The 144,179-nt window shown below is 31.9% G+C and overlaps 10 protein-coding genes and 2 non-coding genes across 19 annotated transcripts; 8 read left to right on the top strand and 4 right to left on the bottom strand.

The window, feature by feature from the left end:
* Positions 1-45,227: 45,227 nt before the first annotated feature.
* On the bottom strand, positions 45,228-45,668 carry LOC129322401 (classical arabinogalactan protein 4-like). Its single transcript, XM_054968732.1, has one exon. It carries the CDS (start codon positions 45,666-45,668, stop codon positions 45,228-45,230), a length of 441 nt encoding a protein of 146 aa, XP_054824707.1.
* Positions 45,669-47,569: 1,901 nt separating this feature from the next.
* LOC129322110 (esterase FUS5-like) lies at positions 47,570-50,671 on the top strand. 5 transcript variants are annotated; one of them, XR_008596183.1, is made up of 7 exons: positions 47,574-47,706; positions 49,066-49,399; positions 49,496-49,594; positions 49,673-49,714; positions 49,904-49,996; positions 50,114-50,215; positions 50,343-50,671. XR_008596183.1 is itself a non-coding variant. In XM_054968174.1 (6 exons), the coding sequence occupies exons 2-6, from the start codon at positions 49,184-49,186 to the stop codon at positions 50,218-50,220; spliced, it is 609 nt and encodes a 202-aa protein (XP_054824149.1). In that variant the 5' UTR covers positions 47,578-47,706; positions 49,066-49,183; the 3' UTR covers positions 50,221-50,232. The 5 variants fall into 5 exon arrangements, 4 of the variants coding, with proteins under 4 accessions (XP_054824150.1, XP_054824151.1, XP_054824149.1 ...); XM_054968174.1 differs by lacking the exon at positions 50,343-50,671 and having other exon boundaries at positions 47,578-47,706; positions 49,852-49,996; positions 50,114-50,232; XM_054968173.1 differs by lacking the exon at positions 47,574-47,706 and having other exon boundaries at positions 49,056-49,399; positions 49,852-49,996.
* Positions 50,672-50,813: 142 nt separating this feature from the next.
* LOC129322109 (GLABRA2 expression modulator-like) lies at positions 50,814-57,709 on the top strand. 2 transcript variants are annotated; one of them, XM_054968172.1, is made up of 5 exons: positions 50,814-51,760; positions 51,874-51,975; positions 52,954-53,225; positions 56,100-56,216; positions 56,933-57,069. In XM_054968172.1, exons 1-4 carry the CDS (start codon positions 51,433-51,435, stop codon positions 56,211-56,213), a joined length of 816 nt encoding a protein of 271 aa, XP_054824147.1. In that variant the 5' UTR covers positions 50,814-51,432; the 3' UTR covers positions 56,214-56,216; positions 56,933-57,069. The 2 variants fall into 2 exon arrangements, with proteins under 2 accessions (XP_054824147.1, XP_054824146.1); XM_054968171.1 differs by lacking the exon at positions 56,100-56,216 and having other exon boundaries at positions 56,933-57,709.
* A 13,067-nt stretch (positions 57,710-70,776) lies between these two features.
* On the top strand, positions 70,777-72,608 carry LOC129323034 (zinc-finger homeodomain protein 2-like). Its single transcript, XM_054969573.1, is given in 3 exon segments — positions 70,777-70,989; positions 71,086-71,706; positions 71,709-72,608. Coding segments are annotated over 2 exon segments (750 nt in total). The 5' UTR covers positions 70,777-70,989; positions 71,086-71,447; the 3' UTR covers positions 72,200-72,608.
* A 4,791-nt stretch (positions 72,609-77,399) lies between these two features.
* LOC129321508 (uncharacterized) lies at positions 77,400-78,526 on the bottom strand. 2 transcript variants are annotated; one of them, XM_054967284.1, is made up of 3 exons: positions 78,387-78,526; positions 78,262-78,305; positions 77,400-78,139 (listed from the first exon to the last, which is right to left on the bottom strand). In XM_054967284.1, the coding sequence occupies exons 1-3, from the start codon at positions 78,445-78,447 to the stop codon at positions 77,597-77,599; spliced, it is 648 nt and encodes a 215-aa protein (XP_054823259.1). In that variant the 5' UTR covers positions 78,448-78,526; the 3' UTR covers positions 77,400-77,596. The 2 variants fall into 2 exon arrangements, with proteins under 2 accessions (XP_054823259.1, XP_054823260.1); XM_054967285.1 differs by lacking the exon at positions 78,262-78,305 and having other exon boundaries at positions 77,400-78,144; positions 78,387-78,513.
* A 7,312-nt stretch (positions 78,527-85,838) lies between these two features.
* LOC129323064 (cyclin-D4-1-like) lies at positions 85,839-88,488 on the bottom strand. The gene is made up of 6 exons (XM_054969612.1): positions 87,881-88,488; positions 87,261-87,347; positions 87,037-87,135; positions 86,746-86,947; positions 86,526-86,647; positions 85,839-86,366 (listed from the first exon to the last, which is right to left on the bottom strand). Exons 1-6 carry the CDS (start codon positions 88,205-88,207, stop codon positions 86,124-86,126), a joined length of 1,080 nt encoding a protein of 359 aa, XP_054825587.1. The 5' UTR covers positions 88,208-88,488; the 3' UTR covers positions 85,839-86,123.
* Positions 88,489-104,438: 15,950 nt separating this feature from the next.
* Positions 104,439-108,396, top strand: LOC129284511 (protein CURVATURE THYLAKOID 1D, chloroplastic-like). Of its 2 annotated transcripts, none has more exons than XM_054920015.1 (6): positions 104,439-104,705; positions 105,358-105,593; positions 107,684-107,788; positions 107,891-107,962; positions 108,041-108,123; positions 108,322-108,396. In XM_054920015.1, exons 1-5 carry the CDS (start codon positions 104,555-104,557, stop codon positions 108,110-108,112), a joined length of 636 nt encoding a protein of 211 aa, XP_054775990.1. In that variant the 5' UTR covers positions 104,439-104,554; the 3' UTR covers positions 108,113-108,123; positions 108,322-108,396. The 2 variants fall into 2 exon arrangements, with proteins under 2 accessions (XP_054775990.1, XP_054775991.1); XM_054920016.1 differs by having other exon boundaries at positions 108,304-108,396.
* Positions 106,498-106,591, top strand: LOC129284707 (small nucleolar RNA snoR128). The gene has a single exon (XR_008586948.1). It is a non-coding gene; the product is annotated as a small nucleolar RNA snoR128 (small nucleolar RNA).
* Positions 106,874-106,967, top strand: LOC129284706 (small nucleolar RNA snoR128). Its single transcript, XR_008586947.1, has one exon. It is a non-coding gene; the product is annotated as a small nucleolar RNA snoR128 (small nucleolar RNA).
* A 3,777-nt stretch (positions 108,397-112,173) lies between the features above and the next one.
* LOC129323050 (receptor-like protein EIX2) lies at positions 112,174-116,418 on the top strand. The gene is made up of 3 exons (XM_054969590.1): positions 112,174-112,447; positions 112,820-114,603; positions 116,166-116,418. Exons 1-2 carry the CDS (start codon positions 112,174-112,176, stop codon positions 114,598-114,600), a joined length of 2,055 nt encoding a protein of 684 aa, XP_054825565.1. The 3' UTR covers positions 114,601-114,603; positions 116,166-116,418.
* A 6,270-nt stretch (positions 116,419-122,688) lies between these two features.
* On the top strand, positions 122,689-127,061 carry LOC129322931 (protein DETOXIFICATION 27-like). The gene is made up of 8 exons (XM_054969400.1): positions 122,689-123,116; positions 123,205-123,746; positions 123,915-124,001; positions 124,145-124,201; positions 124,628-124,866; positions 125,081-125,199; positions 126,350-126,439; positions 126,572-127,061. The coding sequence occupies exons 1-8, from the start codon at positions 122,790-122,792 to the stop codon at positions 126,641-126,643; spliced, it is 1,533 nt and encodes a 510-aa protein (XP_054825375.1). The 5' UTR covers positions 122,689-122,789; the 3' UTR covers positions 126,644-127,061.
* Positions 127,062-131,553: 4,492 nt separating this feature from the next.
* Positions 131,554-132,608, bottom strand: LOC129322400 (uncharacterized). Its single transcript, XM_054968731.1, has one exon. The coding sequence runs from the start codon at positions 132,337-132,339 to the stop codon at positions 131,554-131,556; it is 786 nt and encodes a 261-aa protein (XP_054824706.1). The 5' UTR covers positions 132,340-132,608.
* Positions 132,609-144,179: the final 11,571 nt, after the last annotated feature.

Genomic DNA, 144,179 nt, shown 5'->3' with positions numbered 1-144,179 from the left:
GACTAAGGTCTTAAAAAATAATAAAATAAATATTCAAGTGTTGGAATATGAGTAGAAATTATGTTAATAACATTATTGATGCATTGGGATATGGTTAATTGTAGATTAATTTTCATTTGGCATCATTCAAGTTTTGAAAAGCTTTGAAAGTAATGATTTGAGGAGTAATATTTGACCTCTCAAAGGTTGAAGGAACTAGAGAAAATTTATTATATGCATTTGTGTGTTAATAAATTGTTTATGTTTGTGAAAGAAATGAACATACATACATACATACATACATACATACATACATATATATATATATATATATGTATATCTCCAAATCTTGAAATTGTTTTTGTGAAGCATATGTGGCCTTGTTGCTATCCTATAATTTGCGACAAAGTTAATTGTGGCACATGTAAAGAATTTGAACATCATAGCCGTATGTAGAGAAAAAGAAATGAATGGGAAAGCTTGCTTGTAATGTTGAATGGTAATACTAATTAATGCTTTTATGGGATAATGTGACATAATTTGAGCAATGAAATTGAGGGTTGATGATGAGGTATACACTCTTGATTATAAATTGTGGATTATACATGAAAATTGATGTATGAGGCATCATTGAAATATGATGATTCTTGATGCTTTTGAGCATGAAAATTGAGAAGCATGTGGGATAATTATGAATTACATGCATGAAAGTTATTGAAATGTATTTTCTCATAAGCATAATCATATGGCGAGAGTTCGCCTTAGTAAAGTAGCTAGCAGTTGTGCAAAACTCATATGGTACTTGGCTATTAATTGTTAATGATTAAGGTTATAGCCGCTACTTACGTTGTAAGGTACTGCAGCATCGTTCCCACTAAGAGACTTGACCCTATTAGTTTACCTGGAGTTTTGAGTAAAGCTAGTCTTAGATATAACACCCTATAGTGTGTGATTTGGATGAAGCTAGGTTCATAAGTGAGCAAGGTAACTTTAGCCTAGTAGCCCTTCATGATATGATTAAATCCTTGGATAATCCCACCATATGGACGATCCCTTTTGGTTGTTGGCCTATGAATTTCATGTTAGAGAAAATAAAGGGGATATAAGAAAGAAATTAATCATGTATTTCATTATGTTATGCCATTTGAGCAATTGATGGCTATGTTTAAGGCTATGATTGTAGTTATGAAATTATACATGTAGGCATTTGTGCCAATTTTGTGCTAACATTAAATACTTATAGGCAATCTTGCCAATTTTGTACTTGACGTTCTTCTAGACATTATTCACACGAGTTAGATGTTAATATGATTAATATGACCTTTATATGATTGTTTACATGGTTATCTTGATAAATTTATTAGTTACTTGCATTCATGATTAATTATTATGCATTTATATAACTTGGATGTACCTTAGTTATTAAGTGATTGTATTCATACCTCTCTTTTAATATGTTATAGGAGCTAGCTCATTTGTAAAGAATAGAGGAAAGGAGCATCAGGCCAAGTGATAACAATCACTTCTGTAGGCCTTCCTTTTTTTTATTTTGATATGTGTATTCAGTTTATGATATTGTCAATTAAGGTAATATATTTTTAATCCACTTGCATTATGGGTTTTGTGTTGGTTGGAAGCATATTTTGTGTTGAGTAAAGAGCCATCAACTAGCTTTACATCTTCTAACATGAAAGTAGTTTGGAGGACCTGTAGCTTTATTGTGCATGTCATTAATAAGAAAAGTATCTCTAGCCGGTCAATCTACTTCTCTCCAGCCCTATTCTCCATGGAACCATCAAAGTGGGAAGGACTCAACCTCATAAATCTTTCAAGTGTATAGTTGATGGAGCTCTCATGCTCCCTCTCCTTAGGCCTCATTATATGTGTTGGCCTCTTTGGTGCACTCTCCTTATATTACTCCTCATCTTTGTGCCTATGCACTTCTTCAGCTATTTCTATACTCTTCTTCTTCTCATGATTTTCTCTGATCTTCTTAAGCATTTTACTACACCCTTTATCAGGCTTCTTGATGAGAATTTTATCATGTCCATCTAATCTTCTCTTAATTATCTTCATCATTGGTCTCAACTTGAGCAGTACATTATCACTGCCTGTAGAGGGCATTGGTTGCTCTTAACCTTGTTCCAACTCTACTTGTTCTTCTTCATTTGGGATCATCTCATCCTCCACCTCTATTAAGACTTCTCTCTTATATCTCGATACATTTGTCGGGATATTGCTGGTCATATTTCTCATTTGCACCATTCTCCCCTCCTAAGGATGGAAGTAATCCCACAAAAAGGAAAGGATTAGTACTAGCTCAAGAGAGGAAAACAATATGTATATAATGATAGTTTCCAACTCTATATGCAAATGTACAAACACAATCACAACTCAACACAATCTCCACAAACCATTTCTTAAAACAAGAGAAACTAATATTAAGTTCTAAAATCTTTAGGTTAGATTAGTAAGGTTACCCTTACTAATCCACCCTAATCTTCAAACAATAAGTTAATTACCAAATTTGTAGAAATTACACAAATGAGATCTCAAGTTTTTAAGTTTTCCAAACTAATAGAATCATCTTTACAAGTATAAATCAGAGTTTAAATTAGAATGCGAAAGTAAAGGATCTTAGAAAGAATTAAAACATTTACATAAAGATTGAAAATGGTAAATCAGTGTAGTAGAGAGGCGTGCGCCGTGGCTTGTCACCCCTACACCTTAGTTTGTATGCCTTTGTACCATACGCTGTTGCTCAAGCACCGTGCGCCATGGCATATTGCACGATTTTGACAATAAATCTTGCTGTCATTTGATAATAACTGGGGCAAAATTTTGATAGTCTCCATTCCTCCATCTAATATCTGATTGAGGCAATTTAGGTGTCTATAGAGGGCTTTCTCCTAGATCTAGTAATGGCTTTAGTTTCATAATCAGATTATTTCTCAAGCAATAGTTGGACACTCATTTCAAAATTCACTCCTTTACATAATTTACATATAACTTAAGTGCCCAAAACTCATAACAAAAGCCAAAGCTGTGGGACTTGCCACAAAGAGGCTCATCTTGGTTATTTAACATACATGCACTGTGGCCGATGATCTACAAGTTGCGGAGGATGGCACAGAGCTATTTCTTTTATATTTTCTCCTTTTTTCACATTTAGGTGACCCGACTTCATTTCAAACCCGCATTTAGGGATAAAATCATAACCAAACATACCTGTTAGACCTTTCTGGCCACATATCTCACTAAATTTATTTAATTATCTTAATTAAGCTTAATTAATTAGGTTTAAATTTTTAGGATGTTACAAGAGTCCTCTAAGGGTTTTGAATAGAGTAATTAGAGCAACTTCTTTAGGTAGAAAAAAATGAAGAATAAGGGCAAAGAGAAAGTGGAAGAGATCACTATTGACCGCCATGTCTTCAAGAGGTTCGTAAGGTTGAACCCACCATCCTTTGAGGGGTCTATGGTGGACCAAGTTAAGGAGAAATAAATTGATAAATTAGAGTTCATTTTCTCTGTGATGATTTGTATTACTGAACAACATGTTTGATTGGCTACTTTCAAGCTTAAAGATAAGGCTAAATAATGATAGAAAAGCATTAATCCTATTGGTTGCTCCAAATTGACCTGGAAGCAATTTAATAAGAGATTCTTTACCTATTACTTCTTGCCAACTGTAAGGGCGACAAAAGAAGTTGAGTTCCATAATTTGAGACCAGACAATATGGATGTTGAAGAGTTCATAGCAAAATTCAATAAGCTCTCTGAATATTCCTTGTATTTGAAGAATAATGCTGATGAAGAACAAAAGTGTGAGCAATTCCTAGACAAGATGAGGCTTGAGTATAGTAGGCAACTAACGGCTCATGATATCGACTCATTTAAAGTCATGTGTAACAAGTTTAAGGATGTTTTTAGAAGAATCCAGATGAATGATGGTAATCAACAAGGCTGGTATTTCTCTTTTATAGACCCTACTGGGGGTGTGAGCAAGAAGTCAAGTTACAGCTCTGGATTCTCTAAGGGTTACAGTGGAGGCAGAGGAAGCAACAAGAAGAATTTTTCCAAGGGATCAAAATATAAAGGATCCCAATTTAAGAGCTTCCATTCTAAGAGCTTCAAAGGTCGAAGCCAAGCTTCAAGACAAGACTCAGCTCCATCTATCATTAAACCATTAATGGTATGATTACATTAGGATAAGTGTGGAAGATTCCACATCTGTGACTGTTGGGCATGCTATTAATATAATAAGGTGAGTCATATTGCCTGTAAATGCCTAGAGTTTATGACTAATGGGACATATGCTATTCCTGCTCGTGTGTTTGTGATATCTAAGGAGGAGATAGAAGCTTCTCCAAAATGGATCAAAGGTACAATTATTTTTAATGACTAATAAGTAGAAGCAATGTTTGATTCATATGCTACACATTCTTTATTGCAATAGATTGCATAACTAGACTTAAATGTTTGCATGTGAAATAGATGTTGTTATGAATGTTTCTATGCCAACTGGGGCCTCTGCTTGGACTAGTCTCATATGCTCTAATGTTAATTTGAAGTTTAATGATAGGGCTACAGTTATTAACTTAATTTGTTTAACTTTGTTGGGCATTGATGTGATTGTGGCAATGGACTAGCTATCAGCTTATAGAGTGACCTTAACTGTAACAAGAAGACAATCCTATTACCAGTGAATACTACTACCTTTATAGTCCCCGAAAAGACTGTACATACGATTATGGTGGACATAGAAAGACCTAAGTTCCTGTCTGCTATGGAAGTCATAGAGTTAGATCTACAAGGATGGTAAATGTTCATGATGTTTTGTCTAGTACAAGGAGACAAAGAATAAAAGATTGATTAGATAAAAGTGCTAAAAGAATTTCTAGAGGTTTTTATAGAAGATGTGAATGGTTTGCTACCAGAGAGAGAAGTTAAATTCCTAATTGATTTAGCTCCAAGTACTAAGCCAATCTAAAAGGCTCCGTATCGAATGTCCCTTGCAAAATTAGAAGAGTTGAAGAAGCAACTAGAAGAATTGTTAGCTAAAGGCTTTATAAGACCAAGTGTATCACCACGGGGTTTACCGATTCTCTTTATGACAAAGAAAGAAGGGATTATATGACTATGTATTGACCACCCCCAACTCAACAAGGTGACAATCAAAAACAAATATCTGTTGTCATGGATTGATGATCTCTTAGATCAGTTAGCTAGAGTTGTGGTATTCTTAAAAATTGACTTGAGGTTTGGGTATCATCAATTGAGTATAAAGGCAAAGGAGGTACCCATGATGACTTTCAAAACAAGGTATGGGCACTATAAATTCTTTTAATTATGCTATTTAGGCTAACAAATGCATCGGCAATATTCATAAACTATATGAATAGGATCTTTAAACCTTCCCTAGATAAGTTTGTTATTGTCTTTATTGATGACATTCTTATTTACTCCAAGAGTAAAATAAAGCATGAAAAGCATTTGAGCTTAATGCTACAGATTCTAAAAGGGAGGAAACATTATGCCAAGTTAAGTAAATGTGAGTTTTGGATTAATGAAGTAAAGTTTTTAGGGCTTGTTTCTGAGGAAGGTATTACAGTAGATCCTCACAAGGTCGATACAGTGTTGAAATGGGAATGATTGACTTTAATATCAAAAATTAGAAGTTTCTTAGGGTAGGCCAACTATTACAGGAGGTTTATTGAAGGATTTTTTCAAATAGCATCAGCATTGACTAACAAAGACAAACCTTTTATGTGGACTAATGAGTGTGAAGAGGCTTTTATTACCTTAAGAAATAAGTTGACAACTACACCAGTCTTAACCATCCCTGATCCTAAGCAATCATTCAATGTTTATATGGATGTATCGCTTAAGGATCTTATACAAGATGGTAGAGTTGTAGCCTACGTATCAAGACAATTAAGGCCTCACAAGATGAACTATCCTACTCACGATTTATAACTAGCAACTGTTGTCTTTGCTCTTAAGATTTAGAGACACTACCTCTATAGTGCACGATTTGAAGTGTTTAGCAACCATAAAAGTCTCAAATATCATGTAAACTAAAAGAAGCTGAATATAAGGCAAAGAAGAGGGATGAAATTCCTAAAAGAATATGAGTTTGAACTAAAGTACCATCCGAGGAAGGCTAACATAGTGGCTGATACCTTGAGCAGGAAGATTGTACGTGTGGATTGTATGATGATTTAGAAATAGAAGTTGTTGGAAGATTTCTCTAGTTTTCCACAGAATATCCCATATTATGCTATGTTCAATTTGAATACTACAATGCTTACAACCAAATTATGAGATAAGTTGTGAGTAGCTTAGTTTAAAGATTCGTACTTCTTAGAGGTTGAAAGAACTTAAATGAGAAGATTACTGATATGGATTTCATTATTGATGATAATGGTCTTATAGTCTATAACAAGAGGGTTTATGTTCTTAATGTGAAAGAGTTGAAGGATATAATTCTCGTCAAAGCTCATAGAAGCAAATTTACTATCCACCCTAAAGTAACCAAAATGTATCAAGACATGAAGCGGTACTAGTAGTGGCATAGTCTAAAGCGTGATGTGAAGGAGTGTGTTAGCAGGTGCCTGACTTTTCAGAAGGTGAAAATAAAGCATCAAAGGCTTGGAGGTTTATTGTAGCCGTTAAAAATTCTAACTTGGACGTAGGAACGCATTTCCATAGATTTTATCATAGGTTTGCCTATAACATAGGTAGGGTACGATACGATATGATTAATTGTTAATAGATTGATGAAGTCAGCCCATTTTATACCTATCAAAGAAGGTTATACCATAGATAAGTCTGTAGAATTATATATCCAAGAGATTATGTGATTACATAGAGTTCCCAAGGATATGATTTTAGATCGTGATCTAAGGTTTACATTGAACTTTTGGTAGGTGATGAATGATGTTATGGGTACTCAACTGAAGTCCAGTACAACATATCATTCATTCAGAAACTTGAAGATACATTGCTTGCATGTGCACTTGAGTAAACGGGTAGTTGGGACAAGCACCTACCATTGGTAGAATTTTTCTATAACAATAGTTATCATTCAAGCATTCAAATGTCTCTATTTGAGACGTTGTATGGTGAAAAGTGTAGATCTCTACTTTGTTGGACCGAGTTGAGTGAAAGAAGTACTATGGGTCTAAACATTATTGACTAAACTACCTAAAAGATTGACACAATCTGGCAGAAGTTACTAACTACCTAGAGTCGACAGAAGAGTTATGCAGATAGGTAATGAAGACCTTTGTCTTTTGAGCTAAGCAACCATATGTTTCTAAAAGTATCACCGATGATAGGCATTGGGAGGTCAATAGAAGCCAGGAAATTAACTCTTAATTTAATAGGTCCTTTTCAAATCCTATAAAAAATTGTGACTTTGGCCTATCAAATTGCCTTTGCAGCTCATTTGTCAGGAGATCATAATGTATTTCATGTCTTTCAGTTGAAGAAATACTAGCTCAATTCGTCTTATATTATAGAACCTGAAGAGGTTGAATTGAGGGAAAAATGACTTATCGAGTGGAACCAAAGAAAATTATTGATGTGAAGGTGAAAAAGTTGAGGAATAAGACCATTCACCTTATGAAGGTGTTTTAGATAGGAGTGGCTCCTAGTAATGCAACTTGAAAAATTAAGGAGAAGATGAAAAGGTTTTATCCCTATTTGTTTCAACAAGATATGTTTCCTATGATTATTCAAATTTTAGGGATAAAATTCTTATTAGGAGGGAAGCGTTGTAACATTCCAAAATTTAATGCAAGATTAATTAAGCTAATTAAGGACAAATGAGTAATTTTGAAAGAATATTTAGAGATAAATAATTTTGGTTAGGAGGTTATTATTTAGATCTAATTTAGATAAAATCCTAAGTTATAATTTTTTTAAATAATAATAATAATAATATTAAAAGAAAAGAAGAAAAGAAATATAAATTGATACAAAAAGGAAAAAAAAAGGATGGGGGACGAATGAAATCTGTTAGTGTGTGTTTGGGGGGTGTGTGTATAAAGAAAAAGAAAGAAATAAAAGAAAGTGATTGTGGGACCCACACCTTTTTTTTAAAAAGCAACACACACCCTCATTCTCTTTTCATCTTTTCTCTCCTCTTGCTCATCTCTTTGTGCGCGAGAGCTAGGAAAATAGGTTGAGTCTGCGAGTTAGCTTGTTTAACTCATAAAATTTGATGGGTTAGGTTGAATAAATTGGCCCATTTTCAAAACGGGTGGGCTAGCCCAATCCACAAAACTAACATGCTAAAATGAGCTAGTCCACGAGTTAGCATATTTTTTAAAAAATAATTTTTTTTAATCACGTTATATCTTTTTATAAAAATGTAATAATAACAATATTTTTTAAATATATAATTTATAACTCCCAAATATTTTCTTTACATTTAAAAATAATGTAAATTTTTTTTACAATTTGCAAATAAATTTTTTATTATAGTTTGTAAATTAGTGAATTATTAGTTTTTATAGAAATATTTTGAAAATATATTATTTGTTAATCTCATAAAATCTATTGATTAAAATTATAAATATAAATTCATTGAGAAAAATAATATGGGTTTGTATTCAAATTTTATTTCTCAATAAGAAAGATAACATACTTAAGCGAGAAGATGATTAATAGTAAAAATATAGCAAAATGAATTTGTTTGGTTGAATTCTAGGTTTATTTTATTTATTTATAATTCTTTAATTGTTAATTTTCCTTAAAATGTAAAATATATATACATATATATTTATAATTTTATATTATATAAATTTTAAATGTTAAAAAAAATTTGGTAAAATTTTATGGGCCAACCCGCTAGAAAATGGGTTGAGCTGGGTTTTTCAGCCTATTTTATCTGGTTGGCTAGCCCAACCCAACTCATAAAAATGCCAGCCTATGCAGGCTAGCCTGCAAGCCGGCCCGTAACCCATTTGTCCAATGCTATGCGTGACAGTGAAGGCCAAAAGAAAAGAAAATAGAGCATGTGTGAGTCACTGGTGACATCTAACTTAGAAGGTAAGGCTTCATAATAAAATATTTTGAATGAGGTTTCAAGCTTTTTAAGACTATATAAGTATTCTAAAAAAAAATTAGCCATTTATCCTCTTTAATTTTTGAATTTCAGATTATGAAAAAGTTAGGGTTTGAAAGAGGGATGAATTTTTTATGAATAAATATGGTTGTTAAGGTTGTTGGTAGTATAATAAATATTCTAGAATATTATTTTGTTGTTGAAATTTGAATTTAAGGCTTTGAAATTAAACTTTAGACCTCTATGGATAAATTTTTAGTTAAATATAAAAATATAAATTGATTTGTTTGTAATGAGAAATAGATTATTATGGCTATAGAATGATTATTCTAAACTTATGACTAAGTTTGTAATTTTTGAATATTCTTAGGTGCGGATGTATGAAATAAAAAGTGAAATTTTGATATTAGAAAATTGTTTAAAGGATGATTTTAGCCAAAATTTCAATAAAACTATTATGAAGGAAGATATTGGACTTAGTGGATATTTTCAAATATATGAAATTGGATTTTAAAATTCAAGAAGGTAAGATTAAGGTCTTGAAAAAAATAATAAAATAAAATAAATACTTAAGTGTTAGAATATGAATGAAAATTGTGTTAATAATATTATTGATGCAATAAGATATGATTAATTATAAATTAATTTTTATTTGGAGCCATTCAAGTTTTGAAAAGCTTTGAAAGTATTGATTTGAGGAGTAACATTTGACTTCTTAAAGGTTGAGGGAACGAGAAAAAATTTATTTTATCCATTTATTTGTTAATAAATTGTTTATGTTTGTGAAACAAATGAATATATATATATATATATATCCAAATCTTGAAATTGTTGTTTGTAATGCATATATGGCCTTGTTGAGGTCCTATAATTTATGACAAAGTTAATTGTAACGCATGTAAAGAATTTGAATGTGATGGCCGTATATGGAAAAAAAGAAATGAATGGGAAAGCTTGCTTGTAATGTGGAATGATAATATTAATTTATGCTTTCATAAGATAATGTGACATGATTTAAGTAATAAAATTGAGGGTTGATGATGATACACACACTCTTAATTATAAATTGTGGATTATACATGAAAATTGATGCATGAGACATAATTAAGATATGATAATTCCTGATTCTTGTTAAGCATAAAAATTGAGGAACATATGGGATAACTATGAATTACATGTGTAATAGTTATTGAAATGTATTTTCTTATGAGCATGATCACATGGCGAGAGTTTGCCTTGGTGAAGGAGCTAGCAGTATGAAAAATTCATATGGTATTTGGTTATTAACCATTAATCCTAGGGGTTATAGCTGCCACTTACTTTGTAGGGTCCTATAGTATTATTCCTACTAAGGGACTTAACCCTATTAGCTTACCTGAAGTTTTGTGTAGAGCTGGTTTTGGGTATGATACCCTATAGTGTGTGATTTAGGAAAAATCGTGTTTATAATTGAGTAAGGTAACCCTAGCCTAGTAGCCCCTCATAATATGATTAAAGCCTTAGGTAGTCTCACCATATAGATAATTCCTTTCGATTGTTGGCCTACAGATTTCATGTCAGAGAAAATAAGAAGGTGTCACACCCAATGCCCTAACTTGATTGCTTGTGCATTGTAAGGAAAATGAGGAAGGGAGCTAGCCTCCATGCGAGAGCTGGTCCCAAAGAAAGAAGTCGCCATCAAGATTTTAAGATACAAACATTGGGAAATCAATTAAAGGTAATAAGGGTGGTCTTTATAACCAAAGATAGGTTCGGGAGTCGATTGTGAGTGAAAAAAGTTTTACACAACCCACAACACCCGTTCTATAGAATAGTTTCTTTAGTTAATTTTTTGAATAATATAGTCTTTTAAAATTATTTTAACTATTCTTTTATTGGTCACCTACTAAAATAAAATAAATCTAAAAAGGGAAATTAAAAATTAAATTTAAATCTAAAAGGAAAAAATATTATTTATTTATAAGGGGCTCCACTCCCCTTGTTTGGATAGGACAAGGGAAGGGGAGGGGGGCCCTCCCCTCACCTCCCCCCAACTAAATAATACTCTAATGAATTCTATTTGCTATGGTTAATCCATGGAACATTAAGGGATCAAAAAGACACTCAACCATTTAAAACCAATCATAAGAAGGTAAGAGATTTAATTCAAATCAAAGACTCCCATCAAGTTTTCTTACTCTATCTCCCTCCCTCCTTCTCTCTTTTATTTCATATGGTGTTTTCAAGTAACATTCCATTATTAAAGATACAACATCATACAGCCACATGAATCAAGCTTCTTGAAAGACCTCCAAGATACCCAAATCATGAAATAAGCATAATAGCAATTTTCAAGGCCTAGGTCCATAAAGTAGAATTAGATTTTACCAACTTATATTCCAAAATTCAAGATGGTGCCTTATGCCATTTTTTTTAAAATACATATAGTTCATCAAGAGTGTAACATCCTTAATTTTAAATTAGGTTAATTAAACTCAAATAGACTAATTAAGTGTATTAGTGAGGTATGTGGCTAGAGAGGCCTAACGAGCATGTTTAGTCTCAATTTCAGTTCTAAACGCAGGTTTGAAGGAAATCGGGTCACCTAGGAATGAAAGAGGAAGAATTTTTAATGAAAGTGATTCTATGCCACATGATGCAACTTGTGGATGAGCTGTGGCAGCGCATGTGTAATAACACGCTTTGGAGAGGCTCTCTGTGCCATGTGTCACGACACATTGTGTGTCCGCCGCGGCAAATGGTTAAATTTCTGCTATATTAAATTGCGAAATTGAAGAAAAAGAGAAGAGAAAACAAAGAGAATCGAGAGAGAGAGATGAAAGATCTAAGCTAGGGTTTGAAGAAATCAACTTATAGGAGTAATTTTGAGCTCCTAAACACCAAAGGTAAGCTTCCTTACTTAAATTTTTCTCTCTTTTTCCATTTTCTTGATAGTATAAGCTAGGGTTTAATGGATAATGGTGATTTTCGATCCATAAAGGCTATGGGTCTAAACTCATTAATTTAAATAGAGTTAATGGGAGTAAATTAAGCTAAGTAAGCTCAGTATTTATGGTTGTGTGATGATTAATAATTGGAGGACATCAAATGTCCAAAATTCTCATAAATATAGTGGTTGGAAACAATGTGGTTTCATTAATGACCATTTAAGAGCTCAATGTTATTAATGAGGGTTAAAGGAAGCTAAGAAGCCTTATAGGTACTTTTACATGAGTCAAGAATAAATTTTGAGTATTGAGAAATGTTGAAGTATCAGTGAAAATAGCTCAAATATTGATATTAATGTTTTGTATGGTAAATGCTTGTAGAATAACTACCTTCGACACCATTCAAGCTTCTTGTAAGCTTTGGGAGTAAGGAATTAAGGGGTGAAACCTTTAACCTTTCAAAAGTTTAAAGTAATTAGGAAAATTCTATTTGATGCTTTTGTGTGTTTATTAGTTTATGAATTTATGATTGATCATAGAAATATGTAAATTAAAATGAAATGTAAGTGTAGCTTGATTTGTTAGAAAATTCACTAGATTGATTTTATGAGTTTTATGCCTTGTAATGTGAAATTCCTTAAGAACAATATCGGTGGATTTTCGTATCATATTTATTGGGAGTTCAATGACTTTGTGATTTCAAAAGTAACATGAATCTTTATTTATGAGAAGTTCAATGATGCTTAAAGTAGTAGAGTTCAATGATTTTGAAGTATGAAGTACAATAATTGTAAAAGTAGAGTTTAATTACTTATTTAGTTTGAAATTTTATGAAAATGTGTTTAAGAAGTCTAATGATTTGTGTAATGATGAAGTTTAATGGAACTAAAAATGTGAAGTTCTATAAATCGTATAAAGTGTGAATTATTGCATGAATATATATTGCATGATCTTGAGAGGCGAGAGTTCGCCTAGGAAGAGGAGTAAATAATAAAATTCATGTGATAGGGCCCCATCCGTGAGATAGTTTGCCCAAACTGATTATATCTATATTGTCTCACTTAGTTAACGAGAGATTGTCCTACTGGTTCAATAAGGGGCTTGAACCTAGCTAGTTATCTACTAGTTTAACGAGGAAGCTAGTTCAGGGTGTATGATACCCCATATGTGAGAAATGGGAGAAATCGTGTTCCATAAGAGAGTTAGATGTGCCTTGGTCGGGTGATCCCCTCACAAGTATTTAGGTTAGGGAAGTCATAGAATATAAAATATCCCATTATGTTATAGCCCACAGTTTCATGTCAGAGAAAAAAAGAGGATATAAGGGAGGTGTGATCATGTATATAGTGAGTAAGGGCACATGATTGTTTGTATTGTTACCCTAATAAGAATATTCATAAATTGAGTGATAATTACTCCTGATTATGCATGATTGTATTATGTGACAAATATCCTGGGATGTGAAAATTGCTGAAAAGTTTTATTTCCTAAATATGTACTATTATGCCTGCAAGTGAAAACATAGATTCTCAAATGTTTTACATGGTTTAAAGTATTGATATTATTTTCCATTTATATTTTAAACTGATTGACATGCATTAGTATGGGTTAGTCAAACCTTGATTACTGAGTGTTTATACTCACCCTACTACCTTCAATATTACAAGGAATAGCTCAAGAGGTGTAGACAGAGGAAAACACAGAGGCTTAGGACCATGATCCTATTGTAGTAGGCCTCTTTATTTTGAGTATTTATATTTGCATGACAATTTCAATTGCCAAATTAGGAATTCTCATTTAATCCTTACTAGCATTATGTGAATTGTAAATTGTAAGTATATTTTGGATCCTAAGGAGTAAGTTGATGATATGTGTTATTTGTGATAGGGCTAAAATACTAATGCAAGTAAGAGTAGAGCATATTATGAGATAATTATGGAGTACTTGATGGAAATTGTAGTAAACTCTTCCTGGTATGTTTTTGAGATTAAGGGGTTGAGTAGTGAAAATTTAATTTGTAAGTATTCCATGTGATATAGTGCATTGCACGAGTTAGTCTTGATAATTTTCATGTAGTCAAGTTGGTGTCAATGGCTATTGGCTTTTAGTAAATGGTTTAGACACTTGGTTTTGTAAAAAAATTATTAAAAAAGTGTAAGTTTTCAAAAGTGTATCCAATTTTTGATTTAGAAAGAATTTGAGTCTGAAACTAATGCCATTAGTTAGAACTCAGAAAGAGCTTTCTGTAGATACATAGTTCACATCAATCGGACGTCGAACAGAGATTTGGGGTGCGTCAGAAGTTACCCCTAATGCTATCAAATTGATAGTAGAATTTACGGTCAAAATTCATGTAATTATGCCATGGCGCATGGTAACAAGCTGCAAAGCATGTCACAGAGGTGAATACGCCGTGATGCTTATTTAATAAGCTGCGGTGCATGCCTTAAAATTTTTTTAAAATTTTCTTGTTTCAAATTATTAAATAAATGCACTCTTATATAATGATCCTATGCTTCCACACATTTGTGAACTTTAATTTGTCTAATTTGCAAAACTTTAAAAATGATTTTAGTTTTGTAAAATTAGAATTCCTATTTTTCTAACCATTAGAAAATTGGTATTTTGTTAATTATTATAATCACATTTCCTAATTACTTGAGATTTAATTTTAATTATGGGATTAAAAGGAGGAGGATATTACAAAGAGCATTGTGAACCCAATATGGCAATATCCTTATTAAAGTAAACATTAACTTATATCAAGTAATTTCGATAAACATCAAAAGAAGTGTTTTTAGCCTTTCAATCCATACTTGCATTCAAACATAAGTAAGACACATGCACATAACATAACACAATTCTTGGACCACAAAGAGACTATTTTTCAGGCGGGCAACATCTCTACAATTTTGTGCATCCCAAAACCAATTTGAACTTTATGAAATTGAATATAAAAACAATCTAGAAATCGACATCTTTACTAAATCAAACCTAAGATTGGCTTCAAACATTTTTGCCGAGATGGGTATCTCCAATTGATCCTTCTTCCCTATTAAACGCTCAGTTTCTCCCTCTCTACATCGTGCTCTGCTTCTCTTCTCTGGCTCTCAATCATCCTCTTGCCTTCAACTCTCTTTGCCTCAAATTGTACCATACTCCCCCTTACATCGATCACAAATCTCTCTCAGTCTCTTAAAAAACCAACTATCTTCCTCCTTTTTTCTTTTCTCAATGCTTTATCACTCTTATATAGGAAGAAGACGGGTAGATTTTTGAAAATCATGATAACTCACTATCCTTTGTTGGTTTAATCCCATATGCTTCAATCTCAAATCTACTTTTCTTCATCTTTCTCTACATCGTCGATTTCAAACTTGTTTTTCCATCTTTCCTCCCGAACTTTCAACTACTAAGGACTGCTCTGCTTCTCTACTTGCCTAATTTAGTTAGTGCTCATCAATTTTCACTTGCTTGCCACCCCTACTCTTCTCTTCTACATGCTCATCTCTTCTGCGTTCATGCGACTCTCCCTCTGTTGCTTGCCGCCTCTGCCATCTTTCCATTGCATGCATGTATTAGAAATTGAGGAAGGCTAGGGTTAAGTGAAATGCTATATGGGTTAGAATTTCACTCTCCCATTATTTTATTTTATTTTCATTATCTTTTTAATCTTATATTCATTTTTTGATTTTTTTTGAATATTAATTTCAAAGATTTAGGAAAGGAAATATACTTTTAAATCAAGAATATATATATATATATATATATATATTAAAGGGAAACAACCAAATTTAAAATAATTTAAAAATATTTAATTTTAAAAAAGTTGATTCCCTTGATTTTCTAATTATTGAGATAATTTGGTAGGGAAATTTTAAAAGATTTAAGCATGATTTTTTCCTCCATTTTCAAAATTGATTTTTAAGAGATATTAATTTATTTATCTCCTTTATTTTTTTTTGAAATATAATTCTTAAAAAGCATCAATATTTCATTTTTATATTTCTCCTTTTTTTGAAAATTAATTCTTAAAAAAGAATTAAATTTCTTTTTATATTTTAATTTATTTTTGTTTTTTGTATTAAAAAAGATGAAAACAAAAATATTTAAAAATAAAGGCTATTAAAAGACCAAACAAATTTTTTTATATTTTTATTTATCTTTGTTAAATGTACGAATAAAATACAGTGTTCATAAAGGGATATAAAGAAAAGATTGATCATACATTTCATTATGTTATGCTATTTCAATGATTGATGGCTATGTTTGAGATTATAATTGTAGCTGTAAAAATAAAAACATGTGATAAATATGTGAAAAATATACATTTGGACACTTGTGCCAATTTTGTACGAACATTCAATACTTGTAGGCAATCATGCCAATTTTATAGTTGACTTTATTTTTGAGATTATTCACACAAGTTACATGTCGATGTGATTAACATGATCTTTATATGATTGTTTACATGGTTATCTTGATGAATTTATTAGCCACTTGTATTCATAATTAATTATCATACATTTATATAACTTAAATGTACCTTAGTTGTTGAGTGACTGTATTCACCCTTATTTTTTAACATATTAGAGCTAGCTCATCTGGAAAGAATAGAGGAAAGAAGCATCAGACCAAGTGATAATAATTACTTCTATAGGCCTTCCTTTTTTTATTTTAATATGTGTATTCATTTTATAATATTGTCAATTAGGAATATATATTCTTAATCTACTTTTATTATGGGTTTTGTGTTAGGTGAAAATGTATTTTAAACCCTTGGGAATGCAGTTTGGTACTTATGTTTATATTAACAAGCCAAAATACTTGTGTAAATGAAAATAGTTATTATATGCATGATTTGAAAACTTAAATATTATTATGGTCTCCCGTTGTGTTTTTGATGTCCAAAGGGTGAATACTTGATATTAACTATATATGTATGTAAAGAGAAACTCATGCATGTGATGAGCTATTGATGAATAGATGATATATAAAGTATGATGACTAGGTGATAATAATTATGATAAATGTTCCTGCTGCCAATTATGAAAGAGTTTGAGTAGGTAAGTGTTATATTAGTGAACACACACACACACACACACACACACACACACACACACACACACACACACACACACACACACACACACACACACACACACACACACACACACACACACGCACACACACACACACACACACTATATAAAGTAGGGCACAAAGAGAAAATAACAGAGAAAGTTTTTCTCCTATCTTGAGATGTGTTTCTTAATACTTAATCAATCTCATGCTTTTCCACAGGTTTAATTGAATTATGTGGGCTCTTAAAATATTTTAAAGATTTGAGATCCCTTTGTTTTAAATAATTTGTGAAATACATGTTAATGACTTGTTTTAGTTAATCTCTTTTAGGATAATTCTTTTAAGTTAGTCCTTGATTATCTAGGGTTAGTTGATGATTGAAGTCCTAATTTAAGGTACCCAATACAATATTAATATTTTATTTAATGAGAATGAGGAAGATTTAGATTTAGTTTGATGAATATTCTAGAAAAAATTAATCTTTTGGTTCTTGTAGTTTTGACTTAGTTGTAATCCTGCACTTTGACTCGTTATAACTCAATCCTTGAAGTTTTGACTTAGTTGTAAATTAATCCCTGAACTTTGCCTCTTACAATTTAATCCCTGAAATTTTAACCTTTTAAATATGAGTCCTTATATTTTGAAAAATAAAATTATAAAGATTAAAAATATTTTAAAATTTATTACTAATATTTTAAATTATTAAATCCTTTTAATATTTATAAATATTAAAATTCTAAAATATTTTTAATTTTTATAATTTTATTTTTTAAAATATCCAGACCAATATTTAATAGGTTAAAATTTTATAGACTAAATTGTAAAAGAAAAAGTTCAAAAACTGATTTATAATAGAGTCAAAACTTCAAGAATTGAGTTATAACGAATCAAAATTGAGAGATTGAGTTACAATTGGATCAAAATAATAAGAACTAAGTAATTAATTTTTCCAATATTTTAATTCATTTAGTCTTCTAAATATATGGTGCTTAATTTCTAAAAGATTACGGGAATCTTGATTTGTTTTATTTTGAATTTTAGAATATTTTAATTAATTTATAATGTTTAATTTTTTTAATTTTTTAATTTTTTTTCAAAACATGACTTTCAGGCCTAACCTTAAGCCCTTCTAATAAGTGTCGAGTCTCAAAAAATGATAAATCAGGAGCCCACCCATTTTTCAACTCTAGAACATTGGTCTAACTAGCCAACTTGAGTTGAATTTTAATTTTTTTTCATACAATTGAATAAACTAATGGAGCTCCAACCCTCCATTTGATAGAATTAGAGGTAAATGGTATCTAACATCCTAAAAATTTAATCTAAAAATTATAAACTAATTTAAGTATATATTAGTAGAATTTGAGAATTTATCAATTTAATTGTGTTCCAAATCACTAATGAACCTATTGGATTATTTGAACAACTTTAAGATGAACCAAGATGATTATTAGGCTGACCAGGCCCAAGTGAAAGGTCAAAAATTATAATCTTTGAATCTACACCATCCACCGTGGCAAATGAAAGGGTGTGATCCAAACACAAAACTAAAAGGAAAGAAAAGGAGTTTTTCAGGTAGAACAAGGGAAAAGGAAGAAGGGTCTGTTAGGGCTTCAATCCTAGAGAATTTTGGAGCTAGTTTAGACCTCTAATCACCCAAGTAAGCCTTCCACTCCTTCCATCTACCTCTCAACTCATTTTATTAAATTTTTAATGTGAGGAGATGTTGATTTCTGGATTCAAAGGTTTGGATCCAAATCCAATGACTAAAATAAAGTTATTATGAGTTGACCTAAGTTTATACATCTAGGAATGAGGATTTTATAGAGTTGTATGACAGGGTGTATAGGGTTAGACTAACCTTAGCTTTGAAATGGGAATTTTAAAGTAATTGAGCTATGTAATTATGTTACTTAGCTTAATAGAAGTCAAATAAAGCTAATGAAAGGTTGTTAGGATTTTACTTAGGTCAAATAAGGGAGTTGTGAACGTGGGTTGTTTAATTAGAGTAAAAAGTGCCTAGGTTAGTGTTGGAATTATCAATTTGTGTTCCAATGTGTAGTTATCATTGCTCGAACCTCTTTTAATAGAGGAGGCAAGAGGAGCTTTAAATTTCACAAGTAATCCTTTTTGGTAACAAAAGAGTTAAGGTGACAGAATAATCTAACCCATGTATTTTTTTTAATTGTATGGTATATGAGTTGTTGTGAAAATAAACTTTGTTAATTTGATATGTGTGTGTGTGTGTTATATGTTCATTTTAGAAATTATGTGAAGTAGGAATCAAATTTTGATAAAATTAAGTACACGTTTGCAAAAGTGATTTCAAGAAAATTTATGAATGTTGATCATAAATATGCTATGTTATGAGTTAAATTCTTGTTAGAAATGAATATGTGATGTATTAATGTTATTGAGCATGATCATATAAGAGGGTCGAAGTTCTCCCTAGAGGGAATTAGATTAAATTCATATGGTACTCATTGACACCATAGGTAGCCCCAGTGATCAGTTATTCTTGGCAGCTCCATTATCACCCATAAGGGTATGGGTCAGAGCATGCGACACCTCAAGTATTCATAAAGAGGGAATTTGTGGTTCGAGAGTATGCAAAGGTACCTTGCACCTTTGGCTGAAATACCTCCCATAATGAGTGAGCTTAGGCCAGTCCAGTCTCATAAACTTAGTCCTTTTTATATTACTAATTCAGTCAAAGGTAATAACGTGAAAGTTAGGACGGATTAAAGATCATGCATGGCTTATTGTGAATTGTAACATTCTTGATTGTATCATGATTGCATATTTCTATTGTCACACTTTGCCTGCTTATATAATGCATGGCTCATCATGATTGCATATCTAGTTTGCTAGTTAATAGGTTAGATTATTTAGTTATTGAAACTTTGTCTCACTCTCATGATTACTATTTTACAGGTTAAGGCACTAATAAGGATATAGGGAAGGAGCTCAGATCAAATAGCATCAAACATTGCTACTTTTGTAATAACCCTTATGATTTTTTGATTAATTTGTATTTGAACACACACACACACACACATTATTATTGCCAACTAGGACCACATGCATATTTAATATTTTGTTGCAATTGCGTGATTATGTTTGATTATATGTGTTGTATTTTGGCATAAGATGTATGTTTTGTCATACATCAGTTGTATAGAGCCAAAATACTAGTGTAAATGTATGATAGATAATATTAAGCTTGTTTGCATGGTTAAGTGGCCAATTATGGTATTGTGAATTCAAATGGTTAATTATTACCCCTTTATGCCAAGAATGGGGTTTTATATAGCCAAATTATGTAACATCTTAAATTTTTATCTTAAAACTTTAAGTGTTTAAGAAAGGATAAATTGATCAAAAATATGTGATTTATAAATTAATGATATTTTTAGGACACAAATAAAATTATTGGACCATTGAATAGCCTTAGAAATGAGCTAAGGTAATATACGGATCAACCAAGCTCGAATGGGAGGTCAAAGTGGCACAAGGCACTTGCTGTGCTATATGCCATGGCGCATGGCCAATTTCTAGGTTAAATCAAATGCAAAATATGTCTAATTTCAAATAAGGAAAAAGAAGGAAACGGGAGAGACAAAGGAAGAGGACTTGAGGTTTGCCAGGGCTTTATCTTAAAAGCATATTGAGCAAGAATCACCATTAGGTAAGCTTCTTACTCCTCTCCTTCCTCTTTTATATGAAATTTTTTAGTTTTGAGTGTAATGGAGTGAATTTTTGTGTTTTTCTTGGATTTTGACCAAACTCATTAGCGTGGTTAAGAACTTGAAGAGTTAAATCAAGTTTTTAAACCTAGGTTTATGAATTGTGTAGTGATTTAAAATTTTTTGTTAGAGTTGGACGAATCGTAAGTGAAAATTAAGAGTTTTGAAACAATGTGGGTATATGATTGGTGATATTAGTGTGTTTGGGTGTTAAAGGGAATTAATGAAATGTGTTGGAAGATATGTTGATAAAATGAAATCTTTAGGTATAATGGGTATTCGAAAATTAGTGATTTAGGGGTTTAATTAGAGTGATAATTAATTATTATTGTTAAATTGTGTAGATTATATATTGTTCAAGTATTATTACACATGTGGACCTTATGGAGCACATATTTAAACCACGATAACCCTTTTTGTGACAAAAAAGTTGGGGTAACGAAATAATTTACTCTATTTGATTAAGTACTTAACTATTTATAAGTAAATATGTAATTTTGCATATCTATGTTTGGAAGTATTGCATATCACGAAATGAGGATTTTGTGCATAGAAAATAACTTCTAAAAACAATAAATTGATGAAAGTAATGTTATATATGTAAATTATGGTTTAGGTGTAAATATATGAATTTTATAAAAGAGTGAACGTGATCATGATAGGGATGGGAGTTCACCCGTAGGAAAGAGTAGTGGAAGTCTATATGGCATTTATTTTCTTAGTACCTAGTAAGGTATAGCGTTGAAAATTATCTCCTTAGTGCCTATACGGGGTACGGTATTAGAAATTTACACTCCTTAGCATAGTGTGATGCAGTGTTAGAGTAACAACACCCTAAATCGTGTGTAACAGAGGGAAACTATACTCTAAAAGTGGGATAGAATATCTTTGGCCTACTAATTCTACCACTAAAGGTAAGCTCAGGCTATTGTGTATGTGCGCTTGGTCTAATAGAGCCTTTGGTTTCTGTTAAGTAATAAATGATCATGCTAGATAGTCCAAAGAGCGACGTGTGGACACTTAAATTGCTTGAATCAGATGCCGAATGATGAAATGACATACTTCAAAAATTGGTTCTAAAGTGCTATCATAACAATTGTTTACTGTCATGACAGCAAGGGTGCACCACAGTGCAAGACAGGTGCACTACGATGCACTACACAAAGGGGAACGAGGTTCCTTTGTACTATCTGTTGCAGCAAGTGACACTTACACTGCAACAGATGAGGCCTTTTTTGGAAATTTTCCAAATTGTCCCTTGTTTCAATTCAGTGATGATTTTGGTTTCTATACTTTCACTACCTTATTTAATTTATTTTAAACTATAATTTAAATTCAAACAATCTTTCAAAAAGCATTTTTCATAGGATCCCAATTTTAAACTACTTTTGTTAAACCCTTGTATTGTGATAACATTACTTTGGGATTTTAATTAATCCTGGTTATCACAACAATGTCATTAGAGTATTGTTCTGATAATATCAAGGCGGACATTACTAATTATATGTAGAATGTGTAGTTACCTATATGCTTGATTTATTAGGTGAATGTTAGTTTATTAGACATGGTTCAAGTTTCAATTGAGATTAATGGCACTTGGTGGGTGTTTAGAGCACTTAGATGCACAAATGTTTGAGGCAAGTGGTTATTTGGCATTTGGATGTCTAACTTTTAAATGGGTTATCTTATTGAGATAAGATCAATGCCATTAATTAGACAAGTGATTAAGTTTTGTATGAACACTTGAATCACCTTGATCGAATATCGAACGAAAAAAAATCCATGTCAAAAGTTTGTCTCTAAATATTATCATAAACTATGTTATGCACTGCAAAGCATGGTGCCTTACGTGGTGAGAGGGGAAATAACAATTATGCCTCTCTTTTAATGTTTTGTCTCATGTATTTCAATTGCCATGCTTCCTATTGTTTTTAAACTTTAGTTTTTCAATTATTGTTTGGACTCAAACAAATTTTAATAAGAGTTTATTATGAGCTCAACTTTTTAATGATTTAAGTTTAATCTTTAGTTAAATCCTTTCTATCATCATAAACTAATAATGATTAATTAACTTTTAATTATCATGATAATATCATGTGTGATTTGTTATCAATACGGATATTAGACTAATCGTCATCTATTCCTCACAGCCTGTAAGTACCTTCCATGATTACAAGTGGAACGCATGGCTGCTTGGTGTGTGTGTGTGTGTGTTGTCAAAATCAAAAACTTTACAGAACCAATCTTTGTTGGTGATGAGTCATGACTCATGAGTTAACAGCTCAGAAGAAAATTACATACTTTACAGTAAGTGACAGCTGCTACGTTCAGTTTCTGACAGCTGCCACCCTCATTTGATGTTTCATTTTCTTTTCACTGTTTTGTTTTCAACCGTACATTTGAAATCTGATCAAACTTAAGTGCGGGTCCTCTCTACTGATTAGTGACCGTTCCTTGAAATGGCCTTAAGGAGCAATTTTAACATTGTTACATTCAATTTATTTAAATACTGCTTTTCATTCTAATATAAGATAAATTTTATACTCATTTTATTTAAAAATATAAAATATTTTTTAAAAATTAAATATTAAAAAATATAGATATTTTTAATTTTTTAAGATATAATCATTATTTTTTTTGACTTTATATTTATTATAGAATATTTAATAGGGATGATATAAAAAGATAGAATTAGTTAAAAAATAAGTAATTATTTTAATGAAGGTAAAATTCGATTAAAAATACCTTATATTTTTAAACGGAAGGAAGAAGTTTTTTTCTATCCTTAATAAAAAATAAAGTTAGAGCAATTAATTTTTTTTTCAATTTTATTTCTTATTTATTTATTATTTTTTGAATTCCTAAATAACAATATAATATAAAATAAATTAAACTTATGGAAGTGACGGTGAACTGGATAACACTGGATTAAAAAAAAAAAAAACACAGGCATGAGATATAATGAATCCAGTTGCTGGTTCTCTTACCCAAGTTGGGACCATTTTGATCGGTCGTTTGATGGTCCCCAGTAGTATATATCTTAGTGGTTGTGGTTATTACTATTAAACTTTCCTTTCACCTACTAATTGTGAGAGAGAGATAGAGAGGCAAGGGCAAATAACAAAATTTTTTACATTAAAAGAAATTGATAATTTTTTATAAAACACTTAATGATATATTAATTATATTTTTTTAAATATTACATATATGTAAACTCATTAATTATTAGAGAGAATGTAATATAAATTTAAATTTTTCATTTAAAATTGGATGTTTATTTTTTTAAATAAAATAATAATTTAAATATCTCTCCTTAATTTCAATAAAGTGATTAGAAGCGCTTCATAATAAAAATCAGAAGTAATACTCGTGGTTGCCAACTTGTTTTGAGTTCACAATAGTGACGTTAATATAGTAATTCTTCTAATAATTGGTCCCTAGGTTTGGTCCCCAAGAGCTTGTATGACTTTCATGAAAATTACACATGTTTTCATGTTAAATAAAAAGTTTAGGTGAACTAAATCTGGAATAAAATTAAAGCACGCCTCTATATTTAAATAGCATTCATATATAATAGTTTATAAATCATCTATTAATAAAGTTATCACTCGATAATAAAATTTGATTTTATAACTTTATAAGTTTAATGTTAAACTCATATTAACTGAATCAATTTTTTTCAATAAATTACATCTCTTTGGCACGTTTCGCTGCGACGGATTTATGTTGGCGAAAGTATGTGGCCTCAAAGAAACAGCCAAAATACATGAGATGGGTGGACCATTTCTATGGTTGCTTCCGTTTCATGGGGCCCTTACCCACTTTGCAACTCCATCTAACAATAACAAACCTCTCAGATTTAGCTCCACTAAAAAGCAAAAAGAAAAAAGTAAAGATGATTCATGACCCTTTGAAATTGAAACGTGGAAGCCTACACGCCACATAAAATAAAGCACTGTGGAATAACCCAGGTTAACCGATGCACGCAAAAATATTTCCCCCAAGTATACAGATCAATATATGATATATTGATATGTCAAGGTGGATTTGATAAAAAAATAAGTAAAATAATAATTAGGTAATGAATTTTTTATTTTCATTTAAGATAAGCAAAGCAAAATTTAGATTTGATAATGTAAATAAAAACTAAAGTTATAAAAATACATTAAAATTAAAATTCCAACAACTACAAATAGTCAAAGCAACCTATGGTAATTAATCTCTTCTTCAATTCATAGAGTATGTAATTATCCAAAAAAATTTACTTAATATTAATTTGTTAATCTAAAGTATTAATATAATTATCTTTTGATTAATTACACCCCTCTCTTAAATTAATATATCATTCCTAACACAATTACCCAACAGGAAAAATGATACAAACTCACTCTAATGTGATTATATGGGTCTAATAGGTATATTTCCATTCTATTAAAAAATTAGAATAAATTATAATCCCACATTACTCAATCTAATGATCTAATTCAGATTTTCCTTTTTCAAGGCAAAACCCAAACCCTCAAATTCACACTCAATGATGGCTAAGTACTAAGTAGATAAATAAGTACAAGATTAAGTAAACAAAATTAACATTAAGCTCAAATAAATGATTTAAACATGCTTTAATTCAAGAATCAGTTCATTGCTATCCTAGATTAAGAAAAAATTAACCACACATAGCTCTATGACAACAATATATATATATATATATATATATATATATATATCAAAGTATAGTGAAGAAGGAAAAAAAAGCTTAATCAGAGTAATATTGAATGAAACCCTTGATTTTTCACTAAACTCAAGCTTCTCCAATCCTCCTTTTGCTCTATCTAAATGTTCTACAGCTACTAGAAGTTAAAAATGCTCGAAAATGAGGTCTTCCAACCCTAAAAACTCACTGAAGACCAAAACTGTGCATTTTATTAAAATCACGCTTCTCTGTAATGAACATCACCTCAGTAAATTTCTTTTTCAAATTTACTTGCTTGGACTTAGGTTTCAAAATTTTCACTTTTGGGCCTATAAATTAGGCATCCTTATATTATAAAACCCATTAAAATTAGAATTAGTCTACTAATTTTAATTGTAAGGGATTTTCTAAATTAGGACTTAGATCATCACACTAATCATGATTAATCAAGGACTAACCTAAAAGGTTTATCCTATAGAGATTAACCTAAACAAATCTTTAACACGTGTTTTTTACAAACTATTTAAAATAAAGAGATCCCAAGTCTTTAAAATAATTCAAGAACTCATTCATTCAATTAAACTTGTGTGGAAACATGATTAGAAATACATCTCAATGAGAGAAAAACTTCTGCCTTGTTTTCTCTTTGTGCCCTACTTCACATAGTATGTTGGCACTAGTAGGTAAAAATACAATCTAAGTCATGCCTAAGAACACTGCCTTTAAGAGTTATTCTATCACACTGAATTAATCACGCATCAACTCTCCAAGATTAAATAGACTCTTCCTACTAAAAGTAAGGACACAAAATAATAAAAATTTATAAATATATTCAGTAATTACACAATAAATCAGTATGATAGAAGAGGAAAGAAAGCTCGATAGTACCAAGGCTCTCTTTGAACTTGTGGCAAGCATTGCCTTTTATAGGTAAACCTCATAATACTAGGTAATAAAACTACCTTAATCACAATTAAAAAACAGTTTCAAATAATAATGTTGTTTAAATATATGTTACAAAATAATAATTAGAATTAATAAATTAATATTATTAATTTATAACAATTCCTTTTAAAATAATAAAAAATATTTTTTATAATATTCAACAATCCCTTACATATTTCAAAAGGAAGGAAAATTTTTTTAGAAAACATATTATATGAATAATTTTGTGTCTCCACAAAATAGTTTTCAAAATTTTAGAATCAATCTAACTTGTGTGCAATTGTATACAAGAGCTCATTTCTTCTTTAAGCCCATTTATTAGCCCATGTTCATATCTTAATATCTATAAACCAATGCCTTCATTCATTTGAGTAATATGGGACTTTCCTTTTTGACACAATTGCAACAATCCCCACATGTGTCAAAAAAATCACTATCATCTGATTTATTCACACGAAAGATAATCACTTCAAATTTGGTATCTTTCGACTTGAACCAAACCTAAATCAATAAATTTAGCACATAAAAAGTTAGTGTAACTTTGCTATTGAACCAACAGATCTTAGTCATGTGATAGAAGTCTTATTCATGATTTTCATTGTTAATAAGGGTTTTGCATGTTATCAGCCGTATGTGCGCCTGATTTTAACAAATGCTCTAGAAATTTTGCCATGATCTCATACGAGTAGCCCCACTCCTTATTCATACAGGTGAGTTCATCAAGTGTATATGCAATGAATACACCATCCAAAAGGACTATGAAAATCATTAAGAGCTTTCACTCAATCTCCGATCAATGCATTCTAGCACTTTCTTAAGCTATAGGAAGGGACAAAAAATTTAGTATTAGCAGAACTAACAAGTGACTTGTTCTTATCCATTAAACCTTTTTCATGAGACCTCCAATCACAAAGATTGGCTTGCTATCATCGTTAATTTTAAATAGACTTAAGTCTCATTCCCCTTAACATTTTAATAATTAAAATCATCCCCAGAGGCTAGTTAAACAGATCCATCAAATTTACATCTGATCTCACGTTATTGATTGAGGTAACTTTCTCTTTTAACATGCTTAATTATATCTCAAACAATACCTATCTATGCCATTATTCTCTTTACAATGACTATTGCCATTTGGCGATCACAAATCATTGACATAGCTTGTATCAGTTTTACTCACAATAAAATATCACTGAGAAGTTTCACAAGTATTCAACCTCATTATTAGTTAACTTCAGAGTAATAAACCCTGACTCACATAATATTTTATTTTTCTATAAATGAATTTTTTCTCATCTAAATATAATTTTAATTAACATCATAGTATATTTAATACAATAGAAATCAGTTATTCATGGTACCAATATTTACGGTATCCCTTAAACAATCTTTTTAATAACATGTTTATATCATGGTAGGAATATTCATCAACATTAAGTGTTGAATTTACACCAAAATAATTGCTAAGGAAATTTTTTACAACTTAGCTTCCAATTTTAAAGTAATAAACTCTACGGTTTTATTGTTATATTTGTTTCCATCACCACTAAAGGGGGTAATCGTTAGTAACTCGCCTCATATTAACATCCTTGTACTTTACACACCGGGGATCCACTATTCACAATCCTATAATTTAAAAAATATTCTATTTATCTCATGGGATCATAACACATGTAAAAAATAATTATTCATAAAAATGAATACTCTTACCAAGATAAGTAAACAGGTCACATACCTATTTAAAATACATTTATCTATACTAAATAAATGATAAATTTGTGCCACTATCATAAACTTTGCCCGTCATGCAAATAATAGCCTCCTCTTAATAATTTCTCTCTAAATCAAAAACAAAACCATCTTGCCATTTATAAGTATAACACACATTTCTTTTGCAATAATTTTTGCAAGATATCCCACACTTTTAAATATATTTCAATAACATGAAAAATATTTTATACCTTGTTAATAATTATTCTAATAAATTAGAATTCCACCATATAATAAATATTTTATACTTTATTAATAATCATTCTAATTAAATTAGAATTTCATCATATAATCTCTTCCCATTTTAATTAAATTAGAATTTTTTATAATTTAAACTCAACATGCATAATTCCATGCACATAGCCCCCACATTTTGGATACTAAAACTTGTGAATGGTTAAAACATTTTCAAGAAACATTCACAAAGCAGCACAATTGTGCAAGCAAACACCATATGATTTCTCATAAGAATAAGTTTACTACACACAAGCACCAAATCATTGATGCTTAATTCCCAAAATGTAATCTTTTAATGCATTATAAGATGCCACTTATATACTTTAGACAAAACATCATAAGTGTTGGAATTATTGTGTAACCACTTTACAATAATTCATTCACTTTAAAATATAATAAACACCACATTAATGTCTAAATAACGGAATGGTATCATGACTATAAAATCATATAAAATCCCCCATTTATAAATAACATTCACAAAATTTAATTCACAAAAAAATTGTTTCCCATCACTGGACATATACTAAGTATATTATCATAGAAAATTGCAACTTTTACCAATTTATGTAAACAAAGCATCAAGCTTTAATCCCAACTTTTCACTCAACTAACATGCGCATGATTTAATATAATCAATTTTTGTCATTGATAAGGTGCCAAAAAACAACCGTGCCTTTCTTTTACTGATATTATAACAAATCTATTAATACCATCATGAATTCTTGAAACTCCAAAATAGTGTTTTTGGCCAACAATCACTTTAAAGTTTAAAGTATATGCGTTGAGATTTAATCTATTAATATTTGCCATTTTATTAGCCTCAATATTTATAAAATTGAAAGCTTATTATGCCTCTTTATAACACAATCCATAACACCCAAAAATTATTAAGGAACCATGAATGCCAAAAGAGATCCGAAATTGGCACTTACACAAGCCGCGATTATTGACGACAACTCAAGAGATGTCCAACATCCTCTGTTGCTAAAAAACTTTGAATACGTACATTATACAACCTGGCACTTGGATATAACCAGAAAATAATATATATCTTTGCGTGGGGTCTACATCACATCAATATTATTGAACTCAAAAACCATCGTAAACTAGGTGTAGCAAAAAGCTAGTAAGGGAAGAAACATGCATCGACAACAAGAGAAACAAAGGAGAAACAACAAAATCAAAAGTTGGAAACAAGCAAAAGTAAAAAAATCACCTTAATGATTATTTATTTTTATTTTATTTTACTCCGCTATCAGATTTGAACACACCCTAAGACTTTTATTTAATTATCATATTTCTCATGATAAAAATAGGCAAGATATTTGAGAATATAACTTATCTCATTTCAGCAGATTTTCTCCTCATTTCAACGATTTTAGTTGAGAGTTTTCACCATATCTCAAACACATGGCACAAGATTGGAGTAAATCTGGTTATAGGGCAGCCTAAAACGTCAACACACCGCCAATTATAATAATTATGGGTGGCCTCAACTGCATTCCCCACACCAAAACATTAGATCCACTACCCATATGAACCAAGTGCTTGTGCCTTGAGCGCTTGTACTGTTCCCAAGTTTCATAAATAATGAAACATATATGTTCAAAAATAAAACTCAATCAAACTTTATATGAACATTGCAGAGATGCCTTCCTGCAATTTAATCATAACTCCGATCTATTTCCTTTCAAGAACAATTAATTTTATAAAAAAATTAAGATTTTCTTCAAGTAACAATTCAACAACCTTTGCTTATTATTTTATCCCCACCCATAATGTTCCTTTTTTATCTCGTTCCCAAAAAAAAAAAAATACCAAGGTGAGAAGCATTTTGAATCTATATACGGAGATGATTTCTAAAATACATATGAAAATTAAATAAAGCAAAATCATAAGATAAACTTATCTCATTTCCATTGTTGAATGAAATACTAGTGGAGCAACTCAGAAACATCAATAGGCTGAAAAATAGTTCTTCAGAATGTTGGTACCAGTAGGTAAAAATACAATTTGAGTTATGTTCAAGGACACTGTCCTTAAAAGCTATTCTGCCACACTAAGCTAATTGCACGGTAGCTTCTTAGAATTAAATAGACTCTTCCTACTAAAAGTAGGGACACGGAACAACAGAAATTTACAAAATATACTCAGACAACTACACAATGAATCAATATGATAGAAGAAGAGAGAAAGGTCAAGAGTACCAAGACTCTCTTTGAACCTGTGGCAAACACTACCTTCTATAGATAAATCTCATAATGTTAGGCAATAAACTACTTTAATTATAATTAAAAAATTGTTTTAAATAATAATGCTGTTTAAATTATATGTTACAAAATAATAATTAGAATTAAATAATAATTAATATTATTAATTTATAACAATTCCTTTTGAAATACTTAAAAAATTTATAATATTCAACAGTATATATATTCACCAACATCACACTTAGCCACTTAAACCCTCCCATAACTTGCAACAAGGGGTCAAGATCTTAATTACATTTATCACAATAATTATCACCTAGTCATCATACTATATATATCATCTATTCATTAATAATTCATCACATGCATGAATTTCTCTTTTCATTTATATATGATTAATATCAACCACTTACTCTTGGATATCAAAACATAAGAGGAGACCATAACAATATTTCAATTATCAAATCACGCATATAATAATTATTTCTACTTGCACAAATATTTTAACCCACTATTATAAACATAAGTATTAAACTACATTCTCAAGGGCCCAAAATACCTTTTCACCCAACACAAAACTCGTAATGCAAGTGGATAAAGAATATATTGTCCTAGTTGGCAATATCGTAAACTAAATACACATATCAAAATAAAAGGAGAAAGGCCTGCAGAAATGATTATTATCACTTGACCTAATGTTCCTTTCCTTTGTTCTTCCTAAATAAGCTAGCTCCTGTAATATGTTAAAAGAGTAGGGTAATTACAACTACTAAGTAAACAAGGTATACCTAAGTTACACAAATGCATAATAATTAATCATAAATGCAAGTGACTAATAAATTCATTAAAATGACCATGTAAACAATCATATCAATATCATGTTAATCACATTAACATCTAACTCATATAAATAATCTCAAAAATAAAGTCAAATACAAAATTGACACAATTGCCTATAAGTACTGAATGTTCATACAAAATCAGCACAAGTGACCACATATACATTGTTCACATATTCACGACATGTTCTTATTTCCATAATTATAATTATAGTCTTAAACATAACTATTAATCACTCAAATGATATAATAATAATAAAATACATGATCAATCTCTTCCTTATATCCCCTTTTATTTCCTCTAACATGAAATCTGTGGGCCAACAACTAGAAGGGATCGTCCATATGGTGAGACAACCGAAGGCTTTAATCATATCGTGAAGGGCTACTAAGCCAGGGTTACCTTACTCATTTATGAACATGATTTCTCCCAAATCATACACTATAGGGTATCACACCCAAGATTAGCTCTTGCCAAAACTTCAGGTAAGCTAGTAGGGTTAAATCCCTTAACAAGAATAAGGTTATAGTGCCCTACAAGGTAAATAGTAGTTATAACCTTTAGGATTATCGGTTAATAGTCAAATGCTACATGATGAATTTTGCACAACCACTAGTTTATTCACTAAGGCAAACTCTTGCCATATGATCATGCTCATGAGAAAATACATTTCAATAATTCTCATACATGTAATTCATAATTATCCCACATGATCTTCAATTTTCATGCTCAACAAGTATTAAGAATAATCATATCTCATCATGCCTTGTACATCAATTTTCATATTACCACATAACTCATATTGGCATCATATAAAAACTCAACATACTCATATACTATTCATCACCATGTATAATTCATAATTTATAATCAAAAGTATGCACATCATCATCAACCATCAATCTCATTACTCAAATTATGTCACGTTATCCTATGAGAGCATAAATAATATTAACAATTTACATTACAAGTAAGCTTTCCTATTCATTTCTTTTTCTTCACATACAACCATCATACTCAAATTTTTTACATGTGCCACAATTAACTCGGTCACAAATTATAGAATCTCAATAAGGCCACATAAACATTACAAACAATAATTTTAAGATTTGGATATATATACATATTTATTTGTTTCACAAACATAAATAATTAATTAATACAAATGCATAAAATAGATTTCTCTCGATTACCTTAACCTTTGAGAGGTCAAAAGTTATTCCTCAAGTTACAACATTTTTCAAGCTTTCTAAAGTTTAATTAGTGCCAATTAAATCTACAATTGATCATATCATAATGTGTCAATAATATTATTAATATAATTTTCACTCATATTCCAACACTTAAAAATTTATTTTATTTTATTTTATTTTTTTCAATACCATACTCTTAACCTCTTGAATTCTAAAATTCAATTGCATATATTTAAATCTATCCACTTGGTTCAATAACTTTACAATAATTTCATTAAAGTTTGGCTAAAATCATCCTTCAAACAATTTTTTAATATCAAAATTTTTATTTTTATTCCAAAATTCGCACATAAAAAAATTCAAAAATTACAAACTTGGTCCTAAGGCCAAAATCATTATATAGCCACAATAATCTATTTCTCATCCTAAATAATCATCTAAATATCAATAAATCAATTTATATTTTTAGATTTAATCAAAAATCTACTCAGAGTCTATGGATCAACTCAAAGGCCTCAAATTTAGAGCCGAGCTTAAAGGGCTGGACTTGGATGCTCTGTTTAAATAAAAGTTCAAACTTTAAAAATTTAATTTTTTAAAGTAATTGGGCTTGAGGGTACCCCTGATAAGCCCTGTAGAAAAGGGCTCGGACTTGGACAACCTTTCAAACTCTATTATATTATTATTATTTTTTCTTCTTTGGTCGAACATGCATTTAAAGCCAAGAAGGACCTACTCGCCTGAAACCCTGATCCTATACACATTACATTATTATTAATTTTAATTTATTTTAAAATTAATTTAATAAATATCAATGTACAATATAAATTTTTGATTCTATCATTATTATGTTTGTATATTTATAAAAAATAAACTATTTTTTAACTCAAATTTGAATTTTTTTACTAAACTTTTAAATGTGTGTTGTTTAATTTTTAAAAAATTATGAGAATTTTAATTATTTTTAATGTTAAAATATTTTAATCAATTTATAGTATTTAATTTTATTTTAATTTTTTTAGAATAGAATTTATGGACTCGATTTTGAGCCCTTCAAATAAAGGTCGGGCTTTAAAAAAAAGATAAAAAATAAAAATTGGGTTTAAGGGCTCAGGCCCTTAAGAGCCAAGCTCACCCATTTTTCAATTCTACTCAAATTTTAATTCTCTCAATAAAATAATGGCCCATTAAGGTTTGAGCCCATAAGAGTTGAACCCACCTGTTTTCTAACTCTACTGAAATTCCAATTCTATCGATAAAATAATATTTTAGAATATTTATTATATTATTAACAACCTCGATAATCATATTTATTTATCAAAAATTTATCCCTTTTTCAAATCATAAATTTTTCATAATTTGGAAACTAGAAACTAAAGATTAAAAATGATCAAAAAATTGTTTTAAATAGTTACATAGTTTTAAGATATTTGAAGTTTCATCAAAAATATTTCATTATAAAGCCTTATCTTTTAGTCAACTCTGATCACCAGTGTCACTCTTGCTCTCTCTGTCCGCACCGAGGAAATGAAGAAAGAAGGAAGGGAAATAAAGAGAAAGAGGTATGTGCTGCTTTTTTTGTTTTAAAAAATGTGGGTCCCACACTCTTTTTCTTTCATTCTTTTTTTAAAAAAAAATACATACACCAAACACACGCACACATACAGAATCATCCCCCATCCCCCATCCCCCTTCTTATTTTTTTTATTTTATATTCCATTTCTTTTTTTAATAATAATAATATATTATTATATTTATTTTTTTAAAAATATAACTTAGGATTTAGATTTTATTTTAAATTAAATTCAATAATAATTTTTTAACTAAAATTATTTATCTCTAAATATTCTTTCAACATTATTCATTTGTCTTTGATTAGCTTAATCAGTCTTAGATTAAATTTTAGGATATTATACTAATCACATTTCCATGTCCATTTCACACACATCATCCACTCAATTGTATTTTTGCTGATAAATTTAAACAAATAACTTTCAATTGTATTAAAATACAAATAAATTTAATAAAATATTGAAAGTCATTATTCACTTAAGCAAGGCTGTGTAAATTGTTAGGCCAATGAGGTGGCAAGCCTTCAAAAATATTTACATATATTCTATATCATCAATCATTATTCTTCCTGTTAAGCATTATATTAATGTTAATTATATATTTTTATTTAAAATGGAAGTTTTGCTTAAAAAAATACCAGTTATGATCTCAAATGTCTATCATATCATATGTGTTTATTGTTCTTTTACTTTTTATTGAATTTTTTTTAATTTTTTTAGGATTTGAAGTGGTAAAAATGTTAAATAGAAAATTTGAATCTAATTTTAGTAAATTGAAAAAATAATGTAAAAATATATTAATAGTAATATATTAAGCCTCTTAAATAATTTTGTCTTAGACTCCAAAACTTCTTCACAAGACCCTACCTAGGCTTGAGTAAAGGAGTTTTCATCAATCAACCAACTAATTGGGAATTTGAATTTTAGTACCTGTTTGGTTTGCGATTTCAAAACTTGTTTTCTACATTTTTTTTAAAAAACTCATTTGAATCAATATTATGAATTTAATTGTTTCTAAAATTCTTCTATCTTCTATTTTTTAAAATGAAAATATTTTAAATTATTTTCATTTTATTTTTCTCGGTTTCAAAACATTCTATACTTAATTGTTGAAAAATATAGTTAGTTTGACCAATTATAATAATAAACCATTAATCATTTGCAACCATCATTATCAACCTTTTTTTAATTATACAACTATTTTTAAATTAACATAACTAAACAGATTTTTATTTTATTCTGTTTTAAAAAATAATTTTGAAATTTATATTACAAACAATTTTTTTAAAAATAAAAAATGGGAACAAAAAGCAAATAGACTGTTAATCTTTGTGTATATAGCAACTTAGTTTATTAAAGGAGTTTATCATTTGCCTTCAATGCTTCAAGAAAAGAAAATATATGCTATTGAGCATTAGTGGGATCTGTCTTATATTCACCACACACACACACACACACACACACACACACACACACACACACACATCAAAATTAAATACAAAGAATAATGAAACTTAAAATTTAGTCCTTCAAATATGTATCAATTGTCGATTTAATCTCTCACATTTAATTTTTATTGATTTAATCATTTACGCTCCCTATTTAACAACTTTAGTTTAGATTTTAACAGTCATACTCTCTATTATTTTGTAGCATAAAAACATAATTTCATAAAAAATGTCAAATTAAGTATCTAACTTCAAACTAATTATCCCATTTTGTGATATTATTTTATCATTTAGTTATCTCAATAGGTTTTATTTGTCATCCTACCGAAAAAATTAGCTTCAGATATAACGTTTTTGGTGACCAGAAGCTTCAGAAATAGCTTGGACTTGGAGATTAAAAATCACATGGGTTCATGTTTATCCAAACCAACTAGCTTTTAGGCTTCTTCGAGCCCGTTTGGTCTGCACTTTCTCCATCTGAAATGTGGACTTTTCCTAAACCAACTCTTCCCAAAAGTTAGTTTGGGTATTGTCTTACTATTTCAAAAATTCTTTTGAAATTTTACCGAAAAAAAAATTGTTTTGAAATCAAGCCCCTTTGGAGGAAGCCAACCTTAGTGGCCTTTGTCGACTATTTTTTGCTTTTCAAATTGGTAGGCGAAACATATCAAATTTCGCTTTCAAAATTTTTATTATATATATTTCAACATTTTAAATTTCATATTTTTTGTAATTCATTTATTATACATATTATTCAGTGTATAAAAATTTGTATTATTTGTACATTCTTATATATATTATTCACCATATCAAATTTTATATTATTTATATATTTGTTAACTAGTTAAATAATATTCATCACGTCCCAAATTATAATTCAATTTAAAATAAGATTACATATAAATAAAATTTAATATTAATACTTTACAAACTTATTTTTCAATAAACTTTTAAGAATATCTTTCATTTAATACAACTTTAAATTTAAAATTATTTCAATCCTCTCTCAACTTGAAAGATAATATTAAAAGAGTATTGTAACATCCCAAAACTTTAATCTAAGGTTTAAATTAATTAATTGAGAAGCTTAATTATTTAATTAAGATAATTAGAGGTTAATCATGAAGTTTGGAGAGTCATTTTAGTCCAATTGACCCTATATGAGACTTAGAAAGGGATTAGAGAGGCTAATGGACCTTTTTGAGCCTAAATTAATAGGCTTAAGTAAGAGTTCTCAAATTGTGCCATCTGCCATGGCAAACTAAGCAAATTTTAAAATTTACAAAACACTCATTGAGACAAAACAAGAGAGAGTGTTTGAATGAGAAAATGAGAGAAAACTTGAAAGCTCTACTAAAATTTATAGGGGGCAACTATTAGAGGCTTGTTTGGGGCAAACAAACCTTTAGGCCTTGGATAAGCTTCCTCATCTCTTCTCCTCTCCTCTTCTTGCATTTTCATGGGAGTTCTTGGGTGTGAGTGGTGTTGTCCGAAATGGTAGCCATATTCCTTCATTCTAATGACTCTAATGGAGTCTAAGGATATTGTTTTATGTTTCTAATCAATTATTTATGCTAATAGAAGTGATTAGATTTGTTAATGATGGGTTTAGAATTAACCCTAATGCTAATTAATTAAGCTTAAGATAATAAAATGAATTAATAGTGTATATTAAGCTTATTGGTGGTTAAATAAGCTAATAGAAACAAGAAATGGGATTAATTATAGCTAATATCACTAACTAGAGTCTTAGGCATTAATTGCAATTAAGAGTTAATTAATAATGACTAGTCATTACTGTTTGTTAACTATGAATTGTAGATTGATTGTTCTTGAAACTCGTGGAATGTTTGTGAACTTTCTTGGAATCCAAATTAAACTGTACTCTTGGGAGGGTAACCAATGAGTTGAAGTAACTGGGAGTTAAATTCTAATAGATAATGATTATTTGTAATTATGAGTGGTTTGTTAATTGCTTGGTGATACAAATGTGAAAGCATGTTGGTATTGATAATTGTGATAAGTATGAACAATGATGAGTTGAGCTTCATGATTAAATTATACTATGCACTTAAGTGAATGCTTGGTATTAAAAAACATGAATATATGATTATATCATGAGATTAAATGTTGGCTATGTATTCTTGATTTAATAGTATGCACTTAATTATGAGATAAGCTAATCAAGTTTACACTTATAATATGTTATTGACTAACAGGAGTATGTTGCATGGATGATTAAGTGGTTTAAAAGGCTGTTACTTGAGTTGTGAAACTTGACCCTTTGTCTTGAGGTTGTTATTAATGAGAATATGTGTCACATGATTATGTGACTAAGAATCTAATGAGCTTGAATTGAGTATGTATTATTTATGTGATCATGAAATTGTGAATTTAAATTGGTATGATGGTATATGTGATGAGTAATACATGCAAGTTCTTGAATTATAGATTTATTGAATCATTGGAATATGTATATGAGTATGCAAATGCATATGTATATGGAACTTGCATGGTCAAGGTTGAGTGAGACTTTACTTAAGAGATAGTAAGGGAATATTATTGGAAATCTACATAATGCAGTCTCCATTGAGTTTGTGCATAGTGATTAGCATTATTATTGCTACATATGCTTAATATTATCATTAACATGCTAGTATGGCATAGGTTAGGCAAGATGCTCGATATCATCGATTCCTATAGGGGGATGGCGTGGGTTGAGCCAACTATAACACCTTGGTAATTTGAGGAGGGGGAATCCACAGTCCAAGAGTAGGAAACGAGCACCTTGGTTGAGTAACTTCTCATGATTGGAAAGCTGGCCTAATTCGGTCACACGAGTTAGTCATATATGATTTGATAATCTATAAATTCAATCAAAAGATATGAGGAGAGAAATAAAGGTAGCATCCACATGTTCATGTATAATTACCATCATTGAGTTATATGTCATGTGGTTAATTATTAATAATATTATGATAAATGTTGGGTATCAATGGAATGTTAATTATGAACCTTTGCCTTAAATGCTTATTTTTGCCACATTTTTATATACTTGAATTTATGTGCCTTAGTTACTAAGACTAAATAATTTCTCATGCCCATTTGTTTAATATCTTTCTAGGAGATGCAAAGTGTAAGGCTAAAGGCAAGCATTAGAAACTAGGGACTAGAGTTTCATATTGTAAAGTTTCTAGTTAGGTTTGCTTTTGTGTAATTATGAAAACCTAATTTCCAACTTAGGGTTTTGCTGATGTTAGTCTATATTTCTCTTGCATGCATCTATCTTTATTTTAGGGAACTTTTGAGTATGGCCTTTATGGGTTATTTCTTTTTTAATGGAGGCCAAACATGTAAGTGTGTGATTTTATAATTGATGGATGAATCCTTAATGTATGTGGGGTCCTAGCATGCTTATCTTTGGATTTGGATTATGCATGGTTGTTTATCAAGGTTAATGGCTAGGAGTTGGGTGATTACACTTAGTTGATTTGATAGAATATAATAATATGTGAATGCTTATAGTCCTAAATGCCTAAAATTCCCATTTGATTTTGGATTAGGGTCAAATGAGAACCATTAATTAGTTTATTTATTTATCTACATATGGATGTTAGAATCATCTCATTTAGAGATCTGAGCTGAAAGTTAAATGTCCTAAAATTATATTTTAAGTGTTATCATTGTTGTGATGATATGACTTGTTGGCCGCGACAAAAGTACCTATCAATGACGGTGAATGACACAATGAGTGTCAGTTATAGCAAATTGTAAGATTGGTGATGATAAGTGGCTTGGGTATAGTAGGTCATAGTGGATGCAATTATTAGCTGTGGTAGAGTGTTTTGTACCAATGAAAATGACTCTTTTAACCTTGATAATTTAGTTTCATATTCAACTGCTTTTCCAAACTTATGTAACTTTATGTACTTTGATTTTTGATGTTTTCAAGGGACTTAGTCTATGGTTCTCAAACTTGTATGATCTTGGAATCTCATGTACTCAAATAACATTTATAAATAAACATTTAAGTTTCAAATGACCAAGATTAATCCCATCTTCCTTTGATATCTTTTGTAATTGATATAATTGGTTTAAATTGTTGTGATTGAGTGAAGTTAATGACAAAAGTCATTACAAGTATCATTAATAAATTTTTTATTAAATTGTCTTATACCTCAAGACAATGAAATATCTCCAAATATAATTTTTCCTTCTATTTCATATTAATTAATAGATTAGTGTTTTCAATATTTGTTTGACATGAAAAGAATGCGTTGTTTAAGGAGCCGGCTGCCATGATTTAACCCAGTATTTAAAGCCTTTCTTCAGGGAAAAAAAATGCTTGTCTTGATCTTATGTATTACTAAAAAATAACAAGATCTTCTGTAATTTTTTTCGCTAAATCTAATTTTCGTTGGTGTGTTCCCCTAAATTAATTATTAATAATTATAATTATAAATGCTTAAATTTAGAATATTTGTAATTTATTATTAGATAAGTAAATTCTGTGCATAATATAAAATTTAAGATATGAGGCTTTATTTGTTTCCCAAGGAGCACTACTATTTATTATTTATTAATCTATTAAGAAGCATTATTAAAAGAATGCATAACTATATGATTGTCTATGTTCTATTAAAAAAAATTTATATCCACATAAACTCAAACTAAAACTTTATATTTAGAAAAAATGATAATAAAATTTCTCTAAAATATATAAATGATAATTTAATTATTTGAAATGACATAGTTCTCTGAAGTCCCTATGGACTTTTTTGTCATTAATAAATTTATATAAATTATCAAATTATCATTGTTAAAAATAAATGATTCACAACTTTTTTTCTTATATTCGTAATAATACAACAGTAAATTATAATTTTGCATGTTAAATTTCTTATTTAATATTACATTATTGTGAATATAAGAAAAAAATTATAAATATAAGAAGGAAAGTTGTGAATCATTTATTTTCAACAAAGATAATTTAATAATTTATATAAATTCATTAGTGACAGAAAAGTTTCTAAAAACTTCAAGAGAATTATGATATTTTAAGAAATTAAATTATTATTTATATATTTTAAATAAATTTTATTTTCATTTTTCTTTATATTTAAGCAGTCATAATTCTTCACACTAAAATTAATACCCATTGATTTAGATAGCAATAATTGACCTGCGAGGTATAAAATCATGCACTTTCATTCCTTCTAACATTAATTAGCGAAAACTTAATTGATTTTGTGCTTAATTATCATCATCAATGAACCCAAGGCTAATTAAAGTACACTTTCAGCAGCATACGTTTTAAAGATTCTCATTTGTCTTCATCGCACGTTCGCCTTATTCATGACAACTTCAACTCTTTGTTTAATCTTTTCTTCTTCCTTTTCTTTTATTGTTTTCTCTGTTTCTGGTGTGGCTAGAAATATACTTGTAAACAATAAAAAAAATTAATTTCTCAAGATAACAATCTTTCGTCATTATTTTATTATTTGATACACCTCTATACATGCGATTTCAACATTTCGTGTACCCAATATCATAGACATATTCAATCGTATCATATTCAAATATCGTTAAAGTATCGATATAATTATATAAATAAAATTTAAACCATTTGCACCTATACGGCCCATCAAAATCACTTTGATATTACCCCCGGGAAAAAAAAAAATCATCTTGGCAAGAAGAATAGAATGTTTTATAAATTTTGAATGGTAGGATGTTATTAAAGCAAAACAAATTCCTTTCAATATAATACCAACACTATGATCGAAAGGGACATAATAGTGACTTTTCAGAGTAATATATATTGCGAAGCTAATTAACCAACCAAATAAAGGTAGGTGGCAGCTTTAGGATTATAAACAATATTCTAACTTTTAAGGGTCAATATTAAACACTATAATTAATTTAAGCAGGTGTGAAAGCCATCGATAAGATTAATTAAAATGCTCTGGATAATCGTCAGCAGTCTAATTAACCCACTGGTAAAGTTAAGGGTTTAGTGTGGATATTAGCTGCCAAAGTATCTCCTAATCATATCTAACTTAATTACAATAAGAAAAATTTTAGTGGGCCATCATGGGGCCACAAGGGAGTGCAAGTCGTGTTTTCAATAATTTCATATTATATTTAATCATATATATTATAGGTCTATCTAATATATTTATGTTGTAATCAAATTGAGTTGATGAACATGCATGGTTAATTCATTTGACCCAAAAAAAATGGTTATTAGAATTTTGTGATCATGGTTCTCTTATTGTCAAAAAAACGCCATGCTTATTTTCATTTTCTAGGGCGACTCCATCACGTTTGATAAAAATTAAAGAAAAAATTAATTTTTTAAATTTTTTAATTTTTAACTCACTTATAATTTAATTTCTCAACTATAATCTCCTGTAAATCAATCTCTCAATTTTGACTAGCTATAAATCAGTCTTTCAACTATGACTTACTTATAATTTAGTCATTATTTTTAAAAATTTTTTAAAAAATTATCCTTATCAAATAAGAAGGATAAAAAATTTTTTATATATTGCTCTAAAATACCATCTCTTGATCTTTAATGTAGGATCTAAGCTAGCATGAAACAAGAAAACTAACAAAAGTTGAAAGATTGATTTATAAGTGAGTTAAAAGTTAAAAGATTAAGTCGTCGTAAGCGAGTCGTCTGTAAGTAGTCATAATTGTAGCGAGTCATAATTGAGAAAATGAGTTATAAATAAGTTAAAAATTGAAGGATTAAAATATTAATTTTTTAAAAATTAAATTCAATCTGCTAACCTTATCTCAAAATATTAAGTAATACTTTGTTATGCAATATGATCTAAGTTATGGGCAAGTTTTTTTAACTTCAAATATAAGTGATTTTTAAATAATTGAAATATTTCTTAAAAAATGATTTATTGTGTGGATATTTTATAAAAAGAACAATATATTTTGTGTTTAGTTAATTATAAAAATAAATTATTATTTATTAATTTTTCAAATTTATAACATTTTTATGCACAAAAATTAATTTATTATTTGATTATTTTAAAATTTTAAAATATTTTCATTCATTTTTATGACATTCTTTCTTTTATATCACATCACATCATATTATTTTTAGAAGTTACCTAAATTAACTTTTATAACTAATAAAAAATAATTTTTTAAAATTATAATTATTTTCAATGCCTTAAAAAAAATAATAAAATTTTTTATTTTTTTTAAGAAAATGATTTTTCATGAAAAAAATTAAATAACTGAAATTCATTTAAAAATATAAATTATTATATACGTGTGTATGTTGTGTTTTGATAGAATATTAATATCTCATATTTAAACTTATTAAAAAAAACCTCACATTCAATTAAATCAATTCCTTTCCGGGAAAAGTTAATAAAGATAAATTGAGAGTGAATTAATAAAACAGTAGTTATGTTTTGTGGTTTTATTTGATGTTAGAATACTAAATAACTCATTCCCTCCGTTAAATAATGTAAGGTATTTTAATTAAATCTTATCCTGATAAAGTAATTACTCACTTTCAAACTAACTCTATATTTTCATATTTACCCCTATTAAATACCCTATAATAAATATAAAGTCACTATCAATAGGAATACTTTTGAAAAAAAACAATGATTACGTTTCGAAAGACTAAAAATGTCTTGTATTTTTTAATATTTAACTCCTTAAAAATGTCTTTTTTTTAAATGAAGGGAGTATATGGATACTCTCATTTTTATTTCTCTCCTTTTATTCTCCTCTTCCTACCCTTACTCCTGAATAAAAAATTGATCAGTTAAGATTTAGTGTTTTATAAAATAAACAATAAACAAATAAATAAATCTAAACCGTTAAAATTCGATTTGAACAATGTACAGCTGTGAATTAACTGTAAACTATAAATAAAATAAATGAATGAATGAATCTGATTAAATCTCAATTGTGTGAGTGAGTGAGAGAGAGAATCTAAACTGTTAAAATTTGATATGAAGCTGATTAAGTCTCAATTTTTAATCTAAGGATGAGGATGGGATGAGAAGAAAAAAGGAGAGAAGAGGCGCGCGCGCGTGCTTCTTCACCCACACGATACCGACCTTAATTAGGATCTTGGCTGGCTAACTTGCAACAACTTTACCAAATCAAATCGAATGTTGAGAATTAAGATGCTCTATTATTCTCCAGATACACTGTGATCGTTTTCTAATCACAAATTGAAAATTGGAACATTTTAGACGAGGTGAGCAAAACACATTTTTATTGGCTGAAGTGCTATGGTATTGAGTTTTGAATAGATATAACGTAAGAATAGGATACTATTTGTGATTGTTAATCACTTTTTGTATCTTTTATATTTATATAGATATTGTTATTAATGATATATTTTATACAAATTTTTAATATTTTTTAATATTATGCATTTTTATTTTTGAATCATCATAAATTTACCTTTTTAATAAAAATACTGTAAAATGATTTTTTTAAATTTCTTTATTTCATTTAAAAAAAATTTCTTATGCTTACTCTATGATGTTACTCTGTATTTCTATACTATAGTAATTTTAACAACTTAAGTAAGAAATTATCAAAGCGGGTTTTAAAAAATTACGTAAATTGACAGGGATTATTAAAGTCAAATACGAGTTGCACACTTTCGTATGAAAAATAGTTTTATAATGTCAAAAAAAATATTTGAGCGATTTATATAAGCTAAAAGATAAAGTAACGCAAAATAAAATTAACAGATGGAAATTGACTTATTTTTAAAACTAAAAGGTCATGTTATTAATTACGTTCTTTTGGCCAGCTAATAATTAATTGCATTAAATATACCGGTTAATATCAATAGACATGTATTAAGAATTAATAGTATAAAAGAAAATATACGTGAAGCCGCCAGAATGCCACCACTTCGATCTCTAGCGGGCGAGGCAAACTCAAGATAAATATTGAATAGTTAAATACACACGTATCAATATTCAATAATCAATAGATTATGGATAAGAAAGAGGTTGATCAAGTGAATAGATGAGCAATTAACAAAGTCAAATGATTCCCCACTTCATGATTATAACTTAATAGCTTCCAAGGGACTTTGTTTCATATATGAAAAGTCAGGAATAGCTATGATAATTAATAATGCACTGGCTTAACTTTAGTTTAACGAATAATCACAAGAAATCGCAAGCTCTTATTCCACCTGTATACAATAATCAGATATACACCGAAATCAGACTCATCTAACTACGACCGCGGACTCCAAACAATGAATCACCAAATAATAACAATAATTTAATCCTCATAATCCTCCCTGCTCCATACATGGAATAAAAAAACAAAGCATAAACACATCAATTAAATAAATAAATAAAAGAAACAAAACTACTCCGTAAGACCAGGATGAAAAAGATCTCGTCCGTCCAAGCAAATCAACATCAAAATGTCCGATGCCAGCCCCGTGGAATAATCCTACGAATGAGTAATCCAATTCAGAATAATCTAAGCCAAGACGAAGGCGAAGAAAGTCGCGGCGAGAGCAGTCCCGGCAACGGCGGCCTTGCTGACGGAGAAAGCGGCGGACGGTGGCTCGGAGCCTGGCGACTCAGGAGCAGCGCCTCCTGGGCCGGGAGCCGGCGGGGAACTAGAACCGCTGGGACCGGGTGCCTCAGACGGGGGAGCACCGGAAGAAGGCGAAGGGGTCGGCGAGGGAGTGGCCGGAGCGGGGGCAGGAGCCGGCGGTGGAGTGGCCGGAGCAGGGGTGGGAGCTGGTGACGGAGAAGGTGAAGGTGAAGGTGAAGGTGTAGGTGAAGGAGATGGGGTGGGAGTGGGCGTTGACGGCGAGGTCGGAGCCGGTGAGGGTGCAGTTCTCGGGGCTTGAGCCAAGCACGAGGTGGCCAAAAGCCCCAAAATCAGAATCACTTGGACGCCATGAAAACCCATGTTTGACGATGAAACTCGTAGACACAAACAATTGAGGAGAAACAGAGAGAGTGAGATATGAGAGATGGGAAAGAGTAAATCACATATATATAAGCAAACAGAGGGGAGGTGGGAGAGCTGAATTATAATTGGTCCAGATATTATTAAATTAAAATAACTTACGTGCATGAGTCATAGTTCACCTGTCGTGGATATGCAATTCCATATTCTTCTTAACCAACCAAGAGCCAACCCATATCGACAACGTGGGTTAACTGGGCAATATGGCGGTGCTGCGTAATTATTAATGAGTCAATAGTCTATATTTTATTTTATGGGTTTTTATGTTCTTTTTCAACATTATAGTAACCCTTTACCTAATCAACTCAATTATGAGTTGCCTTTAGACTCTTTTGTTTTATATATGTATGGTTCTTTATTAATTTGTTATTTACCAACAGCTGATGATTTTTGAAATTTTCAAGCGTTGCAACATGTATTGACTCTTTATATATATGAATATTATTTGGATATTTATATTGAAAGATAAATGCATTTGTTTTTTTTTTAATATTATATTATGTTATTGTGAGATAAAAACGCGTTGCGGATACAATACTTTTTTGGGTTGAGACTGGTTTGACCTGGTAGCTCTTACGGAGTTATTAAAACACACAACTACTCTGGACCTGAAAATCGATTCCTTCATTCGTACACTGAACTTACTAGAATATTGTGGAGGTGCTGGACTTGTACATGCACAAGATTATAATACGAACGAGAAATGACGTATGGCACCAAGTGGCCCCGTGACATGGCGTTGTGGAATGATGTACTCTCTTTTTCTTTGATACAAAGGAGGAAGCATGTATTTCTCCTAGTCCAATGTTATGAAATTTTTTTTCCAAGTGTCATGTTAAAAATTTTTCAAAAATATCTTTAATTAGATGATATAAATGTAGAGAGAATATGTAATTTTAAAAGTAATTACATAATTTAATAAAAATAATTAACTAATTATTAAAAGTATAATTTAATTAAAAGTTTGCTATAATATTAAATGGACACTAAGATTAATATATTGTTTTCACTTTTGAATATTTGATTTCTTAAATTTTATGATAACAAGAATTTGGCAGCTTATAAAATCCCATACTAATAAGAACACGACAGAGTGACTTAAGATTTTATTATTTATTTTTTTGCCGAATTAATTTGGATAACGAAAAAATCAAGAGTAGAGGGAAGGCAGGTAGGAAACAAGAAAGTTCGTTGAGGGTGAGAAGAGGGAGAAACGTAGAATTGTACAGGGAAATTTTCAATAAATATCCTGACCATAGATAATTAAAAGGAGAATTTTAAAAATTTTGAATCCTCAAAACAATTTAAGCGTTCTGAATCGAAATTAAAATTGAGAATAAAATTTTATTTTTCAACTGCACCTTGTTCATTTCTTTATAAAATGTTATTAACTGTCCTATTTCAATTATTTGACACATTATTCTTACTAAATTTTATTTTAAGTGTTGCTTTCATTTTAATTTAACTTATCTGTCTTCTTATTATAACTTGTTCATTTTCCAACAACAAGTATAAATTACCCATTAATAAGATTTTAGCATTAAAAGCATAATTAATCTCACAATTTTCTTAATGATTAATCAAATCCTTACTAAGATTTTATTGGTATAAAATGAATATGGAATAATTGAAGGTGATGGACCAGCACACCTAAACGCCCATTTTCACATGTACGGTCTCTCTCTCTCTCTCTCTCTCTCTCTCTCTCTCTCTCTCTCTCTCTCTCTCTCTCTCACAAAAAGAATGGTTCGTTGAAATGTGACGGACGATTCAACAGGGTCCTAATCTTCACAATATATGACCTTTGAAACTTGAACACAACCAAGGAGATTGTCTCTATCTCTATCACTATCTTTGTCTATCCGTATCTGTTTTGAAATTCTCAGGTTAAGAGGTCGGTTTGTTCTGTGATGAAGAAAACCAGAGCCGGATTAGACGAGATAACCTCATGAGGGCATCACTTTGACGTCAAAGCGAGGTTGGTGTTGCCGTTACTTAACAGTATTCCTCCGTGTTACTGTACGTGTCAAATTTGGGTCCATACGTTATCCTGATCGACTTTCGAACATATATGTTTAAGTTTATTGATGCCGGCATCACCACCAATGTGGCTTGCCCAGCTATTTCCATAGATTACGATTGGCCCTTTTTTTTTTTATATACAAACAATCCAATTTCTATTGGGCTCGTTTCTTGGGCTTGGCTATTGGGCTAAAACCTCAAGGACTGATCCAAATTCATAAACTTGCCCAATATCAACAGCATGTGGGTTCTTTTTATGGACCATCTAATCAAACCCGACTAATCCTCTTAATTATGCATAAATAGCCTAGTGAAGGTGGCACATACGGTAGTGGTTTGTACCCCTTAAATATCATTCTAGAACTTGATTTTTAAAAGTGTGTATGAAAAAAATATTATTTGAGAGAAGACAATTCTTTAAATGACACTCAAATTTCTCAAGAAATTAGTTTTATTTCTGTCGAATATGGGGATACCTTGGAAAGTAAAAAAAATTATATATCAAATAGAGTAATAATATAATAATGATGAGGATGGCATTTACAAGCTCATGTTCCTCGTATAAGCTTGAAAAATATTTTTTTTTGTCATTTGAAAATATTTTATCATTTATATTCTTGTATCAAAATCCTTCAGACAGACATATATCATTTTTAATTATGTCACCAAACTTCAAAATCAGAACTCTATCAATACAAGCAATATGCAGTATTTTTCCTTTGTTGGAAGTTTTAACAATTTGTTCTCTTATTTAATGAAATAAAATATGTAAACGGTTGGATTTCAAACGTATCCATTAAAAGATTGTGATCGATAGGCAGTGAGGAACCCTGGGTTGTTGTCACCTAACAACAGCACAATAACAAGCACAAGTCAAGTAAGCAGGCATAGACCATAAATTAGTCAAGGTTTATTTTTTTACATTTCGTATCTAAAAAAAAATAGTGTTTCTTTTAAAAATAAAAATTGAATTGAATTATCAATTAAAATCAGCATGAGTGGTAGAAGCTCTTGTCATTTAAACAGATAATTAGGAATTTGAACTTCAACTCTTTTATATGTGACAATTTAATTTTAAAAAGTCTAATATTACTCTTAGTTTCTCGTGGGAAATATATTTTATTATTGACAGGCTCCTTGTACATAAAACTATGACATACTTATTTTTAAAGAAGGCTTATCAAATCCTTAGTTGCTGAACTAATCTTTGTTGGGCAGCAAATTCAGTCATTATGAATCAAACATACTTCTAATCCCATAAAAAAATTGTTAATTACCATGTTTTTGTATTCTCACCCTTTAAATATTTTTTTAGAAGTCAATCAGATATCGCGATCAAGTTTATTGCAACTCTCAGCCGTTGTTGGGGCTTTACTTGAGCAATTGTAGTTACGAAAGCGAGGAGGATCTTGGAGTGATATAAATATATAGCCATGGAAGTTCCAACCCAGGGGAAGCCCAGAGTGCTCTGCCTCCATGGATTCAGGACCAGTGCCAACATTCTCCACAAGTTGATCGGAAGATTGCCGGACACTGTTCTCCAGAAGCTTGACCTCGTCTTCCTGGATGGGCCCTTCCCTGCGCGGGGCAAATCTGACGTTGAATCCATCTATGATCCTCCTTACTTCGAATGGTTCCAGTCCAACGGGGTTCATCTCCGATCTTGACGAATCTCCTTCCATATATATCTTTGACGCGTTTCAGTACTGATAGTCGTTGTTGGTTCTAATTAAATTCTCTTGCAGGATTTCACAGATTTCATGAACTTCGAAGAATGCCTTGCTTACATTGAAGATTACATGGTGAAAAATGGTCCTTTTGACGGTTTACTTGGATTCTCTCAGGCGGGTTGACATTACTGACCAACTTTTCTCGGATCAAATTTTTTTTACTGAAACTTGACAGATTCATTTTACTTTCAGGGTGCTACTTTATCCGCTGCACTTCCAGGAATGCAATCGCAGGTACTAACAGATCCTCAACAAGCTTGCTTGACCCCTTTCTTTAGGTTGGAAAATGAAATCTTGAATTTGAATTCCTGAAGAATATCCAGAAAATACGGTAAACTGGGTGATTGTCTTGATTGATTCAATAACTTCAGGGCGTAGCACTTAGGAAAGTAGACAAGATAAAGTTTTTGATCCTGATATCAGGAGCCAAGTTTGGGGGAAAGAAGTTCGGAACGCCTAAATTGGCTTCCAATGCATTTTCAAAACCGATTAACATCCCATCTCTCCACTTCATTGGTAATTAACACTCTTCTTCTATCTCTCACCATATGCTATATCTGGGTATACAGTATAGATACAGAATGTGATAAATATATAATTGTATAAGCTTTGGTGGATGTTGTGTGGATGAAGGTGAAGAGGACTTCTTGAAGGAAGAGGGAATTGCATTATTGGATGCATTCGTGGACCCACTTGTTGTTCATCATCCAAAAGGACATACAGTCCCCAGACTTGGTTAGTTTTATTTTATGGTAACTAGTTAAATTTCCCAGCAATCTGATGCAAGTGTACATTCTGATTCATGGAGATTCTGCAGTATTATCATCTGAGTTTAGAAAATTTTGATCCTTGTTTCTGGTAGATGACAAGGGTCTGGAAACTATGTTGGCTTTCATTGACAAGATTCAGAGCAATGCCATCAAATCTTCATAAGCAAGGACTGAACAACCAACCTAGAGGCTTCTGATCTGCTTATGTAGGAGCCTGGGGACCAGTGGTTTAGAGATATTAAGGAAATGCTTATCTATCTTCAGTCAACTGTATTACTGTGTGGCAGGAAAAATAATGGATCGGTGATGAAATTTGATGCATGTTCTATCACGTTGGAATGAACGCACAAGTCAAAATAATGTTTGCATATGTTCGAAGTGCACAGTTCTATATCAATAGGGGATTATTCTAATCTTCTAATGTGATCTGCATATGTGATACGAGTGGATTGTTATTTTTTTAGATAATCAATTAGGATAAGTGTTGGACAAAAAAAAAAGGATTAGTGGATAACATCTATAGCAGACTTTAGTAATAGTAAGTGGATAAGTGAATCAGGAAAATGAAAATATTCTAGAGTATAAAGTTACTTATACAGAAATAAGCCATTAGAAGTATACATGGTCCAGGAAAAAGTAATAAAAGTTAATAGAATGGTATCTATATTCTATTGAGCATTTTATCTTGGCGTGTATTTTTTTTTTTTTTCCGTTTAAATCAAGTTTTTTCTCTTGACAAAGAACTTGCGTCTAATCAAGTGGATAATTAAATTTTGCAAAAAAAAAAATATGACCACCTATTCAACTTAGAATTAAATAATGGGAAAATGAAACTATATTTTGAATGTATTTTTTTTAAAAAAAAATTATTTAATTAAATTGAATTGATTTTGCAGTTTGTATTTTGTAAGTTGCGCTCCGTACAGGGCAGAGATAGACTCGAGCCGAGCCCCCATCTCGTTCGCATTAGAAAAAGTCAATGATTGATTTTTGGTCCAAAGCATTTTCCTCCTTTCTTTCTTTATCAATTCTAATGCCTCTCGAATTCTCAATCTCAATCCCAAATGGAGGCTTTTAAGTTTTAATTCATTTCCGAGTCAGAAAAAGTAACACCCATCCTTGAACTCTCACGCGCCGCCTTACGCGCCTCCTATCACCGCTCATTCCAATTTTCGACCCTCCATGGAACATCCCATGACGGACTCCGACCACAGCCGCCAGAACAACGTCCCCGTGCCAGAAAATAAATCTGATCCAAAGGACTCGGCTCCGGGAGCAAATGGAGATGGGAACGCGGGGGTTGCCGTTAACGCAGCGCAATCGGGACAGGAATCGGAGTCGCTGGGTCCTGAGGGGACGACGAAACGCACCGTATCTACCGGTAGCATCAGGAAGTCTGTGCATTGGAACCCTGATTTGGTTTCTGAAACCACCTTTGTATCTTCGCCTGAGCGATTCCGTTCGACTAGTTTCTCATCCTCAATGTCCCAGACTTCCATCAATGTGAAGGGTCAGTATGCGATTTGACTTGTATGAATAAATATGCCCAGTTGCGTGTCTATGTGAATGTCGATTTTGAAGGCTTTTGCGGAGCTAATGAACAATTCGGTGGTCCTGAATCAGATACGTTGGATACGGTTCGAAATGTGCTAGGAAGATGGGGAAGAAAGGTTGGAGAAGCGACGAAGAAGGCCGAGACTCTGGCTGGAAACACTTGGCAGCACTGTAAGTTTTACCGTTGAGTTATCTAATTTTTGGATTTATTTTTTGTGCTGGTTCCTTCGTCTAGTATTAATCTCTGGTGGATATGGAGAAAATATTCACTGAATGGTAAATGGCACTTGATTCACGGCCCCCCAAGTACATCCTTTCCTGAACCGATAACTGAAAACTCATGGTATTACTAATGGGAATAACATCAAATGTTTGTCTCCATCGATCGTTTTTTTTAGCGTTTTCGTGCCAAGAATTTGCTAGAAAATTACTATTAGAGTCCTGCAAACTCGATTATGACATGATAACCAATCGCACACAACTGTCAAATCGATGTTTAGTTAATGTAGTTTATTTCACAAATACTAGCACCGTGGGTCCAGTTCCAGAAGTGTTTCATTTTTCTTTGCTTATGTTTATTGGGACATCTTTGATCTTGGCATTATTATCATGTTTTTCCATGATACTTGTTCTAGTATGAAAGATCCTTTTATTTATTTATTTATATTGAATTTTTTTTTTCTGGGGGATTGATCCTAGATGATGGTTTGAGCCTTATTACATTCGCCAATTTTTTTAGGCACTAGGAAGTAGTTCATTCATGGGCGTTTCAATTTCCTGCATACTTGAAAGTTTGTTTGAAATGATGTTTTAACATAATATACATGTCCTGAGTACCAGCTTCTGGGATAGTTATCTTTTTTGTATGGTCTTTCCTTGGCCTTTGTATTCATAAAACATAAATTACACGTAAAATTTATTTTCTTGGGTCTTATATCTTAAACAGCACAGGAATGTTCACTTTTCATATATGCCTTGCTATTTTTTCCTTTAAATATAAGTGGTCTGACTACTTGATGAGTTGTCTACTCATTAAGCTTCATTTTAAGGTCTAGATCTTCATCTTATACTTAATGTAAAATTTTTCTTAGATCTACGACATAACTGTACTGAACTGGCTTTTTCTTGTCTAAATTATGTTGTGTTAAGTGAAAACAAGCCCTAGTTTTACTGAAGCTGCTCTCGGAAGAATTGCCCAGGGAACAAAGGTTCTGGCGGAAGGTGGTTATGAGAAAATTTTTCAACAGATGTTTGAGACAATTCCGGGGGAAAAGCTTCTGACTTCTTTTGCATGCTATCTATCCACGTCAGCTGGTCCAGTAATGGGAATTTTGTATATATCCACAGAGAAGATTACTTATTGTAGTGACAATCCTATTTCTTATAAATCTGACAACCGAACAGAGTGGAGCTATTATAAGGTACATATACAATAAACCCAAAAGAATGCTTAGGCTAGGAAAGTAATGGCATGGGGATTAATTTTCCTATCTATAGTTTAGTTTTATCTATCTGATTGGTTTATGTATATTTAGTGCTCTATCAATAGTCGTTGCATTCTGCATTTTCCAGGTTGGATTCAGCTTTAATTAGGTCTGGTTTTGGTTTAGAAGCTTTAGGGTTCATTGCACTCCATTCTTTTGAAAAGGGGCCCAGTTATATGACCCTCTTTTCTATTTTAACCTACCCTTTCCTCCTCTGAAATCAAATGACACTATCTCCCCAACAACTGGAGGTGGACTATTATTGTACTTGCTTTGACCAAATGTCTTTATAATTTATTTGTATTGTTTATATAATATGAAAAGAATTAAATTTTTATAAAAATGTGAAAGCGTCAATTTTTTAAATTTATAATAAATAAAATTCTATTTTTCAACCCAAAGTATATCACATTTAAATAAAAGTTTGAAAACAACTGTTATATAGTTTATATTTTTAATAAAAGAAATCAATTATTGTTTAGGGCATTTTTGTCTGATTTTAGGTCATGGATGCTTGACTGCTTGTGTATATTTTCGTAATATAAAGATTGGGTATTTTAAATGTTTCTTAGGTGGGGGGAGAGTGAGTCGCCCAACTTTCTATTTACCTTGGGACTTGGGAGGCTATACTTACAGCTATTTTTCAGGGAACCAGCTACTCTGTGGAATGCGTGCATGTGCTTGTGTTTGGCTAACATTGTAAAGGTAGTAAACTAGAGAGTAGAGATAAAAATCCTCATATCATTTTTCAATTATCATTACTCTGCAAGCCAAGTCTATGGTGCAATGATTGCACAAGTGAAACAGCCTTGTTGGCTGCAGTTTATAGACCATTGTATTTAAAAATGAGTTTGGGAGATAAAACAGCCAGCTGTTGCACCTTATAGTCAGCCTTGTCTTTATACAATGGTTATTCTAACTAAGCCATCAAGCTAGGTGAGACAAATGGGACTGTTATAATTCATTTTAAATTTCCATCTCTGGGTTCTTTGCCTATCAACCATGACAGAGAATTGTCTTTATCATGGATTTTATGCTAGTGAGAGACATCTTCATAATGGGGTAACGTGGAAACTGTGCTTTTATGTATGTCAAACTTCATCTACTAGCGGCTATAAATTCATTGTAACGTGTTCTTTGAAGTTTTATTCTCCTTGTTGGTGTGTTTTGAAATTCTGTCAATGGTTATTCTAACTAAGCCATCAAGCTAGGTGAGACAAATGGGACTGTTAATTCATTTTAAATTTCATCTCTGGGTTCTTTGCCTATCACCATGACAGAGAATTGTCTTTATCATGGATTTTATGCTAGTGAGAGACATCTTCATAATGGGGTAACGTGGAAACTGTGCTTTTATGTATGTCAAACTTCATCTACTAGCGGCTATAAATTCATTGTAACGTGTTCTTTGAAGTTTTATTCTCCTTGTTGGTGTGTTTTGAAATTCTGTAGCCTCAGAAGTCAGAACGTTGAAGCTTGAATACCTGAAAAGAGAAATTTGCTCAATGGGGAGTGTCCTTTGCAATCATCATTATATAAATATCTTCAGTTTCCTTGAGTTATATTAGCTAAAGTATTCAAGTAATTTTCATTTTTCGGTATGTTTGTTAATCATGTTCTGCTGGCCCCTCTGGGGTTCATCATGGATTCAGTTTTCGGTAGAACCATGTGGCCTTTAATTTGTGTTAAACTAATTTAAAGTCACACGAACTACATAGCCCATGTTAGTAATTCTTTAAAATCTTATAATATATTCCCCCCATCCCTATTGTGAAAATTTCTAACCCTGGAACCTCATATTTGCTGCTGACTTCTACTTACAGAACTCAACATATCTACACGCTCCCTAGAGCCACACATATTTTCACTATTATGAGTATTTTCGTAGAATTGATAGAAGTCACAAAACCATCTAAAATAGATGCAATTTGAAAATTTGGAGTAGAAGTATCAAAATAGATCATGACACATGAGGAAGAACTGGATTTTTTCTTTCTAATTTTAACTATAATTGTTTCTTTCTTCTCCTTTATATATTTATTTCATCCTTACAGTGATCATTCATCTTCTCAGTGATGAACCAAGGTACTTTGAGCAGTGATTATGTTTTAGTGCATTATCTGCACCTGACATGTAGTAAAATTTGTACGTCGATGTTTATCCCATAAAAGTAACAATAATTTTTGAAGTCCTCAAGCTGTCAAAGTGAAGGATAAGCTTCACTTCCTTGAGTGTGTTTAATTTGAGAATGGCGTTTTCAATGTGTGCATTTCGTTTTATTTAAAGATTAGTGAGTATGGCCTTAGGAGATTTGAAACTTTTCTAGCACACCTTGGTTGGCTCAGTGATATACATCGTATCACTTCCAACTATCATTCTTATCCCACAGTTCCTTAATCAACCATTTGCCTGTTTTATTATATGAGAAACGCCTGCATCAACCTTACCTTTGTTTTCAGTAAATTTAATACCTCCAATGTCTGCTTACATCCTGTTCCCAGACATTGACTTATTTAAAACTGTTTTGCGTAATTACCGGTGCCATTTCTCTGAATATATTTCCATTTAAGAGATTCTCCTACTATGCTTTTTCATGAACCCCCATTGGCAAAGTTGGAATATAACAGTCTCAACCGCACACAGCTCTTGAGCAAAGCTCTTCTTCCATTTCCATAAACAATCTTATTTTGCCAGAAAAGTTAAAACGTAATGAATTTCTGCTATTGAAGTATAGATTTGTCCTTATCCTTTTATCTAAATGATCATTGTTGGAAGTTTGAAAATCTGACCGAAAATTGGCGATCTATGTAGTTATGTGAAAAGCAATTTAGAAAGTTACTTTATGTATCTCAATTCTGCGGGAGGAGGGGGGCACTTGAGGTTATTCTAGGAGAAGGATTGCCGAAGCACTTTGTCACCTCTTAGGAGGTGAGATTTTGAATAAGCAATTGGAGATTACATTCTCTAAACAAACCCTTAGGACTTGCAAATTATTATGGATAATTGTACTCTTTCATGTTTCAACATCAAGAACTAGAAGCATATGGGTTTCTCTAAACACAGTCAAATAAGATTTGAAAAGCCAGTTGTGCTTCCACATTTTTAACACCCCGTATTCCTACCTTTCTTTCCCTCTTGTTCTCGGTACTTTAATGAATCTTTTAGATTTTTATGCTCCATTGTGTCTACATCTGTTGGGCCTCTTGTATTGGATTAATGGATTTGCTGGAAAGCAGAATCTTGTGTGATGCATGCTTTGACATCTTAAATACGGGATTTTTTTCTCCCCTTCTTTGATTTGATTGATATATAGTACTCCGTCCCATTTATAAATCACATTTTAGAAGGTTCATTTAGTCCTATTTATAAGTCATAGTGTGTCTTTTTAGGTAATATTTAAGGTGTTTTTAAAATTATCCTTCATGAGAGAAAAAAAAAGTAACATGATATTACTTTTTAAATTTATTATATAAGGGCATATTTGAAATTCTACACACTTTTATTTTTTATGTTCTTTTTTTGCATTGATGTTGATGAGGTTGGTAGAAATAACTTATTAAGAGGAGTGGAGGAGTAATAGTTTATCTTTCCTTTTTTTTTTTTGGGCTCTATTTTCTGTTATTTACTTATTTTTATATGTGTAGGTAATCATTCCATCACATCAGCTGAAAGTAGTCAATCCTTCATCAAGCAGAACCAATGCTGCTGAAAAGTACATCCAGGTGGTCTCTGTCGACAATCACGAATTTTGGTTCATGGGCTTCTTGAACTATGAAGGGGCTGTTGACTCCCTGCAAGAAGTTCTGCAAGCCAACAAAGAACCATCTTAAGAATGGAAGCTGTGTGCAGTAATCTAGACCTTCACCCCATTAATATACAGTGTGTATCTTGTAACAAAGTTTAAAGATTTGAAAATTCTGGTCTTGGGGCAGTTGGTTGAAGTATCCCGATCCCTGCAAATTTTTGACAGTTTTGTGGATATAGGTGCAGGGTTCATACCTAAAACCATTTGACGGAATTGCCAACGATATTCTAGTCTATAGAAATGTTCTTTGGTTACTATTCTCTTACCTATCTTTATTCTTGCGTGCCATAACTTGTAATGTGAAAAGTAGTTAGCAACTATCCTTTTGGTCATTAGCTACTGAATGTTTCACTGTCTCACCAACCCCACAGAACCTGCATATTTCTACTCTGAACAGTTAAACTTAGGTCACCAGCTCTATGGCAAACCCGAAGGATTGACTTTGTTCTTGTTCTATGGCTTTCAAGGTTACTGCTAAAGTATTCACCCTTTCGTAAGCATTTCTGTGAGTCATCGTCGTTTTTTCCTGCCAAACCTGAATGTAAACTTTGTTTAGTATATTAAATCTGGCTTATATCTTTGGACTATCGATTCAGTGGTTTCTTAGTTCGGTTTATATCATTGAATGAGTGCCGCCAATAGCTCAATTGGCTCAACAAGAAATTCCAATAACATAGTGAATGGAATCCATTTTTCTTTCCTGTCTAAGTGGGCTTGTTTTACACCATGTCATTATTACTCGATTTAAATTATCTAACAACAATGTACTTCCAAACAACAAAAATAAATTTATTCGGTTATAAATTATCACCCTGACTATCTGCCTGTACTATTTCAGGTGATGATTTTATTTTATTGATTTCATATGTTGTGCTGTTCTTGCTTTCCAAGTGAAAGTGTTGTTGGAACGATAGTGTAATGCAAGTGGTTTAAAATCAAAGATTGAACCAAAAATATAAATATTTAAACCATAAAATACCAAAGTGAGATTAAGCTAAATTACAAGAATCTCCCGCCATTACAGTTCTTTTGTTGTTTTAAACTTTTGTTCTCGTTTTAAAACTAAATGTTTTGGAATTGCTAATGTTTAGTTTATTATTATTATTAACTATATCCTCATTAAACTATCTATAATTGGTAATGAGAGTATTTTAATCTACATTGGGTAATGCTTCCTACATTATAAATTATATGAAAATTTATAAATTTAGATAAATTTTCATATGCCATTTCATTATTACACTTTACAAACTTACTTTTTCAAAATAAAAATATAAATTTTTAAAAATGCTCTTCAAATATATCTTATAATTGGTAATATAAAAAAAGTCTCATTAATAAAACCTTATTTTTGTCAATATATCTTATATTTTGAGATGCTGAACCTCCACAAAAAATCTCTTATAATTTGGGATAGAGTGAGTATTAATTAAGGGTAAAGATTTTTTTTTTTCAATTTTAAAGCCATTAATGAGGTAACCAAGTTTCTCCTATTCTAGTGAGATAGTTGAAAGCGACTTATATTTAAGATAGAGAGTGCTCCCTCTAGTTTCTATTATAATGCACTTTTAACTATTTATTGAAATCAATGAATGACGATTAACTTATTAAATGTTTTAAAATAAAAAAAAATAACTTTGGTCCCATTAAAAATAGGAAGAGTGAGACATACAATATACAATGAATCATAAAATTAAAATTACAATAGAGGTAAAATTAAAAGATGGTAATAAATAACCCTCCATATGTCTTATATTAAATATCAAATAATCCTTATAGAATGTACTTTATAACATGATGACAATACAAAGTATTAAAAAATTAAAATAAAAAAAATTAAATTACCATTCCCCTTCATAACAAATATAATACAATTCAATACTGTATAACACAAATGTAAAAAATATTACACCCTTTATAAATCATTATTCTCAATTTCATAAATTAAAATTACCATTCTCATCCATGAATGCAGTTCATCAATTCCATTCCACATTTTGATCATTTTATTTTTATCTTTTTTTTTTAATTCATCCCATTACATTCCTTACTCACAACCAAACAGGACCTTACTTTATTTTTAAATGGAAAAGACCATTACCTCACAATTATTCAATCAAATATTCATATTTATTATATATATATATATATATATATCATAAATTCAACAAAATAATAAGTGTAAAGATGAATTGTAACATCTATATATAATTATATTTGTTTATTTCACTCTCTTTTTGAACATGTAAATGCATGAAGATAGGGGATTCAAGTTCTTGAAGTAAATCATCAGAGTTTTTTATAGCAAGTGACCCCATAGTCTCCGCTAACCACTCAACTTGTCCAACCCTTTTTGATAATTTCACTGCTCTAAATTCTCTCCTATGCCTCCAAGTGTGGAAAAACACATATAGGCCGGTGTCTCTGGTGTACAAGTCGCACGACAACCTAATTAATAGCAACATCAATTTAGGTTTTAGGCTTTTTTTATGATTAACGAAGGTGGACCATCATCTACAGAAGACCAAAGACCAGATATTGTTAATGACCAGTGTATAGTGAAAGGCCTCAAATAATAAGCCATTGAAATCATCTGACGCTGTAACAAGTAGTGTGGGACATCTCATCTGGCTCTTTCGGCATCTTAATAGTGTCTTACATTAACCATCCGTAGATTGCTATGATTATTGAACCTGCAACGTCTTAATCAAGGAATCTGCTAAACTGTTTATAAAGCAGGCTTAAATCGTTTACATGACCCACTAACATATCTTTCACTTGCACGCGCGAATGTCATTTCTTATGGTTACACTTTTGCAAATATCCTTCTTTAAGTAGGATTAAATTAAAGCTGTAACCATAAAGTAAAACCAAAGCAACCCAATTATGTTAAAGGCAGCCATTGTAGCTTGTACATGCTTAACTCCACTGGGGAAACAAAAGTGGACACCTTCAACTGAAAGTCGATGTTCTGAAATGATCAGTAGATCAATGGTCGATTCACGAGGAAAACCTATTAGAACATATTTCTGTTAATATATTTGTGAGTTACTATGTTGCTTTAGAGTTGGGGTTGGCGTAATAATGAGTGAGCTTAATATATTAATCTCAATATTTGTCAGCGCGACAAAGTTAAAATTGTTTATCATCTAAAAGTTGTTTAATTTCTATTTTAAATCTGGTCCTCGATTGAGTTCTACTGCCATCGCTTCTTCTGTACGTTTTCTTTGTGGATGGAGTAAATAAGTGTTAATTTTATTACCTGTCATTCTCTTTCTAGGTTCTATTATCATGAGATGAGCATGTTTAAGAGTGGTAATTTTACTGTAGATTAACAGTGGACACAAGCGTTTAAGCAAGTTTTTAACGGGTCTTGAGCAAAGTATGCAATTCGACTGTTCCATTAAATCATGAGTCTTGAACAAAGTTATATTCTCTAAATCATGAATGAGTACATCTAGCTTGCTTGCTCGCTCGTCAATATAACAAGATCATGTCGGTGCCCTCTGGTGTGTGTGTGTGTGTGTGTGTGTGTGATATGGACCTTAATTGCTTTTAGGTCATCATAGCAAGTCTTATGTTTTAGCCTTAGGTTTTGTCTAAACGTGCCATCATTTCTGGGCCCTTTGAAATATTTTTTATTTGTATCGCTTTTTAGATTTTGCCAGCACAGACGCATATGATGTTCTTGCGTCTATTTCTTTATTGTATTTTGGATTTGGCGGAAGGTGATGGAAAGCCAAGAGGGGATGAATTAGCTCTGTTTCATTTTCTTTTTTATTATTATATCTCAGTTGTATATCTAGCTACTAACCACCAACAATTAGTGCCTACTCTTGAGTGTTCTTGTTACCATACATTTTCAATTACTTTACATTGATTAAGAAAAATAGTTAAGAATAGTTTAAAATTGTCAAAAATATTGTGATTCCCTTTCAATATTATCATCCAATTCAAATCAATACTCCATCGGGTCCTATCTATATACATAAATCACTTATAATATGTTTTATTAAAACTGAAAAAAATTTAAACCTTATTTTGTTTTGTCTAAAAATTTAACAAATTTTTAACTTTATTCATATTAAATATGCATATTTTAAAGAATTAATGATATTTTTGCCTTTTAATTTTGTTTGAAAGGTCATTGAGCACAATATACCTTAAACTTAATTATGGGTTAATCTTGTCTTTCAATGTTAAAATATTTTCTTCACCATTAGTGGCCCACATTACATTTTTTTAATATTTTTGTAATAAAATATTAAAAAATAATAAATAGATATTAAGCGTTTTTAATATCATGGTGATTAGGAAGGAAATATTTAATAATGAGGTATATAATTAACCTATTGTTGAGTTTAGGGTGCCTAATAATCTTTTGGGTAAAGGTGAGAGACAAAAAATAACTTAACCCTATTTCAAAAGTAAAATTCTTTAACATTTAATAACTTTTTTAATATTTAATAGAAGTAAAATGATAAAGATAAACACAATACTCATTAAAGTGTTTTATAAATAAAATCCAAAACAAATACTATTTATATGCCTTGTAAATAGGATCAGAAGAATATATACTCCTCTGATCCTATTTATAGCTATTTCTAACATGTTTTATGAAAATAAAAAAAAATTTAAAACTTATTAACTTTGTTTAAAAAATTAATAATTTTTTGACTTTATCCCTATTAAATAATATATATATATTATTAATATATTTTTTCTTTCAACATTTAATAGAAGTCAAATAAAAAATTTATAATAAAAATTTAATAAAATAATTTATAAAAAAAATTCTCTCTTTCAACAGGAATAGAGGTAGTTTTAGTTATAGTTGATTTAAATTAATATGGGTATGTGTGGTCAAGGAGAATTTAATGTAGTTGACTTTCTGTATACTGTACCTATCTTATATTTAGGACCGTATACACTTTCAAGAACGTGTTGTATGTTAAGAAGTGGGAAAGTGCTTTTTTCCCTAATCATCTCCTTTTTTTTAATATTTAGTATTTATAGTATAATGCCAACTAATCTGTATATGAGTTCGGTGAGGTCATGTATATGAAAGCTTTGTGAACTTGTTTTCTCTCCTTTAAAAGGTTCTTCAAACTCATAATTTTATTCAGGAGATTTTTTATTACAGACCACTCAATCAAACTATTATTGAATAGCCATAGTTAATTTTTTGAATAAATGAATAAATTATTCTTCAAACTTTTGGTTAAATAGCATCCTGACTCTAAGCTCATTTATTTCTTTAATTTTTAAAAATGATGCATTTTAGCCCTTGATATTAATAAAAGTTAATTTTAACTAATAGTTGATTAGAATTGACAAAAAATAGCCAAAAACTTAAAAAAAATTACAAAAAATAATTCAAAAAATAATAGAGAATGACCAAAAAAATTTTTTGGTCCTTTTCCCATAATTTTGTTGTTCAAAAGTCAAGAATCAATTTACACGATAAATGAATTCAGAATTTATAGTGATATTAAACTTAAAATTTAAGGAATAATTTATTCATTTATTCTTAAATTTTTTAATATTTTAAGATATACTAAAATTAATTTAATTCAAATAAATTAACTCTTTTCAAGTGTTGTGTATCTTTCCGGTCAAAAAAAAAAAAAGTGTTGTGTATCTAGCTACTATAAAACCAACAATTACTTCTTGCTTTTTAATTAATCATCCACTGCCCTTTTTTTCCTTAAAAAAAATTAGGAATGCTTTTTTTTTAATAACAAAACATTTGGTATCTAACATTGCCATCTAATCAAAATTTGAATTATGTCAAGTCTCATATTAAAAAAACTCTCTCAACATGTTTTCCCCTATATACGTAAGAATGAGCGAAGCAATATATATAATAAAAAAATGGAGACAGATCAATTACTTTGCGGCTACTGAGTGAAGTTTTTTTTTTTTTTTTGGTTGGACAATCAACAATGTTTGCAACCAAAAAATGATAACTAAATCAATTGTTCGTATTCGATAATGTTTGTCACAAATTCCTTAATTCAAACCCGTAAAATGCAAGGGATCGGCTAGTTTTGTTTTAAAACATGTTGAATTACTTACCACTTAATTCCCAAGCCATTATTGGTTAGCTCTAATCATTTTTAATATTTTATTATATATTAAATGTCAATAAATAATACATTAATATATTGTCTAAATAACTCTTTGAAAAAAAATTTGCATTAGATGTTATGCTTATTTAGAAACTCTAATAGTGAAAACACTTAAAAGAATATTATATATATATATATATATATATATAAGTTCTCTCCTTTATTATCTTTCATTATGGTTAGCTACATTTGTAAGTGAATACGTGTGTAGTTTAAGAAAAATAAGCAGATTACCTATTATCTCTCATATATTATACTCCCTCCATTTTTAAACATAAGAGAAAATAAATAACTCAAAAAGTTTAAGAAAATTAATTAAGTGTAATAATTATGTCTAAAAATAAAAAATTAGATTAAACTATCCCTACAATTAATAAAACAAATTTGTCTAGTAAAAATAAATATTAACTTTATGAGGGATAATTTAAAAAAAATGTAATAAATGTTTTTGAAATTTGTAAGTTTGCTTATAAATAGAATTAAAAAAATGTTAATTTCTTTTGTGTTACAAAACGAAATAGTATATAATAAGAACCATGTAATAATAACAGTAAGAGGAGAAGTGGTAAACTAGTAATGGTGCGAGAAAGAATGAAGAAATAATATAATGGAATATAGGAAGGAAAGTGAGTGGTAAATATAGAAGATTAGAGGGTCGCGATGATGCAATTGTCATAAAGATACACATGATGATGAACTGATGAACACAGAGGCCACTGAGACGAATATCTTCCATTTAGGTACTATCTGGATGCTTAGTGGAACTTCCATTTGACATTGTCACCTCTTATTCTCCCACCACCTTCTTCGCTTTCATTATTACCTTTCTCACCCGTCCTGCTATGCACATGCTATCCATATATATATACACAGTTCTTCTAATTTCACCTCTTATTATATTTCTAAATATCAGATACTACAAGCCAGGCAATCAATCACCATGCATGTACGATGCCACATACACCAAGGAAAAAAGAGTTACATGTAAACAAAAACAATGATGAATAGTTAGAGTTTGGGAAATAAAAGGGAACAGCCTTTATCCTTTTGCCTGATGTCAACCAAACCAGAGGTGGTGGTGGTGGGGAAGACAGATCCTCCCCATATAAATGTTGCAGAAAACGCCCCTCTAACCTCTTCTCTCTCTCTCTCTCTCTCTCTCTCTCTCTCTCTCTTTGTTGCCTTCTTTTTCATCATTCAATTATGTTAATGACGCGAACCCATCTCATGTTTTTCTTCAATTCACCGTCTTTCTTTGATATTTTGCTGATGAATAATAAAGCTCATAGATATGTACATACATACATATATATATACAGTAGAGATCATAGAAAGGCTGAGGGATGTGAGGACGGGGTAGGAAAAAGGAAGACAAGGAGTGGTGTACATGTAAAGAATCAGATTCTGGTAAGGAATTCATATCTCATGTATGATCTAAGCATTGGAAAGAAGGCAGAGGGAAAAGCAAGAAGCAAGCTGAGGAATGCGGGCCACAGTCTGAGCGTGTATGTATGTGTATGTGTTCTGTGTGAGTACGTGAGACACAGAGAGAGAGAGAGAGAGAGAGAGAGAGAGAGAGAAGCTGCAAAAGAATATAGAAATGGAAACACGATCGTCCCACTCTTTTTCTCGTCTTGTCACCATCCACTTTCCTTCCCACTCAATTCCCTCTTCTCGTCTCTCTCTCTCTCCCATCCACTTTCCTTTTCCCCGCAATTCCCTCCTCTCTCTCTCTCTCTCTCTCTCTCTCTCTCTCTATATCTGATTTTCAATTCACCCTCTCCATCAAGAAACACGAGAGAGAACCTTTTTCTTTCTTCTTTCTCTCTAAATCCGTCCCGTTTGGTGTCATAGTGTGAGAGATTTCATTTCATCAGATTCTTGTTCAATGATAAGTGCCCGTTCCGTTGAGCACTTTTTTACGAGTGATATGGAGAGAGAAAGACAAGGGCACTGGCTTTAGCGTGCAAGGAAGAAGAAAAAGGGGGGGAGAGGGAGTGACACACACAAATAAATCAATGTCATGATTCAAACATATATTCCGTAGCCATGAGAATACAATTAAAAGGTGTCGTTTTTTTCTTTCTGTCTTCTACTGTGCGGTTCCCCTCCGCCTGACACCCAACACAAAACGCCACTCAACCCCAAAATGGACCTCCAAAATTATTTGCCACCCCATTCTTTGATTTAATTTCTCCAAACTAATTCATGATACAAGTTCATAAGAGTAGGTGTGTGTGCGCCTGCTGTCTATAAGCCCTAATAAATTGAGGCTATCATGTACTATTCGAGTATGAAAATGAGCAAAGTTGAGTGATGACTCACTTGACCCTTGTAGAAGAGGAAGAGGGTTGTCCTCTAGAGGTTGAGCCCTTCTTTAAAATTTTTATTTTCTGAAATGTTTTTGGTTTAATTTTAGACACTGAGCTAGGAAATTTAAATGATGGATTGTGTTGTGCTAATTTCATATTCAATGAATTATGACTTGAACTACTATATATGAATGGTGGTGTATTTGAATCTTTGTTTGATTTGTCTAAATTACAAGGGTATGGTTTAATTTTTTTAAAGGCAGCTCAAAAAGACCCGACAGACTCTTATTATCAGTTGTAATTTTTAATTTGTGTAATGCGTTAAGAAGTTACATGCAAGAGGCAAGAGTAAGAAAATTTATGTGATAATATTTCAAAAGTAAAGAAAGAAGCGTAATATATATATTATGAAGCCTAGGAAAATTACTATGATGATGACACAAGTAAATCATATTTAATGAACTCGTGAATTAAAATTTGATTAGCCATGTGAACATTCTATCAGCATATAAATGAGTCTTTACAGCGTGAGAAGCGGGTTAATAATCGCAAGGTTCGACCCAAATGACATAAACCTGTAGAGATTTTAGTGAGAAAATAGAGATGCAGATGATAAGAAGAGGAAAGAAGAATGGGAGAGAAAGAGGACAAAGAGAGGTAGAGAGAGAAGGTGTGAGGCTGAAGGCGAGTGTCAGGACGTCGCATCAGATGTCCTTCGCTCCCTTCTCCCTGTTTCGGGACCCTCACATCCATTGCATTCGTGTAAAAAATTCCATTCAATTACACACACACACACACACACACACACTAGTTACAATTTTTTTTTAGAGAGAACCAAATCTAAGAATTCGAAGAAAACAATTCCTAAACAAAAATTAATAATAAATTTCGTTAAAAAATTAATTTTTTATTTTAATAATAATCTATTATATATTAGTTTTTGTTCATAAATAATCATCTTTTCAAGTTTTTAAATGTAATTCTTCTTTTTTTTATATATATTCTTGTGTTGAAGACTGTAATATTATATTTCAAGTACAATTGGCGATTAAATATAAGTACATTTTTAATGGGAATTCAAATCTTATTTTGTCGTTTTGTGAACTTGCAAAAAATTAATATTTTTTGTTAAATTCGTCTTGTTAATATAGAATAATAACATTTGAAAATGAAATGATTTATTTGTAATTAAAATTTCTGAACATTTTTAACTCAGTTATCGAAAAAGTAATTTATGGAGACTTGTCCATCATCCCCAAAAAAAGCCCATGTCCTTAATTTGACTTGATATTCTTAGCTTAAATTTGTGTTAAATATATATGTATTTATTATTAGTAGCAGTGATTTAGTAATTAAGGGAAATAAGCAGTGCTTAAAGATACTGTCTTCAATAGCTATTTCAATATTTCATGACAGCAATGTAGATTAAACAGTGTCTTCCTACACAAAGAATAGGAGCATATAACAGCAAAAACAATAATCATAATACAACTCTGGCAATATGAGGAGGAAAGAAGAGGCTCAAGGACTCAAGAACCGGGCAAATGTGAATTCACGATCATCTAGACAAGAACTTTGGGCACCATAAACATTATTAGACATTAATGACAATTAAACATGACAATTTTTGGATGCTGGGTTTAAACATGATTAGGACGGAAAATAAACTGAATAATTAGAGATTAAATTAGAGACTGCCTTTAATTTACACAATCCAAATCCCCTTCCTCCATGTCCATCTATAGCCCAAGATGTACTTCTTCTTCTTCTTCTTTCTTATTTACACTCTCGTAGCGCCTCTTACTCAGGACAACGCGAAACTTTTCATTTGACCAAGTCAGACATAAACTACAACACTTACAAGTATATAACATTACGCTTGGAACTATGAGGGAGCTGAGTTGAGCCCCTTTGGTACCAATTCTAATGGTCCGCAATGATCTTAAGTTTGACCTGCATGTTTGGCTGGGCATGCCATAGAGCAGTCCATAATAAGTTGGCGTACGTATGTACGTGTTATGCGTCTTGGGTTATGTAAAAGAATTAGAAAGAAGTCACCTCTCTTGTTTAGCCATTATTGCGATATTTACTTTATATGATATCATTATGATTGTTAATTAGTGTTTGCTTGATTTGAATCCAAGATCTTTGATATTTTGTCAGCAAATATACATGAAACGACAAGGACGCTGTTAAATTGACATGCGCCGTGTGAGGTGGCCATAATTTCCTGTCTTTACGAAAACCCTTTCTTTGTTTTTTTTGACTGCCTAACTTTCTCTCCATAATAGTCCAAAAAACATTGTGTCCTAGCAGGTATGGGAACACCCAGAAACAGTACTCTTTTTTGGATTTAGAAAACCAGTCGAAGAAGAAAATAATAATAATAATAATAATAATATAATCATATATAATCCAGATCGATCCAACGGCAGGGGTGGTGAGTTGTTTGATCTTTGTAATAGGATTATTATTATTTTTTTCCTGCCACCTGCTATTTGCCCATTCCCTGATTTTGATGTGATTTGATTGCCATCACTTCCGTTTTCAAATACTTGTCTTTAAAAATTTTTGAAACTTCTTGATGAATTTATTTGTACTATCGTATTCAAACCGACAATTATATTTCGGTATTAAATTAGTACAAATTTTATACACCCAATAATTTATTATTATTATTTTTTTCTTTTTTGCGTGCTTCTTGCTTACAGCGAGCCTCGTAGTCATATAAGATAACAAGCGTTTCATTTTGCTTTGGCTTTTTTTGTGGAAAAGGGTGAAGGCAGATATGGCTTCGATTTGTTTCTCGCCGCTGGGTATATAAGCAAATTATTATGAGCTCGTGTCACTTGGCTCATTGAGTCAGACGTCAAACTTGCTTTGTGCAACCCTATTGTCACATACCTATAGTTATACTCTAGCTGGCTTTTTCTACTATCTAAGTTATTCAATCGAAAGGTGGGTGTGTGTGTGTGGCCCCACCCGAATATTTTTCTTCTAGCTTGCCCTTCACATTGATTCTTTTCAGTGTTATTTAGGACAGCCACTAGCAAATTGAGGATACAAATGGAATTGAACCGTGACCGTCCTCCGATAGTGGGGTTCATGATATTACCATCAAGTTACAAGATTATTGAGATATTGTCCAATTATCTTGATTATTACTATTTATGTTTTTACCATTTTGTACAAACCAAAACCCAAAATAAAAAGAACAAGCGCGCATGCGTGCGTGTTCTTTTCTTTTGCAGGTGTTTTGGGTGGTTTAGATGGTGTTTTCGAGAGAAGGGAAGGACAATGGCTCCTTATTTGCCCAGATACTTTCTCTAGATTGTGAGGCTTCCATCTCATGGATATATATATATATATATATATCTGTGTGTGTGTGTGTGTGTGTGCATATCTAATGTCTCTTTCTTTCTTCTATCTGCCCTCTAGTTGGTGAAGATGCTGACCCCTCAACCCTGCAGCACCCCGGCCCCCTACGCAATTCTTCCCAAAAACTCACGTCGTTTACCTCATTAAATCAACTTTGATGGTCGTTTTTCCCTCATTCAACTTCCCAATCCTTCTCAAGTCAAAAAGGGGGGCTTGGATAGTTTACTATCTCTCTAATACCCTTCCTAATACCCAAAATTTCGATCCTTCATTTAAGTGAGTTACATGAAATTGCTGCGACTATTAGTTGTAACGAAAGGCTGAAATTTTGGATGCTAAGATACTCTCTCTGTTTTTGTAAATATAAGTAAATTTTAATCAACTTTCACACAATATAAAAAAAATTGATTGATCATGATAATCATGTCAGAATTAAAAAGTTTAGACCAAATGGCCTTGCAATCCATGTTTACTTTAATTTTTAATTGTTTGCATGGTAATTTTTGAGGCCCAAACTCAACTCAACTCAATTTAATTGACTTTAAAATAATTAAAAAAATATGATCTTAGTTATTAGGTTAAAACTATCTGCATTCCACCCATGATGAGTAACTATGATGGAGGAAATAATTTTTAAATTCAAGGAAACTGATGATCATGAGATTTGGGCACCAAATTAGGATCATCTATAAATAGAGGAGCCCTCTATCAACAATCATCACCAGCATCAACAAACTGTCAATCCAATTTACAAACTCCACAACTACTACTTTATTTTATTTTTTCTTTTATTATATAATTTTGCTCTTTATTTTTCATTATACAGCAGGCATAGTCCCACCACCTCTTTCTTTAATTAATGTATATATATGCTTTTTGGTATTTGCATTAATTTTTTTTACTTTACATACTCACATTCGGGTGAATTATGATAAGGGAATTCGAACTCTTCATGTTTGATTAGATATTAGATTTTTTCATTCTTTTAAAAAATTGCATCTCTGGCACATCTTGCAACATCCCTTTTTATTTTTGTCAAACACTAATTTAATTTAATGATATTATCTACATATAAGAAACAATTTGAAAAATTGTAATAAATACGTCATGAAATTTATAATATTTTTTATAGAAAATAATAATAATAAATATAATGATTTTTTTATAATAATAAAATAATTCAGAGGTAGTAACACAAAAAACACTTTAAATATATTGATGGGGTTAAGTTTAGTGGGATGATAGTACAAGTCAACAATTTAAAAAAAAAAATTCCAAATTTCGAAGAAAGACTACCCCGAAAGTCTTCGGATTCATGGGTTAAATGTTCCGCCTGGTGTAGAGTGCACACTTCATTTATGGTTCCGCCACCGAACTGGTCGAATTTAACACTTAATGTGCGTAATAATTGACTCATGATTTAAGGTTTTTAATCCTTCAATTTGGGATTTAAAAACAAATTAATCATTTACTATTAGTAATCTCTTTCACTGATAGACGACATGAACTGACAGCACCAGTTAAAAATTTATCAGCAGCTACTTTAATCACAGAAAAGAAACGAAATACTTATGAATTTGACAGTACGTAAATCCATTTGCGTTTGGGAGCAGTACTAGTTTTAATTTTTAAAGTGAAAATATTATTATTATTTTTGGGTAACATTAAATGGAAAATATTAAGAAAAAAAGAATGGATGTTGTTGACGCAAAAAAGAGCGTCAGGTATGTCGGAGAAGACCACACGGAGCAGCAGCAACCATTAATGCCGACAATTTATATTTATTTTCCGATGTAACTCCCTTGTCTAGTTGTCTCTATCCTCCAACCCCACCCATTCTCTCTCTTCTCCTTCTCCTCCAACCCGCCACCCCATACCACCTCTCTCTCATCCTCATCCTCCTCTCTGGAAACAGGAAACACTCGATCACCGCCCCACGCGCCACCGTCACCTCTACCACCCAGTCGGGTCCCACCCACGTCAGTTCGGTTCAGGTACGGGAATGCGTGCGCTCAGGAACCCCTGATATTGACTCGCAGGGTTTCAGGGTTCCTCATCGGCGTTTGGTGAAGCGCGTATGTATGCACATGTCTTCACTGTCTCTCTCTCTCTCCTTTTTTTCCATTTTTTTCTCGTTCATCAGCTCACGTTCTTTCCTGCTTCTGCTGCAGTACACTGATACTAACAACTACTGTGCCCCCACAGTAAAAAAACTCGGGCTTCAGTAAAATCACTATACGGACAGATATAATTTTAGGAATACGACCGAAAACAGGTTAAGATTACCGGGTCACCGGTTATAGCCGGTGGAAAGATTTGAGAATAGATCAGATGGATTATCGCAGGGGGGGCACAACATAAACAGCTAAAGTATATCAATGAAGGAATGAATGAGGATTGATTTCTTTTCATGGTTCTTTCCCTGCTGGGTCAGAGAAATTGGTGGCCTTACCTTCTCTCTCGCTTTCCGTTCTAGGCACTGCCACTTCGCTTTCAAGTGTGGATTGGTTTGAATTCGACGGAGGAGCAGGACATGGATTTTGAGGAGCAAGATGAGGAACTCGGGATGGGGCCCGCCGGGAGTTACGACTCGATGGGGAACCCGACCCGGCTGAAAATGGCGAGTGGCGGAGAAGTGATGGTGGTCCAGGCCTCGAGGAATAGTAACAGCAAGGCGAGGTATAGAGAGTGCTTGAAGAACCACGCGGTGAGCATCGGAGGCCACGCGCTCGACGGCTGCGGTGAGTTCCTTCCGGCCGGAGTGGAAGGCACGATGGACGCCCTCAAATGCGCCGCTGTAACTGCCACCGTAATTTTCACCGCAAGGAGACGGACACGATCGGTATCGGAGTCGGGGACCCGTTTTTGTTGACCCACCACCCGCATCTCCACCAGCACCAGCCGCCTCAGTTCTCGCCGTATTACAGGACAGCGCCGGCGGGATATTTGCACTTGGGAGGACCGCAGAGGGGGGCAACGCTGGCGCTGCCGTCGACGTCGGGAGCAGGGTGCGGGACCCAGAGCACGAGGGACGATCAAGAGGACGTTTCGAATCCAAGTGCAGGAGGAGGTGGAGGAGGGGACGGGTCGAAGAAGAGGTTCAGGACGAAATTCTCGCAGGAGCAAAAAGACAAAATGCTGGCCTTGGCTGAGAGTCTGGGTTGGAGGATTCAGAAGCACGACGAGGCTGTGGTCCAGCAGTTCTGTAACGAGACGGGCGTGAAGCGTCACGTTCTCAAGGTTTGGATGCATAACAACAAGCACACTCTTGGTAAGAAGCCCTAGACATGATTTACTCCAAAGCGCTCCTACATAATGTCCTCACTCACCCCCCCCTGCGTTGTATCTATCTCCTTGGTAACTCTTTCTCTTGCTTCTTGAGATGAAAAATGAGCAATATTGGGTTGTTTCTTCGTTGTTTGAAGTCGAGTTCAAAGATGGGAAATTGTGTTTCTGACTGTCTTCTGAGAGAAGTCTAGCACTAGCTCAGGATCTTAGGGTTTCATTCTCTCTCTCTTTCTTCTTCTTCATCGTCATCTCATCCCGTTTTCGTTTTTAACATTGGGGAGAACCGTGGGGCTGTATACCTTTGAATGGTATCGGTGTTTAAAATGAACGTACGTACGGTTCCGCTCAGATTAGAGCAATTTATTGTTCCTGAACTGATTTAATTTCAGCGGTTTCTTTTAACTGTGAATGTCATGTATTAGCATTTATTTCAGCACAGGTGGCTGTCTAACATATATAGATGGTGCAGGCAAAGGTGTTTGCATTTGGATTTAATTAGGAAGTTTTGCTTAGATATATGATATCAACAGAGAAAAAGACGATGACTTGGTTATTAGCAGCTCATGATCACGACGAAGCTAAACTTAAAATAATAAAAAAAAAGACCACCTTTAGAAGGTTTGCGAACACAAACTCTACAGTATATCCTAAGACAGTTGGAAGTAGAAACTTTCTCGAAACCTTAAACGTGTTTCTGAGGCTGAATTCGTTTTTTTCCATGTCTTTCTATACGGCTTTGCTTGTTGCTCACTACTATTCTACTCCCAGTCTTTTGCGTCTCCGCCAAACTTTTTCTGCTTCCCGTCATTCATTCACTGAGCTATGCGGAACTTTTGAGTTTGTGTTTTTCTTTCTCTTCCTCATTATCGTTGTCCTTACATTATCTTGTGGTGGGGTACTAGAATCTGAAGTTTCTGAACTTCAATGTCTGTTTTAACTACTTTGTTAATAAGGTGAGGTTGCATATAATATAACTCTTCCATAAAGGATAAGGCATGGAAGAACTGAAGCAGATGTTCTGATGTCAGTGATACTCGGGAGGAAATGGGGGTTACAAATGATTTCTGTTACATAGCGTGCGTTTTATTTCTAGAATTTGAACTAATTTTTTAAAATAAAAAATGGGGGTTAAAAAAATCAGAGAAACTGAAAGAAAACTCATGCAGGATGTAGGATAAATACATCCATGATATACTCGTCTGACAATAATGTTACATTTATCTCCTCTCTAATTTTTATATTCCCACTTTTTTCTATTTGAGTTTGCCCCTTGATCTTTCTCTTTTATTTTGACTGTCGAATCCTTTACATTAATCTGGTATGTGGGTGTTTGAGTTCAAATTCAAAACAAGAATATGTATAACTAAACACACAAATCCACTACTACCATTGCAATGAAGGGGAGATTCGGACATGAAAGTAGATTCAACAAGGATCCCAAGTATTTGTACGAGGTTCATTACAGAATCTCTCGGCTCGTTATTATGGTTTTTAACTGCTGCTTAAATATGTACATACTGGCTTGATTTGGACAGGGTGAAAATGGGAAGAAAACATAGGAAAGAAATACTAGACAGGAAAATTTCCAAAAATTAAATTGTGAAAATGTTTTCTATTTTTTAAGTCTTTTTGTTTCCTAGTATTGTTTATTCTCTAATTCTCTGTCATCCAAATCAAGAGTTAGTGTACATGACGGAGCTATATGAGTGATTGAAAGAAAGTGAAATGCCTTAAAGCTGCTGATTAAACTACTTTAGGTCAATTAAAGAAATTGCGGAACATTCATAACAGGAAAACGAGTTTGATCAAAAAAATAGGTGCTCTTGCGTAGAGAGGTATGTTTTGAAATTAACAGGGATAATTAAGAAGGAAAACAAGCCGAAAGATGTAGCATGAAAGTTGATGGACTCTTGTTTTTGGGTTTAAGAGGTTATGATGAGCATTTTAATTTGTTGACAAGAGAATATAAGTTTCATCATAATGCATGACTGAATCTGCCCAGTACTTAAACCATGAGAATGATGGAGCGACTAAAATAAATCATATTGGGATGTGGTATAGTTCTTGTGGTCCTCTCTCTCTCTCTCACTCTCTCTCTCTCTCTCTCTCTATATATATATACATTCATTCATTCATTCGCCGCTCCCTCTTTGATTAGTACTAGACTGTGATAGCTCATTGATCTTCTTGTGCTCTTCCATCACTTGGGTTCTCCCTCCTTCACCTCTATCGTTTCACCAACAGTGAAAGGAAGTAGCATGACCAGCATAGAATAAAAACGCTGTAAGTTTGGTTTGAAGGCGTTGAAGATAAAATAAATCGAATAAAAAACTGACGATTATTGATGTATTGCGTGGGACATTCATTGAATAAGTAGATTTGTGCTGTTGACTGGCCTGCTCCTACTGTACATGTTTAAAATGAAAATTAAATTGGATACTTGGCATTTGTGCTGGCTTATCATCTTTAATTATATAGCAAATTATAAAAGATATATCATCAAATGAGATTGTAATTTTTTACATGAGGATAAGGGTAAGCTAAATGTTTGAACTAGCGAACAGGATTGAATGGCTGGAATTGAACTATTTGACTTGTCGACTCATTTTAAATAGGGAGAATAGCAGACACCAGAGGAGAAAGAGAATTATATACAAGTCTCATTTATCACAATTAATTATTTTCATGTCTATTGACAACCATTGTTTGAAGTAGCGAGCAGGATTGAATGCTTGGTATCGAACTATTTGTCTTGTTGACTCATTTTAAATAGGGGGAATGGCAGTGACCAGAGGAGGAAGAAAAAGAATTATATACAAGTTTCATTTAGCACAATTGATGATTCTCATGTCCATTGACAATTATGGGCAATTTCTCAAGCTCAATTGTCAATGGACTTGAAAATGATTGTCAATTTCTCAAGCTCAATTGTCAATGGACTTGAAAATGATTAATTGTGCTAGGTAGTATTGCTAATTAATTCTTAGAAAAGAGAAAGCAATAGGGGCCTTTTTTGTAGTTAGGTATAAATAAACCTACTCTTATTGCTTTTTAATCTTTTCTTTGAAGATAGAACTATTGTTAATTTATTTTTTTAATTAAAATTCAACTATATTTTCCCCACTAATAACATAATAGAAATTTTTTCATTAAAAAATATGTTGATTTGAACACAATTTCAAGTGAAGAAATTTAGAATCAAAAGGAAAAAGTAGCGAGAAGAGATAAAAATAAAAATGATAATTATAGAATATAAATAACTATTGAAAGTAAAGTAAGCCATATTTTATTATTGTTGATGAGATTTGTGAAAAAATAATTATAAAAATGTTAATTAAAAGTGAGAACTTGTCATGTACTCGTATTTAATGGACTAAATAAGAAAGTCACTTACAAAACTCCTTCGGTTTGCTAATGGGTGAACTCGCGAGCAATTCAACTACTACCACGCAATCCAAGTGTCGATGTCAGCGAAGTCAGACCTCCTGCCACGTAATTCTCAGTTGCCTCAAAACGCAGCGTTTGATGCTTGGAGCGCTTTGCGGCCTGTTCTTGAAATGTCAGCTTACGTGGCTTAGATCGGAATCGTTGCACTAGGTGACGCCTGTCGCTGCAAAACGCAACGTTTCAATGCATAATGTCACCCATCCGCCCTCAGCGTTTAGCTTAATGTCTTCCATGTCCCTAGAATGAGTTCTTTGGTTCCACGTTCATCGGACATTAATGGCGGTTATTTGTTTAATCAAAGCCTTAAACATGCTTTTGCGATAAAATCGACTCGTGTTTGTACGGCATGAAAGAGTACCGCCCTCCAACAACTACTTTGATGATTATTACATCATGGCTCCTCCAAAAAGCTCGGGGAGAAGCTGGTTTCGTCTGCAAGTCAACTCCGACCAACTTCAACGTCGGACTATTTATCACACGGGTCAACCCGGTCCCAATTCGTTTTTTGTTGGCCTGTTACAGGGATGGGGACAGACTCTCAGTCTTAGTGATTCCATGTCAGCTTAAGATTCCATGTGCTTCTTGGAGCTGGTTTAAATATTTGAATGTTGTTTCACCCGTGTGGAAGCCACTTGTTCAAATTATCACAAAACAGTTTTTTTAATTATCCAGGGCTCCAACTAATCAAAATCAAGTTAGATAGAATCATAATGATAAGCGTTGTGTGATGACAAACTTTTTAACAGATATTTAACGTGGGATTTAAATAATTTGAGAGCTTTGAATAAACTAGTACAATTTTTACTGAGTTAAACGCTTGTTGGTATTGATAAACAGTGTCCTAGATGTGAAGAGCAGAGGAATGATGATGGAGACCCAAAAAGACGTAAAGAGAGTGGAGAGGTTGTTTGGTGAAGATTCGATTGTACAAGAGACATGGAAAAAGGAGAAGACAAGAGTGTGGAGGAAAAAACGTAGAATCTAGCATTCTGGATGAGAAGGGGACTCAACGTACAAACAACTAGCAGAAGAAGAGGGGACCTCATAAGATTCGCTTGGATCATGAGTGTCTCATCCCCTAGAGCCAAACAAAAACAAAAACAAAAAACAAAAAACAAAAGGCAAAGGATTCCAAAGGTTAAGGTACCAGTTTCCGAGGAATTCAGCATGGCTTTCGCTTTCCGGATTCATGCCTCACTGCTTTTCCCTACACCTTCAAATTCCCTTCCCTCCTGCTTCCTCCTACCTAAACAACCTCATTTTCCTGTGCTTGGGCTTTCTCGCTTTTGTCATATTGGCCCAACAAAATGTACTCCTATTGCATCTGGGCTCCCTCCTCCTAATTTACTATACATCGGGTTGCTTAGTGTTTTAACCCTTAAAGGTGTTCTAAGCCTGGGACATGAGCTAATTTGGATCAAGATGAGACAAGACCTTTTTAGGCAAGGGCTGTATTACCAATATTACATTCTCACTCCAACTTGAGACCTTTGATTAGATTAGTATAACTCCTTTGCTAGTTGAATCAAGAATCCAATGGTTCAGGATTAGTTATGTGAGCATGCCTCTTGGAGAGCCCAGAATCCTTGCTGTACAAATTAGTCAGTTCATTTTTCACTTAATAATATAGGCACATACTAATCTCTATAATTGACACTCTAGACGCTGTTCTTATTTTACCAACATTTGCTTTTAAGAACTCTATCTCTAGTGCCATATGTTACCTTGACTATGTCTAACTTAAACAACGTTATTAAAAATCTCCAAAATGTTTTTATTAATTTCAATTTCAATCAAGAAACATCACATGGGTGCCATGCTTGTTTCTTTTCTTGGTCAACAAACGTTATCGATCATTCCAATCCACTCGTGTAATCATAAAGTAAGCATAGCAAAATCATCACACACGCAAACAGTAACAATATTCACAGACCAAAACATTAATCGTTAAACCTTCCATCCCAGCTGAAGAAGCTTCTGATCCACCTTCCCTTCTCCTTTTACTTGTCCCGGTGATGAACGACGTCCTTCCTTATTCTTTGACCTTCCTTTATCAGATTCACGCTTATAGTTTCCATTTATTTTGTTTGCAGAAACAGTACCTGAACTCGCTCGCAGAGTCTTCTCCCAATCAACCTTCTTTCCATTGAGACCAGACACTTGCTTCGTATCTTCTGATCTGTGACTGATCCACCAACGTCGATGATCCTTTTCAGTCGCTTCTTTCTTTGTCTCTTTGATTTCAACTTTGGTCTTCCCTTCCATTTTTATGCTGATGTTCACCTCAGAAAATGCTTTCCTTTTGTTATCTTCAGATGCTTCTTTCACCTGCCTCTCCTTCTGACGTTGATAGAGCCTGTGAAGTCTAAGAGAAAGATTGCAAATTCCGTCTTTAATCTCTTGTTCTAAGTCCCTTTCCACCTCCATTTCAAGCTCACTTCGTATCTTCAGCTCTTTCTCTGACAACGGCGCTCCCAGAGCGTGATTATTCTGAGCTTGAAAATGAAAACAATGGCAGATTAGAATATTAGTTTATGTTAAACCCATGGTAAACCCATACTCTTCTAAAGCAAATCAGGAAACTTAGGAAACAAGAAATGAACTCTTTGTACGTCAAGCATCGAGGTAAACCAAGCATTGTCATCGCGGTTAAAATCTGCAAAACCCAAATGATATTTTGTAATAAGCAAAGCCAACAAGAAATTATGAAATTTATCAGTAGAAGTAATTAATGAACCTTGAATCTCGGCCTGATCAGTGTATTTAACCAACTGGTTCATGCTGAGGTTGGTGCTCATTCTTGAACTGTGTAGCTGATCGATAAGGAGACATGTTTACATATTTATACATGAACATGGTGATTTGGACTGGGTGAGATGGGGCCTGTTACAAGTTGTAATGAACATGACACGACCTGGGGCAACTTAAGGAGAAGATGACAGTTAGCGATGGTAATTCAGTTGGCTCATGCAAAATTATAAGACAAAGTAGCCTTGCATGATTTAACATGTAAATGTAATTATCTGGGAAGGAATATTGGGAACGCATGAAAATGAAGGGATACTTGAAACGAGATGCTTATATATACTATTTTTCTTTTGAAAAAAAAATGCTTTGCGTGTAAGGAAATGGGGTTGGGTTGGCCTTAAAGCACAATCAAGAAATAGGGCATACTTGATTTGGGGTGTGTGTGTGTGTCTCTTTTTCAATGGATGATATTTTTATTTTGAGTGAGACCCTCCTTCTCCAGTTATATTTAGGCTCGTGGGACAATTCGGATCCTCAGTTTTACAACTGCTAAAAGATTATAAGTGAAAAAAAAAACATTAAAGTCATGTACAATAATTAATTAGATCTTTTGTATTATTCAGTTTTTTCAATTGTATAGCTGTTAATTTATTCAATTTTCTTGTTGGCAATATTGTTTCCTTCTTAATTTAGATATAATTGTGTATATCTAACAAGAAAAATCATTTTGCTCGAAAAAGATTGTCATTAATTAATGTTGACAAGAACATCGAGCTCGCGGACGTGCAAGCAGCATTGCTTTTCGTTGTTTCATTATTGCTATTTTATTGAATGATCGTATACAAATTTATGACATACTAACTTTTCAAAATAATTAGGAAATTCATTATTTAATTAGTCCCTAGAGTTAACCTTGACTTTCAATTAAATTGTCCCAATACTTTATTTTGCTCGAACCCATCCTTACACATTTCAAACTTTGCAAATTAGTCCCTGTCAATTGTCAAGTGCTCATTGCCCGAATAGGCCCAATCCGGCTCTACTACTAGGCCATTTATGGAGGGTTCAAGGCTTCCTGAAGCTTCTCCCCACTCGTTTTTAGTCTAAAAGCAGACAAGCCAGGATTAATTTATTTGAGGAAATAAAATCCATGATGAATTCTGGACATCATTTGCCACGTGTAACGAGAGCCAGTTTTAATCTTTCATAACCCATTATTTTTTTAATCTCAATTTCTCTTCAGAAATGGAAGCAGTCATCTGCTAGAGTCGGTATTGGTTAATAGAGTAGCTCGATAATTATTGTCTTCTCTAATGTCGTCTTTAATGGTGAACAAATCCCACCACAAAGCTTCAAGAGAATACCCCTAATGGTACGACTATGGCGCAGCATAATAGGGGGACACATCATTTATACCAGGCAATGAAAATGATATTAACCTAAAAAAATTAAACAAGAGGATTTATAGATCATTTTACTCGAGATATGCATTTCACTCAACATATGATCAGCCATTTATAAGTAAAATTCTATCTAATGTATGACTTTTTATGTCAAGTCAAATTCACTCACATTTAACATCTTAACACATCTATAAATAAACTTATAGTCTTTCGTATTCAAACATTCTTGTTGACATAGATAGACTTGAATTAAGATGAACATGATAAAATATTAAAAAAAAAATCCTTCACTTGAAGGATTGTAAACCAATCCCAAACTATAGGATGAAACAATGAACCCCAGGCTTATGGAGTAAGATCACAATGAGAAAATAATCTCCTTGTATCTTTATTATATTTATTCATACTGTTAAGAATGAGAAGCGATTGCCCAAAAACGGAGGAAAGGAGAGACGGACAAGAGCAGTGGAAGAACGCTACATCTTAATTTAAAACCTCAATGCTTAAGTTTATGGGTTCTTCCTTTTTACTGTATACTCCGTCTAGTCCTATTTATAAATTATTTTTACCAATCTAATCAATATCAATACAACAAAATTGTAAAAAATAACATTTAGTAAAATTATAAATATAACTCTCAAAAAGTAAATAAACTATATAATATCATTTTTATCTCTCTCTCTCTGACTTTTTAAAGGTAATTTAAACATTTTATTTGAAATAAAATATCACTATTAATCTAATAACTTATAAAGTGGACCACTTTACATTTCTAGAAGGTGACTAATAAAGTGGATTGGATGAAGTATTAGTTATTAAGTCCAACTTTATCTGATGTGAGACTTCTCACATCATCTTATGTCCACTGACTAAGTCCTTTTTTTTTTAAGGCAAGCCCAATTTTCAGGCTTAAAATGGTGTGGCGCACACAAGTCCCTATTACAATCAAAGCTAGTCTCATTTTTAGGCTTCAAATGTGTGTACAATAATGGACTCACAGGTCCTGAGTAAAATGTAGCTTTGAGGAGGGACAAGCAAGAGTAGTTGAAGGACGTATATCTTAACTAAAAATCTTAATACTCAAATTTATAGATTCTTGAAAATTAAAGAGAAATTAAAGAGAAATATGTTATTTCCCATTAAAGTTTTTCGCTAAATAATTTCTTGAAAATGAAATTAAATTTTCTTACAAAATTTTTTGCTAATACAACTATTTAAAAAGGAATATATAAGGCTTCGTTAAATTTTCTCGCTAATCTAACTTTTTTTAATAGCGGGACTTGTCAAAATTTTTTTTTCATATACTTTTAAGTATATGAAAAAAAAATTTTGACAAGTCCCGCTATTAAAAAAAGTTAGATTAGCGAGAAAATTTAACGAAGCCTTATATATTCCTTTTTAAATAGTTGTATTAGCAAAAAATTTTGTAAGAAAATTTAATTTCATTTTCAAGAAATTATTTAGCGAAAAACTTTAATGGAAAATAACATATTTCTCTTTATAATTATTAAATCCAACTTTATATAACGTGAGACTTCTTATATTATCTTATCTCCAGCCAAACTTAGATAACCTAACACATACATATTGTGTAAGGAAAATAAAAGAAGAGAATCATTATTTGGAGACTCGTCAGACGCAGGGCCTGTACATCAGTGCTCAAATTCTTTGCAGATTCACATTATTTGTGTCGTGTTCTTGTTCCCATGCTAACCCAGTGGATAACTACAAGCGAATAATTATTCCATCAATGTACTGTTGTCAGATCAATTATATTATATTTTGAATCCCTTTTTTATTCTCTGTTTTTTTTTTTTGAAAAAAATGAATATTCTATATATTTGTGATGTTATTTGACAATATCCTGCGAATCATCAAGCGTATTCATGCCAAGCGGTTTACATGGAAGATGTCACTCTAGTTAGTTTTGTAACATGTCCCCAACCCATAACTGCACCAGGAAAAAAAAAACATTTGTGAATTAAACTTCGAAAAAAATGTCGCCTTTTTAATTTGATTTGAATAATTAAAAAAAGCGACATAAAATGATAAAAGTACGAGGGGTTGTGAGGGAATATGCTTGTGCCTCAGTTTCTGCATCGTATCAATAAAAAGAGGCCAGAAAGAAGACGAGAGTAATCAAAAGCACTGATCTTTTTCTGGGCATATAAGAATCATCTTTTTCCATCTTCATTCTTCTGCTCTCTGCTCTTTCTCTCCCTCCAGTCCTGCGCAGTACAAAGCTTGCTTCCTTCTTTTGTGCCTTTTAATTTCATGAGTCAAACCTCTCTCTTTCTCTCTCTCTCTCTCTCTCCATCAATAATCAATTCAACTCATCTGTGGCTCAACCAAATCAACAATCAATCCTGATGCTTCTCATTTTTGTCCTTTCTCTGCACGACCCTTTCAGAACCCTCACATATACTATCCATCCATAATGAACTGTGTTCAGAACAATCAATTCTTAACATGGAGTATCGCGTTTAGTTTATGAGAAAGCAGTATGTAAGAGCGAAAACCTAATCTTTTTAGATGTTAAAAAACACAAGATGATGACGAGCATGTGTATGAGATGAGAGGGGGGAGAGAGGGGCTTCGTCACTCCATTGACTCAAAGCTGTAAAACTTTCAACAACCTCAGTCAGTGTTGGCAGTACACTGTTCTGTCCCCATTACCTAACGCTGCTCACATGCATTTAGCATACACAGAGCGAGAGACTCGGACCAGAAATACTGACACCATTATAAAGGAAAATCAACCTTATTCTCCATCTTATTTCTCTCCCTTTCTTGAGATTTCTCTGCATCAAAATCAAACTCCATCCATCCAGATCCAAGTATAATTCTTTCTGGTTATTCTCTTACCAATTCTTGATGTGCTGTTTGTTTTTATATTACGATTTTGAGTTGAAGACAACTTGAATTCTGCCTTCGTACAAAGTGAGTGGATTTGAGTATATGAGAACGAGACTCGACCAATCATGTTATACTTCTTCTTTTTGAATTAAAGGCCACGAAAAAATCTACGCAAGAGACAACAAAATCAAGTCATATGAGAATTTAAAAAAAATTTACACCTTAAAGATGGATCATAAAAAAGCTTGGAATCAAAAGTATCATGGGATGATTGATAGGCAAGCCAATTGGTATATCTAATAGCTGCCCTATAAATATAGTAAAAAGTGGCATTCTAATTCTGCATATCGAATAATCTCTTATCCTCGTGAGTGTATTGTAATAAAGAACATGATTTTGAGAGAACTTAAATTATTTTGAATAAGTGCTATAGAGCTTCAACTCAGGCAATGCTTATCGTTCCTTACAAATTATTGTCTTTGGTGATTAAGAAACACTTTTGTTCATGTTTCAACTTTGTCCATAATCTCGTCAGAAACAGACATGTTGATTCGTCTTTAATTTTTAAGCTATGAGGAGTGTGAAAACAAAATTTATATTCGCCACCGAAGAGAATATGAATGAAAATACACATTAATCAAGAAGGGTCCTTAATTTGTCTCTTCATCAACACTGCAAGTTTAGGGATTTTGATTAGGTAAGTGGTATAAGTCCACTCACATAATAAGTATTTTAATTATAGTCATTAGATTTTATCAGTGCTTAAAAATTACACGACAAATCAATTTTTACTATAGTGAAAACACACCTTACATATGTCATTCCCTCCAAAAATTTAAAACCTAGTACTTTTTAAATATTATATGACAAAATCTCTTATAATTATTTGATTAAATTGAATGGTTATTATGGTGCCACATGAGACACTTATTAAATGAATGAACTTAAGTCACTTGCCAAATTCAAATATGAAGTTTAGATACTTATTTTCAATTTTTAGCTAAGCCATGTGTCTATGGTAGTAGATGGGAACATAATCACAAATATAATTAGTAAAACAAATAAAGTATGAGCTGATCAAACGGGATTTTATTAGTTTATAATTTGGAGGATTAATTATGATTTTAGAATTTCAAGGGAATTGTCAGTTCCCACTTGTGGTAGTTCTTCATGCATATGCGATGCATATCCGGGTATTGGGATCCATTATATGTATATTTTGTACAATGTCATTAGTTATTATGGTTTTGATTACGATTAATCAATCTGACCATGCTTAGCTGTTTAGCTTATTTTAATTTTTTTTAAATATCTGATTATTATTTATGGCCAAAAAAATACTCTTTTCGTTTAAAAATATAAGGCATTTTTTAAAGAGTTAGATATTTAAAAATATAAGACATTTTTAATCTTTGAAGTGTAATCATTGTCCTTTTTTAAAGCTACCTCTATTAATTAATAATTTTATATTTATTGTAGGGTGTTTTATAGAGATAAATATAAAAAGATAGAATTAATTAGGTAACTATTTTATTAAAAAGTAAAATTTAATTAAAAATATTTTTTTTTTTTTTAATGAAGGGAGCATTCTGTTTCATTATTGTAGTTGTTATTTTGCCATAAAACAGTTGCATTGCCGTGCAGAGATTAGAATATAAATAACTATGCATGCTTTATGCAGTATGCACAGTGTACTTTTTTCTAATAAAATATACTTAAAAGAGCAAAGTTATAATAAAAACCTCTTTTAAAACATAGGAGTTTGACTGGTCAATCACTCAAAACAAAGAGCTGGAGGAGGGCCACGTAGCCTTCTTGCTTCGCTCAGAACCTGTGGGTCCTATACTAGTGGTTTCCAATCCCTATATCCTTTCTAGTGCTGACCGAGTGTGCATAATCAAGTTTCATTTTCATTTTCATTTTCATTTATTTGTGGCAATATTTTCATTTTCATTTTTATTGCATGCAAGATGCAGGACTACATTGAATATGAAATTTTTTAAATTATGCTCCCTCTATTTAAACTAATAAGATATTTTTTGAAGAGTTGAATGTTAAAAAATATAAAGTATTTTTAGTTTTCTAAGATATAATCATCTTTTTTTCAAAAATATCTCTATTAATAATGACTTTATATTTATTATAGGATATTTAATATGAGTAAATAAAAAAATATGATTAGTTTAAAAATAGGTAACTATTTATTGAGAAGTAAGATTCAATTAAAAATATTTTATATTTTTTAATGAAGGGAATACTATTATTCCTCTATTAAGAAAAACTTGATAACATTATCTTTATATGAATCTCACACTTCATACTTAACCCCAACCTTAAAAAACATATATAATTTATAAATAAAATATAACTTTGAATCTCTATATTTTACTCAAATTTTATTATTAATTCTTACACTTTTTTTGATTGTTTAGATCTTAATATTTTTATTTTTTAGTGTTTTAAACCCTTTCATAAATAAATTAACAAAGTGTAAGGACCTAAAATAAAAAATAAAAGATGGAGATGTAAAACCAAAAAAAAAAATATAAAAATTAATAGAAAAATGCGAGCAAAATATAAAGGCTTAAAATCATATTTTTTTAATTTATTTGAATCTCATTCTTTAAATTTCAAAAAATTGTAGCTTTTCCAAACACATGTCTGAAACCGAAAAGCAAGCGCGCATTTGTTTTAACTACCCATTTTCCTCGAAAAGCAAATTGCACTATTCTTGTTAATATAACTAAACTAACCTTTCATTTGTTTTTGTTTATATGTTCAACATACTCTCCATTTGTTTCAAAAGTAAAATCATCTGTCTCTGAGAAATAAATTACAACATCACTTTAAAATTTAAAATTAGCTTGCTAATTTTATTATTCATTAATAATACAATCTTAAACTGACTGAACACAAATTTCTCATGACCAAACTATTTGTTAGATTGCCCCAACAAATGTGAATATGTGCAATCATATTGGAATTTAAAACTTCTAGTTTATGAAGAAATTTTTTTATTATAACTGATGTATTTATGTTTACCATAAAACACATAAAAACATCAACAAAAATTACCTCCATATATTCCTTCTCTTCCTCCTGAAATGAAATTACAGCCCAATAATAACAATATGACGATAATGATAATACTAACAGATTTTCACTAAATAGCAACTTCATAGTTGTCATGCTGGCCTTCAACAACACATTGATTCATCAAAATTGCCTTCATCATCCACACCTCCAAACCATTTTTAGCTGTTTATGAATCTGATTATGAATAGGTAGTAACTTATCTTGTTCATGCTGCAAGCATGATACCTACTAAATTTCTCTTACTCACCCAAAACACACTCTTGTTTCCCACTAGTGTGTCAGAGGGGGATACCCTTTAATTCCAAGGCCACACCAAACTCCCACTCAACCAAACTAATAATTCAACTTTGGTGAATGAAGAAACTTTCATTTTATGACTTGAAAGTCCCATCAGAAGAAGGTCTGTCTGATCTGGTCCTCTTAGCATTACAAGTATCGTGTGAAGAGTTTTGATATGACCCAACAGTTAATTCATCACTTTTGTAGCTCAAGCATGCAGCATCCAGCACCCCGTCTGGGCTTTGGGGCACCAATGGCATCAAGTTTCTGCTCAAACTTGCAGAAACACTCATCAAGGACAAATCTCTTATCAGTTCAAGACACTTGAGGACTCTCTGCAACCAGAAAACACAATGGAATTCAAGATACAGGACAATTCAGTATTCATCTAAGGAGGGTCATGCCACAGACACACGCATAATTATTTACTTTCCCAGAGAAAAAGTAAATTTGTCGTTTTATTCTGTTTGTTGTGTGGGAACCACCGAGTTTACCTTTTCCTCCATCATTAACCCAGAGATGACCTTGTCAATCTCGATTGTTTGCAGTTCCTTTGTAACAGAAATGGCCACTGCTGCAGCAATTTCAGATGGCATGAAATCCAAGAAGTCAATACCTGCATTGATTTCCCAACGAGCACTGTTTAAACCCATTACTCTTCAAGAACAGAAATCTACAAAAGGCCAAGATATTGAAATAGAATTTAGGAGATACCCCTAACTGTGCCAACTACGAGCTGTATTGATCTTGAAATGGATGAATTACTTGGATGCTTCCCAGTTGTGAGTTTACTGAGGAAGTAGTCTATGAAGGAACAAGGAGTTAAAGCCTGCATTTTCCATCTCAATGTGCTTAACACTAGTAGCTCCATTCTTTCAATGGTTTTTGCTTCAAATACAAACTTTGGTTCTCCAACCTACCCATTTCAAGTATCATTAGGAAAATTAGAGGCAAGGACAAAGAAAAAAGGCTATAACCATCTTAAGAAATAACATGATTGTTCACCTGTAAATCTACTAAGAGAGGTACTTCAATTTCCTCCATTTTAGCTGCCAATGACAAACAAGCCACAGCTAGCAATTGCACGGTCCAAGATTTTTCTCTCTAAATAGACCAAGAGAATAGAGCAGCAAAACCAAATAGAAAGACATTAGACCATCAGAAAGAAATCACACCAACAAAAGAAGTAAACAAGACAAAGAATGCTTAGCTTAGGCATTGGATCTTACAGGCAACTCATATAATGATAGGAAGCGATCCAAGTAGTTCATAGATAGACAAAAGCTCAATGGACTAAAACCATAATAGGCATGTGCCTGTTAATCACACAACACAAATTAGAATTACCGAGAGAAGTGCCCAACCAATGGCAAGAAAAAGGATTTGATCAGTGTAACGACCAGAAATGAAGAAAGAAAATCACAGAAGTGAAAGAACAGACAAGCAAAGAAAGAAGGAAAATGCAAATCCAGTTTAGAATGTCGACAAGTTGCTGCAAGATCAGTTCAGGACTAGACACTAATACCACTGCCCCATCATCAATTTCGAGTTTTGCAAAACAGAGAAAATCACAGGAAAATTTAGCAGAATCCAATTGAAATCCAACCAGAAAGCTAGACATTGTAAATCGATTACTATTGGAGAAAACGAGACTTGAGAGCCGACTGTTTCCGATGAGATGAACTGCGTTAGAAGTAATTCATTTACAAGCTTAAGAGTCAATATAAACAAGAACATTGATCTTAAATCCTGTTCTCCGAATGAGAAGGGGAACATGGTGCAAGACAATTTCTAATGAATCAAAGAAGCATAAACCCACAATAACATTAGAAAAATTAACGAAACCGACCTTCAAAATCCAATCAAGAGCCGCTCTCCTAACACTCAACTCCAGGTCTCCACTACGCAGCCTCTCCAGGTAATCACTTCTGGGCAAATGCTCTTTCTCCCTCTTAACCATTAGCCTGACTCTTTCGTCACTCTGTATCGGAAAACACACGAAGGACCCGGATCCATGGCTATCCCAAGGTGGACTATGATGGCGTCCGCTATCGTTTTGTTGGTTAAAAGAAATTCCAAACTCATCCCCGGTATTACATTCGGAATTGTCAAAGCACGTATTACTGTTTTCCAAACACAGAAGGTTTGAAGTCGCAGGGTCCACGTTGTCTGCCATTGAAGGACCTTAAAATGCTGATAAAATCGAACGAAACCTCCTCATCAAATTAGTGTTCAGCAGAAGGATTGAAAGAAATTAACTTTATGGAGCATTACGAACAAAATGAGAAACCCAGATGAGCACTATAGAGGGGGAAAGAGAAGGAGAAAGTGTACAATGGCACAAAGTGTAAGGGATGGCAGGAGAGTAGTGAAGGAGGTGAGCTTTATGTAGAAGCCGACATGTGCCTTTTTTTAGGGTAAAAGAAGAGAGATGAAGGAAGCTGGTTGAGCATCCGTAGTTACAGAACCAAAAACGAAAGCAATAATGCCAAAAAGATTTTGCCGTTCTGGTGATTCCAAAAGTAAATGAATATTTGGTTGAAATTGGAATTGTCTAAGGAGAAAAATCATGTTAAGTGGGGGCATTCACCTTAAAACCATTTCAATTGGCTGAATTTCATCTTGATCATGTTAAGATGTGGCTCCTCTTGAATCAAAAACAATTAGATGGAACTTTATAAAATGGGATGAAAAAAAAATTCAGGATGAGATGGAACACGAAATTTATTCTCAAAACATCTTATCTTATTTTGAATATTATTTTTTATTTTAAAAATATATATTAAATATATTAGTATAATTTATATTCATATTAATTATAATTTTAATATATACAATTCTTATTTAAAATTAAATTTTTTTATATTAATAATTTTAATGACACAGAGTAAAAAGTACATGATAATATCTTTTTTTATAATTTATTATAGTACATGGTAATATTTTTTTATAAGTTATTAATTATATTAATGTAATTTATTCTTATATCTATTTATTTAATAATATTTATTTATATTGTATTTTTTACTTTTATTTTTAGAAGAGCAATTAATTTAGCATGTCTCAACTAAATAAAAATAATAATAACTTAATGTTATGCTTAGCTTATCTGTTGTTGTTATTCTTATAGCTTAAAGATTGCTTCTAATTGTTACCATAATATTATACACTAGTAGTTGTGATTGATATAACTCAACAATTAATTTTAAATTGTTGTGATTTATGTGCTCATATTATTTTAATTTTAAACTTAATAAATTATGCAATTTAAAATTTTAATAAATATTATTATCCAAACATTTCTTTTACATTGTTCGATTTATCGAGACTGCAAGATATCATAATCTTGTCTATGCCCCATCTTGATTCTTAATGAGGCGGGACACATGACAAAACTTTAATTTCACTTTTTTTTAAGACGGGACAAGAATATCCAAGTCCCGTGCCCTAATGTTAAGAAGGGACACCTCCCTTAACATCCCATTTTTTTAAATTTATTTTGTAATTTTTAATATGAAATAAATGACTTACTTAGGAACTTTTTTTTTTTTGGCCAAATACTTATCAACTAGTTCATCTTTTGGCAATGATCGTTTAAGCACGATGTCACATTTTTGTATATAAATGAATAAATTTATCTAAAAAAGATATAATAGATAAATCATCACGTCTATTGTAATTTTAATTTTGTCATGTTGTATTTAAATCAGAGCTAAGGCGTACATTGAATCAACATTAAAAAATAACTTCTGACATAAATCATATTACTAGCTATAAAACCTTGGTGCGTGTTTGCAGAATGAATAAACCCACCCTTTGTTTTTCCCCATTTTGAGTGATTGCAATGAAAAGTGTATTTGATTCATGTTGATGTTGTTAAAATGTGGGGTCTTTTTGTTAATAAAAAGGCCACGAAACGACCCAAGCGACGATATATTAAGTCATATCAGAGACATGGATCTTCCTGTAATTTAGGGAATCATTGAGGACATCAACGTCAAAATTATGACAATGAGCATGGCATGCAAGCTAATATGCACTAAGATTGCCTCTCTAAATGAACGAAATAGTCAAGAGTAATAGCCCAATCACTCATCATAAGATTCCTAATAATCACAATATAACTAAGTGACTCTAATCATGTTTACTGAGGATGATGAGCTTGATAGCTTCAGACGAGTCACAATAAACCTTAGCATTGAACGATCGAAAAATTGTTGTTTTAACTAAAAGTTATTTTCACATTATTTTAATTAAAACTACATTTTGACAAAAGTAACACGAAGCCAAACGCTTTCAATCTCATTTTCTCCCTCAGCATAAGAGGGCAATTGGATTTATTGTTACATATGTTTCTTGAATTTTATTTTATATATGTTGATGAAAAAATTGGCTAATTATATTTCCGACTTTTCATTTCATTATTGTTGGTGCTGATCATGTGGCGTTTGTTTGTATGCGTCGTATTACTGGGTGTCTGTGAGTACTTTGTCTATTATTGTGTGTTGTCATTATGAATGTTTCTATGATGTCTACTTTTGTTCTGTAGAGTTAATTGTTTGTGGAGTAACTTCTTAAGTACTATGGGCTATAGTTCTGGTATGCTCTTAACGTAATGTTGTCTTTTGTTATGACGTAATGAATTGATAATCATGAGAAACCCCAAAAAAAAAAAATCCTCATTTAATTACATATTAAAGATAAAAATGTTATGATCTCAAAACCGAGCAGTCTCTTCGAGTTTGACACAATAAATTGTGTTAATTAGCGCAAATTCTGCTTACCTGAAAATTTTAGACTTTGTCCGGGGAAAAAAAAGGGAAGAATTTGATACGACTACAAATTATGCATTTCAATTTTTGGACAAAAAAATATTTTACTTATAGTCTAATACCAAATCAAACATTATGTCGTAAAAGTTGGATCAGATTTTAAACCAATTGATACTAATTCATAATTTAATTATCCAAGCGTCAGCAAATTGATCGGGATTAAATTGTTAAAATATATGCTAATTATTTTAATTTAAAAAGAAAAAATGATAACAAAAATATGGAAAAAAATTGTTTTAAAATTAAAATAATAATAAATTTAATTTAAAATATAGAATGAGCAAAGATAAAAATTAAATAATTATGATATGTAATATTTTTAGGGTTAATATATAATTTAGAATTTGAACTATAGGTCTAAGGTTGATTTGAATCCTAAATTTTAAAAAAGTACATTTTAAATCTTAAATAATTAAAGTTGGAGTAATTTCGCCCTGCCATTAACTTTTAATAAGCGTCCATCAAATTTATTTAAAAAAATTATACTTTAAATTTCAATTCGATGGACGTTTGTTAAAAGTTAACGATAGAGGTGAAATTGCCCTAATTTTAATCATTTAGGGTTTAGAATATACTTTTTTAAAAGCTTAAGGTTCTATTGTATATTAATCGGTGATAATATTACAAGTTTTTTAGGATATGAGAAGAAGGAATAAAAAAAAGATAAATAATGATAATGATAATGATGATAAAACTATATAAAAGAAGGCTATAAATTATAACAATGAGTAAAGTAATTTTTGTGGAGATTATGGTAGGTATGAATGAAATGGTGTTGAGTTAATTATTTTTATTCTTGATGGGTGGGGTTTTGATAAGTTATCAGTGACAGCAATATGAGCATAATATGATATTTCACTATGAGCACGCTTTCATATTTTTTTCTTGTTTGTTCCTTGGCCTAATGGAATCTCATAACAATATCAGTGAAAAAAATATTACCATTCCTTGTTAAGGAAAAATTTAGGATAGATTCTTCTTCATACGCTTATTTTTCTATCTCTTTATTTATCATAAAAGCATTTGGTTTTATTTTATGAATTTTTACTTTCATCAATCAATTCAAACCCAAAACTTATATACTCCTTTAAAATATTTTTAAAAATTGACATAATATGCAAAATACACATTTTTTTGTTATTGTTGAATTATTATTAATTAGAATGCATTTTTTAAAATACAAAAGAGTTAATATGCAATTTAGACCTTAAACTATAGGATTAGAGGCGATTTGAACCCTACACTTTAAAAATATGCATTCTAAACTCTAAATAATTAAAGTTAGCGTAATTTTTGCCCTTACTGTTAACATTCAACAAGCTTTTATTAAATTGAAGCTTAAAGTGTAATTTTTTTTAAATGAATTTGACGGACGTTTGTTGAAAGTTAATGGTAGAGACAAAAATGTCTTAACTTTAATTGTTTAAGGCTCAAAATATACTTTTTTTAAAGTTTATAATTCAAATCACCCTTAGACTTATAGTTTAGGGTCTAAATTGCTTATTAACCCATATTTTCATAATGTTTGCACTTATTTTATAATTTTATAATTTATAATATTTCTTCAGGTTTCTCGCATGTTTACTTGTCAGTATTTCTTTTCCAATAATTATGTATTGTATAAATGTGCATAAAATGTAACTTAAAAAAAATTAAAAATTGGTAACAATGCAACCAGTCACCCTCGCCAGTTTTCAATTGGTTCTAGAGTGATTTGAACCAATTATTTTAACTTTTCTCAGATACCTGTTTTTCATTTGAAGTGGTTTGGTCCCATATAATTGCCAGACAAATTGAATCAAAGTAATCATTCTAATTCAGAAGTTAAGTGTGGACAAGAAGTTGTTTCAATGCAATTTTAAAAGACAATTTTATGACGATATATTCTAATAAATTTTAATGGGTTATTTATGGTTCTCGCCCAAAAAAAAAAAACATTTATCGCTTATGATTCATTGTAACGTTTATTCAGACAAGGGGCACTGTTATTTATAACGATAGAGCTATGAATATGTATACTTTTACTTATATGTCAAACTTTTGATTTTCATGGTTAATTGAATCATTATGCCCCAATTTGATAGGTTAATGTACCTAGCAATGCATAATGTATGAGTAAATATGAATATTGCTATGCAATTATTGATGTTGATATGAGTGGTTGGGGTGCCTATCTGTCCTTCCGACCCTCAAAGAGTATATATAGTTTCTCTAGCTAGCCAGCGGGGAATATTTTTGGTAACACCAAATTAATATGCAAATAAAATGTTAGTGTTCAAAGAACTATTCATCCGCAAAGAAAATTTATTATACTTTAGTGTGTGTGTATTGATATTGATTATTGATGATTTAAGATTAAACTATATATTGCTTTCTTTGATCACAAAGAAGCCAAAATCATGAAACACAAGAAGGTGATCTCTCCCCAAGTTAAGTTGGCGCATAGTTTATGATTCTCTAAATGCTAATTCCTCATTTTTTAAACAAGAGTAACGCACATCTCTAACCCTTTTTCATTACCTAGAGATGCTATCCCCTCTTTTTCTCTATCTCATGTCTCATAAGATCCTCTTCTCTTGGGTTGTCCCCAAATATTCCCCATACTCAGCATATCCCATATCACGTGTTTTCTCATTTTTCTCATTTGAACCTTTTTTTGTTGTTACACCATGTATATAATATATACACTCAACATATAATATTTGTGCTTTCTCCTTTACTTTGATCCATTCCCTCCAAAGTTCTTCCTTCCCCACAATCACACGAACTCGTTTAATTTAAACGAAAGCAAAGCAGACCATAAGCTAAGCCAAGGCTTCTCTGACTGATTCCATTACCACTGATATATAACAGAATCTCTGTGTGTCTTTCCATTTTTTATGGCTGTGCCTTGTTCCTGATTTTGAATTTCAATATTCCACTGATCCAGCCTTTGAAACATGCATGCCACTTTTTATCTAGCTCACCGCTAATGTTCGGTTCTTTTTGTGCCCTCATGGTACTGTGGTGCGGCAAATCAAATATGAAATTAAAGTCTATAATCTTTAGTTTGTAGTACATCAAGTAAAAGTGTTTATAAAAGACATATCATCATCAATGTTTTATAGAAGTAGGAGAACCACGATTTGACCAACCGGGTTAAGGCGCGACAATTATAAGTAACCGGAGAAGTTTACCGTTGTAATCTGTTACATCAGATAACATTCCCCACAATTGAGTTGTCTTTAATTTCAAGACATTTGGTTTCTTTTATGGAAGATTATTCTCACTTCTATGTCGCTCGAGAGTGACTCTAGCTGAACTCCATGGTCAAAGCACCGCAGCTTTGAACAGGATAAAGGAATGATGAAAAGAATGCGTGGTCCTTGAATGAGAAAAAGAAAGAGAAAAAGTCCTTTTCTTACTTTGTAGTCAACAGTTGTCAGTGATCAGTTTGGTTTTTTTTGCAGAGAATCACATATATGCCTCCTTTGACAGATAAAAAGAAGAAGCTTTACCAACATATATTGCATCATGAATGGTCAACTGGGAACACATGTAGTACTGTTCTTGATCTCTGCGTTTGCTTGGTGGTGTTAGTGAAACTGAAAATGATGAGAGGCTTGTGCTTTGTTGTTAGCGATTTTACGGTGTCCCACAGACGGGAACACGAAGTTCTTTTAAGAATTCATAATTGTAAGGAGAAGGGGCACGCGGGAATTCAAGCGAATCAATTTTGACTGTGACTGACTAGGCTGTTTGGCCTAAGGACTTCAAAATGTGGTCCTGCTCCGGCAGTCAGTCTTGGTGTTAATCCTCATACTAATTATGAGGATTGTGTCCACATGTCAACGTGTGAGTGAGTGGTCAAAAGATTGTGTGGAAGGATTAAAAATACTTGCGTTGAGAAGTGAATTTGACGGTGTAAAAAAAGAAATATATATATATATATATATAACACCAACGAGGGCTGGGTATGGTTTTCTATAACATGATAAATTAAGGTTGATATTCTCGTAAAGAAATGTATTTATATTTAGTGTCTAATTATATCTCAAACATCATTCCTTCTAAGAAAAAAACGTAAGTGCATAATCAATATGTGTGCATGTAGGATTTTGGGAGGTTAGAGTGTCTTACCTCTACTCTAGTCTCTGTAAAAACTCTTACTGGCTTTCCATCGGTAAAACTCGGAACCACATATGAGATTGAATTACACTTCAAATTCAATTTTAGACATACAGTGAAATCATCGGAGACAGAGAAAAAGACGAGAACTTGAGAGGGATGTTGAATTTGTTTTTTGCTATGCTTTTCTCTCATGCATGGAATTGACTCCCCCACCCCTTGTATATTGATTGTGCGTGAGGATCATGGGAGGTAACTATCCCCTCCAATTCTAACAAGAACAAATTGGATCTAGATGTCACAACTTTTTTTTTAAAAAAAAAAAAGTGAATAAAGAAGAGGACTAAGCCTAGCACGTCACAGAGAAACTAAACTACTTATGAAGTGAGAAGCAACCTCAAATAAAGAAGAGTAAGAAATTCCTCCTTCCACTGTGCCACCTGATTATGGTTCCTTAATACATGCTGGATTTTAAAGAGTCAATAGATATAACATAACTTTAGTCTATTCACTAATAGATCACAAGCCTCCAAGCACAAAGTGGGGTTGGCCGAATCCATCAAGAGTTTACTAAATCCATAAATACATGTATATGGACTTGATTGATTAGATGCTAAATTGACATGGATTATCATGAACAAGAACCCATGCTGAAGGACCTTTCGAGTGTGGTTGTCCTCATGAGTTTAAATTGAAGGGGGCGATCTCGCAACAGCAAATGAGAGCTAAGATGGGCTGTCTACTTGATTAGGCCCTTCCTTGATTAGGCTCAACAAGTTTGAGATAGGCCTTTTATTTTTTAATGTTTTACTATGAAAAGACAGGCCCTCATTTGATAATAGGTTTACAGTCTTGGCCTTTTAGGTTGAGTTAGTGGGGTCTAAAGTTGAAGATATTGGTCAATGGATAAGCCCATACCTGTTTTTGTTGTCTAGCAGGAATATCATCAATATAATATGACCAAATAGATGTGATGTAGATGATTGCAGGGCCTTAAGCATCCTTCTAAAGTTTGATTTTTAAATATGTGTATAAAAAAGTATTATTTAAAAGAGGATAACTTCTTAAATGATACTCTAATTTGTCAGGAAATTAGTCTCTCGATTATCAATTGTGGAGATGCCTCGAGCAATAAAAAAAAAATCAATATAATATGTGTGTGAGAGACAGAGAGAGATAATCTTTTTTTGATAAGATATATATGATAGAATCTTAAGCAAACCAAGGTATGTTTAACAATTAGTGAACCGTATTACCCGTTTTTAATCTTTGTATGATGTACAAAAAATGTGCCGTACACTTAGAACTTTGAATGAGAGTCATAAGGGTAATTTTCACGATTTTTTTGTTGTTGTTCGTAGGAGGTAATTTTCGCTAACTCGGTTCAGAACTTATTGCCTGCAACGAAATGAGAAAAAGCATTTAACAAAAAACCTATGGTGCACAGTTACATGTACAGGTATTGAGTGTAATGTAATACAATGCATAATATTCATCGATTTTAAAATTTTAAAATATGGGTATTGAATTTCTAGTTGCGTGTATATTGGACAAATGATCAGAAGGAGTAGGTTAACTTTTTTGGAACATTACTGTTATGTATCAAATCTATTTGCAATTTCAAAAGGAAAAATTGATGAAAAGAACTTTGTTAGAAAGGAAATTGATCTCAAAGACAAAATGCAATTAAAAGATTAAGGTTAATGTTTTATTCACTAAATAATTTGAACAAATGATTGAAATGCTCTTCTGTGTTAATTAATTTTTTTTTCAAAAAGGCACAAAATTCGATCACTGGAGCTCTGGCAGGTGATAGTGCGCCTGTCAGAGCTTTGGCTGGTAGCTGAAGTGTCGTTGGAAAGTTCGCTAGAAAAAGTCAACACCCGTTGATTATATAATTATCAAGGATTACATATAAACTTAACAACTAAAAAGTGCAAGGATTTTAACTTAAGGTACAAGGGTTTTGGTTTGAGTGCAAGGTTTCTAGCTTGAGATACAAGGGTTACAACTTAGGTGAAGACTTTTGTTTGAGGTGCAAGGCTTTTGGCTTGGGTGTAAGGCTTTTGGCTTAAAGTGCAAGGTTTTTGGCTTAAGGTGCAAGAGTTCTGGCTTGGGTGCAAGAGATCTGACTTAAGGTTCAAGGGATTTAGCTTGAGGTGGAAAGGATCTGGCTTAGAGTGCAAGTGTTCTGGCTTAGGGTGCAAAGCTTTTGGCTTAGACAATCACATGTAATATCTTGTGGATTGCATGTAAATCAAATACAAAAAAAGCATACACCTATCAATCCCCTAGAATTATATGAAAATGACTATGGATTACATATAAATTAATATGGAAAAAAATTCATGAGCATGCCTAAAGAATAATTTACATGTAATCTCTAACAGATTATATGTAAATCAAATACACAAAGAGCACACCCCTATCAACCACCTAGAATTACATGAAATCAACTATGGATTACATGTAAATCGAAATAAAAAAAATTCTTGACCATGCCTGAGCAATAATTTATATATAATATCTAGCAAATTACATGTGAATTAATCACATAGAAAAGACACCCCTATTAATGCCTTGGATCTATATGTAAACTACCATTAATTACATGTAAATTAATGTGGGAAAAATTTGCGAGCATACTTAAGGAATAATTTACATATAATCTCTAGAGGATTATATGTAAATCAAACACATAAAGAGCACGCCCCTGCCAATCTTCCAGAATTGCATGAAAATAACTATGAATTACATGTAAATCAATATGTGAAAAAACTCACGAGTATGATTAAGGAATGATTTACATGTAATATCTAACGGATTACATGTAAATTAAACACACAGAGAGCACACCATTGTCAATGCCCTTGCATTACATGAAAACAATTATGAATTATATGAAAATGGTTAAGTCATAAGCTTTGCACCCTAAACTAGATCCCTTGTAGCCAAGCGAGAACCTTCACACCCTAAGCCAAAATTCTTACACCCTCTAGTTTTGGTACCCTTAATAAAAAAATATATTTTAGGGAGTAAAAACAACATCATACATATATTAAACTACATCATACCCTATATAAAAAATAAATAAGGGAATACTTACAATAAATTCTCTCCTTTTTAAGTATTATACATTATATAGCAAGCTATGTTAACCTGTAAAAGATGCGTACTCAATAATGTAACATTGAGAACAATTGAGTTGTCTTGAAAAAACAAGTAAATGTGAAGAGTGAGAATGAACAACAATAATTTCAATGAAAGAACATTAATTCCATTGAGTTTAGTTTATCTTTTTGTCAAGTACAATCAAAATGATAAACAAAAACCATAGGGCACCCTATATTAAAAAATATACCATGGGTGGTTAAAAATAATATTATGTCTATGTTAAACTACATCTAACCTTTTACCAAAAAAAACAAATAACGAGGATGGTCATAAATATACTTTAAAGTACAATCACAATTTCATGTAATCTTTCAGGGGAATCCCTTGATCAGCATTTCTTTATAACTCACTTGAATTATAATATGCATGAGTTGAATTTGTAAGAGTTTCTTAACTTGAATTTATTTTTTCTCATTTTCAATGCATCCAAAATATTGTACCTGAAATGAAAATTAGTAGCCATCATAAGTGAGTCATTTATGCCATGCTACATTCAAGTATAAGATATTTATCTAGAATGAAATGATTAACTAAAAGCCAAGCGTTGCAATTGAAAATGCAACGCGATGGCCCGCGAATGGAGGTTCCGGCCTTCGGAAAGAAGACCGAAGAAATGGGAGTCGCCATCCAAAATTTTGAGAAAATCTTGAAAAAGTATTTAAAGGAGGATAAGGATGGTCTACGAAAATACAAAATAGGTTTGGGAGTTGGTTGAGTATGGGGAGGGTGTTAGGCACCCCACAACACCTGTTCGTCAGAACGGTTACCTGAAATTTGTTGTGCTATATTAATATAGTTTTAAAATTATTTTAATTATTTCTTTTATATTCATGTGTTTGATATGAAATGATAAGAATTAAGTGAGAAATATTTATTTATTTATGAGGGAGGACTTGACCCAGAATTAAACTCTGAAGCTTATATACCCGTTGATGGGGGTCAAAGCCCACATAGCTTGGGATTATAAGTTTGCTAGTGAAAATAGTTTTTGAAGAGAAATTAATTAGAAATAATTCACCATTTTACAAATAAAATAATTTTTTAAAATTTTGATATGTGTGTTTTAAATTGCAAAAAAGTGATTTAATTTCAATTATCTTCTCTATTTTTTAAATTTTTGGAATAAGAAAAAGGTAAAGGGTTTAAATTATTTTTTATATGCTATGATTAAAAATTTAACTGGTATACCTGTAGAGCCTTATTGACTTATACGGTAGTGCAATTATTCTATATATCTGCGAAGATTCCAAACTCTCACACGATAAAAGAGTTTAACAACTTAGTTTATTTACTTAAATTTTTAAATAATAATAATATCATTATTTTTTTAGTACGTCCATACATATATACTTTTTTTGAAAAAGACTCTTAATCATCATATCTGCAAAGCCTTATTGACTTTTATGATAATACGATTATCCTAAATATCTGTGGAAATTCAAAATCCTCACACAATAAAGAATTAAATAATATATATTTTTAATATATTTTAATGCATAATTATACAATTTGCATTTTTAAACATAGAAATTTTAATCGTTATACCTGCGAACTCTTATTGACTTTTATGATAAGATGATTATTCTAGAGGACTATAGACATTCAAAAATTTCATATGACCAAAATATTTAATACATTAATTTAATTAATTAATTTTATTATTAAAAAAATTTATAATTTTATTTATGAAATTTATTTATTTATTTACTATATAAGTTATAACCATGACATTTGCGAGGAGTCATTATCCTTCACAATGAGGCAATTAAGCTAAATATCTATGAAGATTCTTTAAATCTCTCACGATACCATTCAAATATTTTAATCAATTATAATTATATTTGGATAATAATAACAAAATAAAATTTGTATGTTTAACCACACATTTAAAATCCCCATATGAAAATGATATAATTAAAATAAAAATTACCTTCAACAATTATTCAATTAAACTCAAATTGAAATTAAATACAAAATAATGTATGACTTTAAAAAATAAAGAAATAGAAATTAAATTTGGGTTGATTAATACTCTTTCATACTAAAAGACAAACTTGAATCTAACTTATCACTTAGCTCAATAATAATTTTTTTAAATGTTAGAATCGAAAGCATCATGGAAAAGTATTATAACTAAATTAACCTCATTTGTAAAAGTAAATAAACACGTGTTAGAGCATATTTAAGATATGCAATATGATTTAGAGAAAGAAAACACAATGATACAAAGCTACTTTTTCTTCAAATATTTTCTTAAATATTCCTTATCCATGCTTAAACTTTTAAAACTTTCGATTTCCTTATTTCAAATACAAGGAAGTATCATCAAGAATCCCTTTCATGACAGAAATCTACACACATATCTGTTATAGGAATTTAGAACAGGGATGAGATAAAAAAAAACAAGTAGAGCATACCAATAGCAGAGCAAAGAAGGGAGAAAAAAACCAGAAAATTAAACTTGTGATGGAAACAACTAGTTAGCTCCCGGTTATGCATCTGAAACGAAATGCTGATCTTTCCTACATGCAAGACTACCTTCGTTCATTTTGCACAGAAAAAAAAACTCTTCTCCTTTGCCTCTCGTCCTCTTCTTCTTCTCAATTCGTTCCCACCTCAAAAATCTGTAGCCAAAATCACAGGTCCTCTCTTTTTTTTCTTTCAGTCAGCGCCAGTCTCTATTTCACATTCCTGGTTCTTATTTTTTCAGTTTTAGATCAGTGCTTTCTTCTCTTCATCCTCGCTTCTTCTTCTATCTCCAGGTGCTCTCTTCTCTCGGTCCCTTTCGATCCGTCTCTTTCTCTCCATCTCTATTTCTTCCTCTCTTCGTCTCTCTCTTTCTTCTCTTATGCTCTATTTTTTTCTTTTAATTGTCTTACCCTTGGCCTCCTTCTCGTCTCCCTGCCTGACTATCTTTTTAATTCTTTTATTTCGCTGTGCACTTCTTTTTTCTTCTTCCACTTGCGTGCATGCGTGGCTGTGTTTCTGCTGTGCGTTTGTTTCGTGTCTGCTGCTGTGCATGGCCAAAAGCTTCTCTTCTTTTTTTTTGCATCTGCTCGTGGGTTTCTCCTCTTTTCTGCCTTCCTCCTTTTCGGCCAAAAAGTGTGGTGCTTTTTCTCTGTGTTTGAGTGAGTGTGTGTCTTTGCATGGCTGCATTTTTGCTCTTCTCCTCTTTTTTTTACGTGTTTTAGTCTACTCCTTTGTGCCTCTAGTTTTTGCTCGTGCGTCTCCTTTTCTGCTCGTGTTTCTACTTCTTCTCTTCTCTCTGTGTATGTGAGTCTGAACGAAGGGTTAGGAGCTAATGGTTAAATGCTGGATCTGGTTTTTAGCATTTAACCTTCAGCTTATATCATTTTTTTACGTGTTTTTGTCTGCTCCTCTGCTCGCGTGTGTGGTTCCTTTTGTGTTCAGCCCAAAAGCAGCTTAAGGGTTGGGTGAAATGCTGATTATTCAGCATTTCATCTGCCCAATTATTATTATTTTTTCCTTTTTCTTGTTTTTTTGTTTTGTTAATGCTTAATGCCTCTTTTTTTTAATGCTTTCTTGTTGTTTTTTATATTATGTTAATCATGATTTTGGAAATCAGATTAAGAGAGAAAAATCTGATTTTGAATTAAGCAAGAATATCTCTTTTTTTTATTTTGTTAGAATATATATATTTTTAAAATATAATCCTAAAAAGGATTAAATTTTATTTTTGTGTATATATATATATTTTGGTTAAATTTATTATTATTTTTATTAAATGTAAAATATGCCCGAACAAATATAGTGTTCACACCAAGCTTGCTATCTAAGTTAATACACAGTGCATGCTTATGATAGTGATTATAGATTTCATGATAATTATAAACAATTATGTGAAAACTTCATTAATGCAACAATTATCATACGTTATGTTTGTCATTACATACAACGCTACATCTATCAAATCCATCGCATATAATATTGCAACCATTTTCGTTGAATCTTTTAAGAGATTATCTGAAAATTAAGAAATTAATAAAGAAAAATTTTTATAGTTGCTAAAATTCTAGCAATCATCCTTGCCTTGCTATATCTACAAAAATAATCATTGAATAATCAAATTCAATATTTAATAGATTAATAATGGCCAAACTCTTATAAACCTTGAATTACACTTATATCACTTTCATTTTTGACACCAAAATGACAAATTATATAACAGCTATTATATAATAAGTATCACCTTTAATTTATTGGTTAGCATATTTTAAAAAATGCCATGACCATTTGTATGTTGTCTTATTATTGATTCTCACAATGTACTCAACCAAAAGTTTTGTATTACCATAATTTTATTTAGCCACTAAACTTTATTCAAAAGGTTTTTACATCAATTACAAACATGAACATATGATAATTAAATACCAACAAAAATGATGATGACACATAACAATAAGATAATGATCTCAAAATAGAAAGGGGATGAATGAATATACTAGAAAAAAAATTAAAACTATGATCATCAAGAAGGTACAAACCCAATAAAAAGTAAAATAAGTGAAAAATTCACATTGCATGATATTATACTTTCCCTCACCGCTATACTTTGATTTGATCACAAATATTGGACATTCACTGTGCCAACTCTCATAAATGGTTAATATTGCATATCCATAAAGAGAGAGACAATGCATTATGAAGTAAGAGAATTGGCATAGCAAAGAGGCATCTTCTAGTGGATTTTTTATTATTTAAAGAATGCAATCCATTTGTCTTAGGGACCAAACAAGATGTAGCTAAAATTTAGTTGAAATGTGATTGGGCAAACTAAAACAAAAACATAAGTTAGAAGAGAAATGCATTAAAATTTTGTTCTAAAATTATAAAGGGCATAAATTTTTCATCAAACTTGTGGATGTTGAATACATTTAATGTTTAACATTCAGGATTTACAAATCAATTTTTTATTATTTTTTACTTACTGTTTGATAATTTAAAAGTGAAATACAATGTTAATTTAGAAAATTCAATTTAGCACTACAGTTGGGTGTTTAAAGGAGCCCCTAGCTAGAAAATATGGTTATGGGTCAGATAAATTTGAACTTTGAATCATACTTGCAGATTTGTACTTCTAGGTTTATATAGTAACTTCTATCATTTCTCAACTTAATTAATACATTCAAGAGATAACCATTAACTAGCAACTAAGAAAGGAAAGCACTTAAGCAAAAGTCACAAAATGAAACACGTGAACTTGTAACAAAAAGAAATTCTAAGAAAAATACCTACAAGCTCTATTTCAGATTTATGAATTAACAAAGGCTCCTTGATAGCCCTTTCAAACTTGGGTTAGCTAAAAAGTTCAAGCTTGGGAATATATCCCTAGCTTTTGGACGAACAGGAGATAACGGGGGAAGTACATTTTGCAAAAAAAGAAAGAAAATCTTTATTGGAAATTGCCTCTCACATTTCTTGAAGTTGCTTCTCTCTTGCCACAAATTGCCCTCCACAGACATGAACACACAGTGGCACAACACACTCAAAGATCATGCAAAGAGAGGAGTTGAAGTCTTCTAAGAGAAGAGTCATATAGTGGAGGTCACACATAGTCATGCGGAAGTCATGAAGAGATGAAGGATCCAAATCACAATTCACTTCTCACATGAGAAATTGTTTTGCTTGAAATTCTCTCATAGAGGAGAGGTATTTCGGTCACTTAGTTAAATTGTTTTATGAATATTTTATATAGAATGATCCTTCAAATGCAATTGGTCCTTGGCATAATTTTTGTTGTAACTAAGTCCTTTTCAAGATAATTATTTTATTATAAGTTTATAAACATTCCACACCTATTTTGGTCTCTACAATACATCCAATTCAATATTTTATATTGATAATTTTTAAGTAATTTGCTGGACGAAAAATATGTTTTTAAGTTCATTTTGCATAAAAAATATTAATATTTTTAAAATTTAAAATTTGAAATATATTCATCTTAATTTGATAAAAACATATTTATCAAGTATCTAAATTTTCTTTTAAATAATTTATCTATAAATACCATAATAGTTTTTCTTTATTTTAACTTAGAATAAACTTAATTAGAACAATTGCATTTTAAATTATATAAAAATATATATCCACTCTCTTTTAATAATTAGACAATATCATGTAACGATATAAATGTGTGTCCATAATATTTTTCCCCCACCGTCTGTATATGTATTCCTTCATCAGACGATCTAACACACATATACACACAAAAGCATATTTTATTTAATTTATTCCAAAAAGAAAACTAATGCGAACACGATCAGCTCCGAAAAGTGGAAAAACCTGGAAACCCTAGAGGGCACTTGTATATAACGGTGTGAAACCCCGCTTCGCTTTCTCTGCTTCACCGTTTCTCCTCGCTCGCTGATCGCCACTGCAAGCTTCTGGATATGGAGCTTTGTACAGTTCAGGCTATGTTCAAACTTTCCCATAACAATGCCTTTTGCACTGCGATTCCTCCCGATTCCCATCCCCTTCCTAAACCCTTCCTTTCTCTCAGAAAAACCCCAGTGATTAGAACTGCGGATAACATGCTATCTCGTACGTTCTCCATCCCTTACATTCGGTCTCAATCAAAATCATAAAGTAGGTTCTTTGTATTGTTTTCTGTAGTTTTCCTTCTTTTAAAGTGTATTTTCTATTTTGTATACTTTTGCTTTTTCTTGAGTAGAAGTTTATATTTGGGCTTGAATTGATTGGGTTTGTGCCTTCTGTTGAGAACTTCTGTTTATTTATTCTGATACGCCACTATTGATTTTGAAAACTTATTGTGTGGTAGTTCGAATCTCCGAGAGATTAACATCGAAAAAGAACAGGATTTCACCCTTTTATTTCTCGCCGGTTCTCTCTAATCTATGCACTTACTAAGTTTATTCCAATACTCTTCCTATCGTTAACTTCATCTGTCTCCCATTTAACTTGTTAGCGGGGTCTTAGTTTTCTCGCTTTCTGTTCTGAGAGACTCCCCTCTGTTGTAGACTGCTGCCTCGAATTTTTAAAAACCTGCGACCTCACCCCGTCCGGGGAGGGAGTTTCATAGAATAGAAGAAAAATCAGTAAACCTCAAAATGTTTGTTTTGTTGAAATGAACATAAAGGTTGCAGCTATTTTTCTATACGACCATGTTCTAAGTGCAGAGCACTTGTGAACGGCACTATAAAGTTTAAGACTTGTATTCTTTCCTTTTGCGCAGGTTCAACTTCCTTACTTTACGTGTCACCGAGGGCAAAATTATCGGATGAAACATCTGGTGGGCCAAGCCAATATTTTAATGAGAAACCAGACCGTGCAATAATTATGGAGGATGTTAGAACAACCGAAAATAATGCATTCAGTGGAAATGTTGCAGATGAAGAAACAAAAGAAGAATCACCCGTGCATGAGTCTGCGCAGCCATTTGATTTTGCTGAGAAGCTTGATAGTATAAAGGTTGCTGGAATTACATTTCTTCATTATTGTTTGATGTTAGTAACCCATGTCACGTTCATACACACCAGTGACTGCAATTTTGGTGCTTTCTTATCTGCAAGAAGTGATTTATTGCTTAATTATCCGGTTCAAGATATTAATGCTATATGCTCTGTTGCCTGTCTCTGTTAATCCCATGCAGTCTCAACTGGATGTCTTTCCTGCTTTGTAATGTCCTTTGAAAGCTGTATGAATCCGTATTTCATGAAAATGATTTAAATTCATATTTCATCTTAAAAATTTCTTCATAGCTCTTGGAACCTATGTGGTACAAGATGTTTTGCGGTGGTCTTTGGTTTTTGTATTTGGTGTCTTTAAGGGAGTCTAACTGATACTCGAATGGTTAAGTGCAGCTTTTCTAGGCTTGATATTTGCACCATTTATTTAATCTTTTCTCCCTGAAAATATACATTCTGTACGTTTTTCTCTATTCAATTTCAAATAGCTATTTCATTTATAGTTTAAAATGTGAACTATGCTCAGAGTATTAATTTGTTGATCCTAAATATGCATAATGCATTTCGTGACTTATAGAGCCATGTACAAATTGGGTCGCCATGAGAATCTACAAATTGTTCAGCAACCTCACATGGGTTGATCCCTTGTTCCCCTTTGGTCTGATTTCAGTTTTGACATATTTGAACTTGTAACCATTAAAATTGTGATTGCATCCTCATTTTTGAAATCATTTTTCAAATAATATTTTGTCTTTTATCTGGAAAACAATTCAAATTTACTTTGTACATATCCCCCCTCTTAGTCGTGTTATTTGTTGTTTAATTTGTGCCTCTTGAATTGAACATTGAATCAATCATACGACAGAGTATTTATTTACTCATTTTGAACTTCAAAACTCTAAATTGAGTTGCTGTGATGACCCTATTCATGATTGATGGCATTTGTAGAATGTCTGATGAGACTTCGGCAGTAATGCCGAACCTGAGCGGTTACCTGAGCAACTTCACATGGTTTCACCTCCCCCTTTCTTGAATAGTTTGCAGATTTGGTGAATTTGAACCTGCACCTGTAATTGCAATGAGGAATTTTTAAATCATATGCATGGTTTTTCCTCCAGTATTGTTGGTTCTGCCTTTGGAAAAGAATTCAACTTTGTTTTGTAGAATTGTTTTAATCTCTTCTTATGTTTTTGCACTTGCATGTTCCCTTGCATTGAACCGTAAATTGTCTGTCCTGCAGATGTATTCATTTATGTAGTTATATGGAGCTATTTCCAAATTTAGTTGCTGTGATGACTGTAAAGATCATTGATGGCATTCATAGGATGCTTCATGAGATTTTGACTGTCATGTCAAGCCTGAGCGGTTACCTGAGCAACTCTACATGTTCACTTGTTTTGTCCTGTCTCTGTTATCATTGCAGTTTTGAGGATTTTACTTAACTTTGAATGGAAACTTTTATTCTTTTTGATCCATTCTTCCCGCTTGGTTTGCCAAATTTTGTCTAAACTATTGGTATGCATTGGAGCCTTTGTATTTCTTGGTCTTTCATTTTCTTTATTTTCCCCTCTTTTTGCTTCTATTATATGCTTTATTATTGGTATTGGCTGCACTATTAAGATATCACAACATCTCTTCAATCATCTCTAGCATTTCTACGCATTTTTCATTTAGTTGTGTTCCTACTGATTAATGAGGTACTAACCTTGATTTTAATATTCAAACCTTGTGTGCTCATTTTCCTTTACAAGCCTGCACTGGTTGCAGCATTTGCTGATTTACCAATGTTCGTGCCATCCTCTGTAATGTCTTATCCATCCCTCATAGCTTTTATCCTTTTCTATTTAACTAGCTAGCTATAAGGAAGTGAGCATGTAGTGCGATTAGGTTTGGCAAAATTTTAAACGGTTTTGAATTTAGTTCTTTGAATACATTGATCAGTTAGTTTAAAGGCAGTTTGCGCCTTCGGTACAAGTCCTTTTTGTTGCCCTACCTTCATGCCCTTGTCATGAACCGGCTCACTTGCCATTATTATGAATTTGAATACACGGGCTATGCTATTAACCTAAGTTTAATTCCTTTCTCTTATTACAGTTTGACTTAGATGATACGGGTTCTATTATCTTGTATGGTGGTGGTGCTGTAATTGCCTTGTGGCTAACGTCGGCTGTTGTTGGTGCTATTGATTCTATCCCATTGGTTTGTATTTGTTTTTTTTATTATGTCTTTCTTTCAAGCACTAAAAATATATATGGATGCCAACTCTTGTTTTTTTTATTTTCTCCGTCATTGGGGCATCAGATTCCCAAGTTGCTGGAAGTAGTGGGCCTTGCATATACTCTATGGTTCACTTCCCGTTATCTTCTCTTCAAGGTACCTATTTTGGTTTTTCATCTGATATTTGTTTGACAACTTAGATAAATGGGATTAATTAGATTTATTAACTTGCAGAAAAATAGGGATGAGCTGGCCATGAAAATAGAGGAGCTCAAGGCACAAGTCCTGGGTTACGAAGACGACTAGTCGTTCTGACAGTATGAGCTATATTTTCTGCCGTTGCATTACCATACAACTGTATAGTTATATTTGCTCTAGTTGTGGGGGCCAATATGTTGATTGTTCTTACTTGAATAGAAAATTTTCTTTCCCATAGCACACAGTTTTGCGTGTAGTATGTTAGATTGGGAGCCAATATGTTGATTGTTAATTCGCAGTTAGCTTTCCTCTTCTAGGTGGGTTGTTCGTTGGTACATTGAAGCCAAGATTATTTCGCCGTTCCTCGGTGCGTTTAATGGCCACCTTGCTGTTATTTTTGTTGTATTGGTTAAATATCCCGATGTTACATTGCCAACCTTTTTGATGATCTCGAGTGCAAGACTGAAGCTCTCAGATGGTGGGGCAATGACTGGGAAAAATGAGAGAATTATAGCAGAGTTCTCTTCTTGGTTAAATTTTTTTGAATAAAAAAAAGTATCATATATATTTTTTGACTTGTGTTAATTTTCAATGTCAATGTATTGGAACTATTTATCATATGATTTTTCCAACATATTAAATTTTATATTTTTATTCCTTTTATTTAACATATTAAATTTTATTTTATTTTAGTTTTTTCACAGTTTTTAAGCATTTTTAATATATTCTATTTGTATAACAAGAATTAGAAATTATCATAAATTAATGTGTTTTTTTTGTTATTGTATATTTAGATGCACATTTTAAAATATAAATTATTATTAAGTTAAATAATTTTTAGTTTACTTAATTGACTTTGGAAAAAGTATATTCAAATAAAAATGTTGCTACAGCAGTTGATTTTAATTGAATTTATTTTTTTAAATGAATTTTTGACAGATAGAGTTTTGATGAAAATCTAACACACATTACATTAAATAATGAATCATTTTCTTTTTCTTATTTTTCCTTTTTTTTTCCCTTGTCCCAACTTTCGTCATTGTTTTCTGGTCCCATCCCTTTGTCACATCATTTATTTTTGACTCGATTTTATATTATTTATTTAAAACTTTAGAAAAGAAGAAAATTTATGTACTTAATCTTATATACTTAATGTATTTGTTTTAAATTAAATTAAGATGTTTATTTTTTATAGATTATTGAATTTATAACAAGCTTTTGTCATTGATATTATTAATGTATTAAAATTTACATGTTTTTCATTTAATTAAATAAAAGTATATTAAGTATATGAAGTGTAGTATATTATTTTTGTCCTTTAAAAAGTATGCTCCCATTTAAGAAATAACTGGAGTTAAATGTCATTCGAGGAAGAATGGAATTGGGGAAGATGTTGCAGAATAAAAACGAGGGGCTTGAATTATTCTCTCCTTGGGTTGTTGGAACTGGAAAGTGGAAACAATGAGGACAGATTTCAGTGGGAAAAATATATTTACATGGCCTGTTTTCGTCAGGACATTAATTTAAGAAAAAATGATTAAAATTATAATTAAATCATAATCAAATTGGTTATAAACAAAATATTTTATTAAATTAGTTAAAATATTGATTTAATAGTTTATCTGTTCAATTCGGTGGGTTAATCTAAATTTTTATACTGTGTTTTTTGATATGATATTGTAATAGATAAAAAGAAGTTTCTTAGGAGTTGGGCTGATTAGGAGAAGTGGTAGTATAGTGCTTATAAATAAGTAGTTTAAGAAATAAACGTAATTAGGTTTTGATTATCCCATTGAGAGAGTAGTTCTTTCATGGGCATTTTACACATTTATATGGATTTAAACTTAAGACATCATGCTTAAGTAGTTATAACCTCTCCCACTAGGATCAATCCTCATTGGTCTTCCTATTATAATTCTATCTTGAGCCAGGCTATTCTTGATCGTGGAACCCAATTTATTCCAAAATTTTGACGATTGGCAGAGTACGATTGGTCAATCGAGAATGACAGAATGGTCTTTTGTTCTTGTTTAAATGCATTTTTGGTTTTCAATTTATATCTGAAAAAAGTTTATCTGGGAATTTAACTATTTATTAAATTTGGTAAAAGCACATTCTGGATATGGTTTGAATGTAATTTTCCCAAATAAGTTTTAACTGGGCAAGTCTGAAGCTAGAAATGGTAGAATTTATGCAATTGTTGAAGCCAGCTCACAGCCAAGAAATCTTCTTGTATTGTATCGAAGATAGACTCTTTCAAGAAGAAAATTCTGGTCACCTCCCTCGAGTCCAATTGTTGATATTGCATGCACTTTTGATAAGCCAATTAAAATCATGTACGCATTATGAAGTTTATGATTCTAATGTTTCCTTTTTATTAACAAAGGACCCAAATTGAAAAGCTTTGGCAAAGGGACTAGAGGAGGAAGAAAATCTCAACACAATGTATTGAAAAACTTATTTGCTGAATCTCAATAAAAAGAAGCTTTGCTTGAGCACGTTTGTTCTCGTCACATCCTGATACTCAATGAATTTCTTGATACGATGTGCACTAATTTGCTTTTTGACATTGAGTTCTAAATAGCAATTTCTTGCAATCCTTTTGAAATTGTGTCTTGTTTACTAAATGTGTTTGTATGTACATGATATGGAGCCCCACACTGAATTTTTTTATTCACCAACAATCTATATGTTGATGTCCTCTAGATAATTTTTTACTTTAATTTTTAACCTTATTTCTAAAAAAGTGTTTATGAATTTATATTAATTTGAAATTTGTTATATGAAATCATATTAATATTATAATTATAGAATCCTGCAACTCGATAGGGAAATTTTCTTGCAAAATATCAAAGGTAATTAATATGCTTTATGGATGATAAAAAATTTTAATCCCTCAAATTTAATTTTTAAGGATTTGGCTTATATTTTTTAAAAATGGGGTGACATTATTATAATTTATTGACATGGATAAGGAAATATTTATAGCAGCCATGTAAATTAAAAAAAAAAAGAATTATTTAGGTTAAAAAAGACTTGAAAATTTAAAAAAAAAACAAAAGAGCATATCATAGTGTAAGGGATTAACTTAATAAAAATTAAACTAATTTGAGTTAATTTATTTTTATTTAATTATATATATATGATAAATCATCAATATATTTATATATTAGATTAATTTGAGAGTTATTTTTTGCTTTAAAACTATAAGAATTAACACAATAATTTAAAAAACATGATGGACTAAAATTATAAATATTAAACTTAAAAAATTAAATTGATAATTGAAATAAATTTGAAGGATAAAAAGTTTCATTATCTTTATAATATATTTAAACAATTTTTTTGTTGGGATTTGGTAGGGCACGACGTCACTCCTGCTCTCTTCTTAAGATCTTTACCCACAAAAGAAAAATGTCAATTTTTAAAAGTGATTATGACATTTAAGACTCTCTTATGGAAATTTATCATAATAGATTCATAAGTTTTACATCAGTTATTATCTTGTGAAAATATGTAAATATTGTTATTAAAAGTTGGATTTTAACTTATATTTTTTTGTTAAGGTTTCCTTATAAATTTAATAAGTTAAGATTTATATTTTAATAACAAGATATGAATGTTTTTATAAGACAATATCTCATGCAATGCCGAATAAATTCTCTAGAGATAGTCTTAAATGTCATCCTTCCTTTTTAAAATCTATAAAATATAAGTCTTTAGAGTAGTTCTTTCTTTCTAAGCGAAAAGCGAAGCGTACAAAATGAAATTTATAAAATCATTTAAAATGGAGTAGTATAGAACCATTTAATTCGATCGGAATTTCAGATGTAAGTCTATGACATCATTTTATACGTTTATAGTCTTTCCAAGTCAATGCTATAAAGCAAAGTTTATAGCAAACACAAGGACCCTACCACGGGAGACAAACTTGGGCTCTTCATCTCTTCCAATCCGAAAAGTCGTGCCGCGTGGAAATTTCCAATCCAAAGTCAATGGATAAAATTGCAAGTTAGTCAGGACTTAATTGAGGGAAGATGACTTTACCAAGAAAAAAAAACAAAAAGAAAAAAAAAATTAAGAGAAGATGACGGTTTAGGCCTCTCGTTGCCTATTAAATACTTCTGTTTTCCGTTACGTTGCTCTCTCACGTTGAGATTTGAATGACGATGAACGTAAGGTTTCTCGTTCTTGTTTCTATTGTGCTTTTGTTGCTTTTGTCAGGGACATGTGCCGTTGGTGGCAACGTTTATGTGAGGTGCATAGAGAAGGAAAGACTCTCACTTCTCTCTCTCAAGCAGGGTTTTATCGATCGCTATGGCAACCTTTCCTCTTGGGGTTATGGCGAGAATCAGAAAGAATGTTGCAACTGGACAGGTGTTCACTGTGACAGCCTAACTGGTCATGTAGTTGGACTTGATCTCTCTTTCTGCGAATTGGAAGGTACGCTCGCTCCATCGTTGGCTGAATTACATCAGTTGACATATTTGTATCTTAGGGCCAATAATTTCAACCTAACTCAATTCCCAAGCTCCATTATTTCTTTAAAGAAACTGGAAGATCTTGATCTCTCATACACAAATTTGGAAGGAAAAATACCTCATGAATTGGGAGATTTGTCCTTACAAAAACTACTGCTTAGAGAAAACCAGCTTGAAGGTGGCACACCCAAATCCTTAGCTTTATGCAATTTAAATGAACTTGATCTGTCCGAGAACTCCTTGAGTGGTAAAATAGATGACTTTGTTGCATCATTCAACTACTGTGGTAACAATTCATTACAAGCCTTGGATTTATCTGGCAACCAATTTTCAGGGCCACTACCTGATTTTTCACAACTCTTGTCTCTGCAACGTTTGTATCTTGATCACAATCAGCTAAATGGAACTCTAGATGATAGCATTGGATTGTTGTCAAGCTTAACAGAGTTGAGCATTAAGCATAATTCCTTGGAAGGGGTCATATCTGAAAATCATTTCTTGAGACTCTCTCAACTATTCGTCTTAGACTTCTCTTTCAATCATTTTATTTTTCAAATAAGTCCTGACTGGGTTCCCCCTTTCCGGTTAGCATACATTTTGTTAGCATCATGTAAGTTGGGCCCCGACTTTCCGATGTGGCTTCAAACCCAAACATCATGTGTTGATTTAGATATTTCAAGTGCTGAAATTTCTGGAACAATTCCAAGTTGGTTTTGGAATTTGCCATTTAAATTGTTGAACATTTCACACAACCAATTTACCGGTGAAATTCCAGATTTTCAATTCTCATATGCTTTTCATATGGATTTCAGCTCAAATTTGTTTGAAGGCTCCATTCCATCAACTCTATCATATATAAAAATAACCTTGTATCTATCCAACAACAAGTTTACTGATGCAAGCTCCATTTTATGTCCGAAGATGACCACATTATTACATGTTTTAGATCTTTCAAACAATCAATTATTTGGAACACTTCCAGATTGTTGGACACATTTTGAATCATTGGTTGTTCTTAATGTTGCAAATAATAGTCTTTTTGGAAAACTTCCAACATCAATGGGGTCCTTAAGAAATCTCCAAGCATTACATTTGGGTTATAATAGATTCACAGGTGAACTACCTTCGTTTTTGAATGGATGCACGGAGCTAACAACTTTTGATATTGTCCAAAATAACTTTTCGGGATCAATACCAAGTTGGATTGGCAGTGAATTTCAGAAGTTGCGTGTTCTGATTTTGAGATCTAATATGTTTTCTGGGACCTTGCCCTCTACTATTTGTCATCTATTTCAAGTTCAAATCCTAGATCTCTCTGTGAACAATATTTCTGGAAGTTTGCCAAAATGCCTCAATCATCTTTCTGCTCTAGCTAATAGAACAAATTCTGATGCAACCATCATCTATTATCTTCCATTCTCTATCTACGATCGGGACTCCATTTTTGTCGTAGATATTGCATCATTGATATGGAAAGGTAGGGAGTCCAAATACCAAAACATATTGGGATTGGTTAAAAGTATTGATGTATCTAGAAACATGCTAACAGGAGAAATTCCTAGTGAGTTGATGGATCTCGTGGGATTAGTTTCCTTAAACATTTCAGCAAATATGATCAGTGGACAAATCCCTACAGCTATTGGACAATTGAAATCATTGGACTTTCTTGATCTATCAAGGAATCACTTATTTGGAAGAATTCCTTCGGAACTTTCACAAATAGATCGTCTCAGTGTGATGAACTTATCATACAACAATTTATCTGGAGAAATTCCAATCGGCACTCAACTTCAATCCTTTGATCCCTCTGCTTATGTGGGAAATGTAGGACTCTGTGGCGCTCCCCTTCCAAAATGTCCCAAAAAGCCAACACAAGATAATCAAGATGATGGAAATTCCAAAGATGATGAACAATTCTTCAATCAAGGTTTTTATATTAGTTTGTCACTTGGATTCAGTACAGGATTTTCAGGGGTTTGCAGCTTACTAATTCTCAACAAATCATGGAGATATGCTTATTTTAAATTAATGAATGATGCGTATGACAAAGTGTATGTGGTGGTTGCTATAAACATGGCCAAATTGCGCAGATGGAATGCTAGATTTTCAACTTAGAAGGTAATTAGCATTCGTCTTCATTCCTCATTTCTGCAACGCCTTTTATTTTTTCTGCAAGCTAGTTAGTGAATTAATTGATGATAATTGCATCTCGCTTATTCTTTGTTTACCAAAATTACAAAATTTGATCTTTCCCAGAGAATTGGTCCCCTCCACTGCGAAGGGAAAATAACTTGCAAAAGCTATTTTTTACCTGAAAATATTTAATTGAACTTCTTGATTATTTTTTAATCTACTTATAAAGCTAAAGCAATCCAAAACGATTATATGCTGCATGTATGTTTTTAGCAGACATTGAAAACGCATGTTATGGTTTTCTTCATTTCAAAGAATTTTGATTAAAAAACAGTTATTCTTTATTTTTATTTTTTGTTTTTAAAAACTGTTTTGCAATACAATTTTAAAATTTGTTCTTCAAAACAAAATAAAATAAAAATTCATTTAGTTATATCAATTAAAAAATGAACTAATAGTGATAATCATAAGCAATTAATAATGATAACTAATAACAAAAATTGGTCAAATTAACTATCATTTTTAATAATTAAATATAGTGTATTTTAAAGAGTTAAAAAGCATAAAACCTCCCTTAACTTTAAAATAGTTGTATATGATCCTTTTCATATTTAAACGTTTAAAATTAACCTCCCTAATCTTTAATTTTATTTTTTAAAACCCCGACTGTTAATTATATTATTTTTTTATAAGGGTTAAAATGTTATTTAACTAATAAAATGTTACTAAACAAGATATTATATTGTAGAATTATGGCTAATCAATTTTTTTTTATATTTTTGGATAGTTGAGGCAATGAGAGCAAAAAAAATAAAATTATTATCATCACCATATAAAAGTTTAAATATGTAATTAATTTTGTATTAATTTTTTTCATTTTTTTGTTATGAATTCTGTATATTTTTGTTACATTAAAGGATAAATTAATCTAACCTATTAATGGTTAAAATTTTAAATATTTTAACCATGTGCATTACATTAATCTAACTTGAAAATATAAATAAAAATTTATTCTTTCAAATAATAAACTATGCACCATTGATTAAAAAAAACATGAATAAAAATAATATAATTTAAATATTTAAAATTTTATATAATGATAGTAACATTTTTTAGCTATCAGTGCCTCAACTGTTCAAAAAACATATAAAAAATTGATTATAAATAGTTTTATAATATAATATTTTTGTTTAATAGTATTTTGTAGTTAAATGACATTTCAACTCTTATGAAAAAATAATATAATTAATAGTAGGGGTTTTAAAAAATAAAATTAAAAGTTAAGGGGATTAATTTTAAATTTTTAAATGTGAGAAATGTCATATATAACTATCTAAAAATTTAGAGATTTTATACATTTTAGCCATTTTCAAAATAAGAAAAACAAAACAAAACAACTCAAATGAAAAAAAATTACATAAAAAACACATAATCAAATAAGTTTTTAGTTTTTTCTGTTTTCAAAAATAAAAAAAAGTATTTAAAAACAAAAAAAAAACAAGTCCTTAGTTTTCTTTGATTTGACTATTGTTCTATAAATCTTACAGTTGTTGCATGGAGGAGCTGCTGCGCCTGATGATCTGCTTCTTCGATCGTCTGTAGTTTGAATTATATTAGAAATAAGGTATTTGCCTTATCGATTGAATGTTTTTGCTTTACGTGGTTACGTTGATTAGGGGAATAATTGTTGGAGCTTTAATTTTGGAGTTTAGTTTGCACAATAACTGATGTCCAGTAAAATAATTGAACATTATTTGTATTTTGGAGGTCACTTTATTATAAGCATGAGCTTTTCTGAGATTTTGTTTACGACTTTACAATTGATTATATATTGAATGCTGGGGCAAATTCATTAATGATGATTCTTTTGAACGGGGGGGAAAAAAAGAAAAAAAAAATCAATAACAAGTCATTCCTGCCAAGTGAGCTTAATTAGGAAATTACTGTTTGTTCATTGCATGCCTCGAAATGTATGGGAGGGAGCCGACTCAGTTTGAGTGGATAATTCGAGACCTTGGTAAAGCGCTGTTAAAGATTTACACTTTCCTTGCATTATTAATTGCCCTCTAATTCAATATAATTTTAATTTGATATGATTGAAAATATGAATACAATATTTGTATAATTTTTTTTTTCGAGGAATCATATTACATATTTACAATCCACTTGCGCACGCGCACCAGATTGAGCTAAGAAACATGTGGGTTAGACCCATATGCGCCTAGACAAACCTGTTTATCCTAAAATTAATAATTTATTTAAACCTGATTTTTATTGATCAGGTTTAATAATTTATTACATATATATGTTTTATAATATAATTTATTACATATATATATATATATATATATATATATTATAATACAAATTAAAATGTTCTAAAATTTAAAATAATTAGTGGCATAATTCTAATTTTAAAGTATAAATACATACTCCTCCGTTTAAAAATATAAGGCATTTTTAATTGAATTTTATTTTTTAGTAAAGTAGTTACCTACTTTTAAACTAACCTTATCTTTTTATATTTACTCATATTAAATACTTTACAGTAAATATAAAGTCATTATTAATAGGGGCACTTTTGAAAAAAAAAAGGTAATGATTACACCTTAAAATACTAAAAATGCTTTATATTTTTAAACATTCGACTCTTCAAAAAATGCCTTACATTTTTTTAACGGAGAGAGTATTTTAAACTTTAAAGGCTTAATTTAGTTTATATTATTAGGAATAGGGAGGGACTACCTAGAAATGAGGGGAGAGAAGAAGTAGGCAAGATTAATGAAAGACACCACCTATTTGAGTTAAGATGTAATGTCTTTCACTACTTTTACCTGTATTTCATTTTCGTGGTGATCATTTCTCATTTCTAACAATAGCAAGTTTTGCCTGAACTTATAAGCTTGTTATTGCACATATTTAAAGCCTAATAAATGGGACTAGCCTTAGCTACAATAAGAACTTGTATGCGTCACACTGTTTGAAACTCAAAATTGGGTTGGTCTTAAAAGTAAGGACTTAGTGTTTATGGTGTCTTTAATATGGGGAGTTTGTCAATTCACATTTGAAGGTAAGATTATTAGGTTGCCTAAGTGTAAGTGGACTTAAGTCGATGTGAGAAGTCTCATATCAAATAAAGTTAAACTTAATAACTAATACATAATTAATAAAGAAAAAGGACTCATATACTTGAATCTTAAAGTTTTGAATTAAAATGTAGTGACTTTTTGCTTTTTTTTTTATATATAAACTCTCCACCTATTTGTGGGCAATTGCTTCCTATTTGGTATAGAAACCATAATAATAGGAAAAGAGCTCTAGGATAGGGAGGAGATTGCAATTGAAATTAAAAGGGATTAATTCTTATTATTGAGCTGAACGTTCAGAGAAAACAAATGTGAGAAGGCTATGTTAATGGAGCAACGGCAGTGCTAATGTGTTGTAGTTGGCTTTATTCTGTTTCATTCTCCTTGGATTACATGAAACTCGCCCTCAAGTCAAGTTTGACATAGCACTTCTTTTTTAAATTTTCATACACTAATAAACTATAATTAACTTTCTAAATTACTTGTAATATCATAATTATCATCCTTCCTTTTTTCATAAACTCATCCAAAAATATCTAAAAATAAAAAATTATTCTCAATCCTTGAATTAACATTCCAAATCCTTAGAAATATTTATATATCCATACTCAAACAAATATCTATTCATTAGAAAACATCCCAAAAGTTTGAATTTATTCAGAGACTCCACAACATAGGCTTAAGGTTAAACCCATAATCTTTAAATTCAAAAATCAATCTAATTTTTTTTTTCTACAACTTTTATTATACCCCAAACAACATCAACAATTATATTTAACCATCATAATTTTGGATTTCCTATCCGTAGGAAAACCCTAATCAGAAAATCAACCTCAAATCCAAATAAAACTAGATAGAATGATAGAGGAAAAGGCTAAAAAGTTATCTCAAAGAGTTGTAAGGCTCAAATTTAGCTCCAAGGCACCAAACAATCAAGGCCTAGCAGAGCCAAGATGAAGCGCTCTCTGTTTTTCCTCTTCCTCTCGCACGTTCTGCTTTGAAATGCAAACCAAAGACTGATATAATTTTGCCTATCCGTGTGCAGTCGTGACAGTGCTAATTCTGTTCGCGCATGGAGACGCCGCATTAAAACAATCCTCCGCCTTTATCATTGTCCCCACACGGTCAAGCCCTGTGCGAAGCTGCTCCACCAGCGGACCACGTCAAAATAGCCCAAACCCACACCTTTGGCCCAATCAAGCCTAATTTCTATTTTGGACCCCAAATAATCATAATTCATTTTCTTAGGCCTAATTTAAATGATAATTAAGTGTCTAAATAAATAATTAACATCCATAAACCTTAATTAACATAAAATACATGTTTCTTCAATTACATACTCAAATACACGCATTACCTCAATTAAATCTTTAAGTATATATATATATATATATATATTTCCTCATTTAAAAATAATTTCTCAAATTAAATTTTCTCAATTATCCACAACTTACACAATTAAATTCCCAAATAAAATTTAAGATGTTACACATAATATGTTTGGCTATTGTAAATTATCTTTAGTTATGGCCAACTGTTATATAGACCATTAAATTATTAACATTGACAACTGAAAACTACCATTATCAGTCATTTTTTAAATTCTAAAAGTATTTTCAAAATTAACATAATAAACATAGTTTCATTTTGTTTTTTTTTTTGAAAAGTAATTTTTAATAATTTTTTTGCAAAGTAGTTTCAAAAAAAAAAAAAAATAAAACCAAATGAGGATTTAGTAACTGTTTTTGTGTGAAACTATGAAAAACATAGACGTTGTCACATCCCAAGATTTGATTTTGAGTATTGATTTGTGGAGTATGTAATTAAATCTCTAAAAAACTAATAAATAAAATATCCTAAAGTAAAACTAAGAATGAGCTTGTGCATAATATTATGACCATCTATTAAAGTAAATACATTGGGATATATTTATATTAATTAATAGTGGGGTCTATAAGAGTAATTTTAGCTTTATCTTTAGAAATTCAATTAAATACTTCGCTAATCGATACTCAAAATCAAATCTCGAGATGTAACGGGCGTACTTAAAGTCAAATAATACTATTGTCAAAGAAATTATTATAATAATGATAATAAAAGAGTACGATCTAGATGGCTCTCCCGCTGTGAAATACTAGAGTGATTATTATTTTAATTATTTTTTTAATCAGGAGACCTGGATCATCAGAGAGTAATGACATTCCAAATTGGGAAACACCCAAACATGGCTTTGCTGTCACGTGTTCACATGTGATGCTAAGGGTTTGAATATAGACAAAGTCAAGGTCCTGAAACTCATTCCGGATTATTCGGGAAATTAAAACCCCCTACGTTCCCTCAAGTTTGTCCAATTGGAATTAAATCAAAATTTGAAATTCAATTAGTGGCCCCAACAAAGTATTAATCAAGTTCAGTTTTCGGGAGTTCTGACAAAATGATCACTCTCAGCCATAACATCACCATAATTCAATGGCCAAATTATGGAAGTGGGCAAAAGCACCAACATATAACTCTTTTTTAAACACCAAGCTTCTTGCCTTAAATGCGCTCGAACTTGATATTCAGAGAGTTTGGTACACTAATTCTCATCATGTGGAGGTATGATTATAATTTTCAGTAATTAGATCTTGTTTTATGATGCAAATTAATTAAATTCTGAATTTTCAGTCACTATTCTTCTTCTAATCTCGACAGTACTTCCCTCGTGATATTGTTGTGCATGATTGAAGAGGAGATTGTCATCCTGGTGTTTTGAGGAGCCGACCGCTGTATGATGGAGAAGGAGCCCTGTTGATTGAGTTTTCTGGGATTTTTTTTTTGATTAATTCAGTAGGAACCTTCATTCAAAAAGAACAAACAAAGGGTGCAAACACCAACAAAAAAAAATAGAAACTACTAAAATTCACCAAAAAGAAAATGGCAACAATTCAAAACCTAAACGAAAATGTGGTTGGTCAAAAAGTATAAAATTACAAAAAATACTATGAGCCAACTTCGTTAGATAATTAGCCATCTTATTCTTCTCACGCTAAACAAAGTTAAAGTTAATGCTCTAATCTCTACACAATGATCTCTTTGTCGACTCATGCCTTCCCTCCCCACTCTCTTTTTGGGTTTCTCTAAGAAAGGTGTGAAGATATGGTGAACTATAAAAGAAAGCTTAAGAGTTGCATCAAATGGTTCCAAGACTTTGAGCTTAGCTGCTTGTTAGAGCCAAAAAAGTTAAAGAATTTACCGAAAAATAAAAATAGAGACTGAACACGTAAGGAATGAGAGCAAAATATAAAAATACCTTTAGTCAAACTTTATTTTAATGGCCAACATTTTTAATATTTAATTGTGGGTGAAATGCTTTCTTTTTAAAATTTTTGGAGCAAAAACACTCCACAAAAATTTATGGTACCAGAAGTTTTTAGGAAAAAAAAGTTTTAAAATATTATTGCTCTTTTAACTCTATAAAAAATAACAATCAACAAAACGTCAAAACTATAATACTAGCTCGTATACATGAAGGATGGGCGGCGTATGGGCAAGGCTTAAGATTTAAACTCTTAAAAAACAACAAAAGTCAACAATAATATTATATATTTTTGTTTATCATCATGAATGTTGAAATAATTAATAAATGGATTTGGTATATGTTACAATCATAATAAATTATAAAACGAAAATAAATTAACGCTTCAATTATTAATATTCAGCAAATAAATTAACTTATTAAATAATCAAACATATATATATATATATATATATATATTCAGAACAATAAATCACGCACAATGTTTGAATCAAGAGGTTGCTGTATTTAGCGTATGATTATATCTTGAATACTATTATTTTTAATAAGAGAATGCATGAGTAATCAAAAAAATAATTATTTTGTTAAACTTAAAATAAACTGAAACTTTAGCGCTAAAAAAAAGGTGTTATACTCAGGTCTCACCAAAAAAAAAAATTATTATAAAGTCTAGTAATTATTTCAATACAATTCTTCCTAAAAAAAATTGTAAACCTTTACATAGTCATTTTTTTTAATTACTAACAATGATTAGTTTAGTTGGTATAAGGATTTGACCTCTAACTATAGGTTCAAATCTCTTAACCTTATTAGTAGGGGATATGTAAATATATTTGATTTTTAATGAGTCATTCAGATTTAACTCATAAAAAAAATTTAAAATTGAGCTCATCAAGCTATATAGTTGTAGATATATATATTTTTAAAAAATCTCTAAAATTATACACCACGTCTCAAGCTGTGCATGTTAGGCCGGCACGCAGCATTGCAGCAGGCAGGTCTACAATCAGCCTCGCAAATCTAAGCCACACCAATCTAGTGCTTGTGTGAATTCTAGTTCAAAATTAATTAATTGTACTGACATTTTAGTAAACATAGTTTAAACACTTGTTAAAATTAATTATAAATTTAAAATTATATTTTTAAAAAAAAAATAGCAAAACACTCATTATACATACTAAAATTAATTATAAATTTAAAATTATAATTTTTTTTTAAAATATTGAAACACCTTTATAATATCAAAATTAATTACGAACTAAAAAATATAATTTATAAAATAATTTATATTATTTTTAAATAAAATTTTAGAAATATATAATTAAAAAAACTTGAATTGAAAATCATGTAACAGTAACAGCTTATGAGGTAATTATAATTTTAAATTTATAATTGATTTTGATATATATAAGAGTATTTAAATATTTTAAAGAAAATTATAATTTTAAATTTATAATTAATTTTAACGTGTATAATAGATGTTTAAATTTTTTCTTTAAAAACATGATTTTAAATTTATAATTAATTTTAATATATAATATGAGTGTTAGGATATATTTTTTTATAATATCACGATTTCACCTTATTTTTTATTTTGCTTTTCAATTTTACTTTTTAATTCTGATTAAAATTATATACATGTATAAATACAAACACCAATGACGACCCACAAATGTGAGGAATACCTCGGGGGCGCATACTTTCTGACGCAGAACATCGATCTGCAAGATTCAGTGATCGGAATTCGGACGGAGACCGTTGAGACAAAAAAAGAAAAAACTAGAAGGATGTCCTCTACTTCGAGCAGAGATGACACATTTGAACAAGAAGCCAAGCTTCCATTACTGCGACACACTCCTTCTGCTTCCTGCGATACCCAAATAGTCCAAGCGGTGGACGAAGAAGACCATCTCCCTCATGAATCACTCACGTCTCAGACCTTGCACGAATCCAAGAAGCTCTGGAAGATTGTAGGCCCCACCATCGTCTTCCGTATGGCTTCCTATTCCATGATCGTCGTCTCCCAGGCCTACGCCGGCCACATCGGCGATCTCGAGCTCGCCGCCATTTCCATCGGCTACAACGTCATCATGGGCTTGGATTTCGGCTTGCTGGTACCTTCACTTCTTCCTTTCCTCTGCTCTCCTCCTCCTCTGTTTTCTTAGCATATCTAAAGATCAAATCTTTCTGTGAATGATTCAGTTGGGAATGGCCAGCGCATTGGAAACTCTTTGCGGGCAAGCGTTCGGGGCTAAGAAGTACCATATGTTGGGCGTTTACATGCAACGATCGTGGGTTGTGTTAACGCTATGCTGCATTATCTCATTACCTCTGTTTCTGTTCGCTTCTCCGATCTTGAAGTTCTTTGGGGAGCCCACATCGGTGTCTGAGCTCACCGGCGTCGTGGCCAATTGGATGATCCCGCTCCACTTTTGTTTCGCTTTAGTGTTCCCGTTGCAGAGATTCTTTCAGTGTCAGACGAAGACCGTGGTTCCTGCTTGGGTTTCTCTGGTGGCTCTGGGACTTCACGTGTTTCTCACTTGGTTATTCGTCTATGTCTTCCACTTCGGAGTTATCGGTGTCACGATCACCTTATGCTTGGCTTGGTGGAATCTGGTGTTTGGATTGATGGGTTATATCGTTTGTGGTGCGTGTCCTTTGACGTGGACTGGTTTCTCTATTCAAGCTTTCTCTGGCCTCTGGGAATTTCTCAAGCTCTCTGCTTCTTCTGGGGTCATGCTCTGGTATGGTGCATCATTTATGTTTGATGAGTTTGAATTGTCAAAACTAGTTAACTGTTTGTTTAGTGAATTGCCTTGTTATGTAGTTTGTGAAATAACTCTCTCCCAACATTATCAGTGATTTGTTCATTATGTTCTGATCCATATCATTTTCGTGCCTTTGTTAAACAGCTTGGAGACTTGGTACTACAGAATTTTGATCCTCATAGCTGGAACTTTGAAGAACGCAGAGCTTACTCTAGATGCTCTGTCCATCTGGTACGCAACCTCCTTAAACAATTATGTTTAAGTATAACTTCAAGCTTGTTCTAGAGAAAATATAGTCATAATTATTATTGGGTGAAAAAAGGAGTGTCATCAATTTGAGAAGCTCACGATCACAATCTCGTTGTGTTTGGCAGCATGTCTATTAATGGATGGGAGATGATGATTCCACTGGCTTTCTTTGCAGCTGCGGGGTAGGCACTTCCTTCCATACTTACATTTATTTGTTCTTTTCGCTATTAACAAGTCTCTTCCTGACAGCTGAAGATTGGTTTGTATTTTTTCCCATATTAGCAATTTTTCTTCTCCCAGGGTCTCGTGGTTCTCAGAAACTTCCGGACCAAAATAGAAAAATTCGGTCATTAATGACCCACTTCTCTCACCTTTCCCTATTTTACTTTTCCTCGCTGCCAAAAGACCAAAAGAAAAAAAAAACAATTGATCTAATGGAATCTATAATAAACGCGTATTGCGGGATGTAGCTTAGCAGATTTAGTTTGAGCATTTGACAGTAGCTATTTGTTAATACTAGCTAGTTATTGTCTGACACACCGAGGTTACGGAAAAACTTAATGTAAAGACTAATGAAGATGTTGACGTTTGGTTTGGATTACGGGTAGAGTTCGGGTGGCGAATGAACTCGGAGCAGGGAATGGAAGGGGAGCGAAGTTTGCGACAAATGTTTCAGTGTTGACGTCTTTGGGCGTTGGAGTGGTTTTCTGGGTTTTGATAATGTTATTCGACTACCAAATCGCCAGCTTCTTCTCTTCCAGTGAGTCTGTTCTCCGAGCAGCGGTCGATCTGAAGCTCCTCTTGGCCTTCACCGTCCTTCTCAACAGCGTTCAACCTGTTATCTCCGGTAACTTGTTTTGTTTACATCTCACGCGACTTCGTGTACTCTTTCTCGTCCATATACATGATATATGATGAGGAAGCAGACAAATATGACGTCACTGAGCTTTGTTTGGACACAAAAAGGCGGTGGTGATGAACTGACAATTTTAATGAATTATTGTGGGTGTGGAAAGAGAAAGAGTGGTTTGATGACACGTGTGTGTGGTGGGGCGATGCAGGTGTGGCTGTGGGATTGGGGTGGCAAACCTACGTGGCTTACATAAACCTTGGCTGCTATTACTTCATCGGCCTCCCTCTTGGGTATCTCCTGGGGTGGTATTTTAGCCTTGGGGTCACGGTGTGTCATCATCTCTCTCCTTGTTATTTTCATGATCACTGTTACCAATATGTTTATTATTAAAAAATTAATCATTTTTATTCTATAGCGTTGTTTCAAGTATAACTCACTTTTGAAATTTTAATTAAGTGATATTTAGTTTTTAGCTTAGTTAAAGCTTAGTTTTTCAACTTTAATTTATCATACGTTCTCAAAAAAAAAAAAAAAAAGAGAGAGAGAAGACTTTCAGTTGAGGACTACTGTAGTGATTTAATTTTAGGTGGGTTTAAAAAATTTTAAATTTTAAGTTTAATTTAAGAAAAAAAGTCAAAAGAATTTCAATGGTAAAAAAATGAAAATACCCTTCATTTGTTACGTAGAATTACTAGTTGTTAATTTTTTTTATTTCACTTGTTAATTTATGAATATAATTTAAAAATTATATGAGTTGATATGTCAATAATTATATAAGATTTGACACCAATTTTTCAATCATAAGCAACATCAGTTGTAAATTACTAACAATAGTTATAAATTATTGACATATCTTATAATTTACTAACATCAATTGTAATTACCAACACGTTTTATAATTTATAATTGATATTAGTAAATTAATAAATAAAATTAGCAAATTAACAATTAATGTTATTGATTGTTTGATAAACAGATATAATTTACAAGTGATGTTGATAAATTAGTAAGTGTAGTAAGATAATTAGTAACTATAAATTCTGCACAACAAGTGAAGGATATTTTGATTTTTGTACTAGCAAAATTTTTTTGACTTTTCTCTCATGAATAGAAGTTAAATTTTAAAATTTTTTTGGGCTTGCCTAAACTTAAGTCACTGTTGTGATCCTTAACTAAAATTTTTTTTAAAAAAAAAATCAATTTACTACAACTCATTTGTTATATTTCATTTTTTAAAATATAATACAGAGACTACTATTTTAAATAGTTAAGACTATCGAAATTAAATTGAATCGAGTTGAAGTTTAGGATTAAATATCACTCTAAATAAAAATTATAAAGAATGAGTTTTAATTGAATTAAAATAATATGAAACAAATGATTAATTTTTGCTGAATTTTTTTATGATAAATTTGAAGTGTTTACTTGTAAAATGAGAAGAATATATGAATAACCGTTAAAGGGGTGTGAAATGCAGGGCATATGGAGCGGAATGTTGTGGGGTGGAACTGGTACCCAAACGCTTTTGCTAGGCATCATGATCCTTCGCTGCGATTGGGACGAAGAGGTAAAAACGAATTCACAAGAATCTGAGAAGAAGATAACAAACTCTAATAAATAAAATGAAATGCTAAGATAATGGCAAGAGAGATTTGTTTGGTCGATCGTCTTATTTGTTTCGTGGGATGTACTGTTGCAGGCGGAGAGAGCTCGGAGACACGTACAGAAGTGGGATACGGAGATTGAGAAGGATCCTCCAACCATAACATAGTCCATCCAACTGGCCAGAATTTAACGTTCTTGTCTTTGCTTTATTTTTCCCATTAGAGTGCACCATGAGATTGTTTCATCACTTCCTCGTTGTTCCTTCCTTATTCCTTTTCCTTTCCAGTTGGCAATGATATGCTCATTGCTCATCCAATTATAACAGTCAGATACTGGGAAACCCAAAGGCACCTCAAAATCCTTACTTCTCCATTAAACTGGGCCGACCTTATCAAAATGAACGCGGCCTAACTTCGAAATCCCATCCATCACAATCAAGAGCAGAAACTTTCTAGGCCCTGCACCAATGTTTACTGTGTTCCTCAACATTGTCACATCACTATAAACAAAAGTTGGTCAAATTAATAAATATTTAACTCATAATTCATGAGTTAAGAGATCAAATCTCACAATCAATTGAAGAACCTTGTTAGTAAATAATCTATTAACATCTTTATAAATATTCTTTGAGTTTGGTTGTATGTCCTACCTTGATAAACTTTCAGAACCTAACTCATCCAATCTTTTATATTAAAAAAACATTATGACATCACAAATAGGGTTAAGTCTAGTGGAAAGAGTTAGCTCTTAATAATGTGGTGAACATTCAAATTCTCATTAGAAAAATATCCATATTTAATATTTTAATCATATATCAATATGATTACGTTTAGTAAAAGAATATGTGTGGATAACATAAAAATATTGTCACATCCCTTCCCAGCTCTTGTTATACTAGTATGAAGATATATATTTCCTCTGTTAAAAAATATAAAGCATTTTTTGAAAAGTTGAATGTTAAAAAATGTAAAACATTTTTAGTCTTTAAAATGTAATCATTATTTTTTTTAAGTATCTTTTTGATAATAATTTTATATTTATTGTAAGGTATTTAATAGGGATAAATATAAAAAGATAAAATTAGTTTGAAAGTAGGTAACTACTTTTTTAGAGGGTGAGATTCAGTTAAAAATGTTTTAGATTTTTTAATAAAGAGAGTATCATTTATTCTTTTTTTTTAATACAATTTATACAAAGATGAAACCTAGACTAGAAAGCTAGCCCATGCCCTGACTTACGGTACTTGAGTCTCTGGCCAATATGGCATGAAGTCCAATAGGTGCAGTCGGAAGGAAGGTGATCCCATGCATGATGTTCCAACCAGCTTCGTAAGATAGAATGCAGCAGCATTCTTCCTCCTGATCACATGATTAAAACGCACACTCCAATCTCGCAGCGGAGATCGAATCTCCATGACAATCCCATGTTCACTGTGTTCAACACTACATCTAGCAGTAATGAGGTCCAGTACCTCCATAGAATCCATCTCAAGCTTAACCTTTCGAAATCCTGAATCCCAAGCAAGTCTCAAACCAGGTGTACAAGCCCATAGCTTAGCGAATATACTATTCCCATCTTCTATTCTGCAAGTGTAACCACATGGAAAACGTCCATGAGAGTCTCGAAGTAGTCCACCACGGTCTGCATGTGCATAATGGGGAGAAAAAGCGCCGTCAACATTGCATTTTACCTATCCAAGCTCAGGAGGGGCCCAGTTCCCCATGTCCAATTGCATCCCTCTACCTCTTAGACCCTCAGAGAACTTCAAGCGGGTATAAGCATACTACGAACAATAGCTCTGGCATAGGCAGTGATAGTAGAATTATCTGTCCTACAATTCTCAAAGATACATAGGTTCCGTCTTCTCGCCATCCACCAGCACATAATTGCAAACAGGGCACCCCAATCTTCATCTGTCTCAGTTATTTGCGAAGATAAATTCCATTTAATCCAATCTTGGAGGTTCAGTTGACAAAGCTTCCTCAAAATTTCTTGTTGAACAATGCTTTTCCACAGCTGTCGAGTTTCTTCAAAAACTCTTTAAGAACATGAAGGGTGTCTTCCACCTCCTGACCACAGCACATGCAAGTATCATCAACACACATCCCTCTTTTCTTCCTAGCAGCACTAGTCAGCCAGCTATTTCTTAAAGTAAGCCAAAGAAATGATCGGCATCTTTGGGGGATTTTAAGCTTCTACACCTTATGCCAGATGGGATCACCATTACTTTCCTCTCGTTGAATAGCACGGTAGGCAGATTTTATAGAGAAAATCCCATTTTTCTCCTACTGCCAATAGATGTTATCACGACCATGAATGGGTTGTATCCCTTCGCTGAATTTGTTCCAGAATTTCTTAATCCCATACCAAATTTTAGAGCCCCGTTGTTTCCCGTCAATAGTAGGTATCAAATCATGTCCATAGCTGTATTTATTGCAAATCACTTTGACCCAGAAAGCATAACGTTTTTACCGTTGTCCAGCCGAGTTTCATAAGAAGGGCTTGGTTTTGAAGTTGGGCTTGACAAAGCCCCAACCCGCCGTATCTTCTATTTTACAGACGTCACCCCATGCTACAACGGTATTTTCCTGTGACCAACAGAAATTATTGTTACATCTATCAAGTTCCCCACAACTACTAGCAGGCAACAAGGAAGCCTGCATTAAATAATTCAGGATCTTACTTGTAATAGAAGAAATGAGAGTACCGCGACCAGCCAAGGAGAGGGAATTAACCTTCCAACTGTCTAGTTTTGCTTTAACTCTATCCACAACATCTTTAAAGGTGTCTTTAGTAAGTCGCTCGTGGTGCAGTGGAACCCCAAGATATTTGCCAAGGTCACTGGATTGAGCAAAACCCAATGAGGTGTTTAACTCAGTACGCCTATTATGATTCACTTTAGAGGAAAAGAAAACTCCAGTCTTGGCAATATGTAACGTTCAAACTCGATTCACTTCAGCCTATTGAAAAGATGCTTATGCAAAAATAATAATATCATCAGCAAAAAAAAAAAAAAAAAAGACGTGAGACATTGGGGGGCCTATTTTGGTAAGCCGAATTGGCATCCATTTTCCTTATTCATTTTTCACTTGGATCAAGTGCGCTAGCCTGTCCATACAAATCATAAAGAGATATGGGGATATAGGATTCCCTTGATGGACCCCTATGGAGATCAAATACTTCAGCTTTCTCTTTATTCCAGTGTAATTGCATATGTAGCTGTAGATACATAGCATGGAATCAATTCAATCATCTAAGGAGGGAGAGACAATTCTCGCAAACAGGCATGCAAAAAGCCCCAATTTACATTGTTATATGCCTTCTCAATATCAATTTTGATAGCCATGAACCCTTCTTGCACTTCATATTTCTCATTGAGTGAATCCATTCCTAGGCAACTATGATATTATCAGTACTGTGACTCCCTGAGACAAAGCTGCATTGGTTCAAAGAAATGACTTGAGGTAGGAGAAATTTAATCCAGTTAGTCACAATCTTAGTGATAATATTATATATGACATCACAGAGACTAATAGGGGGCAAGTCCCTGCATGATTCGGGGGGCGCTTCTTTAAGAACTGCAACGTCTTGTCAATTTCAGAAAACTTCGCAGGATTTCAGAAAATATTTCACCAAGTCTATAAAAATACCGTTAATTGCAGGCCATAGGTGTTGAAAAAATTAGACATTAAATCCGTCGGGGCCCGGAGTTTTAAGTGGGCCCATTTGGAAAAGGGGATTTTTAATTTTCCTCTCATCAACCTGCTTCCTACAGAGTCTAAGCCACACGTCCTCCACTGTAGGAAATGTTATGGAGCAAGCAAGGGGCTCTCTGGATGGGGAATCCTCGAGGGTAAGATAAGCAAAATAATTAGTAGCATGCTTCCTGATTTCATCAGTCATAGAGCTACGTACCTTGGCCATTACAAATAGCATCTATGTGGTTTACCTTCCATTGTTTATTCGCATGAGCATGAAAGAGCTTAGTGTTTCGGTCTCCATACAGGTTCCATTCTAGCTTAGCTTTCTGAGCCCATAACAAAGATTCTTGAACCAAGACCTCCTTCATTTCTCGCCAAAGCTACAGCTGAAGTTCTCCTAATATGCTAAGATTGCCACTCCTGGACATTGCTCTGGTAATACCATCAAGTCGCCGCATAAGCTGCCTCTTTCGAGCTTCAATATGACCAAGAGTCGTAACGTTCCAGCGTGAACAAGCAGTTGCAAATTTAGAGATATTCTTGTTCCAATCTCCTTCTTCCCACCATTCTTGCCAAACATGGAGCACCCACAAGGAAATAAAACGAAAAGGCCAGTTTCCCTTACAAGAAGCTTCACCTGAAGAAGTGTTAAGGAGGATTGGCTGATGGTAAGGGAGATGAGTAACCACAGCATCTGAAAAACGTTGATTCCAAATATGGTTGCATAAGTAACGATCCAATGTAGCTTCAGTAATACCACGCTTCCAAGTGTAAAGGACCTTGACAGCCCAAGTCAAAAAGCTCATTTTCTTCAAATTAGGTGGCAACATCTTTATCTTTACAAAATTTATGCCTAGCCTGAGAACATCTCTCATCATATAACGTTGCATTGAAATCTCCTCCCAACACCCAAGGACCTCAACTCTTAAAATGAATACGCGTCAACTCGCACCATTATCCTAGTTGAATTGTTGGATTGGGACTCGCATACATAACTGTTAGAAACCAATGATTACTGTTGCGTTCATCGATCTGAAAATGAAAAAATTGGGAATTGTGCTCTATGACATGAATTTTTTTACCATAATCCCTCTAAAGACACCAAATCCCACCACTAAAGCCTTCTGAATCCATTATAGCATTATTCAAAAATCCCAAAGATAAAAAAATATTTGTACCACTGTACTCAATAAAAAAATAAAAATGAAGAACAACATGAGAAGTTTCTTTTTCATGCTATTTTTCCCAAAAATATGTGACACATCCTTTGTAAGAATATCAACATCAATGGTTTAGATGGTATAGAGTTTCAACGCTTGTACTTAATGCAGTAATCGAATCCAAATACCCAAGATCCCATCCCATGTATCATGTATCACAAAGGGGAGGAGAAATTAGTGGGGCCCTCGTAAGCTTTGGGCCATATTTCCAATTCCTCAACGTCGTTGTCTTCGGTTTGCTCATAAACCTCATGAATTGTATCCAATTCCTTTTGGCCCTGATGAACCAAACTCGGCATGTCGATGGTGGACTCCGAAACGATCATGACCTCTGCTTCTTCTTGACCATTACGAGCAACCACGATTTCTCGTTCTGCATCACCTTCATCAGGCAACCCTGTCTGGGAATCGCAGTAGGAACGAACAGTGCTGATGAGAATATAGAACAAAGCCGACACACCGAGAGCGATCTTAATATTCATTTTCATGAAAGCCACGATAAGACATCCTAGGAGAAAATTAGACATGCCCACGTCAAGTTCAGGTTGAATTTGTTTAGACAACCTGATCGACATGGAGGCAAATGCTCCAAACGAGACAATACTTAGTACATGCTTGCGTCCCTTTTCGTCTTCTTCCCCCTGTTTATTACTCCGGTCTTCATAGAAAGAGTAGAGAGATGTCAGCATGAGAGCCAGAAACCCAACGTGAGCTTTCAACAAGAAACCCCGTGAGAATTGCGGGAACTTGTTGATGAAGAGCGTCAAGACGGGGAATATGGAGCTGAGAGAAGAGTACAGAATGATCTTGAACAAAGTCCAGTGTCCAAACAGGTTGTGGAAGGACGGGCTGAAGGCATAACAGATGAATCCAACCACACTTGATACGAAGCCCAGGAATCTCCAGGCAATTTGTTGGATAACAACGATGTCAAACTCCATGGTGTGTGCTGAGAAAGTGAGATCAAAAGATGAGTTTCTGATGAAGACAGTGCAAAGTGAGAACTAATAATGGAAGGTGATGGCAAGACTTTGGGGCGCCGACACGCGTTTCACGTAATCACAGGGGAAGGAAAAGGAAAGGAAAGTACTTGCACATGGGGATGACGGCTTTGCTTTGATCGATCAGTGGGAATACTTCATAGGAAAAATTCATGAACTCCAACTATTTGTAACTATGACATGGTGAACAAAGTCATCCAAGTGAAACAGACCATATATCATTAATTAACAACAGTGGAGCGTCACGTATACGTAGTATACTTTGAGAAAAATCTATTTATTCTACCTTTTTTTTTTAATGGGACACTTCTTTTAATTTATTTTTTCAAAAAAAAAGTAATATCCATTTTTCACATTTTGTAGGTCACTTTTTTTTTCATATGACACTTTTTTCCCTTTTTTATTCTAAAAATTAAAATATAATTTTTAGCTAATATAAAGCAATACTTGACTATTTTTAATTAAAAATGTAATATTCACTAAAACGTATAATCTTATGACACTACAAAAATATGATCTTAACTTTCCATTTTAAAATAAATAAAATATTTTAACACAAACAGAAAATCTTGAAACAAAAAGTGAAGATGTGTCAATTCATTCATGCTTGCAAAAAAGGTTTTATTCCAATCTCTATTTAAGATTATAAAACCATTGAAAAATATATATTATCCACTTAAATGATTGTGATTTTGAAATTTTAATTGATATAATTTATATATATCTTATAGACATTCAATGGATCAAACATGAAAGTTGTCATGCCCCAAAAATTAGATATGATTGGTACGGGATATATATATAAACATATATCCCTTAAGCCTTGATTAAAGAAATTTTAATCTAGTATTTTAATTCATTTGAAATATGATGGAAAATAATTTTGACATTTCATATAAACAAAAGATTCATAAACTTTAAAAAAAATTGTCAAAATCTACCCTCTAAATAGGATCTCTTGAAGTCTCTACAACAGAAATATACAGTCCAAATTAGAAATGCGGAGCTCTGCTCCTTCACAATAAACAGACAAATATTTTACAAATTAAAATCTTATCTATAGTTAACGTGGGGCATACCTAATTAAAATTTCAAAATATAACAACTAATTAACCATTTACAGCACGAGAAAGATATACTCGAAAGGTGTTCTCCTCAATTCAACAAGGAATCCCTCATAGATTAACAAAAAGGTAGATCATCAATTATATTATTTGAGATAAATTTATTTTCAACAAATAACGTCCCAACAATAAATAATTGAACATAAATAAAAGAAAAATTTGAAACAACTATGCAAGTTAAAGAGACAATGATTTTCATAAAAGTTTAATAAAGTTTGAAAAAAAAGGGTTCTATATAACTTTAAACAAAATTTTGCATCATTTAATTTTTATATCAAATGTTACTATCACTTGCTTTCAAAGAAGCAAATAAACGAAATAAATAAATATTAAATAAATTATTAATTAAAACCAATCAAATATAAAATCATCAAGTAATCAAATTTATATTCATAGGGACTTATTAAAATAATTTACAAATGTGGACACATAGTCTATGAGAGTAAATAATCAAACACGACTTATGCCATGAAAACAAACGTGAACACACAGTACATAAGGGTGAGTAACCAAACGTAGTCAAAACTATAAAATAAATGTGAACACACATCCATGAGGATAATGCTAACCAAACATGACTTAAAGCTATGAAAACAAACGCACGTATAATACCCATGAATAACGGATGTAAAAACAGAGCTCATGAAAATTAAACTAGCTAGTCGTTAACAATGGCACGCTAAGGGCTAACGAAACTGTCATTAACAACCAGTGTTCTGTATATAGTTCTTTTCAAAATCAATTTTCCAAACACATGAGAGAATAATCATTTTCAAAATATAGTTTTCTTTTCTCGATATCAAACTCGTATGAATTATATAAAACATCAATCCTTTTTAAAAAAGTTCATAACTACTACCTCATAAACTTCTTCACTAATTGCCATGATCATATATAAATAAAATAAATTACTAAAACTTATGAAAGCATTTTCACCAATCATATAAATATATGCCATGATTCCAAGAGCTAGAGTAATTTAATTAGCAAAAGTAATCAGTGCTAGAAAAATTTATATATTAACAACAGTAAATTGTTAAAAATATATAATAGTTTGATAAAAGAAAATTTGATAATACATTAACTGGGACATTATCTACTTACTTGTAGAGCTGCTAATATTTAAAATTCACTCCTTACAACTTCAATCAAGTCTCTTTTCTTCCAAATATCCTATAAAAATATATAAAAAATAATAAGGTCTAAATAACTTTTCATAAGTTCAATGAATCCTCTCTCAACATTAACACAACCAATATTTAATCTAAGTAATTCAATGCAACAACATCATTTATATCACAGAACTTCTATAGCTAATTATCAATTAAAAGTGTGTGTTAGACCTCTAGCAAAAACTCTATCAATCCACCATTCATGTATTGCTCACTTTATTGAATAATTTAGATATATTCCCAATTTAAGTTGTAAAACAATACTCTATTTTATTTCATCACCTATAATGAGCTTCATCATATTTCATTCACTTATTTTTGTCTAACACTTTAAATGCATTCTCATGCATTCTCAAGACTAAACGATAAAACAATACCATAGTTATAGATTGCCTAACATAGAGCTTCCAAAAATTCAACTACCTATACAATACCTTAAAATCAAATTCTTAGTAATGTTCAAGTTAAATCTCAACTAAATAGAATTTGAATCAGTCATGCTTTTCACCCTAATTAACAAGATTTCATAAAGTGCATGATCAAGCAAAATTCTCCTAACGGGCATTTCATCGAACGCCTCATGAACATTAATCCTTAAACTAATACCAAACTTCTTTCCATTCACTTTCATTTCTAGAAATTCTCTTAACATCAATATTTAAATAAATCAGTCTCCCAAGTTTTTTTTTCAATTAGTCATACCTCAAGGAATTTAAATCTTCATCTTCCCCATTCTTCACGGCAGCAAGAAAAGGAAGCAACAAATCACAATTTAAAAACACACCCACATAAAATGAACAATGAGTAGGGGGAGAGAGATCGAACGCACTTGAAGCAAACAGAGATAGAAGAACAACGATGATGGTACAGGGGAAGAGATAACCACCATTAAAAACTCATACAACAACACACTAACTCCCATAACAGCATCAGTTTTAAAACCTGGTAAATGAAGCTTTTGAGCTCACTTATGGCAGCATTGACAATTGCAACAGTGAAGAAGGAGGCAACGCCCGAGACTATAAGTCAAAGGCTCGAACAAACCTTCATCAAAAAAGCAAAGGATGAAGAATGGCAGCACATAAAATCCTCATCTTCCTCACTGGCAACATTGAAAACGAAGGAGGAAGATGAAATTTAAACACCCTCATGCACCATCGTTAGCCCACAGTAAAGAAGAAATAGAGGAAGAGTTTTAACTACTCAACTCTAGATAGGCAGACGAACAAGAGAGGGAAAAAGAAGGGATGAACTGCCAGCGGTGGGGAGGTGATAACACCTCAGCTAGATCGAGGGAAGTGCTACAGGAAGAGGAGAAGAGAGGAGCAAAATCATACACGAGCTCCCTGAATTTGGTTCTGCAAAGCTGACCAAAAAAGAGAAAGAAAAATTTAAGCAATGAAACCTATTGACAAAATTACAATAAACTACCTAGATATTTTTGTTAAGTTACAATAAGAAGAATGGCACATATATAATTTCCAACTCTCTCATTACTTTCTGTTAAAATCAGGAATATGGGTCGGGTTATGTGGGTTGGCCCAAATAACTGATCATAAGGGTCAGGTTAGGTTAAAAAAAATTGACCCAAATAAAAACAAAGTTTTTTCTTGCCCAGATCATATAACCCGTAAACCATATGAGTTAATCCTGATGGGTTAGGGTTAGCCCATTTAACCCATATTACTGTTAAAAAAATTAAAAGAAAAGGAGAAAAGGAAAAAATTTTGTGAATATAAACTATATCAGGCATGATTTACTTTGCTGTATCAATTTATATATTTTGTACAAATTAATATCAAATTAAAACTTATTATTTAGGTATATTTTTTAAAAAATTCTAAAAATAAATTTAAAAAAATAAAAAAAAATGGGTTGGCAGGTTGGCCGATTTAACCCGCCAACCCTTAAGGGTTGGATTGGATTGAGATTTTTCCAACCCATATAAAAACGGGTTGAACCCAACCCAACCCAACCCAACCCATATTTCTCTCAACTCATAGATTGGCCCATATTTTCACCTCTACTTTCTGTTGTTCGAATGGTGGTGGAGGAGGAAAAGAATATAATATTAATGAATAATTAAAAAAATTACAAGAAAGGGCATAATGAAAATAACAAGAAAATACACAAATTTTTTTATAATTTAAAACAAAATGAAATCAAACTTTTACTCAATAAAATTTGAATTTTAGACCTTCAAAAAAGTTACTAACATAAATTTCATAATTTCATTAAATTACCTCTCCCCATATACTATAAAACTATTTTAAATAAAATATCAATTAAATAATTATTAATTTATTATTTTTATTATTTTTTAATTTTAAATTTAGGATCGTTATAAAAGTTTATTATAAAATTCACCTATATATTTCCCATTATACAATTTCTTTCCGAAAAAAGTGGGGAAAGTGGGGATCAGAAAACTAAAAAGAAAAAAATAGAAGACGAAAAACAATGATAAAAAGCCACGGGTCTTAGAAAAGGGATATCAAAGAAAGAGAGGAGAATAAATTGAAGGATGGTGAACTGGTGATGAACATAAATATTTTTTAAAGTTGGACTAGACTTTGGATAAAAAAAAAAATTATAACGGTCACGATTTTCTTGAATCAATTGATGACATGATAATTAAATAATATATATATATATATATATATATATATTAATACTTTTGCATTCCCCCTAGTCACGCTATCAAGTTAAAACACGAGTTTGTAAGTGAAAATGCTCTCATACTAAGATGACAATATTTGTCATCATATAACCAATTATTTTTTCAAAAATAATTTAAATCTTAGTTCCTTATGTTATGAGTATTTTTAAACTTACATGCATGTTTTTACTGGTTGGATTTTTGAGTAATTTCCGGAATTTAAGGACTTGAACTGCATATAGTGGTATCCCCTGAGTGGTCCTGAAACATAATCAATCTCTCCCAAATTATAATAAGGACAAGAAGACGCGTTTTGGCAAATGATCCAAGGAAAGTGGTTTGATATATATGGAGATGGTTTTCATCTAACATTGCGCTAGTAGTCATTTTCCCAATTCTCCAATGGGTCAACCACCAGGTCGAGAACCTCATAATAAATAAAGTCATAAAGGTAACTAAGCTGATTCGTGATTTTAGTGTCATAAATCGGACTCTACATTCATAATAAATTCATGTTCACATTGTCGCTCAGATGAACTCAGTGAAATGATCTTAACTTTATCATAATGAGCACGTCGTTATTAATTCATTTTCCCATGTCAAATGATGATAAGTTGAACGCGGTTTGATATGAGATTAGGAACATAAATGGACATAATCTTAGAAACCTCCTCTGCAATTACAGAGAGCAGATTTAGCTGCAGGGTAAGTTCCTTCTCATGAATAATGTGAGAAGAAACATTTCTCTACGTAATCTAGAGTGTCAAAGGACTTATTTCTTTGACTCTGAACTAATGATCTTCAAAATATTCCCAGCACGATCACAAGATGCTATTCCTTATTTTGACTTAGACAGTAAAACGAGGAAAACTTGCTCTTTGGGTTGGGGGCCTGAACTAATTGGACCCAGCAAAGATGAATTTGACATATGTTCTTTTCGCTTTTGTTGTCAACTTTTATTACTCCTACTTTGCGTGTTCTCATTGTGTTACTGTTTTTGTTTTTGGGATAAACATGTAAACCTGGTAAAACGTGATCTCTTGTTGTGTAATAAACGTACGTTAATCAGTGAACTAAACAATAACCTTAGCCGCCATTGGAGTCCGCTGTTGCAGTTAACAGCTTCTTCTTCATCTTGCAGCTAACTAACAATCATCGAGCCCATCCATTTTTCAGTTAATTGCTTCATTTGCTAAAATTCTAAGCAGCAATTTTGCAATTAATTATATACACTGATCTGCTATCCGTAACTTTTTGCATCATTTTGTCATGGATTCACTCTTTTTTTTTTAACCTTCATGCTGGGGAACAGTTAACTAATTTACATCGATTAATAAAATTAAAGAAGCTAGTTATCAATAAAAAATTGTGCTGTTTTTTTTAAAAAAAATATGCTAACTGAAATGAGTCACAAGTTGAATATACAATCACTCAACTTTACAATATAAAAATCTAATTACGTGAATAATTTGAGAAAAATAATAAAGGAGGATAAAGAAAACTGCGGTCTTATAGTTAAGATCAAAACAAACTTTCCAATCCACTTCTACTATACTATAAAGTAAAAATTATTATTTGGAATAAAATTTAATGATTCATTGTCGGGACCAGTCAACTACGGCAGACCACGTCGTGCATTTGAAGGTGTCAACGCCCTTGATTCGGGCAGACCACGGAGAGCTTTTGTGAAGTCCCACTCTGAGCTTAATAAACACGAGCACTCTCTGGCTGACATAGGCACATAATTTAATGTCTTCAAGCTGACGTGCCTTGACAGGATCGGTGACGGCGGGTTCAAAAACACTGACCATTCCAAATTTCTGTAAGGACCATGGCGAGTCTTAACAAGCTTGAAACTTGCACTGCACAGAGGAGACGAATCTAAATTCACAGGCTTGCGTCTCGCGGAAAGAGTTCGAGAAGCATGGATGATAAGGGGAAGCGGATCCGGTTTCGGTTTGCTGAGCACCAAGGTGCTCATCATTCACCAAAGATTTAAGTCATTCAGATTAAATTTGGATGCTCCAAATGTTTTTAATTTTAAATTTAATTTTATATTTTATAAAAATAAAAGTTATAAATTTTTTTATAAATATATTTATCATTAATTTAGACAGTATTAATTCAATTTGAAACTCTACGTAATTCAATTTAATATTATAATTTTTATAAATTGACTATCTCAATATACTATGGGCAAGACAAATTCAATATTGAATTTAGACCTCCATAGTACATATATATATATAGTCAGTTTATGAAAATTATAACATTAAATTGAATCATTCAAATTAAATTAATACTGTCTAAATTGATGATAAATATATTTTAAAAAATATATAATTTTTATTTTTATAAAATGTGAAATTAAAATTAAAAAAATATGGACCATCTAAATTTTTAATTTGGATGGTACAAAATCAGCTTGAGCACCGAAACCGGATCCGGTATCACAAAGGGGAGGAGAAACTGGCGGGGCCCTCGTAAGCTTTCAACCATACGCCCAATTCGTCGAAGTCTGCTCGTAAATCTCACTAATTATATCTAATTCCTTCTGGCTCTGATTAACAAACCTCGGCATGTCAATGTGAGATTCCGAAACGACCATGACCTCCACTGCTGTTTCTTGTGCAGTACCAGCAACCAAAATTGGAAGTTCTGCATCACCTTCACCGGGCAATCCTGTCTGGGAATCCCAATAGGAACGAACAGTTCTGAAGAGAATATAGAACAAAGCTGAAACACCGAGAGCGATCTTAATATTCATTTTCATGATAGCCACGATGAGACATCCTAGGAAAAAATTAGACATGCCCACGTCAAGTTCAGGTTGGATTTGCTTAGACAAGCTGATCGACATGAAGGCAAATGCTCCAAACGAGACAACACTTAGTATATGCTTGCGTCCCTTTTCGTCTTCCTCCCCATGAATATTACTTCGGTCATCATAAAAAGAGTAGAGAGATGTGAGCATGAGAGCCAGAAACCCAACGTGAGCTTTCAACAAGAAACCCCGTGAGAATTGCGGGAACTTGTTGACGAAGAGAGTCAAGACGGAGAATATGGTGCTCAGAGTAGAATACGAAGTGATCTTGAACAAAGTCCAGTGTCCAAACAGGTCGTGGAACGAGGGGCTGAAGGCATAACAGATGAATCCAACAACACTTGATAAAAAGCCGAGGAATCTCCATAATTTTGGGTGGATAGTGATAAGTGATAAGTAGTTGGTGGGCATGTTGAACTAATTCAGGTGTGGTGGCTATGAAGGCGAGATCTAATCATGACTTATAAAGGAAGGGAATTAAATGTTTAGAGTTTGTGGTGGAAGTGGAAGTAAGAGGATGAGAAGACGCGTTTTGCCTAGAGAGATGAAATTACTAGGATATAGGGATGGTTTTGCTCCAAAACTGCGCTAGTCATTTCCCCAAGTCTCTCCAATGCATGGGTCAACCAGAACTTCATTGTAAATTATGGTAACTAAGCTGATGCGTGATTTTAGTTTCACAAATCGGTTCCATTAAACATTAGAAAAATTCATGTTTTCATTGTCGCGTTTTAAAGGTTGAAGAAGCCAGTATGAATCCGCCATTTTCCCGTGTGAAAATGAATACAAGTCCAACGCGGTCTCTGGTAGTATTGAACATTGATATGATCACAAAATGCCAAAAAAAGAAAAAAAAACCTTGAAATTGACTTTTTCCTGAGATGAGAGGAGATATACAGTATTATGGAAAAATTGAGAGAAAAATATCTTTAAATTATATAAATGATAATTAGATACTACTAAATATGATAATTACTTTTCAGTCTCACAAGGCTTGCCTAACATTTTTGTTTTTGTGAAATGATATATTTGTTTATGTTTTAAAATTTATCCATGAAATCCAACAACCAACAACCAATTATCATTTTCTTTTAAAAATGATTAGTTTTCCTGGGAAAATGACTAACAGAATAACAAGTTATAAGTTGCATTGTGTAAATTACATTTCTTTATGAATGAAGTGTGACAACAAAAAATTAGTTACTACTTTCTATTAGGAAATGATTAGTTTTTAGACAAAATGACTAGAATGAAATAATAAATTATAAATTGCCCTGTAGTGTCCAACAACTAAAATTAGTTACTATTTTCTTTAGAAAAATGATTAGTTTTATTGGGAAAATAACTGGAATGGAATAGAAAATTACAATTTGCTTTGCAAATTATTTTGCTAGTGAAATTCAACAATTAAAAATTAGTCACTATTTTCTTTTGGGAAATGACTATAATGAAATAACAAATCATAAGTTGTTGCGTACAACTAAAAATCAGCTATTACTTTATTTTAGGAAATGACTACTTTTCTTGAAAAATAAAATAACAAATTACAAATTCTAATGGCTATATTTTTTCATTTCTTAGAAGGGTAAAAAAAAAAAGACTTTTCACATCAAAACTAATTGACGGGCAAATCCTCAGAGGCTAGAAAATAAGGATAAAAAATAATTATCACGATTCCTATTCGTTATTTACTTATTTGAAGAATACTTTTCTTTCAACAGGGGAAATATCTTTGAAACTTCTCCCATTACAGTGGGCAGACTAGCAGACAAGCTCCTTCTCACGAATAAATTTGAGATGAAAAACATTCTCTACTTTATGAACTTTCATTTGCAGATTAGGTCCTACTACATATATGATCAAGATTAATGTGTTAAAAAATTCACTCACTCATCCTATTCATAAAATACTTACTATTTCCTTAACAATAAATAAGGTATGTTTTGAGTTTAAAGAGTGTTATAGATTACCAACGCATGTTGGATCACATGGAAGGGGCCCAAGTCCCTTAACCATCAACTCTTGAGTTTGATTCGTGAGATGATAGGAATGGAGAAAATATTTTTGATAGAGCTATCCCTTGTTAGGGGCTCAACTTGGCTTGAATTCGAATTAGTTAGGGTTGTCAATTTTAAATGAATGGTTTGACACCCAAAAAAGTGTTACAAATTGTTTACTAACAAGAGTTTTACATAAGCATTAAGATTTAAACCTAACCTTATATGTTATGAAACAAATTCTTATTAACTGAACTAAGATTTTTTGCTTGTGTTGCTTCAGCTTTATTTGGCAACGACTTTTATTTACCCCATCTTGTGTGTTCTTTTTGTGATACTGTTTTGTTATATTTGGATAAATATGTAAACCGTAATTTGTAAAACATCTCTTGTAGTGTATATGTTAATCAGTGAACAAAAAATAAGCTTAGCCGCCAAGGGAGTCTGCTGTTCCAGTTAACAATTACTGGAAACAACCCAAAAAAAAAAAAAAAAAAAAACTGTCTAGTGTCTATCTACTTCAGATGCTACAAGCCTAAATTCTCAGCTTGGGTATTTCCCAATTCAACGCGCCAGTTTACCTTTTACAACCTCAGCCAAGACAAAAAAACAAAAAACGAAAAAAAAAACAAGGAGGAGGAATTTTAAATGAACTATTTATTATCGGTACCGAAACCAAAACTGTTAGTATCTTAACGAAGTTGGATTCACTCAATTGTTTTTAAATAAAATCATAATAATGATTATTCAGAATAAAATTTAATAATTCAACATTAGGACCTATCAATTGTGTAATAATGCCCTATTTGGGCCTAAAATGAAGCATCCAACCCAAAATCATGAAGAGGGAAAAAAATTGAAATACTAGCCTAATAATCAAATAAAGACAAGGCTTGACTCATTTCTGAAAAAGTTTCATGTCAGGCACGTACTTAACATGACTCTTAATATTTGAAATGACTGGATGTTAAAACCATTGAATAGATATGAAATCGTTATCTAACATGCTATGAATCTTGTGGGCCATGCTTAGTAATTATAAAAGGCAATGGTCTCAGGCATACAATTATAAAAGGCATCAAGCAATGACAAAAAAGGAGGGACAAAAAATACGCACCATCTACATCAGCATAGTCTCAAATTTACTTTTTTCTATTCGATTTATCTTGTAAGCAAAGATCCTTGTACACCAATCTCTTTACATTTTATATTTAAGTGAACTGAGGTAAAGAAGCCCGAAGACTTTTATATTCATCTTTGAAGCTTTGCATTTTTAGCACATTTGATTTTTGTTATTTAGATATAATATCCAACTTGTGAAGAACATGCCCTTATTACCCTTGCGTTTAGTCAAAACCTCTAAGGCAATTATGGGACTAACCAAAGCGAATAACCATAATTTATTTTAAAACCACTATACGGCAGTTTAATATAGTAGAGTAGAAAGAGAAACCACTCAGACTATGCCAAGTGTCTAGCTAAATTTCCAAAACTGAAATCTCATTTCCATGTGCCATAAGTGACAAAAGTGGGATCCTAGGTTTTCAATAATTAAACGATGTTGTAAAACCTAGTAAAACTAGTAGAAAGCAGAGGTTAAGCATGTATGGAAGCATGGGATGCTATATTAGAATGACAATGGTATGGAAATCAATGAAAAACATTATGCAATAAAACAATAGTACATCATGGCTCACTAGAAAAACATCGCAGTTAGCACTCTCTGTACCATATGCCGTGGCGTATTGCTCATATTTTGGATGGCAAAGTGCTATCATTGGACAACATAGGGGCCAACTTTCGTTATGCTCCACATCTTCGTCCAAGAGATCTAAGTGTCTATAAAAATCTCTTGATATAAACTAGTCAATGACGCAGGTTTCAATCTTATCAAATGATTTACTTCAAAGAAGTTAGATACCCAAACATATTTCAACTATTTTTTTACACTTAATCACCACAAGGGTGTCTAAAATCTAACCTATGTGCCAAAAGCTCAACCTA

The sequence above is a fragment of the Prosopis cineraria genome, unplaced genomic scaffold (genome assembly GCF_029017545.1).
Source record: "Prosopis cineraria cultivar Desert tree isolate PC_DT_omini unplaced genomic scaffold, ASM2901754v1 PC10, whole genome shotgun sequence".
Taxonomy (NCBI): Eukaryota; Viridiplantae; Streptophyta; class Magnoliopsida; order Fabales; family Fabaceae; genus Prosopis; species Prosopis cineraria.
Note: the sequence above shows the minus strand (reverse complement) of the source record. Positions and strands in the feature narration are given on the sequence as shown.

What these genes read in the sequence shown, in the direction of transcription:
- LOC129322400 (XM_054968731.1), bottom strand. Translation starts at nt 132,339, where the DNA reads ATGGAGTTTGACATCGTTGTTATCCAACAAATTGCCTGGAGATTCCTG.
- LOC129322110 (XM_054968173.1), top strand. Translation starts at nt 49,184, where the DNA reads ATGGAAGTTCCAACCCAGGGGAAGCCCAGAGTGCTCTGCCTCCATGGA. An exon ending in GTTTACTTGGATTCTCTCAG is followed by an intron (nt 49,595 to 49,672) that starts GCGGGTTGACAT and finishes TTTTACTTTCAG; the next exon opens with GGTGCTACTTTATCCGCTGC. An exon ending in ACATACAGTCCCCAGACTTG is followed by an intron (nt 50,216 to 50,342) that starts GTTAGTTTTATT and finishes TGTTTCTGGTAG; the next exon opens with ATGACAAGGGTCTGGAAACT.
- LOC129321508 (XM_054967284.1), bottom strand. Translation starts at nt 78,447, where the DNA reads ATGAGCACCAACCTCAGCATGAACCAGTTGGTTAAATACACTGATCAG. An exon ending in TGATCAGGCCGAGATTCAAG is followed by an intron (nt 78,306 to 78,386) that starts GTTCATTAATTA and finishes TGGGTTTTGCAG; the next exon opens with ATTTTAACCGCGATGACAAT. An exon ending in GGTTTACCTCGATGCTTGAC is followed by an intron (nt 78,140 to 78,261) that starts GTACAAAGAGTT and finishes TTTCAAGCTCAG; the next exon opens with AATAATCACGCTCTGGGAGC.
- LOC129322109 (XM_054968171.1), top strand. Translation starts at nt 51,433, where the DNA reads ATGGAACATCCCATGACGGACTCCGACCACAGCCGCCAGAACAACGTC. An exon ending in GACTTCCATCAATGTGAAGG is followed by an intron (nt 51,761 to 51,873) that starts GTCAGTATGCGA and finishes GTCCTGAATCAG; the next exon opens with ATACGTTGGATACGGTTCGA. An exon ending in TGGAAACACTTGGCAGCACT is followed by an intron (nt 51,976 to 52,953) that starts GTAAGTTTTACC and finishes TGTTGTGTTAAG; the next exon opens with TGAAAACAAGCCCTAGTTTT.
- LOC129322931 (XM_054969400.1), top strand. Translation starts at nt 122,790, where the DNA reads ATGTCCTCTACTTCGAGCAGAGATGACACATTTGAACAAGAAGCCAAG. An exon ending in ATTTTAGCCTTGGGGTCACG is followed by an intron (nt 125,200 to 126,349) that starts GTGTGTCATCAT and finishes TGTGAAATGCAG; the next exon opens with GGCATATGGAGCGGAATGTT. An exon ending in GCTGCGATTGGGACGAAGAG is followed by an intron (nt 126,440 to 126,571) that starts GTAAAAACGAAT and finishes GTACTGTTGCAG; the next exon opens with GCGGAGAGAGCTCGGAGACA.
- LOC129284511 (XM_054920015.1), top strand. Translation starts at nt 104,555, where the DNA reads ATGGAGCTTTGTACAGTTCAGGCTATGTTCAAACTTTCCCATAACAAT. An exon ending in TGCGGATAACATGCTATCTC is followed by an intron (nt 104,706 to 105,357) that starts GTACGTTCTCCA and finishes CCTTTTGCGCAG; the next exon opens with GTTCAACTTCCTTACTTTAC. An exon ending in AGAAGCTTGATAGTATAAAG is followed by an intron (nt 105,594 to 107,683) that starts GTTGCTGGAATT and finishes CTCTTATTACAG; the next exon opens with TTTGACTTAGATGATACGGG.
- LOC129322401 (XM_054968732.1), bottom strand. Translation starts at nt 45,668, where the DNA reads ATGGGTTTTCATGGCGTCCAAGTGATTCTGATTTTGGGGCTTTTGGCC.
- LOC129323064 (XM_054969612.1), bottom strand. Translation starts at nt 88,207, where the DNA reads ATGGCAGACAACGTGGACCCTGCGACTTCAAACCTTCTGTGTTTGGAA. An exon ending in CTCTTGATTGGATTTTGAAG is followed by an intron (nt 87,348 to 87,880) that starts GTCGGTTTCGTT and finishes TGTGATTAACAG; the next exon opens with GCACATGCCTATTATGGTTT. An exon ending in TATCATTATATGAGTTGCCT is followed by an intron (nt 87,136 to 87,260) that starts GTAAGATCCAAT and finishes TGGTCTATTTAG; the next exon opens with AGAGAAAAATCTTGGACCGT.
- LOC129323050 (XM_054969590.1), top strand. Translation starts at nt 112,174, where the DNA reads ATGAACGTAAGGTTTCTCGTTCTTGTTTCTATTGTGCTTTTGTTGCTT. An exon ending in CTCTTTCTGCGAATTGGAAG is followed by an intron (nt 112,448 to 112,819) that starts GTACGCTCGCTC and finishes ACCAATTTTCAG; the next exon opens with GGCCACTACCTGATTTTTCA.